Below are 111400 nucleotides of genomic sequence, written 5' to 3'. Positions count from 1 at the left end.
ACCAGAAATGTAACAACCTGAAAACATAAATATGCATATAAAACAAAACATTGAGTTTAATTAATATAAATATGTGTTATGAGTATATACAATGTATAAATAACTGAATAAGAGTAATGTGGAAATGTATTAATCTTTATGATACTGGATTTCTGTGAGATGTGTCTGCAAAGAATCCCGATGAGGACGTTGTTAAAATGTATAAACACTCAGCTTCCAGGTTTCTCTGGAGTTTAGTTATGGTTCATGTTTCAAACCAGTGACACGATTAACATATTTTCAGTTTTAGGGACACTGTGAATAATTTAAAGACTCATTATCAGCCCCGAAGCTTGAGGATGATGGTTATTTCGCTGAAATCACTGATGCACAAACAAATATGCAAATCACATATATAATAAAAGACTTAACCGACAGAGGAATAGACTTTAAAATGACTTAATTTAGGTTTAAATCTTTTCACGTACAGCTGCAGATGAAACTCTGTAAAAAAAGGAGGTAAGTGAAGACAATCTGTTGAGTTGCGAGGGGCTAATCAAGAATCACACAGCACCAATAACACAACGTCACACAGTTGATCTATAAAAACATATATTTATTGTTCTGTTACTGTCGGTTAACTCCATCAACAATAAAGGGCGGCAAGCCAGGAGACATACTGTACACATTTCAATAGAAATCCTCTGAGAGCTTCCGTTTGTCTGTTCAGTGGCAATAAACAACGCAACGAGAGAAAACAGAGCAAAGAGAAAAAATACAACACAAGAAGCTGAATATTTGCTGTCGATAAATGCTGGGTTTTGTCATGGTACGTTCCGAAATCCTCCTTCAGCCTCATTTCAAAGTGGTTCATCTCCTCAGCAGAGGGGTAAAAATACTGTACATTGTTCTGTACATGAATGCGACTGAAGAGTAAGATTGATTTTTATTTATCCTCTGTTCAGGACAGTGATAACTACTCCCCAAAACAAGCCAGAATAAGGAACGTCAAGTAAATGAATAAATGATATTTGGACTCCAAAGACAGAAATACAGGTGCTCTGTACTTGACAAAATAGTGTGTGGATTAAAATAGATAAAGATTATATATGTATATTTATACTATATATAATATATAAAGGCTTAAATCTCTAGATACAAGGACAGCCACCAGTGCTGTCCACACACATTCCTTAGAACACAAACCCTTAAAACGCAGCAACAAACTCTTGTTCTGTACATCTGCAGTAAAACAAACAGGATCCTGATCCCAAAACGTACACTTGCTCCTCAGTGAGAAGATGAACTGCTGCAGGTTTTGGATATGAAAGAGAAAGAAAAGAGTAAACTTGTGGATGTTTTGCAGCGTCAGTTTGAAAACATCGTCCATGTCAAGGGAACATTCCGCACTGAAGCAAACAGTTCTGACTCACAGATGTTTTTCAATGTGGGTGATCATCACAACCACAAATAAACCCATGTGCACAAAACTCAAGAAAAATACAAATTCAAAATGGGGAGACTTGTGTGCACGCGCTGCTTCCACTGACTCCAGGCAGGAAGTTACTGATCAATAACACAGAGCTTGTTTAGTTGAAGCACATAGGGTCTGTCGAGCGGCGGTGCTGCGACAGGAGGACGAGGGGGAAACGTGGCCGGAAGAATGGAAGCCTCAGTGGTTGAGCAGTTTCTCTTCAAGGCTGCGGTTGAACTATTAGTTCATACGTGTGAAGCTAAGTGGTTCACAAAGTGGAAGATCTGAAGTGGATGAGACCAGGCCCCAGTGTCTGTTTCAGTCCAGGCAAAACCAAAAAAATGAAAAACCCTTTTACATTCCACTCACTGCAAAACAACATATCCAGCTCCTCAAATTCACAAGGAACCTCGTGCATCATCATCATCCTCATCCTCATCGTGTCTTCAATCTCCATCAAGGAGCACCAACGTTCAGACCGAATGTGCAAATGTCGTCTGTAACGCACAGAACCGTTCCGACACAACTTGACAAAAACAACACAACAGACAAAGAAGAACTTGTTGCAGTCCTCCGAAACATCCCGTCCGCTGGAAGAAAAAAAAAAACTTCACAATGAAATTCACTTTGTTTCTGATGTCGCAGGATTGAACTGAAATGATTCAGTTTATGTGCCACAAAACAAATGGAGAAGAGGATTAGTAAGAGACTGCATACTGTTGTGCAAACGTTCATACACTGTTACATCCAAAGGAAACAACAGAAGATAAAACAATTGCACCTTCCTCCGAGGAGAAACCAAACCAACAGCTAGGGCAGTTGTGACCCATTTAAACTTCAAAGCATCTCAAACTTTTTAACTGTGCTTGGAAAACTGCAAAAAACTAAATCAGCTCAGGGTTCATCACTTACTCTCAATCACGAAAACCTTAAGTGTAAGGTTTATAATATTGTAAAGTAATGATTTTAAAGTGACATTTAACTCAGTCTCATCTGTTCAAACGATAAATCTAGTTATTGTTAAATAACATCTGACTGTATTCATGAAATAAACCTCTGCTAATAAAAAAAAATCTTAAAAGTTTCTTTAAACTGAAATAAAACCATTTGTGCTCAATCTTTGGCTTCAGTGGAAAAACATATCTCACTTTTGCATCACTTTATTTAAAAAAATATCTGACCCTGATTAGATTTGATTTTGAAAAGGTCAAATTCAGCTTCTGGCCACTTCTGCTCCAATTTTGAAGAGGATATTCGTTTAGACCTTTTCATTTTCCCCACATTGCCTTCATTTCAAATAATTTTCCTTCACTTCTCTTTTTCTATTCGTAAATAAATGTAATCTGCGTCTTCTCAAGCTTGAACTGTTGCTTAAATGTAACAAAGACCTAAATAATTTGGATAATAAAAATTCAAATGATCTCAAGTTTCCTCTCCAAAAATCGAACTGTGGTGCATCAGAAGTCTGGTGAAACTTGTGTAAAATATTCATGTGTGACAATATAACATTTTTATTTTATTCCGTTTGAGTCCGTCTCGAATAAAGCACAGAGACAGCCGCCAACTGTACCTAATAAATCCCACAACTATTTCAGAATTTGGCTGAAGAAAATACAGAACGTAAAAATCCCTCAAACGTTTAATTAACTTCTTCGATCCAGACCTGGTTTAGTTTAAATCACATGTGAGAAGAAAAGCTAAGAAACTCTGCATCAGCTTCCTTTAAAGTCTGAAAACCATGTGAGACGGTCACTGGATGATGCAGTTGCTGATCTGAGTGATATGAATGACCCCGATCATGAAGCCGAGCTGTTTGGCGGGAACATGGCCGCTCACAAGGGGGATTGATTTGTCCATGACGACAACAAAGACAGTGGACGACCAGCTGGTTTGTTGTGAGCCCTGCGGCTGCTGCACAGTCAAAGCTGACAATTAGCTTCCATCCCCCTTTCTTTAACATTAGCCGAGGTACCACCCAGGGGAACGTTGGATCAGTTGCTATAGTAACAGTTGAGGAGAGGAGCTCAGAGTGGCTGGGACTGAGTAACGTGGAAGGTGTTTGCTTGATGTGTCTGGGTTGGAGTTTGGTTCTGTGCCGGCTGGCTCTGGGACTTTGGATGCGGCTGCGGCAGCTGCAGGATGTGCACCACCCGGTTCAGGGTGTCCGTGTTGGCAAACGCCAGATACTGGCAGCAAAGCCAGTCCTCCAGGCTCACGCCACAAGCTGTGTCCAGCGAGCGCTCGGCAAACTTGATCATCATCAGCGTCCGCTTCAGGTCCAACCAGTTCTGGAGTGTGGCCTCGCGCTGGCTGGATGTGGCCCCTGACATGGGGCCTACGCTGCTGCATCCCAGCGCCTGGAACAAGTCCTCCCGAGGGCCCCAGAGGAGGCACTGCAGGCAGGCCCGAGCCTCGGACATGCGTATCCTTTCGGAGGGGTTGACGGTGAGCAGTAACCTGGCCAGCTGGTGGAGGCCCTGTGAGTAGAGCGACCTGACGGGCAGCGGCGGCAGGTCAGCCCAGGTGTACTCCCTCTCCTTCAGCTCGGGCATCTCCTCAAAGGGATTGTGCTGGTGCAGCATCTCGTAGATGAGAATCCCGGTCTGAAACTCGTCACATTTGCGGTATTGAGTAGCCGTGACGATCTCTGGCGCCAGGCGCGACTGGTCCCTCAGCGTACTGGGGTCGGCAGCCATGAGAGTGCTCTTCTGCTTTGCCTGGGAGAAGTTACTGATGATGAGGCGGGCGGGACACGTGGCATTGGCGGCAGCTGCCACAGCACTGGCGGAGTTTGCACCTGAGCCGCTGGTGCTGGTGCTGTTGCTGTTGTTGTTGGGCTCGAGTAATTCCAGGTTCCAGGAGTTGCCAGGTTGGCAGTTGACCAGCAACAGGTTTTCCAGTCGCAGGTCACAGTGCGTCACGTGATACGGTTTCATATGCTCCAGGCCGGAGCACAGCTGGAGCAGCAGGAGACAGATCTGCCGCTCGTACAGCTCCGGGTTGTGAGTGTGGCGAGTGACACCCTCTCGCACAAAATCTGCCACCGTTTGGAAGGGCACCTCACGTGTGATGACCACCACTCGGCTCCTCAAGCGATTGGCCGTGCTTGTGTGACCCGTGGCTGGGGTTTCGTGTAATTTATCATTCGGTGCTTTAGAGTCTGTCGTCCTAGTTTCTTTCTCTTTGTCCTTCAGCGCGCTCACGTCTTCTTCCTCCTCATCCTCTTCCTCCTCCTGATCTTCTTCCTCCTCCCACGGCAGCAGGCGTGCCGGTACGTCAGCCAGGAAGTGACCACAGTCCTGCTGGATGTTGAAGTGCACGGCCAGGCTCTGTCTCACTGCAAGACTGTGGAAGAACTGCTGTTGGGTCTCCTTCACTTTGCTGCGACAAATCTGGATAAATAGAGAAGAGAAGAGAAAATTAACATAATGTCAGGTTTGTTTTTGAGTGGAGAAATCTCTCATTACAAAGAAGTTAATTTGGCAATTCACAAATACTATTATAAAAGATGCCTGGATAATTAGTTTGTTTTGTTATAGCCACCAAATAGTAAAAAAAATAATTAATAGCACTAACAAGAATTGTTTGTGAACTTTTATATATTAGTCTCTGCACTGTTTTATGTTTGAAAACCTGCTGAAACACTAGACTTAAAGATGATTATCTTCAGTTAAGATAAATGGGTTTGAGACTGAATGCCACACACAGTGCAGGGAAGTCAGATTGGAGGAACATATTAAAGGTTTTGGAACAATACAGTGTAACATCACTTAAGATATGATCAATAACTTTTAAAGTAAAGAGAATGATGTTTGTACTAAACTTACAAAATGTAAACATTTTGCACAACGATGTATCTTGATGAGTTTTAATGTATCATATCCTCAATTTTCTATTTTACTGCACATGGTCAATAATACAGTCAGACAAATATAAATTAAGATCTTACTTTAGTATTTTCTCAGAAAATCTAAATAAGCAAACACTTCGCTGTAAAAAAAACTTGTAATGTGTAGATTTAGGTTTAATTCATCACCTGCCTCTGGAGGATATTTTTTGTTAGTCTGTTAGCAGGATTAAGCAAAAACTACAGACGGATTTCCATAAAACGTCATGGAGGGATGTACTATGGGTAAGGGAAGATGTCATAAAATTTTGGTTTGGATCTGAATCAAGGGGCAGATCCAGGATCATTTTTTACGCTCTTTAACATTGTGAGATAGGGACATTTCTTGTTGATTTCACTGAGAATAACTCATTGATCTTGATGAAAAAAAATCATACATGTTTAGGGGACTGATTTATAAGTGTGTGCAATTTTGTACTGATCCCCAAAGAGAAAAATGTATGTAGTGAATTTAAACTTGGTTCTAAAAATGTTATTTATTATAAAAGATGTTTTAATCAGTCAATCAATGTGCACTGCACTTCATTGCTCATATATATGTTGTCTAATGTACATGTAAAAGTTACTAGAAGTCTATAGCCCTGCTCTACTTTTGACCTACTGTGTGTGTGTGATGTGTTTCTTATGACTGCCACTACCTCAATCATTCCACTTTATTACTTCTGTTAGGACTGACTATACACCTCTGTAAGAATGTACATGTTCACTGGATGTTTGTTTAGACATAACTCTAAACACTGCAGCTGCCTACGGATCATCCTTTGAAGATGCAGTGAGGTTCAAAATGGGAACGTGGTCTCAGACCTTTAGACCACGTAGACTTTACACTGCACCGCAGTGTTTGTGTCTGTAACACAGAGCCCCGGGCGTTTCCTGATATTTTAGGGAAGCTGTAAACCTTTAAAGCACCTGGAGTCGCTTGCTGAATTCCCCTGAGAGTTGAGAATTCACACAGTCACGTTGAAAGCGGAATAATTAGCTTGTCATACAGTTGCAGGTTTTAGGAAGGCAGGAGCACACGTGGGCCACATCAAAATAGAGAGATGGGGAAAATATAATTGGAAAGTTGGGGCCTGTCTCTGTTCTGCTGCTCCTAGTTGCCTTATTTATGGATGAGAATCATAAAAAACAAGACTTTCTCTTGAGCCTGCTGCTAATATGAAGGCGAAGCTTTGAAGTGTTGCGGAGCACAGAGAGTTTCGTACCCTGTGAATAATGCAACCTTCATCCATATCTGCTTTGTATTTTGCTTCAGAGCTCTTCCGGGAAGCTCTGCCCCTGCCCCTCTCCTATCACACACACACACACACACACACACACACACACACACACACACACACACACACACACACACACACACACACACACACACACACACACACACACACACACACACACACACACACACACACACACACACACACACACACACACACACAGGCAAAAGTGCTCCCCTCACACAATTATGCATGCACACACAGGTTTCATTCCACAAGATCGTGCCCTAAAGGCTTGAAGTGCAAATATTTCAGCACATTCCTCCACCGCAGTTAAGTGAGTGGGAGGAGATTCTGCCAACCGAAACAAAACAATGGTGATTAATGAATCTTTTGTGTTCAACATTCACCAGACCCAAATTTAACAAAGCATCTCTCTCAATGCAGCAAGAACGCAAAGTAGGACAAGACAAAATAACAAAAATACAAACAAACAAACAATAATACATTCAAACTCCTACAATGCTGAAAAGAACAAGTTTGTTGCAATACTTTGGTGAAGTATATATTATGAACTGTGGCTGTTTTTAGGTCGGGCATGTAGCAAGTAGTTGAAGTGGGACAAACTTGCTCAGTTTGTGTTTCAGGGATCATACAATGTTCACAGGTTTTCGATTTTACATGTTATGGTGAGTATTTAGTATTAATTTACAAAAACTGCACTAAATTAAAACAATATATCAATACAAGGGCCAATAATCATACAAAAAAAAAAATGTTGTCTTGTTTTCCACCCAACATTTAAAACTCAAATATATCAAGCTTGCATTGATATACCGTAAAACAAACAGGAGAAGCTGAAACAAAAGGTTTGGCATCATTGCATTAAAAAGACAATTCATTGATTATAAAAATGGTTTCTTCATCTACAAGTTATTTTTCTATAGATCAGATCATTATTCAATTGACCAATAAATGCAGCTATATGGCCCACTACTACATTTTTTTCATCTGAATCTAGAAATTTGAACAGCTTGTTTTACAATTTCTAGTCCAAAAAAACAAAGGTGCATCACTTTGTGTTAACTAAAGTAACCTTAAGTAAGTAGAAGTAAGTCAAATGTGGTAGATTTCATTTAATAGACTTAAATAAAATTCCTCAGGCCCTAATATAATACCCTATTAACCATAGTCTTCTTTGCCAGGCAAAAAGCAAACAGGATTATAATGTGCATTAAAACAGAAGTGGTCATCCTGCAGAACAAACTCATCTGTAAACAGGTCATATCACCTTGATAGCGTAGTTGACCAGTGGGTCCTTGGCATAGGAAGCAGTGTAGTAAACAGCATCACCCGCCTCGCAGCAGGGTTTCCCAGTGGTCAGTCTGAAAAGGGACCAGCTGTCAGTCCCAAATCTCAGATGATCCTTCTGGCCAGCCATGAAACGGTCCTCGCACTTCGTTGCCAGCTTCCGCAGCGTGTCTGTGTGGAGACCCCGGATCTTCCCCACCACTTCATCCCAGCTGTCCAGACCTCTGTAGAGAGCAGATCTCTGGGGTTTGGAGCCTCCTCCCCCTCCAGTACCAGCAACTCGACCTGTCGCCCGACCCCTTCCAGCCAGAGACTCTGTACTTGGGTAGGGTCTCCTCTCTCTGCCGGTGGCGCTGGGTGCAGCAAACGCCGGCGGAGGAACCATGGAGGACGTGCTGTTAGTCGGGTGGCCCCTGTTGGTGGCTGCAGCAGCTGACGGCCTCTCTAGTGAGTCGCCGCTTTCGTGATTGTGGGATCGATGAGGCTCGGAGCTGAGGGAGGAGCTCTGACTTGCCGTCTCCCAGGTGGAGTCCAAGTCGTACAGAGGGTTGGCCACACTGAGGTTGGTGCCCCCAGGTTTAGCCTCAGCCCGGGGTCTCTGGGCTCCCTGGGTTTGCTCTTTGCCTCCCAGGCTCGAGTCGGTGCTGTGGCGAGGTACACCCTTCTTGGGTAGTGGTGGGGGTGTGGCCTTATGGGCTGGCTGGTCGGCGGGTCCGTCCAGGTCGATGGAAGCCAAGGTGTCAGTGGATGCTTGTTTCCTTGGTTGTTTCAGGGGGATCATGTTGGCTCTGGATTGACCTGGAAGAGAGGGGAAAATGATGCCATGTTTAGTTTGTTACTAAGAATCAATGAAATTCAAACTGATATAGAACTTAAATCACTGTATCGTATACCAGCAGAGAAACATAAAATAAAAAGTTAAATTTAAATGTATCATATTGTGACATCAGTGGAACTGCATTTATCATTCAGGCGGTCTGTGTTCACCCAAAGTAACTAAGTACCTTCATCAGTACCTCAGTACAATTTGAGGTACTTTTCTGAAACTACAGTTATATCGACTGCATTTTGTTGGACAATATTGTACTTTTTGCTCAATAACATTTACTTGACAGTTGCAGTTACAAGTTACCTCGTTGAAGATTGAGATTTACTTAACTGAAAACCATCTTGTGAGTTAAAAAAACATCGAGAGAGATCAAACTACTCAACAGTATGTTCAACAGTAAAACTAAAAAAACAAACAACATTAAAATACTGCATATATGCAATCAAGTCATTAAATTGCTGTATTGCGTCATTTACTTCTGATGAGCATATGAATTTCACCACTGGCAGGCTGAGTTAAATTTAAATATCTTGTTGAGTATATTTTTCTGAAGGTGAGCCACTTGTTGGTTTGAAATACAGTTTTGTCTTTTTTCAAGCTTGAATTCTTTGATTCATTTTCTTCTGAGCAGACAATGATCTATTGTAAAAATCAAATATATCCAATATAATTTACAATTATCAGTGAATGATTTATCACCAGATTTCCTAACAGCTGAAAAGAAAATGACATCTGACATGCAAATCATTCCACGCTCATCATTATCTTCGCTACAGCTATTAGTTGCTATCCATCAGCATTTTCTCCCTCCCACTGGCGTGCTGCCTCCCATAAAGATGAGAAGGTGACACGAGGTTGTGTGCTGCGGCACGTGAGGTAACTCGTGGCCCTGAGGAGCATTCAAGCCAGAGAGCAGGACAGCTGGGCACAAGTCGTCCCTCCAACCATCCAGCTGCCTGACTCAAATCTGAAGTCGTGGTCTGCAGTGAGGCTTAAACAGGCAGCGTGGAGCGCACACTTATCAGTTACTTGAAGTGACCTTATTTCTCTGGGATGGAGGTGGGAGGGGAAATGAGGGTAGAGGGGTTGATTGGACTCCCTCAAAGTGTTCTGGAGTTGCGGACCGCAGAGGCAGAAGGGTCAGAGACGAGTGTCTGGTGTGATGAAAAGAGCAAAGGAATCGTGGAGCTTGCATGATGGGAATGAAAGAGCCTGATGGTTTTAACTGAGTGGATGGACAAGGTCACAGTCCTGCTGTGCAGCTTTTAACTCACAGGGGAACACCCTGATTTCTTTGAAGATCTCGATAAGAGGCTGCACTCCCCACGTGACAGGCATCAAATGGTTTCTCTACGCAGAGACTAAATGCTGCTCATTAAGAAGTCCTGTAAATAACTCCTCACATGTGCATCACGCTGCCATCATCTTAAGTAACCAGCGGAGTCCTTCAGAAAGAGCAGTCGGGATGAAGTAAATGAGTCTTGTTAATCCTCCCTGGAACGAGTGTATTTAATGTGTTCCTCCACCAATCTGCAGTAATCCAAGAAAACAACTGTCGCCTTCTGTCTTTTATTGCAGCAACGTGCCATGACTTAACTTGATTACGTAAGACTAACCCAGTTAGTGACTGTCCCCTTACTTAAAAAAAACCAAAAAAAAACTACTGCAACTATTGCAGCAACATATGTCCTCCCTCATCAAAGTTATGATGTTCAGTGTGCGTTGAAGCTGTTTAAGAGGGAGGATTCAACTGTGGGATCATTATGGAGGCTGCAGTTTGTGGTGCTGTTGGGGTGTACTGTGTTAAACTGACAGGAGTTTATATTATTTGGTACACCCTATTTATATCAATGAGTGTAGGTTAAACAGCAGAAACACTTCTCAGTGATATGTAACACATTTTAACAGTAGCAGAAACTATAGCCTCCAAAATGATCACGCAGTTGAATCAACACCTCTCAATTTAAAAAAATTGGAAATGGAACATTTTAATATAATGCAGGATTTATTGCATGACATTTCTCTGGGTTTCTCTATAAAGTTGTAAGGATTCAAACTTCTATGGAAAGATACTTGAGATAATGTATGTTTTGATTTGGCTTTAGAATGGGGATTCTAAAAACATATGGCCTTGAGCATAACACGTTAGAATTTATAGCAAAAAATAAATTAAATTAGGGGTCTGACAAATTTCTTTGTGTATATATGTTAAAATATAGTGAAAAAAGAGGCCAACGAGAATTTTTCAAGAGGAGGATCAGATTACACTTAAAATGACAGTGTTAGAAAAAAACAGAACTACTTAACATCCTTTGACCTTTGTCGCGTATCAAGGAGATAAAACAGCAAAGCCCCCGTCTCTAAAAAAATCTGCTCAGGATTAAAAAGCTAATCCCTTTCTCTAAAACGCAGAACTTAATATGTGTGAAACTGTTATCTGTCTCTGGGTACCTCTCTTCTGTTCATCATTACATCATCATCATCACAGCTACTGTGCTGAGGAAGTCGCAGTAACAAGGCTTGTTACATTATTAGCAGGGTTGAGGTAATGGTTTCCTCCCTTTTTATGTTTTCTGAATGAAAATTAAAACGATGATTTAAAAATGTGAGAAAATGTATGTACTATTTATTCATCTTCATTTAGATGAAATATAAATACATTTAAGATTTTCAAATTAACAGGAAAATAACTTCTTAAACAGAGTAAATTAACCAAATATTGTTAATGCTATATATTAAATATAGAAAACATCATATATTTCCACATATTTAGACTCATATTTTCCAATATTTGTCTGTAAGGAGATGAGGGAACTTGTTCTCGAAGCAGAGCGATTACTGTTCAGCCGTCGTGCAGAAATAAAACTAATTGTGACACCATGACAACAGGAGGCGATAGAGGAGGTGGGTAGAGGGGAGGAATGAAGCCGGAGCAGTGGCGAGGGTGGCTATAGAGGAGGTGAAAGTGACAGAGAAAGAAAAATGCATAAGAGGCGATGGGGGGAGCAGGAGACCCCTGACAACAAAGAGATAGAGAGACAGACAGTTGATGAAAGAGACAATTAATGCGAGATGAGGTCGAAAAACAAGGAAAACAAGCCTACCTCAATTCCACTAATGCCTCAAAGTTTTCAGGTAAATGTGGTGCAGCAGCAGCAGCACAGGGAGGCAGAGAGAAAAGCTCTGCTCTGCTTCCATCCCTGAGAGTCTGTCCGGAGCCGCTGGTGCCAACAGGCAGGCTCAACGCTCCCACCAACACTGGAGACTTCTCAGTGAGTGAGGCAGAGAGCGCTCTGCCTCCTAGTGCTCGGATTAAAACACAAGTGTGTGCTTAGCGTATATATGGCAAGTGAGTGAGAGAGAGAGAGAGAGAGCGCGAGAGGCAGACACTTATGAATGTGATTCTCCACTAAAATGTGTGAACAGGGAGTTTTTCCGCAGGCGAAACTGAGCAGCATGGAGAGTGGGAATGCAAATCTATCCTGAAATCCTGTCAGGTCGAAAACACTAGATAGAAGCTCTGTGTGTTCATTTTAAAGGCCACACACACCCTCACAGACGAAAATGTTCTATGTTTAATGGAAGTCAAACACACACTTGCTCCTGCATTGTCCCTCATTAGCAGCATGTAGAACTAGGCTGCCGGCAGCTCATCTTGCATCATCCAGGGAGCTTTTAGCACATTCCAAATATATTCATCCAGAGCCGGTGTGCATTCTGAGAATCACTAAAAAACACACACTGTACCCAGTGTTGCTCACACCCTTGTAAAAGAGCCTAATTAGAACAACGACACACAAAACCTCTGATGAATCCTTTAACAAGAAGACCAACACACATTTAAGACATCACACAACATGTGCAAACACACAGTGATGCAGCTCAGTAGTGCATCTTCTCCACAAACCCACACTCCAAATCCCTTTGTGTTACTTATTCTTTTTCTCTCCCACACTGCCTGATCATAATGAGATCTTTCCAACACTTCATGTTGTAAGTTGCCAGACACGTTTGACAGCTGAGCCTGCCTCTCTCTCTCTCTCCCCTCGTTCCACCACCACCGGACATGTGAACCTGAGCTGCTGACAAAAATATGATGATGATATTATTACAAACAGACTGCAGAACTTTATAAGTATTATTATAAACCACAGAGTGGGTATCGGGACCTATTTGTTACTTCAAAAACTCTTTTTGTTTAAAAGACTATACCTGAAATCATCTTGGGCTGCTCAGACAAAAATCCAAACACATTTAAGATGAATAAATATTGATAACTTGCTGAAAAAATGTCTTGTTTTAAATTAAGAAAATATATATATTTATGCGTAACTACATAAATAAAATTCAACCCTCAATATTTCCCTTTTCCGATGGTGTTCAAAGCCAAAAAGCCAAAGCCTTGAAGTGAAGGTGAAGTTCATCTTTTTTGTGAGGTTATTGCACTTGCTGAGGGCTGGTCTCAATGTTTTTTATCAACAAAAATGCCACCGTGAAGCAAATAAGATTTTATCTCAGTTATTTCTATACAATTTATTTTCTTTAGCTTTAAATAGGGTTAGGGGTTAAAGCAAAAACTAAAATAGACAGTTATAACATTGTTCTTTCTCTTTTTTACAGATTTAACTTCTGTGTGTTTGTTCTTCTGACCCCACTCACTGTGTCAAATTAAACTAGAAAGCTCAGGTTAAACATGTTATTATTATAAAAAGACATTTTTATTTGGTATAGAAGATTTATCTACTACAATCAGGAATCCAGTGAAACTGACAGAATTATTCAGCTGTGGACTTTAGTACTGTTTTCAACTTTGGCTTGAAGATTGCAGAGTCAAACCTGAATATTTAGAGTAAAGACTAAATAATGATAAGGCTCAATTATATTTCTGTCATGCAGTACATATTCCCGTTGAGAATTATTCCCAGGGACAGACACACTTTCAAAAACTAAACTCGGGACACAGATTTCCACCCTGAACTGAAATAAATAATTTCAGGTTGATCTATATTCCAAATTGACAACTGTGGATGATGAGATGTGTTGAGAATTTCGAGCTGCAGCTGTTTTAGCGGGGAATTAATTATTACTTGTCACATCCGGAGGTGTGCTGATGCTTAAAAAAGCAAAACCAGCCACTTTTACAGTAGTGAAGTGAACTGCAGAGGCTGAAGAGTGACATATTCTGGAAATGTTCATCACCTGACTCCAGGTACCTAAGAAAAGTTTTGATCAGTACCAACTAGAATGGCCCCTTACATTCAATCAAACTGCACCAAATTACACACACTCATAGATATCAGTCCCCTAAATGTGCCTTTTTCATTATGATCCATGAATCATTCCTCTGACAAAGGGGAAATATTGAAATAAGCCCTATCTCGCAATGTTAAAGAAAGTGAAGAAAACGATTCCTAAATCCAGACCCTAAACCGGATCCGCACCAAAACTAAATGGGGTCTTTCCTGAGTCATTCTTCCACCAGTTTTGTTTTAGTCTGTCCAGTTGTTTTTGTGTAATCTTGCTTAAAAACCAACATACAAACCAACCAACTAACAAACCAACTCCTATAGCAGAGGTAAAAAACAAGTGCAAGTCAGACAAAATATAATTTGCAGCCAAAACACTGTAGAACCATGTGAAGTTTTTCTTATATCTCACAGTCAGCAGCTTATCTGCATTCTCCCTCTCATTTGTCTTGATAAAAAAAGTATATTCTGAACTGCATAAGGAAATTGTTCACTTTATATTCTGGCAAACCCTTTGCAGTGCAAAATAAAATTCAGGTGTTGGTGATGAGTCAATCACAAAATCAGTCCTACACAAGGGTAAAATGCATTTTGGTGAACAAAGGCTTGCAGACTTTGTAGTTCCTGCACAGTAAGAACTGGTTTACATACATTTTCTCAGCTTTATGTCCCCTATATACAATGCTAATACACATAAAGACAAATTTAAGAAACCATCTTTTGCATGTGTCGCTCTTACCGATGTTGCTGTATGTGGCGCTGCATTGGCTAGAGGCAGGAGAGTGGGAGTGATGGGAGTGATTCCCGTCCTCCTCCGGCTCTCCGAGGCTGCCCTCGCTGGTTGAAGCTGGTGTGGCGAGCAGGTTGGCATGGCTCTCCTCGCCCTCCCCAAGCACCAGACCCAGATTCACTCTGGCACTTTGACAGGGGGCACCGAGTACATCCCGATCCTTCGCATTGCTGGCACTGCCCGGTACCTGGCTGCACATGACAGGAAGAGAGAGGCGCGGATCAGTTAGTTATGAAAATGTGGAGTACGGGCTCCATTAACAGTCTGATGATGAAAATAGTTTGGCTTCTGATGTTTCACCCACTACTTTGATTAGGTTCATTATTCTTATTCTTTATTCTGCATGATAATATCTGCAAAACAAGTCAGAAATGAAGCAGGATGATATTAGAGCTCCATTTCAAAGATAGTAGTGTTTAAAGATGATAAACAAGCTTTTGATAAGGGCCTCTATCTGCCATTGTTCATTTTGTCTATGACAAATAACTGTATCTAGGACCACAGGATATGAACTAAACAAATACAATAATGTTTTTATCTTTTCAGTTTTTCAAATCAATGTCTGTATCACTTCATCAGCACTCTTCTTCTTTTTCATTAAGGGATGAATTGGGGACAGCACGACTGAAAGACACCGAGGATATTTTCTGCATGACTACAAACATATGTGGAAATAGCTGGTCACATTCACTGGGGTTTAGAGGACTGAGAACAGAGGAAGTATCGAGTGACTGCTCGCTAAACTGTTGTTTTCTCGTTTTTTCATTGATCGACGAAACAGATCTTTCCTGGATTATATCGGCTCTTTTTGTTGTATTAATAACTCTCACTTCCAGGGAGTGTGGAATGTTATTTTTCTTTTCGGGACAAACACTCCCCGTGTGAGTGCAGTTGTACTGGACCAGACGATTAAGAACTAAGTATATATTTCTCAGATTTACTGTATTTTTGTGGATCATCGATGTTGAAATAGAAGCGGTAAACAGTACTTTTCAGAGTTTTCCCTGGTTTCTTTTGCAAAACCCTTCTTGTAAAACCGGCATTAGTAGAATCTTAAAGGGGAGTTATAATTACCCATGTAATTTTAGCAATAGTCAAATTTCATATAACTGATTCTTACAATCTGCTGACTAATTTTCCAAGTGTAGCAACATTGGTGCAAAGTATTACCTCAAGAAATTGACAAGAGTAAGGTGTTTAGGAAATAAATAAAAGTCATCTGCTGCATTTTACGTCTCTGTTGAAATGCTTCTTTTCACAACTACTTACAGCAGAATAAATACATATTGTCCCCTATTACACAACAAGACCATATCTTTATAATGAACTGACAGCAGCTCATCTGAGTTGTGGACACGAGGAATCTAGGTCATATCTTACAGTTACTCTGGGTGTGATATCACTGACAGAGCTGAGACTGCATAGAGCGACTCGGACCACAGTGTGAAAGCCTTGAGGACGCTATGAGATACTTGTCGTACGCTATAGTTTGTAACTGACACGACACTCATGTTGTACAGACAATTTGCAAAATGTGTCTTCATTTAAGGAAGTAACAGCCCAATGTTTCCCACGGGGCCGGTGTGCATCACATTGCACTGTAAAAGAACACTTTTCCTGAAACGTTTGACATAGATTAGAAGAAAAGTACTTTGCATTTAAAGTAGAGAACACCTCGGGTTGTACTTTTGTGTCCGAAACAATCCAAGCTTGAGAGAAAACTAACCAAGCCCAACCTAATATTTCCTTGTTTTCATTGATAACAGGCATGTGCAGTGTAAAAAATCAAGTAGGCAAGCCAAGCCAATGTGACTGCACCCGACCCAAACCCATATATCTTTTCAAAATGTTTGTCCCAAACTAGCCCTGCCCATTTGGCTACAATGGGCTCGGGTCAGGGATCCATACTCTGATGTAAATGTACCATGTGGAGTTTGAGACCACTACTCGTGCCCCGAAGCAATTTCTTATGAGTGGGTCCCCTCTTTGTCTCGAGCACATGGATGCAAATTAACATACACATAATTGACGAGCTTAAGTTCGTGCCAATGCTGCAGATCATTTTAAAATATAACAATATAACAATTATAAAAAAAAAGTAATGACACTTAAATGCATGTACAATCATGTCTGTCAAATATGAACCAAACTGAGGAGTAATCTCAGCACAGTTAAAAAACAAACGTACAGTATGAGGGTTTCATTTTGTTATATTTCTGTCATACACAAACATATTAGGTCAGATTATATTATGTTATGAATGTGATTGTCAAATAATTATGCAAGATTATTTTTCTGTTCTTAAATTACATTGTCCAGTCCTTCACTTAAAAAATTAACTGTTAAGAGCTAACTATTCCTATAAATAACTTTGTAAGAGATACAAGTTCAAACATTGCTTTCTAAAGAGCTGAAAAGTAACCAATAGCAACCCTTCATCCCCAAACAATTACTGAAGATGTTCACATAACAAGAGAATGAGCCCACCGGTGTCTAACAGACCTAAGTACAATGAGGCAATAGGTGTAATATAGTAACAAGAAGAAAGCCCTGAACATGTAATAACACTGATATGTTGTCAAACCTATCCACAACATCTGGTTAAAGCAGGAGTTAAAGAGAATAAAGAGAGACTGCAGCTAAGCACAAGCACAAAGCTGAAACTGAGAAATAACCATTTTGATTCACAAAGTACTTTATTTTAATTCCATAAATTAAAATGCATCGAGTAGGCTCATGCAGAAAGAGCTGGCGTTTTTCCACAGTCATCCGTAGCCGTGTGTCTCAGCTCTATGGTGAATAAATGTAAACAGCTGGTGTTTCATCAGGAGCCTTCTGGGATCTGTCTGCCCACTTTGATCACAGTAAAAAACAAAACTCAGTGCGACCTGGTTACTGACCTCTGATCTGATAACAGTTGAGCCACAGTCTTTTAATGTGACCTGTGTGCGACATTACACCCCCAGGCCACACAGGTACGATCACCCAGGCTGGCTGACACTTTAAACTACCGTAGATATCACCCCCATTGTAGCACACACAATACCTGCGATATCTACCACCTAAGCAAGTGACAGGCCCTGCCATCTGTTCTAAATCTGAGATATTATTTTTAATGGCATGTTAACTATTATAGCACCACCATTGTTAGTCTGAAACTTTTTTTTATCTATTTATCATTCCTGTCCTTCTGATAAATAATAACACAAAGGAAAAGCAAGCAGTAAAAAGTTTAGATAAAACATGAAAGTTCACAAACAGTTCAAAGTGCTGGTTTCATAGCCACAAGCATTGTCATGGGTGGGGCTGACTGGCAGTAATGTTTGTTTTATCCCGAATCAGATGTGTCATTTCCTTTGACTCTAATGTTGATATCATATGTTACTAATATGACTAATGCTTTATGTGATCATGCACTTTTTGAGAAGGAATCATCAGCCAAACAAAACTGTAAGGACTAAAAAACTGAAACCTGAGCCAAGATTTTCTTTTTCAGTTGGTTTCAATTCACTGTAAAGATGACTATCATTTTTCCAAGACATTTTTTTCAGACAGAAAATATTGCTCACATTATTTAAAGTCATATTGGTTTTCCAGGATTTGCTATTACACAGGCATTTCAGAGAGAAGTGTTGAATGCAATATTGTGGCCATGACGTGATAGAAAAGTGAGTACTTGAAGAAAAACACCCAGCCACTCATGTATCTGTCTCTACCTCGGGGGCTCTTGTGTCTGAGGGAGGCATCAGATCTGACAAGTTTATGATCTGTCTTTGTAGGTCATAAGCCCTACTTGTAAGTGAGTCGATCAACAGCCTCCAAGTTGTGAGTTTATGACTTCAGCACTTTGCCAGTAGCCGACAGTCGATATAATAAAAGGCCCAGCGCAGAGTGCTGAGCAAAATAAAGTGTGAAAAGATGCAGGAATCAAAGACTGAGTGTACTTCCAAACTTAACAGTGAATCGACAGTGCAGTGTGAAAAAAATCGAATGCAGGCTGTGCTATGAAAACTGAGAGTGGTTTGACTTGTACGTGTTTACTCAGTTTCCTCTTCAATCTTCACGGTTCCTTGTTCCTTAAATATAGACAAGCTGCACCAAATTTCACACATTCATAGATATCAGTTCCCTAAATGTGCCTGTTCTTTAAAAACAAGAATCTAAATCTATGGAGAAGATGTTGAAAAAATGCAATGTTGAAGAAAGTCCACACCAAAATGCAATGGCTTCTTCCCTGACCCATACAACACCCTTCCACCAAGTTTTGTGGATATCTGTTCAGTTGCTTTTGTGTAACCTTGCTTACAAATCAACCAAAAAACAAATGATCAGGGATAAAAACATAACGTCCGCGGTGGAGGAAAATAATGGGTTACTGTCAGCTATGATGTGGCAAAAAGAGCACCAATTCTCTCCTTGAGAGGCCCTGGTCACAAAAATACCTTTATGCCTGCAACATTTTTCAGTGTCAGGACCTGACTTGTTGAGCCAGCATGAAGCTACCTCAGTGCATTTCAATTTCTCAGACATTCTATTCAAGAAATGAATGATCACAACAACCAAAAACACAAATCACGCCATCTCAGAAACCTGTCCTCCCTAAGTCAACATGACTTCACATTGCCTTGATGCATGGTCACAGGTAACATAAGTGAGTGCAAGAAAGGAGCTTACCCACTATACTGACTCACGCAGCTTCCCATCTGGGAAACCTGGATACAAGGCACAGGAGAATTCACATTCTAGGTAGAGTGGAAACTGTAGGCTGGCCACTTGTGAAGAATCCAAAAGTTATTTCCTGCATGTGTTCGCTCCTCGTCTTCCTCTATTCTCCCCCTTTGAATGCTCTTACCTGTCTGAGGTAATGTTCACCAGAGCAGAGGACCACGCCTACTGTTGGCCAATAAAACTGCTTCCAGGCAAAGAAACAGACACAGTGGAGTTAACCCTTCTTCTGCCAATCAAAACAGAAGGTCTGTAAAATGACCTGAGTGACCAGTTCAAACAATAACTGACCTAGTGGTATTTTTATCCAGGGAGAGTTCAGGTTTTTAAGAAGCCAAAATGGAAAATATTTCACTTACTGAAAATACACCAGTATCAAAGTGGTTTTGCTTTATAAATAAACATATTATGTTACTATTTATCAGCAACATCAGGTAGTGCAACAAAGTGTAAGAAAAAAATGGGTTGTGGAGACATATTTTAAATGGTGAAAATGTGTTGCCTAATAAATAGCAAATCTGAGAAACTACTAACAATAGCTCCAGTACACTGCTGAACAACTTATACTATAACTTATACCAACTATATAAAACTATAGGCGCCATGCAATTGTCAAACAATAACACTAAATATTGAACAAGGTTTTTTTTTTACCCTTTCACGCCTGTTCCCAAAGAACCATGAGGTATCTACTGAAGTCGCATTCCACAGGCACATTCTTTCTAGAGATTATGTCACATCTTCCTCCACAACACCAACAGAAGCTCAGGCACCATGCAGAGGTTTAGTTTTTTTCTGTTTTGGGGTCAACACAAATCTATTCGCCAAAGACTGAAGTAAACACAAAATAAACAGTAAAGTAACAATGCAAGGTACAGAACTGCCAAGAGACCAAGTGAATAAATCAGTTACTAATTGACAGGTTCACAGTGAATGCTGTAAACAGCAGGGTCACAAAGGAATGTTTGTCAAAGACAAGTGCAAAGAAAATTAGTAGATGAGACCAAAGGTGAGATGTTTCAATGAGTTACGTGTGATAGTTTGATTGGAGTGTGATTCCACATAGGCTAACATGTGTGTGGCTACACAGTGTGTGGAGATGTCTTGTACAATACTAGTAGCTGCTTAATAAAAGTTTCCAAAAATTGTTATTTCTGGTATCAAACATGAGCATATGAATTTTATTGCAAAGACGTGATCAGTATTTTAATACTTAGATGCTCCCTGATGTTCGCAGGTCAATAAAAACAGGAGTAGCATTTAATATTATATACTGCAGTTTGTATTGTGGGTCTCCTGGAGACTTTAGTCTAAATTTAAGACTTCTCAATAAGGGATACGATGGTATAGCAGTCACAGAATTACACTTCCGCATAACTGAAGATAAATTGAAGTAATCTTTTAGGGAATAACACTCAAAATGCTACGTTATCTCTCAAACTATGGCCAGAGACAGCAGGTATCCATAGTCAATCCCATACCCAGGCTGATGGTCCTGCATTCATTTCTGACCAAATGTTTGTCGGCTTTTGTCAGTGACATGTTGGTATTGTTTATAGTTTAATTACAACATGCTAATATCTGGGTCTTTGAAAAAGAACTACAACATAAAGAGACATTATGTTTACCATTCTTTTTTATAAAGAGCAATGGAAGAAGTGTCAAATGAACCTTAACATAATTAAGAGCTATTCACACATTTTTAAGATCTAGTATGCAATATTTCAATGTATTCAAGACCTATTAAGGCCTACAATCCAGATAAACTTGTTAAGACCCAACAGAAACCTTGAATACTGAAAAGTGATTTATTGAATATTATAAGCTGAGTTAAATTATTTTGTCGTTATTTGACTACTCCTTCATCCTCTGTAGGAACTGGGAGACCACCTTTGCTCTCCTTTTGACATCAACATTTTGGCTAACTTGTACTGGGTAGGCTCAAATTTATACAGAACACCCTTATATATCCTATCTCATATCAAGAGATTGATACTTGTACCACTTGTTATTAGGCAAGAGAGGAGACAGGAACTTCTGGAAGAAAGAGATGACTAGAGCTGAAACTTGAGGAGGAGAGGAACGGAGGGGAGCTAGAAATGAGACAGAATGGGGCCGAGCTCTTGACAGGATGGAGGAGTGAAATATTTAAGAGTTCACAGTGCTTCGGGCTCAAAGGCAAAAATATATGGATGGAAGACATGGAACAGGAGCAAAAATTACATGAAACAGAGTAAGCAATGGTGGCAAGCCAAGCAACAGAAGGCAGGGATAATATGAGGGTGGCAGAGACACAAAGAGAGGAGAAGAAAGGAGAAGAAAGGGATGAGGGCAGTGTTACGAGGGAATCAGAATGTAAGAGATCAGGTGAGAAGATGCCCAAGAAGAACTGAAGAAGTTGTACATGAGTTAAACTGTAGGTGTGATATTTCCAGAGTGATATTCCAACTAATCATGCTGGTGGTGTGTGATGACAATTTCCTAATGCATTTCCAAAATAAATCAAAGCTTTTCATTTAGTTATTTGTGGATGATTAAATGTAGAATCAAAATAAAACAATAGAATTTTGCCCTTCATTAACCATTAAATCTTACTAGATAGCATGACACCCTCAGGAAGGCACAGTTAAGAAATATTTTAGAGATTACTTGCCTTAAATAATAAAAAAAACTCTCCATATTACAAACTATTTCTTGATTTCTTGTTCTTGCTGCCCAGTTGTAACATTATAACTACCTTATATTAGAATTTAATTGAAAGGGGTAACATGTCTTTGTACACTTTTTATGGTAAAATTTAATCATTTTTGACCCACTCAACTCAATGTATACATACACACAAACATATATATATTTTATATATATTGTGCTAAACCAATGATTTACACAAAATGAATTGAAAATGTTTTCAGATTTTGTTTTTAGAGTGTAGTGCAGCCTGCTGTCTAAATGATTAGTACTTCATATCATTAGCAGTGCTTTCAGCTGACAGCTTTCCTGATAAATGAGTATTTATTTGGCCACTGCTGCAACCACTTGATTGATTGCCCAAAAAATAACCCTTAACGTCACCTCTGCAGCAAAAAAAACAACAATATTCACAACAAACAAGCTCATAATCTTTAACAGAAAAAAACATGTCCAACAGGTGCTGGATATATGCTATGCTCGACATCTTTATGTGGCACCATTACCCACACTGCAGGACATTTACCTCAAGAGATTAAACACAAAGGGCAACAGGGGGTCAATCAAAAATAATGAACTCATTATGTAAGTATAAAACTACAACTTCATTGGTATGTAGGCCGGTTAGTATGTGTGCATATGCATGAAGCTTAAGGGACTATGTCATTTAATGCAGTGATTAATAGAGTAGTTGAAGACTTGAAAAAGAGTTGAAAAACACTATAGGGTTAGGGTTAACCCTGTCTTCTACGTGTATGACTGCTTTTTCACCCGGAGATATTTGTTTTTTGTTTTTTTTTGCGTCTGTTGCGTGTATAATCCAGTGGGGGATCCCCTGCTGTGTTCTCACATCAAATTCTCCATCTCACTCAGACATTTGCGTTCACCCATGCACGTCCTCCGGAGAAAATACGGATGAACTGCGGAGTTCATTGCATGTTTGAAAGCAGCTTAAGGCCCATTCCTGGAGGGAGGAACACTGAGCACACTGCCTGCTATTCAGGTAATTGTTGACATTAGGGAAGAGACCACACAGGCTTTGTAGTCCAAGCAAGTGGGCGAGCAGACAAGGCAAATTAAGAACACCTTAACACCTTTAGAATCTCTAATGAGGTATCTGTATGAAAAGAGGAGAAGCAACCCTTGCACTTTGGAGGGGTAGCTGGAAAAGGTTAAACATCTTAATTTAGAGCTGGACCATGTGGCTGCTCTGAAGGGAATGCATGTGTGTAATGGTAAAACAGGTATTGCATGCAAGATCATTCATTAGACCAGCAGGGAGTGGTGTAGGCATAACGCAACTAAATATATTACTTAGAGTTCACCTATAAGGCTTAAAGACAAAGTCATGATAAAATAAATTTGTGTAAAATATTCACTTTACTGTAAAACCCAGTTTTGAACAGAATCCTCTCTATGAAGCACTACTGTTACATGCTTTATAAACTAGAGCACATTTGAATATACTGGTACCAGGAGAGTAAATTAAAAGTTCTTGAACAAATACCTGATGTCCTTGCTGATGAGATCAACTCCAGTGTTCTGTGAGGGTGACGTCTGCCCTGGGCTCAAAGGTCTGGGTTCTTTGGTCTCATCAGATGCCAGTTGTGAAGTTTGTCTGCACTCCTCTACTCGTAGTTCTCCCTCTCCATCACCAGTGGTGCTGCTACTGTCTGGTTTATAGGTGAAGATAATGGTTGGCTTCTGGGTGGGATCTTCTGCTTTGGCCTCAGTGAACCAGTGATGATTTTGGATTGGTGGTGGTGGAAGAATATGAATGACTGTCCCATCAATCCCAACCAACTTGCCCTTCTCCTTCTCCACTTTCTCTCTCTGTTCATCCTCATCTTTCCGCCGACGAAAAAAGCTCTTGAAGGAGATCCAGCGTTTGGGTTTGGAGCTTTCTGCAGAAATACGTCTGCCGTCTCCACCAGGACTTCCTTCCCCTTCACTGGGTCTTAAAGGAGAACTGGAGGCGGAGCTCTTGGTCCAGTTGCCAAAATGTCTTTGAAGGATGTTAGAGGCGTGGTATGGGGAAGACGTAGACCTAGGAGGGGGGGAGGGGGCACTGGGTTCTGAGCGGGGGCTGGAGAGTGGGACAGCAGCAGAGGCACTCTGGGATTTAGACAAAACTTTTGAAGGCGTGTCCTTCTTGGGCTTAGAAAGACAACCATCTGTTGTGGAAAAAATAGACTTGGGTCGGGTAAGGGTCTCCTTCATGGCATCAGGTGGGAGGGCATACAGCTCCTCAGAACTGAAGTTTTTGGCATGTGCTGAGGGGGACTCTGGAGGAGTTTGGGGAGGCTGGATGGAGGCCACAATCTGTGAAAGTACAGCACTGGCCTCCTCCCTGTGACTTACCACTGCCCCACAAGACAAAACTAAGTCTGTATCATCGTCATTACTGCAAGTGGCATCTCCACTTGTGTTGCAAGTGCGTATAACAGAATTGGCAGTCGGGCTGAGTTTAGGTAAGTTTGCAGTAATGGCAAGAATGGCAGGGGAATTTGTTGATGTAGTGGGAGAGAGGGCCCCAACTTTGGAGCTCAACACAGTGCTTGTCACAGTGCTAGAGTCTGTAGTGGTTCTAGGTTGTAAATTTGGTACTTTGGATGCTGCTTCCGCTGGAGCTTTTGTCTCTTCAAAAGAGGCTCTCTCTGATGTGCCTGTACCAGAGATAGTTTTCTCTGTTGAGGAGGATTGGACACTCTCAGAGGAACCAATCTCTTCATATGTATGGCTGGCTACCCTATTACCTACCCCCTTTGGCTGTGGGATTTCCCCACTGAGTCCTAAGAAGCTCTTGTACACAGCTAAATTGTCATATGCACTTGGATTGATAACAATAGGTACTTTGACTGCATTCTTGGAGCTGCGGGCATAGGCTGGCTCATCGCGAATAATAATGGGAAAGGGTGGCATGCCTGCATTATTGAAACTGTTGAACTTGATCTCTGATAAGTTAGGGGATTTCACAGGTACAGTTCGGGAGGAAGACAGCCCAGCAATTGGAGAAGTGGGAGCTGACTTGTGGCTGCAGTGTTGTGTAGGGATAGAGGGGCCAGGCCCAACACCTAAATCTACTTTAGGTATCTTTTGGCGAGGACTTGTGCTTGATGTCCACACTTCTTGATAGCGTATACTCCCGGATTTCTTTCGGGAGGTAACTGATGGAGCAACAGATGAGGGTGATGTTGGCATCACAGAAGAAGATGGAGAAATAGGGGATTTTGGAGACAGAGGCTGACCTAAAGGAGCGCTGCAGAATGATGTAGGGCTGGAGGGCATCGACAGGTTTTGTGGTTTTGGAGTAGAGTCTGGAATTTGTTCGTCTTTGTTGGCCATGGATGCTGACACATCCACTACAGTGTAAGGCTTACAGATCAGCGATTTTTCCAAGTTCACTACACGGTATGGTTTTGCTTGCTCCTCTGTGGGACTAAAACTAATAGTCACTGGTTGACCTGGAAGTGCCTGGGGCATTGGCAGGCCTTCTCTGCCATCCTGGTCTTCTAATCTAATGGCCAGGACAGCCTTGTGTGTTTCATTCACCTTCAGTGGACTCAGTGCTCTGTGGACAGGCTCCTTTTTTGCAGGAGAAGTGATGGGGACCTGTGCCTTAGGGGAGGTGGGAGAATGCAGGCCATTTCTAAAAGCAAAGGGGGCACTGCTCCCACTGCTGGAAGTTGTTCGAGAATCCTCTGGTAGCGATGATGATGATTCTGGAGAAGTGGTAGACTCTGAGGTTGATAGGAAACAACTGCCTTGCATGTTATGTGACCCATAGGGAAAGAGAGCTCCACTCGAGTCCATGGAAGGGTATCCATTTAAGATCTCATCATAACTATCATCGTAGTCCACTGCACAAATCCGCTGAAGTGAGCGATTCCGAAGAGGCACAGTATTCCATTTTTTCCCAACAGCAAAGGGAACTGGAGACAATGTGGCAGCTCGGAAATTTGCAAAGCGTGGTTGGCCTCTCATACGGATCTCCATGGATAGTAACTCTTCATCACTTTCATCCCAGCTCTCATGTTCATCATCATCATCCCTTTCAGTCTCTTCGCTCTCATCCTCATCATCTTCATCTTCACTGGAAAACTCTGGGTAGCAAAAGCGACCACCCTCTTTGCTAATGATCTTGGCGCTGTCACTAAGGGATACCCGTTTTTGAGCAGTTCCACAACCACCACTACTGCTGCTTCCCATGGCCAGACAGCTTGAGGCTAGAAGACCTCTTTCCAAGGACCGTTGGTATGAACTACTGATTCGTCCCCAAAACATGTCCTTGGAGCCAGAAAGGGGTGGAGTACTACGGGCAGGACATAACCCAGCAATCTCCTTTAGGACATCTGTCAGTCCACTATTGTTATTATTTCCACTAGGAGTCCTCGGGCTAAGTTGTCCATAGCCCTCAATCTCCTCATTGCCATCCTCTCCTTCGTTGTTGTTTCTGGGCCCACTAGGTGATTTACGGTTCAGTCCATTGCGATTCCAGACTCTAAAGGCAGATGCTTTGCCCTGTTCTATTACATTTGGTGGTGGTTGAAGGTTGCCATCTAAATCTAGCCCTGCAGAGGAGCAGGGCAGCATCATAGTAGGCTTAACAGCAATGGTTGGCTTCTTAGCTACCGGTGGGCGAAAGTTTCCTGAGCGAGCCGACCCACTAACGGCCCTCTGAGAGTTGATAAGGTGAGGGATGGCTCTGGCCCCAGCAGTGAGTGGATTCTGTTGCTGAATTGTTGAAGGCCTCTGCTCAGAGGGAGGCTTTCCTCCACCACTCTGAACCAGACAGTGCAGACTTTTAGGTTTAAAGCAGTTCTTGCACTCGCCTGGTTTCCACACGTGTTCTGTGAATGTGCTGCAGGCAGACATGGTTACTGGTCCAGTAAGTCAGCCCACTGGGTCAATGGACAGGAAAACCCGCCATGAAGCTAAAGGCCACAGGACCTTACTGTAGTATCACAATGATGAATGATGAATTCTTTAGCCTCAAATGTAGGGGATGCTGGACCTGAAAAACAAAACAGGAGAAAAAGGTATAATTAAAATATTTATCAAATTCTATTTCACTAATGCAATGCTCATTAATCTGCAGTGTGACTTTTGTGTCCATTTTTTTATTTTTGATATACATATAAAATCCATTTGGTTCATTTTCACATATCAGTGGACCGAGCTAAAGCAACTATTTGAAAGTATTTCTGAATCTGAATCATTGCAAAAAGCAAACCTGATAACATTATTGAAGCAAACTAAAAACTCTGTCAGATTAAATGGGAGGTCAAACTTCTAATCCGCAAACACACACACACACACACACACACACACACACACACACACACACACACACACACACACACACACACACACACACACACACACACACACACACACACACACACACACACACACACACAAATAATTTGTATTGTTAAAAATGTAATGGGAAAATCTAAACAGCAAATGTTAAAGTTCTACAGATAATGAGCTGTGTCTTGTTAAATATATTTAGTGTCATCGGTAAGAAAAGCGTTGTCACTGGTTTTTTACCCGGTGGGAAAATCTCCACACTGTGGCAACCCTATTACCATGGTAACAGCAAGTGCACTTTAAACCATTCATTCAAAATATTTCACAGACAGGAAAATCTAAATCTGGATTGTTAATTTAAAACATTCATTTATTTCCTTTGATACAAATACTTAACTGCACAGAGTGGTTAGAAAATTACAAAGTTTTGTCCATGTAGGACTAAAATACTCATCTAAACAAGTAGAATTAGAACCCATTATACACTTATTATACCCAGATTGAAATGAAGCAACGAAGGTATGACGGAAGCTGAAAAATAACAATTGAGACAGGCAATGTATTATGAAGGCACACAGTAGGGTTACGTTGTCTCCATTAGGTGGCAAGCTTTCCCTACTTAGCAGCCAGTCTACGCTCTGAACCAATGATCTGTCTCCTCCCAGCCCTCAACTGGACCTGTACAAATCTAAAAGCAGAGGCAGAAGTGAAGAGGATTAAGAGAGCTTATTTCTGAATTGCTGTCCTGTGTTGTAGTTGGCTGTTTCAGCCAGGCTTAGGTGAGATAAATGCTACTGATAATGTCAATGAATCAAAACCTTAAAGTCCTAAATCCTATGAACTAGAGCAGTTAGACGGAAAATGGAAACCAGAAGCACTTCGGCTGAGTTCACATGTGCTGTGGTCTGACAAATGGCAGTGAGGAAGAGTCTTTCATGCTCATAGATTTACAGTTAAGTCTGAAGTGAGAGATATTTTTGTAGTTTTGGCTCTGTATTCTAGCAAACTAGACTTGCAATGAAACAACTGTTTACTGTGTTATAGGGGATTAGATTTGCACAGGATGAGAGTGTAAGACAAGTAGCTTTTTCTACACAATGTCTCAACATTTTGAGGACATTTTATCAGACCAGAGACTCTATAATATAGAGGCAATGCAAGGAGTTTTGGGAGCTGGACAATGGACTAACAAAAACAGGCAGTCACCAGACTTTGGGATCACAGGGTCATGAGCTATTGACTTTGACTGCAAAGAATCTGGCATCAAATATTTAATATAATGACTAATTTTAGTCGTTAGTTGTTCGTTGCAACTAGGTGCAAAAAATTGCCACAATTTCTAAACTCTTTGTGGGTGAATGTGAAAAAACTAACAAAAAGAAAACTCACTCTCTTTCTGCTGCACTACATACTGGTAATAAGCTGTCAGCAAACATTATTAAGACATGTCATACGATAAAAAAAACTGGCTTCAAATGAAGATCTAATCTTGTTTAATTAATAAATCACCCTACATACAAAATAAATATGTTATTTTTACACTTGACTACATTCAGTCATTGCAAAATAACAAAGGCTGACATTTTAAAACCTAGGCACAAATATTGCCCCAGGTTATCGCCCACCATTGCATACATATCAGACGCATCCTGTTTTCTCGCCCCGCCAGGTCACACGTTAGCACCAGGAAGCCACATCCTTTTGTTTTGTAAACAGTGTTACAAAGTTCCCTATTATAAATCCTTGATATACATATATTTTTTAATAAAATTGACAATCTACCTAACATTATCGGAAGCCCTGAGAGGCAAGGAATATTATGCCAACATAATTTTTTCAACAAGTAACATTTTTTGTGAATATATCAAATGCAGGACTTTCCACTAAGAGCAGGGTTTCAATCACAAGACAAAGTTGGACTGGCCATCGTGCAAACCATGACAAATACTGTAGCTACCAGTGAGACAGAGATCTGTCAAAATGAAGATTGACTTCAATAATATGTCAGCTGACTTCCTAAAGCCTCTGGCAGCAAACCGTTATTAAAAGAAAGATATGACAGTAATCCTAAATACCTTGTAACACCACGATATACCTCGTGTTTAGAGAGCCTAGAGACAAAGACACCACTCTTTTGGTGGTTCTGTTGCAGCTTGGGCATGTTGATCTGCAAACGCAACAGGTACTCTGGCATTTCTTGATGATTTCACTGCTGATGGAAGCAATGGGATGAATGCACAGGTATATAGGAGCATTCTGTGAGCTCTGTTTTAGACAAATGTGTCAAAACTCAGTGGATGTTGTTTTGTCATTCATTAGGAGAAATAATCCGAAAAGTACAGTCAAAGCAACTATTGAGGTAGGATTTCTTCGACTGGCCAAGTCAATCAGCTGATCCAAGTCTGACTGAGCAGCAATGAACTTTGTGAAGACCAGACTTGTGAAGATACAGAGAGTTGTCGATGTGCTCTATCCACGACTTCAGGCATTCGGTGACTGCAAAGACTTTGATTGATTTCATGTTTGCAGTAATTGCCCAAATTGCTTTTGAAACCCTAAACTGTTTGCACTATGTGTTTAAAGAGCCTCCCACATAGTCCAGAGGAAGTTAACTCTCTCTTGTCTGTTAACATTTGAGGATGACAAATCAAAATAAGTTTAGTACAATAACATGACAATGAGTGAGCTAAACCTGAGTTTCATCAGATAGAAATGAATAACTGTACAGCAGGGACCATATTGACAGGGGCTGGTGAATCAGTTTTCTCATCTATCTAACAAGGTCACGGGTGTCAGATCCTGTACGGAAGGGTGTTACCATGGCAACCCCCTGACCAGGGCCTCACACAATAAAGCAGGAACTCCTGAATCAAACTTTGCTGACAAAGTCGTGATGGGTGTGGGGAAGATTTATCCTGTTACAGCGCATCCTCCCAGGAAACAAAGACCATAATTCAAACAATATTATTCAAAACATGACAGCGCTGTGTCACATAAACACTGTGGACAACTAAAAGTAAGGCCCGGGAAAGGTCTGATATCCGTCTGTGGAATGCCTGTAACAGCTGAGACTGTAGGTTGCTCTCTAGATGACAAAAGCAATATATTGATCAATCATAACAGCATCCAGATCATTTTCTCAACTCCATGCACGTGTCTTCCTTGGGACAGATTCATGACTGTTTGTCACAGGAGTAACACAGCTGTTGCACATGTACTTAAAAGAAACAGACAGCAGAGAAGGCATAAAGCAAATAAATTACTATATATTTCAATAACTTTTTGCACAATGAGAAAAAGCTGAGGGCTTTCATGGGATCCACACCAAAACATTTTTATTTGAAGCTACATTATTTGTTCCCTGGAAGTCAAATGCATGGCAACTTGAAGAGTTTTCTTTTGAAATCAAGATAAAGCCTCCCCATTGTGTTATACTTTCTTCACAGCGGCTTGACGGAATTATGAAAAGCAGCTTCCGGCGTGCAGTCTAAAAAGATAATTCAGTCTTTCAGTCTTTTGTGTCTCCAATCACGCTTCTGAGAGTCAAGCAATATCCGCTATCCAATATACGTCACATACGCTCAACACCAAAAGAAACCCCCAGTGGTGAATGTGACATTAGCATATTTGACTTTTCTCTCCGTTAACATTAAAATTCAGTTGCTGTTCCGTTTTCAGTTTTCCTTTCCTTCACAGTGGGGGCTAATATGACGCAGTGTCGAGCAGCCAGCAAAACTGACTTACACTTTAGTTTCTCATTAAGCCAAAGGCAGAAAGTAGTGCCATGCTGTGACTGACAAGTCCCCACCACATCTAATCTGGGATGACAGATATGCCTTGGGGACAGTGACAATCCCATCTGCCCAGCAGTCCCTTCCTAAACCACGCAGGCCAATATTTTGAGTTCAAAAATCTCAGAGCGCCGGGCATATCATTAAAATATGATATGCCCCAGAAACATACAGAAAGACGGGAGGACATCTCTTTGAAATAAGCACTCCATCTTGCTTATGTAATCATCTCTGTCACTTGTGTTTTTCCATAAGAATGATTCTATCTGTGTTTCCAATATAAGTGTTCTTACTCGTGGCCATCAGCCAAATAAAGGACTGCTATTTCTGTGTTACTTTCATTATGCAACAGACATTACACAACACAACCAAAATGTGATGAATTACAGCACGGCAAATTGGTTTCACACAAGACCCTCGAGAATACAAAACACTTTCAAAATAACTGTGCGGGCACGTTGCGTAAACATGAAAGACAATGTTCCCTTAACACACACACACACACACACACACACACACACACACACACACACACACACACACACACACACACACACACACACACACACACACACACACACACACACACACACACACACACAGATTTTAGTTATATAATATTGACAGAGCATTCTTGATTGTGTGACCCCAAAACTGTTTTGATTAAAAAGATATGAAACAGCAATATAGGAAACCAGCTACAGGCCATTAGTAGGAAACTGGGTGCATGACCACAAACTACCTTTAATACTAAACATTAATTTTATGTTAGCCTACATTATTAGTTCTTCAAAGTTTAGAAAAGCATGAAAATACAGAAGCCATAATTTGTTTTCATTGAATAAATCATTCTTATTGCCATCTGCTTAGTTATTCTCCTCAGTCTTGTTTTGTTTTTCACTGACTTACCTGTCCTGAATATTTAGTGGGGCTCAGGCATTAGTGTTGACAATTTAAATGGATCTTTTATTGATAAAGATTGATGACTGTTTGAGGTAAAGGACTGACTGCTCTTCATTAAAGATGTAATTATACTGTGTGAAATAAGATTGATTTGTGCTCAAAAGAGTGGGAAGAAACAATTGACGTAAAAGGAGAACTATTGTGATTTCAATATACAGCAGAATTCTGTAGAGAAGTGAGTTGTGGCAAGATTTTGTAGTAGTTGTATATTCTTATTTTGTATCACATTTGTCCATAGTATGTCTGAATGCAGGGATAGAGGATATTGACTGCTCTATGCTTTTAGCCATACTTTGATTGGTGTGTTTAAATTAAATCAATAAAGTCAAAACAACAAATAATGCAGTTCAAGTCATTAAGTTAATAGTTGGAAAACTCTAGGAAGGACTAAACATTTTAATTCATCATCAGTGTTAAAAATAACTAAGTATTTCATGAGGATATTCAACCAGCAGCTTAAGCTGGACTGTTGAGCTGGGTTGTGTGTGTGTGTGTGTGTGTGTGTGTGTGTGTGTGTGTGTGTGTGTGTGTGTGTGTGTGTGTGTGTGTGTGTGTGTGGACTGTCAAATGACATGAGAAAGTTTGGGATTTTTCCTGTAGTAACATATTAAGTATGAATACATTGGTGGAGTGTGTACGTCTGTGAGTGTTTGATCCAAACAACATTCAACATCATTCAGAATTCAGATCCACTGTCTGTGTGACTGTGCTGACAAGAAATGAGACAACAAACATGAAGTAGACTGCATTAGTTAACATACATCAGTCACTGTAAGTACACACTGTCCAACACTGCATTGTTTATCTCTCATTAAAACATTTCTGGAAATGACCTGAGCTGGGTACAGTTCCACAAACATTTCTCATTTCTATAGACAGGATCTGCTATACGAAGAGACCCTCTGCTCAATTCTTCCAGCGTCTCTCTCTCTGTGACATATGTTCTCCACAATGAGCACAACCGAAACACAATTCCTCAACAAACAAATACAAGCAATTTAAGTTTACTATTTGAATTAACCATAGACTGCATATATATAGTAGTATATAACTTTTTTTCCAACGCACGTGCACCATATTTCATATCAACATTTACAGAAAAGAAGGTAAATATGAATATAAACTTATATTTGTGGAGTTTCAATCATGCAAAAACGTTTTAAATTGAAAATTTTCATGCAAAAACGTTTTAAATTTTAAATTTTCAAGCTTCCAAACACCTTTCAAAGCCTTATTGCATAATTATTCAGCTTCTGTGCACGTTTCTGTTGTTTCAGAAAGATTTTACAGCCTGTTTTTCACTGAACTTTAACCCCTGGTTACACACAAGGACTGTAGCTGTAAGAGGTGAAAGGTGAAATTACAAGTACCTCATTAAGAGGCTGAATGAATCATCTCTGGTGTTTACCTCAGCTGCTCCGAAGTCTGTCTGCTTCTGTTCTAACACTTGACGGCTTCTCCACATTTACTGTACCAGCGCTCTTCCTTCTCGTCTTTGTTTCTTCCTACTCCATTCTTGCACTTTCAAAGTTTTTCTTTGTTGTTTGTCTTTTCCCTCTAGCTCAAATATTCCAACTCTCTTCTCTCTCTTTGTCCGTACCCACTCTCTTTTTTCGTTCAGGCTGTTTTTCTCACTTTCGCTCTTTCCTCTGAGATATGTAAATCTGCCTCCCTCCTATCCATATTTCAGGAAGATGCTCAACTCAAAATTGTTCCCAATATGGCACGCACACACGCTCACTTTGGCAGTAACTAATGATTATTGTCTTTATAGATTAATCTTCCAAATTCTTTCTACATAAGTTAATTGATAGGTTGATAAGTCCGATTGTCCGTCAAAAAGACATTTTCTTTTTATGGTAAATGGTCTGTGTTTAGAAAGTGCTTTATATGTCAATTCACTTGACATACTGTATTACAGAAAACAATCAGACATTTTTGGGAATTTGTGTTGGAATAGTGATTTTAAAGAGTAGCAGCCAATATATTTTTTTTTCAATCCAATGACCATTTAGAAATCAATTATCTAAACACGTGGTTTTTTCATTACTTTGTCCACCTCCCTGATATTTTTACCTCCACCAAGGAGGTTATGTTTTCATTGTGGTTTTTGTCTGTCACGCAAAAACTACGGAACCAATTTTCTTGAAACTTGTTGGAAGGATGGGCAATGGGCCAAAAAAGAACTTATTTACTTTTTGAGTGTATTTGTATTTCTAATCACTTTCTTTAAGATAATGTATGTGCCTTTCTTTTTATCATCTGTGTTTTTTTTTTTTGTGGAAGTGAGCGTTCCCATCTGTGCTAATATGTGAGTAGCCAAAGGAAAATAGAAAGAAATCTTACAGCTGTATGAAGACAGCTGCAATGCTGAGAGTGAACAACACACACACACACACACACACACACACACACACACACACACACACACACACACACACACACACACACACACACACACACACACACACACACACACACACACACACACACACACACACACACACACACACACACTAATGCCTAGTATAATTCCGTACACCCACTGAACTGCTCAAATTCTGGTGGCACCACCTCTAGTTTTCTGTTTGAAAACAACAAACTGTCGACCGACACCACGAACCAGCAAAGCTTTGCTTAATTAAAATTGAAGACGTGAAGTTGAGGGTGGGTTTCTGTTTCTGAGACTGCACTTGATGAGCTAGCCGTTCAGATGAGATGCAGCGTCAGCCCGCGACGTGTGACCATCTGCTCCCGTGAAAGCAGCAAACACTGTCTGGTTTTGTCCCATGTGAGATATCACACAGCACCTACTGCTCGGTGCCACTACCACCAAGCAGCCCTGAGACTGCCAAGTGAGACCCACATCTATACAGGGATAAGAATAACTTCTGAGCAGCGACTGGTGGGATAGAATTTTATTTACTGAAAACTACCGCAGTGAGACTCATCCAAAAAAGATTTCCCCCTGTGTGTGACATTTAAGTTTAGTATGCAGTGAAGCAGTCTTGATCTTAGCAATAAGGTGGCTGCAACCGCAGTGCAATAGAGGAACAGATAAACTCTCAGCATGACAATTACTTATCTTATATCCCAACAATCATCACAGAGCATACAAAGACAAGAAGGCAGTATGGTTGTGTAACTGTGTTCCAACCCAATGTAAATGATTGGAGCATGTACAATTTGACAACTAAGGAGAGAATAGTTTGCTTACAGTGGAGCAAGAGTTGTATTACTTAGTGCAGGTAAAATCATTTTTGACTTAATAATGGGATTACATTGTTCTTACCTAAGTGGCATCCCACCATAAAGTCACCCATTGGTTTGTGAACTGCTGTTTTGAAGCCCCACTTGGCATTCTGGCCAGGGACATCTTTTTTTTTTTTTTCAACCAGGAAGTTACCATATTTGGGAGTGGGGGTTAGCATGACAACCAAACTATGCTTTGACATCTATTTTACTGTAAAAATTACTATAATTTAATAATTTAGTCCTCATCATGCTGTAATGAAGACTTGAAAGAAACAATTGAGATCATAAACTTCGCATGACATTCTTTACTGATGTAATAAATCAAGTAAGTGAGAAGTAGGACCATTGTCTCAGACTTTTATAGAAACAGATTTTTTTTGCAACAGGTACACTATGTTCTCACCATAAACCACAAACTACGAGCCAGTCTGTGCAATACACGTGTATTAGTCATCATCTTTACCACAAATAGGAATTCACCCAAAATGACATTTTACCTCTGATGGATGTGCATCAAGAGGAAGTGTCAGTATAAGATTTAGATTGTCACTATGACTTGACACAGATCAATATGATAATTGAGATGAATACATACTCCAATAACAATTATTACAGTTCTAAAACAAAGATAGCACACAATAATGTACCTTTGTATTGACTACATAACACAATGCTACACAAGGGTAAGTCTTTGAATTTCAACAGCCTATTTTTTTAACTCCCATACGTACACCATCCTTTCATCCTTCTCATTCATCCTATACACCTGAGGCTTCTCTCATCACTTCCCCCAGAAGTTATAGCTCAGTGAACTGACACGTCAGAGAAATACTCATCATGAGGGAGATAAAGCACTTTCAGAGACCTTTCATAGACAGACTGCCAAGATGTCACCGTGCATTTAGCAACCAGTAGATATCAGCCAGAGAAGAGTGCCACCACTGCAATCTCATCTCTACCCACATTGGTTAAATAGATCCTGACTCAACAGTGACTGGTTGTTTGGCTCGCTAGATGGGAAGAGGGACAATTGATTATTGGGTCTCTAGGTGTGAGTTTATGTATATGTGTAACTTCTCTGAAAAAATGCATTGAAACTCAGACTGATATCCAGTAGCAGTTGTGATAAGTCCCCCATGTCTTTGCAGAATACAACCAACTCGCCACACTGCACACAAGTAACATTTGAATTTATATGAGCGGCTTTGGGAGGTAAATATGATGTTGCCTTGTAATTCCAGGGTGTGGTATACCAGACAACATCACAGAGTTAAGGTATATAACTACCAGTGTCTGTCAGACACAGAGAGAAGCGGCACAACTCGCTCAATGTCTGACGAGGTCACCAAAATTATCGAGTTCATATTCTGCCAAGGCCCAACTGTCACCTAAAATCTAATCAAGCTGAATCAAATACTCTCATTAAAATCAATGAATCATTCCCTGGGAAAATTGTGAAAACGTTGAAAAACCAGATGTAAAAAAAAAAGTGAATAAGAAATCCTGACCCGGATCCACACCAAAATTGTTGGTCCAGCGTGTCTCCAGTCCAGCATATGGACATTCACAGTCTAAGAAAGTATCTCTGGGACTTTCTATGATACTGTGAAACCACAGCAATGTGGTGTTTCTTTTTTATCACTAAGATGATGCTCACATTTCCGTAAAAATGCCTAGAAAGCAACCGTGAATTTGTACTTAAACATCAGTTTTGCATTAAAGCGAAGGACAAATTGATGTATAGCACAAGCATGGTTATTCTGGGATGAGCCATTGGGTATAAGGAGAAGTCCTAAGATTCATATGAGGTTGTGAGACTTGCAATACCAGTGAACGGGGGAGACAGAGAGAGAACAGACACTACAAACTGGGAGCACTGAAAATAATAATAGATGGAAAGACTGAGATGTGAAGAAATGGGGCATCAAAACCAAGTTCTATTAAGTTCTTCCACACTCACCTCTCCACAGAGAGGCAATGTTTTCCCCTGAGAAAAGACAGCACGCAGAGGACTGAAGTTCATTTCCCACCCAGAGCACGTTCATACAGAGCGTGAGTGAGAGCACGCTGAGCCTGGAACATAATAGTGGAATAACTGAGGCTGAAAGCTGAAGCCATGAGGAGATGGGATATAGGATTTTCTGCCGCTTTGTGGCAGGGGGCTTGAATGATAAGACAGCCGTGGCACTGGGACAGACAAGAGCAGAATAGATGTGAAATAGGAACAGAAATGCAGTGGAAGAAGCTCGGCAGTGGGAGAAAGCTGTGCACAGTTAAGGCAAGAGTAATCCAGCATAATCATCATAAGTCAAAAGAATCAAAATAGAACTGTCATTTAGCCTTACAGTATTATATCAAGATGTTACCAAATCAGCCAACACCCCACACCGCATTACTGTCAGGAAAACAGTAAGTAACCAATGCTACTTTCAACCACACCAGACTTCATGCTACTGGTAATTATGGTTGAGCTGCATGTTTGGTGTATTTAAGTTATTTTTTGTTTGTGTGAGTTATTAGACAAACAAACGCAGTTGAAAGAATATTAAAGCCTGACACATTATTATTTGGGCTGGAACATGCTTTCTAAACTGTTTCCATTTTCAGTTGAATATAGACTGCCTACTTTTCTTGCATGGTAACAAACACTCAGTGAGACTTTTAATAAGGAATATTATGAAGGTTGCAATAAATTACAAATTGCCATTGAAAACAAAACAAGCCAATTTTGTCAAATTTCTGCTAATTGTAAAAGGTAAATATTATATAATGTGTCCACTTTAGTCTCACCTATACTTCACTTTAATATATGATTATAATGTGTCCTTTATATTTCTAGTTATTAGCTTTTCTTGGCTTTCTCTGTTTCCAACCTACGTAAAGTGTCTTTGAGCATTGATAAAGATTATAAATAAAATGATACAGTAATTAATAATAATCATAATAATAATACCATTCATAAAACTAATGAGAACATTTTAATGTAGAGAGTTGTATCTCCATATTCATCAATATTTTGTATCCCTTTTAATTGTTTTTATTTGAAAAAACTGGAATTGTAATTTCTTATTAATTGACATACACAGATGCTGCTACTTCTGCAATAAGGTAATACAAGAATACAATATGAATGTAGTATATTTATGGCTCTGGCCTGATCTTTACCTATCACACCTCAATCCATCCCTCACCTATCTTATCATTTCACTCAGTCATTGTCCGGGATAATATCCACAGCCACAGCTGGGAGCACATCTTGCACAGCGACAGGCTCTGAGCAGTTCAGTTCGGCACTTTGGTGAAGGGCACTCTGACAGCAGCAAATAAAATGCAGGCTGCACTTACTGCTTCCTTCCCTCACATTTTCTCAGCTCATCCAGGGATTTAAAATGATGACCTTCAAAAGTCTCTCCCATGCAGCCATTAAAGCAACACGTATAGTCAGTGGGTGCCATTGACTATTCTCTTCACTTAGTCATGGGTGCTGATGGCGCATAACATGTCTCTTTAAGCATAAACCATCTTAAGTTGTAAAGAAAAAAACAAAAAATCAGACAGCCAAGGGACAAGTCATTTGGAATGACATTTCCTATAGTATGTGACAATGACAGATTCAGCAAATATCTTCCTGAGCTATGTGACCATGTGATTTAGTTTTCAATTTCAGGGGCAAACCCATTCTGAGTCATGAATGACTTGCTCCACATAATTCCCAATTTCTACCAACTTTCAGCTCGATCCACAGACAGACGCTGTCAAAAAGATTGAAATGACTCCACTGAATGTCACTTCAGTTTCAAGTAGGTTCTCGACAAGTATACGACTCTCCCTAGCTCCTGAATCTGTGTTTTGGGTCAAATTAACTATGAAGCTTGCGTTTTTTTATTTAAAAGTAAAGCACAGGTTCCATTGAATGGAAAAAGTAATCTCTGCTTAGTAACTTTTTAGTTTTTCGACAGCGTATGACAGCTGAAAGTGACACTGAAAGTGAAAAAGGCGGGTTTAAGTCCCAGATCGAGCCTTAAATGGAGAAGAGCCAAGACTGAGCTTTCATATCTTTCTATCCGTCATTCAAGTACTGAAAATTTGCAATATTATTGCTATAATAAACTTTTATTACGCTTACAATGAATGGGGGAGTGTATACACTTGAGAGGGATCTCCATGTTCACAGGTTTTGATTGAACAAAGGCTGAAGGAAAATAAAATGGATTCTCAGAGAGAGTGTGAATACAATTTAAAATATATGAGCTCCATAGATCAGATAAATATCCAACCATTACAAGCAGCCAGTCTCCAAATAAGATTTATTAGGCTAAGAGATTCATGTGTCTTTAGTTGACTGATTCAGCTATTTGAACATAATGTTTTTTTCACTGTTGGCCTTCCTTTGACTGCAATGTTGTATATTTTCACTGGCCCAAAGGCCAAAACATTTGTTTTTATAATTTAATAATTACAGGTATTGCAACATTTTGCAAAATTCATATAATTATTGTCATTATTATTTCTATTATTCACCCTTGTCTAATGCAAATGGATTTTTCAATAGCAGTCCACAAATTAAGCAAGGACTGGAACAATAAATGAAATGCACTCTTCCAGGCACTGTGTATGTTACGGTTGTTGCCAACAACACTATCATGTGATACCAGTCACAGCCCATGGAAGTCATAAGCTTGTTTAGACTTCTGTCTGGGTTGTATGAATGAAACACTCTAAAACACTGAGACTTATTTTGTCTCTACTTGGGAGATTTGTGTGAGAAAGAACTGCCTGTAAAAAATCGTTGGCTACAGTTAAAGTTACAGAGCAGTGAGCAGCTGAAACAAAGACGTCTGTGCAAGGAACAAACACACCATGAAACCATGATGAGCAGTTTATAGGCGGCCTGTCTCTTGTGTTGACCTGTGAGGAGATGTGTTTACTTGCTGAAAACTAAAAACTGTAAAACTAGGTTACAAAAAGAAAAAAAGAGCACAACACAGCAACAATAGTCAGGAGGAGAAAGTACAAATGTATCATGTCAGTATTTTCATATTTTTAAACTACCATAGAAATGGACAACAAACTTTAAACAGCATGATAAGTAGGGCTGTCACTTTCCCCAAAATCAGGCTCAAATGAATTTGACATGACACACAATTCATATGGTACAAAGATGAGAAGAGAAGATGACAAACAGCCTTACATTTGTTTGCTACTCTACCATGTACTGTCTAGAACCTACATGTCAAACTCAAGGCTCTGTTACATGTACATAAAAGAAGAATGTAGCCTACCTAAATGTGTTTTCTTTTTGCACTGTATCCAATATCCTGTTTAATAAATGCTGACCCTGTTTGGCCCTCGACGTAGTCCCAGTATTTAATTTTGGCCCTCTCTGTGATTGAGTTTGACACCACTGCTCTAGAACATTAAACAGCACATGCTTTTCAGATGCTTTGGTGTCTGTCAGGAGGATCAAGGTCAATATATCAAGCTAACAGTGGCCGCCCTCGGCTGTTTGAATATTAACTTTTCCCATGTTCAAATGAAAGTTTGGATTTCTAACAAAAAGTCCCTACTCAGAAGTTACTGTTCAAAGCAGTTAGCTACATGCATAGCTACAAACGTCTCAACATATCTTAATAGGTTCAATGCAAGACTGCTATCTAATAAAACAATAATGACCAGATTTACAGTGCTTCTAAACTTCCACACACAAGATAAATGATCAGCATTGATATCCCACCTCCACTCTGTTCTTCAAGAAGACCGACCAGTGACTGATTGACCAGATTGTCCAGCATAATCTTTTACTGGCCCTGTCATCACCAGATTAATTTGCATTTGTGAACTGGTCTCGAAACCCTCAACTCATTTTCAAGGGGGGTTATCAACAGTCGCAGACCAAATTGCCTCTTGATGCAATTGGGTAGACCTAAAACTAATTAGAGCAGTGCATTGTGTGACATCTGAAGTGACCAGCATGACAAGTTGATGAATTAAACTTAAAATCTTCTGTTAAGCAGATTCAACAGACCTCCCCACATTAGAAGCAGCCATCTTCGTTAACAAAAAATGCCTCAGCGGCGCTCCTCTTTCAGTGATTGTATCAAACTTGGCCTATTTTAGATTAACGGTTGGAAAGACGGATGGTAATCTGTCTGAACACGAGGGGGGCAAACCTATCTGTGAAAGTAAATAAACATGAGCTCACTGATTGGTCTGATTTCGAGGCTAAGTCATAACTTTAAAATTCACGTGATCTACACAGAATGCTGCAGAGAGCAAAAAAACGCCTGGTGGAAAGCAAACCCACATCTCACACAAACATCTCACACACACACAAAAAGTAAAACGAAACCCTAACTACAGACTTTACTGTGAGATTTATGTACCAACATATAGTGACATGGTAATCTAGAGAACGTCCCGAGAGCATTCACAATCCAAACAAGCCAGCGAGCTGACAACACACAGACCACCCCAGAGAGCCAGACAAGAGAAAAGAGGTGAGAGGAGACACAGAGGAATTGGTCCACCCAAGTTCAGCTGTAACTGTTTCGTAGCTGGTTCTGAGTACAAGTAGAAGTTTTACGAGCCTATTTCTGATCTAATTTACTCTCACATAAGCTGTTTTCAGACATGAACTCCAGAGAAAGTCCGCACACGTTCACAACAACAAAGGAATCTGCTGCGTTCAGCGGGCTGAGGCAGGATGTAACATATTAATGCCGCTGCAATGTTTTTGTATATAGCACATCAATACCAGCATCGGCTCTTATCACCAAAAGCTCTTTTGACATCTTCGTCGGTGTCTTCTACAAATATGGCACCACTTTTTCGTCCTGAGATACTGAGGTATTCCTTTAGTTTTTAATACAGCCCCTCAAGAGAATATCCAGAGATCATTCGGACTTCAGTGAATGTCTGAAAGAAGCTATACTATTTGACCTAAGTCTAAGAATCTTACTGTAGTTACTTCAGTGGAAGGAACTATACTCTATTAATGCCCAGAAAAAATGATAAATCTTATGTATTGCAAGCATTAACCAGTAAAAATTCTGACAAATATAATCCAACGGCCACAGCATCAAAGTCCTTCAAGCGACAGTCAGTGAGAAAGAGAGAAAGTTAGAGGGATGTAGAGAGAAGAATGTATTTTGTCTGAGAAGAAAAATCACAGCCAGCGCTTTGAGATTAAAAAACACATGGGAAAAAGGCACCATCTGTGTATAGATGATTGTTGTGATCATGTTTGTATTTACATTTTTCACTCTGATGACAGCTCCCGACAAGATCTTTCAACTGCCAACGACTGTAAAGATTTAGGAACTATTAAATATTTTGGGACCACTGATGGTATGAAAACTTAATACTGAGCTATGATACATAAAAAGGAATTACAAATGCCGGAGGAGCGGCTCTCACTGTGGATTGGTCTTTATACCGTTCATGCTGCATCAAGGGCTCATTCATATTAATGAAACACAGAATGGACTGAGTGTAATGGACTGAATCCACTATGATGTACTAAGTGGCTGGCTCTCTATGTGTGTGTGTGTGTGCAGATAGGAATTGCGTGTCATTATGCCAAAGTGCTGCAGCTGTTTTGTGTGTGACAGTCACAAAAGCCTTAAAACATGACAAAATGACAAACAATTTGTACAGAGGAGCATACGTTATGAACACACAACTAAAAATGCCATAATTTATTAAGGCAATTTCGATAAGCTAGGATGCTTTTAATGTTCTTGAAAGGTAAAACATATTTCTCCTTTGTGATACCATTTCTTGTCCTCTGCAGAGTAAACAAACTGAAAACGAGCCCTATTAGTAGTAGTGCTGACAGACAGTGATGAATAATGTGAACACCAAACAACATCAGTATAAATCTCCTATAGCTTGTTCACTGACAGATCGGACTTGGAACAGGCAACTCAAAACCAGATCTTGTCAAAACAATGTCCTCACTGTAGTAGTGAGGTTCGTCATTATCCCTCCGCAGTCCCAACTGTCAGTTGTTTAACAATTTCACAAGTTTGGAAAAAGCTGTTGAGTTTCAATATGTCCAGTGGAAATCCTAGCCTTAGGATGTTGAAACACGGCTGAGTAAGTCCGATGATGTCTAAAGCAGCGACGTCTAAAGCAGCAAAAACAAAAATGCTCTATATGGGTTTTTTTGCACCACAAAAGTTAAGGTTTTGTGATTAAAGCACACATGTACATGTAAGAACATGTGTATGAGGAACGTCCCATTCTCCTCATCTATTCTTTACCCTGAAACTAACATAAAAACAATTAGTCTAAAAAGTCTCCATCGTGGTGAAGGCTGTCAGAAGAGCCACTTGATTAAATTATTAGATGTTATCTCTGCAGCCTGAAGACTGAGTGCAGGGAAAAGAAGACAAATCAGGAATGTGGCAGAAAGGTGGCGGTAGGGTCAGGTCTATAGGGGTAGACTATAGAGCCTGACTTGTGTGAATTCTTGTGGGGCTGATACCGATATAAGACAGAGAAAAAAAAATACAAAATATCAGCTGATATATAAATTAAAAACAATTATTCCTAAGATGTTATCAAACTCTTATGACAAAAACTGATATACATACTTAAGGTTAGGTTCATATCTGCCAATTCTCATCAGCTATTATTATAACTAATTCAACATTCCAGCTCCTAACGTGCCAGTTGGGTCTATTGGAGGGGAAAAAAGAGCACATTGATGTATTCATGTGAGTCAGGGAGAGAGTATCAGTACCAGAAACTCAATGACAGAGTGAGAGCAGAGCTAAAAAAAAAAAAAAAAAAAGAAGGAAAAAAGGAAAGCAACAGCATTCCACTGCAGTGTTTGGTATTGTGCAAGCTCTGGGAGAGTTGTTGGAGTCTGGTCTGGGAAAGAGCCAGTGTGGGTCTCTGGGGAGACCAACCCGCTGGCCTCCAGACAAACACCAGCAGAGGGGCAGAGCAGGCACAGCCAGATGTGTGGGATGTGTGGGAGTGCAAACTACACACAAAGACAACACAGGATATATGGCCTTGTTCATTCCTGGCATTAAAATGTGTCTCGGGTGATTTGATCTGAGCTTTAAGTACGCCCGTTCACAACTAGCATTAGAATGCATCTCCACAAGCCTCCTGAGTGGCCACGTGTGATTGGGTCTCAATTCCCTGCTCTACATGCAAATAAACACCTACATCATTTCTGTTAAAAGACCAACTGGGTTGTTGTTGTTTTTAACCATCTGAAGGCATCAAAGCACCTCCTTCCTCATCTAGTCAGCAGGAAATTAAAGAGAAGAAGAAATCTAAATAATACAGGCTAGGTCTATTTCTTGGCGAGTTCAACGCAAAGCAAATCGGCCAAGATGTTTGACGCACTGGAAATACAGTATATCTCTATGGGCTTGACAAAATGTTCAGAAGTCAAAGCAAAGCCAGCATACACAATTAATACAGCATGTATTTGTGAAGGAGTATATGCAACTATTGGATACTATTAATGGGAGCTTTGCAAATAAATACAATGTGCATAACTTCTACCTGATCACAAATTCTGAACAGGAACAAAATGTTTTCCAGGAAAAAAAAACAAAAAAAACAAAAAATCACACTGCGTGACTCCTTATTGTTCCCAAATTCTTTGTCTCTGGAGCAGGTACAAATGTGCAACATGATCATTGTCAGCTCTGTCCTTTTTTAGTTTTCGGTGAGCCATTTATGCAGAGGAAAAACATCTCAAGTGTCCAAAGTCCTATGCAGACTATGATGTGGTACATTTATTTCCCTTTCATAACACTACTTTAGAAATCACAGTGGTGGCAAGAGGGAACAAAAAATAACCTTTAACATAAACCCAAAGGAAAACTGTCAGGCAGAGGGCGATAAGACAGATCTGTAGTCTGCTCAGTGGGAAACTCAATGGTGGTTTGCTTGCCCTGGTCAAACATGAACCACATTTCTTTGACCATCTTTAATAAATAGCCTTTTTTTTTTTTTTTTGTCACATATAATTTCACTCCTGTATTTATCATCTGGTTTTGGAAAAAGGAGAAAAAAAGGATTTAATGTGCAATATATACAAAAACCTTCTACACACAGCAGGTCTGTATTAATGTACAATCCGGATGTGGGGCTATAAATAACAAGCGTGTCATCATCAGATTTTTTCTCTCACAAACAGTTTTCTTATATCACACACACACACACACACACACACACACACACACACACACACACACACACACACACACACACACACACACACACACACACACACACACACACACACACACACACACACACACACACACACACTTACTCTCTCAGTTTCAATCGCTCATAGTCTCCACACTGTAGAGTAAAACTGACACAGTGATTACCCAGGGGCAGGTTGGTGATGGCTGTGGAGAAGAGAGGATGGTTTTCTCTTCCCCGATTCCTAACGAACATCCTCGCTGTTGAGGGTAGCATCACCGGGTATTTCTGGGATTCCAGTGAGGATGCATTGAACAGCAACCAGTTCGGATCACAGCAAATTCTCATGGCTTCAGGACTTTAATATCACAAATACATCTTACTGCCTGAAATATAGTTGCCTTTGCTATTTTAGGCAGAGCAGACAGCACGTTGTCGTCCTGTCAATGAATGTACTATTAATGTGCTAATAGCTATGAAACTTAACAGTTTAGCTTTCCCTTTCTATCAGCTGCTTTCTCAACCACTTTATTCTTTGCTCTATTTAAGATCTAAACCATTATTAAGAATTATTGAAAGACTACAAAATATTGGCGCTGTCAGACTTAGGTCAACATCAAAAGAACAAGTATAATATACTGTATATACTAAGTATTTTAGAAGACTACTAGGTAAGGGAAAGATGAATAAAGTAGTACTCCTGGTACTTTTAAATTCAACTCCAGCATACTTCTGCCTTAATTAGTCCTTCTGAAGTGCAAGCATGAGAAAGACAGTGTATAGGCAGAATATATAGGAAGCTGCAAAAGACAGAAACAGCCCCAAGACAAAACCGAAGCTGCTGGAAAAAAAGCTTGTCCTAGTTTCTTCCAAGAACAATCGCCTGCTTCTGCTACAGTGTTCAACTCGGAGACAAATGAGAAAAGAGGGGGGGGGGGGGCAGATTTGATAACAGTTCGCAATTACCACCAATAAAAAGAAACAGTGGTTTCTGTGGGTGTAGAAACTACCCCCTCCCTCTTTTCTTCATGGTGGAGTTGGACTGAAGACTGATGGTAATGGGGGGACAGGCTTATTTCACTAACGATTTAACCACGGCTCTGTCCGTTTCTCTGCCTGCTTACTGTGCTCTCTGGAGCATTGCTATGCTAATCCAATCTGGCTCAAGTTAGGAGAACATTCACAGCTGCCTTATGGTGTTGTGTGAAATCGGGATTTATTCCAAAACGTGACCGACTTTGATGAAAGAAATAGGAACAGGAGGGTAAAAGAGAAACTAAAATCATTGTACTACTTAAAGAATTTTAGCTTTATATTGAAAACCAACTTCAATAAGTTGCCATTACTTGTGTCTTAGTCAAAAAATAATTGAACTCTATGAACAGATTTTGCATGTGAATGTGCAGAATCTGTAGGCAAGGGAAAAGATTTTGGAGCCGGAAGTCTTATGTTTTCTGTTTCTAATTTGACCAATCATGTTTGAGCAGGCTTTGCCCCATCCAGGCAGCTCAATATCACAACAACAGCAATAACAACAACCAATCCCTAATCAGTGAATAGTTGTTTACTGTATTTCTGTTTTGGATAGACACATATAGCTTTCATTCTTGTAGTATGAAGGTTCATTTGTCTCGTAGTGGTTTTGATGAAAGTGAGGTGTCAGTGTTGTGCATGAACGCGTTCAATATTTTTTGAGTTTCATTTTCATTTGTAAACTGATTCAGTTTACAAAATGAAATGATGAACAGCAATGTTTTTTTTTTATCCTCATCGTATCGGCCATCATGTGAAAAACCGGGAGCGAGTGAACAGCACACAGGCCTCGTGGCTCAGCCCACACTCCTCATAAGAGGAGTGTTAACATGAATCAGAAGGTAAGTGTTGAAGAACAGTGGCAACAAACAGTGAAAATACAGTTTCCACTACAGTCCACACTGGAACTGTGAACTTATGAAAATAAAACTATGAACGTGAACTAGTTAATTTTCATGAACTGAACTTTTAACAAGATCTTTTTTAAGTGTGAACTGGCACAACACTGGAGGTGTGGGCCAAGAAAAACAACTGCTGGCATCAAGAGCTCAAAGGGAATACCACATCATCCAATTACAGTAAACACAACACCTCCATGCTTTACCCTGCCAAGAGCAAAAACAAAACAGCAGCAGCAGATACCAAGGGACCCCGGAGAAGGCAGATGCAGCGGGCGCATGTCATCCTACGCCACCATATTGCTTTCAGGTGAAGTGCAAAGGGGACGAAGAGGAGCAGCTATCTATGGGTCAAAAGCTTTTTGAATGCTTTGTATAGGCTCACAGAAGGCAAAGCCCCCCTGCATGCCTTTACCTGAACAAGCATATCATCCTCCTTTCTTCCTCTGACTGGCCCCAAACCATTTGACTGGGTGCATGAGTGTGTCTGTTCCTGTACTTATTATCTTTGTGAGGACCATTTGGTTGCTGCAAGTGTTTGCTGCTAAGTAACATTTTTTTTTATTTTTCCCTTGGCATCATGAAGAGATGAAAAATATGTAGTTTCAGCATCAGCATCAATATCACAAACATTTGCAATCTTCAGTATCTCAGAGGAGCCTTGAAATTATCATAAATTCAACCAGTCCCTGAGATATTTATAAGAGTTTGCAATTTTTTTGAGATCCCATGATTTCTCTGCAAAAATTGTATCAACCAAACATCCTTGAACTACGCAAAGGACATTCTTTCCCTTGTAGCACTTGGCCTCCCCGGGCTATCCTTATTCCAAATAAAGTCCTCTGATTTACAGTATATTGCAGAAGAAGTTATTTCCCCCATACAGTTCATTCCAAGTGTTTGCGTGTGTGCTTATGTGTCTTTAAGGTCTCAAAACAAAGCACCAAAGAAAAGCAAAACCAAAGAGACGAAGGTTCTCTAGTGTTTCTTTGTAAAAATGTCAAGTGCAGCACATGAATCTATTATTTTCATACAAGCACAGTAACATCTGTGGTGGAGACGGAGCACATGTTAACAGAGCAGGACCCAAACCTGCTGAGACACAACGACACAAATGGCTGCTTTTTCACCAAGCTGGCACTGAGGCATATGGAAACAGAGATCATTAGCAAGATAATAAGGGAAGGACAATGTCATCGATAAAATCCTCACAACAATTAGCATTAAAACTAAGCATTCAAGGATTTATATACAGTGAATAATCAGAGAACTTTGCAGTTCACTCAACTGTGCAGAGCATTTTAGTGTGTGTTATTATGTTATTCTTTTGGTTTAATGGCAAGACAACATTATTTTTCTGATTCCCTCTCGCTGCTTTCTCCAGCTTTGCACAAACAGGTGGCTTTTTTCTGCCAAAAAAAAAGCTGTACCTGCCCAGCACCAACCAGCAGTCAGAATGGCACTAAGTAGGAGTCCATGCCTCTGCCAAGGCCCAACAGTCCCATAATGAAAACACATTTAAATTCACTAGATCAGTTTTTCAGTAACAGAGTAGTAACCTCTGACCTTCTGGGCCGTATGTTCACGGCTGTGCCGCGACTGGTGCAAGCTGCTCTGACATTTCAGTTTTTTCTCACCCTGAAATAAACTTTGTGCATCTGTGTGGTATTTTGGTGCCAAGTGCAGAGTGCACTGATTCTGACAGTATCTGTTGTCCACAACTGCTTTACACTTAATCTGAAGTCAGTAGGACGAATCCATTGATAAATCTGCACCCTCTCAATTGAGTGCCCAGTTAAAGCACAGTGCCATAATGCATGGCTGGCCACCTTTAATAAATCACATGCAATGGACAAAAAATTATTCACATAAAATAAATACTACAAACATCAGATTGGTCTGTTATGACTGTTGTTTAAGTGGAAAATATAGGACAGGCTCATCATGTCCGAGTGAGACACTCTAGGAACTTTAAATCCAGGAGAAGACAAAAAGTGTGAAGACAGCAGGGGTTCCCCGCTGGATTTACCACGAGCAAATGGGGGGTTTGATGATGCTTCTAAAACGCGACAGATGCAAAAATGCAAAAAACTAAAAGAAAACAAATAGCTCACGATTAAAACGCGTAGAAGACACCAATGAAGATGTCAAGAGAGTTTGTGGTGATAAGAGCTGAAAAATTTGTCGGGGTACTGTAACCATGATCGCATGATCTACACAGCTGAGTTAATACGTCACTTCCTGTCTCTGCCTGCTGCACCCTGCTGCTCCACCTCTCGCCTGAATAATGCGGAGGAGGCTCATCTATTATTTCTAAATATAAATCAAAATTCTTGCCACTGCACCTACATGAAGCCAAATAGCAGGTGAAACTGTCCATGCTCTGGACTGTTATACACTTTCAGAATCAGAATCAGAATCAGAATTATTTTTATTGCCAAGTATATTTACATATACAGGAAATTGCCTTGGTGTGGTTTCTGAAACACTTGCATGGATTAAGTCCTATGGTAATGCTTTTATCTTGTTTAACTAATCCATATAGTTTTATTTCTGCCATAGTTCAATGTAAAATCATTAAGTTTTCATTTCTGGCATGCTGCATTTACCATGTTGAACTGGTACAACAGTCCAGTACCCCCACATGGTATCATAATCTAATGTTCACACAATGTTCCTCCATTGTTGTGCATCTCAACTAATCCAGTTATTCAGGACATTATGCACAACGGCTGTTCAGAAACCATTTAGTCCAAAATTTCTACAACAGCTGTTTTGGCTTCATTATTTACTGTATCAAATATGGACAGAGTGAGTCGGGTAGCTGTAATAAATATCAATAAGTGTGTCAGTCATTAAGTTAGGAACACAGTCTTCATGCACACAGCTTTTGTTTTTGGAAAAAGCCAGTCTTGTCTTACTAATACTAGAATGTGCTGGATCTGTACCGAGTGGAATCAGCAGGATAATAAACACAGTGAGACAGGAGACTAATCACTACATGACTCTGGTCCATGGGGAGTTACCAGTCTCACTTGGCATCAACATTTAGAGTCACAAAAATGTATCTCAGTACAAAACAGTACAGCAAATAAAGCCACAGGGAGACATCTACTGCTGAGGATAAAATTAAGATTTTGTAAGCCATTATTTCAAGTGTGTGTGTGCTGCATTTGCTAGCTAAAGAACCATTAAAAGCCTGAGGACATGGGAGAAACAGACCAATATGCACTCACACAGACACACATCTACAAAAAAGGAGTATACTCACAGCAATGAATCAAGCAGCAGCTGTGGCAGCCATCGAGTCAAAGCTGGTGGAGCAGAGAGCACCTACCGCTGGAACCTACAGAGACCAGGAAGCAGAAACAGAGTCAGGAAGATAATCATTGTGTATGAGTGTGAGGGAAACAACGAAGAGGGAGGGTGACAGGAGGGTGAAACGGAGTGAGACAGAGGGAGAGAAGAAGACAGATCATTTTGTTAGCTTTGCTTGAAGAAGTCTCCTCAACATTGTGGAAACTTTAATACACAAACTTGAGACATATGAACTCATTCAAGCTTAAAATCACCATGAGATCTTGTTATCGAAGCAACTGTTTACCGGACATACAGTCGAGCAAATACAAAAAGTTTTTAATTCATCTGGGTTACAGTATGTGGTAGATGGCATTTCTTGTATAAATTGTAACTGTAATTGCTCAATAATATTCCGTATAAACATAAGTACAACAGATGGAGCATCATTACACAAATATAAGCTTTTATGGCCCTTTCAGATAGAAAGCTATTTGCGCTGCACTTGCTACTTAGTTCAGAGCAAAACAGGAGGAGGAGTTTTCAGTTTTTAAGCTGGATGTTTTGTTTCTATTGGAAGAACTTGCTGCACTTCTAGTGCGCTTTGCTCGCCCCAACGAAAAACTGTTCTTGCATGGTGCAAGCCATTGAAAAAAATGTGTTTCAGAGTAAAACGGTGCTGTTGTATTGCAACTCAGAGGGCCTTTAGCACACTGGGAACTTAATTGTCTTCCTCTGAGTAGAAAAGCCAGTGTTATATCAGAAACCAAAACTCCGACACAATGATGACCATGAATGCTATTTTATCTTGTAGTGAGTCTGGGTGGTTTGAGGTTTAACGGTCAGTCATGACAGTCTTGTTTCTTGTATGTTCATGTGCATATTTCACTGGTCAATGTAACATGTTTTACATTTGACAATACATGCACGGTGCTCAGTTGAGGAATATGAAAACATCCATCTTTTCCTGGCATCCTGCATGTTGAAATAAACTGGAGAGTAATAGTTCTCCTAATCCTGTTGGTGGATTTAATGTCAACTGTGAAGGAAGGTGCAGATTTTCTGTCAGTGTATTGAAATTGCTCAGCCCATTCAAATTTAATCCTCCTTTTGCTGCAGGATCTGTTCGAGGTGATGTGTTTCAAGACTTCCAAGTGTCGCTATACATACAAGAAAAATTAATAACGCAAAACTGTTCTGCCTTTTCAGATTCAATCCAAAGAAACGTTCGGCATTAAGTTTTCCCCAGAAGAAGCATCTGATAGGGTTATGCAATTAGCCACAGTCATTTCAGGAGCCTTGAATTTTTTATGAGCCAATTGAATCACTTAAGAATGGAAAAAATGACCTGTCAAAATTGGAATGTGGAGTATAAATCCCTGGAGGTCCTGTGGTGATTAAACCCATACATTAGTGAATAAATGCAGTTTGTACCTTTGTATCTAAGCCTCCCCTTTATAACTTGGTCTGATTGAGTATATTTGTAACTGAGATGGTACCAACACACTGCGTTTTAGTTATCTTATGTGCGTGCTGTAAACACAAATATTTGATCTCTGTTGAGAGTCCAGAGTCCAGAGCCCAGAGCCCATTACGCCGACATTCTCTTAAGTTCATGTCTAAAAAAAAGCTCAAGAGACACAGGTGGAAGAAGAAATGTCATTTTTCTTTTAGACAGTGCAGGGCTCTTGGGTAGGTAGCATAGCTTTCTGTGTCATGCGTGCCATGAAGGAAAGATTAAGAGTCAAGAGTACTGCTCCAGACAGTTGAGGCTCATTTTCATAATAGCAAAAGTTCAGGGAGAGTGTTTCTAAAGGTGAAGAAGGTTAAAGACAGAATTATACATCCGATGCTCTGTTGGTTCTTAGTGTTACTCCCACACTCTCTCAGAGCAACAGACCTGGAAGTTGTCCAATAAAACCAGCTCAAGTTGACTTAAGCAGGTCAGCTGGATTACTCACTAGTTAAAGGCTCAATGGACAAATGACAGCAGGGTAGTTAATGAAAAGAAAATTCTTTTTACACTCTTGCACTCGTAAGAATAATTATCAAACCTGTAGTTGTATTTCTCATTAGAGGCTCCTCCAGTATCAGCCTAACACTTTGCTTTGCACATTTCTGCTGACTTCAATTCCCAGTCTGGTGTTTACAGGTGCCATTGCACGCATGTCCCTGCCTCTGTGATCTATGTTGACTGCAATCCTTACGTCATACCTAGTGAACAACAGCTGTTGGTCCATCTGCTACCTGTAAAATTCCCTTCCATGGGACTCACAACTCTAGCTCACTAGTGTTTTTCGCTGAGACACAGAGTGTGAGTTGCTGCTTTGACACAGTAATAACAGTTTGAATTTTTGTCTGGCTTGCATATTTTTCTCTGGAGTTCACCCTATAAGGTATCCACACAACATAATGACAACTGTGTTGCTCAGTGGCATTTCAGCAGTACTGTATGGGGTACAACCTTGTCACTTTGAAAAAAAAAAAAAAAATCACTAAACTGCTATTTGTCTCTAGTTTTCACCATCATCCATCACACTAAATTTAAGGTATTGTGAAGGCAAGCCTGTCTTAAAACGTAAGACCTGTGTTTTTCTTAAATATGGTGTTGGATATAGTATAAGTCTGTGGTTGAGTACGAGGACACGCAGGAAGCTTTTACACAACAGGGCTCAGTGGACGACCACAGACAAATCATCACTTAAAATTTAGAGCTTTGTGGCACAGTCAATGACACACAGACAAAGATATTGCCGCTATCAGATGGAACTTGCACGAAAAGCATGTATCAGTCCTATGTGCTGCTTCATGAATATGCAAAAACAGCCTAACCCAGAAATCAGAGTGGCTGATATGCTAGATGCTCTATGTCACTTTTGTAGTTATTCCCTAGCTCCATCTTTCCCTTGTCTCCATAACGACCAACTCCAACCAAGTGCTCTCTGTATTTTCGGTGACAGCCCATGTGCTGCAGAAGGTTATTGCATTGGGCTCCACAGTGACAAGTATCACTGTGACTTCTCATTTAATTTACTGACATCGCAGAGAGATGAGTTGAGTGGTAAAATCTGAAAACTGTTATCGTAATATGTTAATCATTCCACACCAAACCTCTTAGAAAGTCCTATGTGAGAAAATTAGAGCAGATACATTCATATTTTATGAATACAAAAGTAAATTTATTTTTGCCTTTAGAGCCTATTCAACTGCTGGAGCTGTCCTTCTGAAGATAATAATAAATGTTCTGTCTTATAGAAAGATTTAAACAATTTTATACTTATTTGTCAAGCTGTTTAGGCAGCACCGGTGCACCTCTAAGTGGTTAAAAATATGCAGGACATGGTGACTGCAGGTCTTCTGTCCAAAAATACCTCAAAACTGGGACTGTGTTTAGTCAACCAACAGTCCATTCAATGTTTCCCCATAATTAACTAGACTGTGGCGGCCCGCCATTGCCTACTTTGTCCTGCCACTGTTTCATAATGATCCAGAATTTCATTCCCATAACAACACATATCTCCTACTTGGAGTTTTGTGATGTTGCTTGCTTCACTGTACAGCTGTTTGCAGCACTTGACCTGCTGTCAAACTTTCTGTCTCTCACACACACACGCACATAATTTGACCTGGCTGTCTTATTCAGACTGGTCACAAGCTGCTCGGGCTGAAATCCCACTGTGTTGCTGACAGTCAATAAAATAAAAAAAACCATAAAGTTTTACCGTCCTCGTCAGACAGCCATAACTAACCTCGGCAGTTTCAGCTTTAGGTGCGCATATTAGCACGAAAGGCATGCAGTTCTCATCTGGCAGACCAAACCACAACACCTGCCATTTGTATAGTACGTCACTGGGATATCACAATTATTATCCCCCAGGTGCCACTATCACCACAGACACATCTTATTCTATGGGAAACAATGCTGAGTAGTGTTATGCCACACAATTTCTGAAACCCTACAACCAGAAAACCAGATTCTTCTGAAAAGCATGCTTCAAAAGTATGTGGAACAAAATCTTCTCCAAGAACTCAAAGGAGGCTAGTATCAATCCTTTTTAAAAACCTATGCCCTGAAGCAGTGGTATGTAAAACAAGACTCATCATAATTCATCATGGGCATTGGGCTCAGACAAAGAATTGGCACAGAATCCATACTTAAAACTGTGTTTTGGCTCCACTCCTTCATCACAACAAGCCTGTTGGATCTTTAGCAAAGTTTTTACCAATCTGTTATAGTTAGCTACAAAACGAACAAGATGCCCTCCACTTGACATTATTTGGAGAAAAAAAAAGCCTCCAGAAATAATGAAAAGCAATGCCATCAAAATATGCTTCTTGGCACAAATTAAATGTAAACATTTACAGCAAGTGTTCCATCTGTGATTGTGAAAGTTTTTCACAGAACTACAGAGCAAGACCAGTAAGTGTTAGTTTTTCAAAACACTGTGGACAAAAATGCCAGATTGAAATGCAAAAATGTTTATTACATTAATTTATATTGCCAGAATGAAATAAAAGCAAGTAATGAAACGGACTGTACATTTTTGGCCAACAGTATTTTAAGAAATTAAGAAATTATCCCGACAGAACATTTTTCAAATTAGTTCAAATGAAAACTGCTTTTCACTGGCAACAACAGTTTCTCCATTTGTCTCCACAGTTGTCGAAGGAGGCTTCCAAGTTTTTTGTTGCCCAGTCGATTCACTTTGTCACAGCCTAACCTCAGCGCTCCCCTGTAGGTCAAATGGGAATAAAGAGCGATGGAACTCTGCCAATTTACACCTTAGCTGAGACATCTGGCTGGAGGAAAGTTTGCTGTGAAGCAATTCAAAACTGGAAAAGGGGGAGAGAGAGAAAAAATGTGCACCGAGGTAAAGGGGCATGGAAGCTATATGAGGCCGTCTTGGCACAGGTTCAAGTATTGGTCTCTCTCTCTATAATACCGTCTAGTGTTTTTGACATCATCCATGACATTTTTACGTATTTTACTGGACAATTCTTGCTTTCCTTTAGGTAAGGTGCCATTACTTGATGTAAGTGGAGGTATGTCAAAATAAGCAAAACAGCCCTTCAACATTTTTTGGCCTACATTTGTTGCATCTGCTAATCATTTTAAGATTTGACTCCATAATCTCTTATTCACCTGTAAATCAACTGGATGATTTAAGGTTGAGTTACAAATCTACTGCTCAGTGAAATACATGAATGGACTGAAATTAAGGCCAAATTGACTCATCCTCCATAGGAAATTAGCACAGAATGGATTGGAAACAAGAACATAACCAACCATTCACTGTTACCATTACTTGTTCCACTTGGTAATTCATTACCACTTGGTGTTTAAATCACTGCCAACAGACACACTGTCACTGGTCTGGCAGAAAAAGCATTACCTAGATGTTTGTGTGTGTGTGTGTGTATATATATCAGCATTGAGAACAGGATGAATCTTACTGTGCATTTATCTCTCCTTTATTTCAGTCAATTTAGAGCTTTGGTCCATTTTTACAGTAGGATGAAATCCTGTTAAAGATCCTTTTATTATGGTTTGGATTTCCTATGCAGACTGTGAAGGATTGTGCTGTAAATGCAGTGAGACGAGTCAGGGTGCAAACAACAGTCCCTGTAAGCAGATATAGCTTCTATTCTTTTTTTTTTTTAAGCTGAGAAAGCTACTCAAACACAAATTCAATATTCAAACGAGAGAAAGGTGAGCACATGACTGATACCATGTTGTATAAAAGACTAGGACAAGACAAAAGAACATAAACACCTATGGTTGTATCAAAAAGGTTAAGCATACAGACAAAAGCATTTTCCAGCCCTGACACACTTCCATTGTCGTCTAAAAACACTTAACTAAGAAAGCTGCTTTTGCTCCATGAGCGCTCATTAACATCAGCCAGTCTGTCCGAACACAAACATCCTGTATGATTAAAGGGTGTCCTGTCAGAAGAAGTCCCTTCTCTGAACATTGAGGCACTCCAGACAGGAGGAGATAATAATGATAGATAGAATGGCCGGTGATTCCCTCTCCTCAGAGACTCCTCAGCGTCTCCCTGACTTCACTAATCCATCCCTTTTCACAATCTTCTCTTTGCAGATCTCTGAAGTCCTGTGAGATCACCCTGTCCATCTGTGTCTCTGAGCTTGGCAGTATGCTAGCATTAAGCTTCCGTCATGCAGTGCAGACAGCAACAGTTGTTAGTTCTGAAAGCGCAGGAAGAGGAGGGAGTTACAGAGTGTAAAAAAAAAAACAAGGTGACTAACTACTTACAAAACAGTGGCGTGTATCCGAGCCGCGGCCAGGCAGACGAACGGCGGAAAGAGCCACATGACAAACGTAGTCGAGATGCAGCCGGTGCATGAATGAGAGACAGAGAGGGAGGGAGGAGAAGCTCAAGCACTATGCAAGGAGGGGGGAGGGAGGGAGGGAGGGAACAAGTATGACAGTGCAGCTGATGATGAGGGAGCCAAAACATAACAGAGGAGAGTGATGAGGAAAGTAGCTCAGACAAGTAAAGGATGGTGAGAATCTAATCAACAAATCTTGTCACATTTAAAGAGAGCATATATAAAAAACTAAGGGAAATAAGAAGAGTAACAGGATGACTGAAAGCAATATCAATTCATGTTCAGTCCCCCATATGTGAAGCGCTCTAACAACAAGCTCAGCATCAAGGCCCATTAAGGAGTTGTTCATGTTGTTCCAAGAAAGGATAAGAGGCGACGGAATGAGAGAATGAGGCTGAGCTGAATCCTCTCGGTAAGACTGAATTCCCAGTGAGACCTATCAGTTTCATGATGCCTCTTTACCTTACATCTTGCAAACAGAGTCGGAGCAGAGCAGCTGTCAACCTCCACAGATATGGATCGTAGCGCAGGCAACCTCAAGTACAAATTTAGTAGATGTTTCAGTAGCTTAATGCCTTGTAGAGTGGTCGAGTCTAGACAGAGTAAGTTATCTCCCCTTCGTAAATAAGTAATATTAAGGATATGAGGGGCAAAGCAGTAAGGAAAATCAGATGTGCAGCATTTTGAACGCATTTTTCTCTCCTTGGGCCTGCGATCTACACCCTAATAAAATGTTTTAAGAGGAAAGGAAATACATCTGGATAAAAAAAAAACTAGGATGATTTATAATTTATATTTCATTGGCTAAAACTTAGAGCCAGGAGGGTGAGCTACAACTATGTGCTAAAATATGACATTGTAAATATTGTTTTGGCAAAGTAATCTGAATAGTGATTCAAACAGTATGTCTCCTTTTCATGCTACAAAAATGTTCTACATTGAAACTACGATGGAGCTAAGATAGTAGATAACATAACTTTTTTATTACATGTCATTACATGTCATTTAGCTGACGCTTTTAGCCAACGCAACTTCCAGTTAGGGAATTCGACATCTATAAGGGGCCATTAAGGGTTCAGCATCTTGCCCAAGGACACTTCAGCATGGGCTGGGATTCGAGCCGCCAACCTTCCGGTTGAAGGGCGACTGCTCTCGGACAAAGTTCACAGACTATGTTAACTTTGTCCTGAACTATGTCTGAAACAGGCAAAAGCTGTACCTGACGCAAATCAGGGCGCCACCCCCTTCAATGTAGTCACCTTGTGCAGTGATGCAGTGCTTTGGCCAACACTAACTGGAAGTCCTGCTCTGTAAGCGCATTAAGCACAAACTGTTAGATTTTGTCATCTGTTTGAAAACAGCAAACAATCAGCTCAAGAGGAGAAGAGGAAAGTTGTATGCAGGCAAATCAAGCAACTAGTCTTAGTAGGGAGTGATAATTGTACTGTATTAGTGTGGACAAAATCTTTGCTTGTTTCCAACTCCTGGTGTGCGGGTGTATTGTCACGATAAAGCACCCAATAGCCATTTATCACTGCAGACATTTTGACAGCTACTTCAGTTTCAGGCTGGTGATCTTTTGCGTGCTGACTCTGGATCAACAGAGCCATTGTTAATTTTATGAGTAACACCTGTGTTTTTTGCTGTTATTCATGTCAAAATGTCAGCCGTAAAAAAAAAAACTGCCATGGTGTCACAGTTCAAGTCAGAACTACATAAGCACCTGCAAGTGGTCACAAAAACGAGAATAGACACAGGTCCTGATGTTAATGATGCAACATAACGTTGAATACAGAATCACAAGAGTTACAGCTACATTTGCATAAATGTGCCACAATCTACTTGTGCTTAACAGGAACAGTCTCGGTCACACTTCATATTAGAAACTTGATTTCTAGGTCAAAAAAGGAAAAGAGATTATCACACATAATTGTTCTCTAATGTAAATGGAACTGCTGTGGAGTGGAAATATTCCCAGTATAGCATCTATGTAATATTGTAGAACTACGTTTCTTTTCGACAAAAGATGCAGTACTTTCAAAGGATATAGGGGATTTTTGGGGACTTCAGGATAATAATCCTATCACATTAGATTAATGCTAATTACAGGCCTCAAGCACTTATTTTCTTAGATGTTTGAGTTTCATCTATGTCAACTCAAGACAGTAGTTTATACTGTAGTATTCCCTGCTAACTAAAAAATCTCAAAAGGCACTGTCTTCAATGCATCCATCGACCTGTGTGCTGCTCATGAGCCTGCCCCAAATTCCCACATCTAATAGGCCTAGTTTCCAGTGCTCCCTCAAAAATTACTTACTCATGTTGGACTTTAATGAGGTGGGTGCTATGGGGGACTTTTACAATCAAAGCAAATCTGGCTACCAAGCTTCTATATTTTGCATCTAAGGATGAGGACAGAAACTGTTGGTGGCTACAAGGTTTTTCCAGTGTTTAGTCTTGTAGCACAGCGGTACTCAATTAGCTTAAAGAGGCCATTTCCTATTGACCACAAAGGTACTATGCATGCAGATGTCAGTGCAGTTGGCAGATGATTTGGTGAGGTCTATGTGACCCCATCGTCTGGGCGAACATCTGGACCATATGACTTTGACACTAAGGGGCCAGGGCCTAGATTGAGAATAAAAACGGGGCACTGGGGGTGGAATTACTCCAATGGCCCACAAGGGCATGGTTATAAAGAGAGGCAAGGGCTAATAGTTCATTAAATTGCAGTAGTGCAGCATTAGGCTTTGACGAATGGTTACAATGTGTATTAGATTTAAGATATCAATGAAATATGTACTTTATGGCATTTACTTCATTATGTCATGAATAAGCTCTGAATATGAGCAATACATCTAAAAATTGATATAGATCAAAAGGAGGAAATCAAGGAAAATGTTACCCTGCCATTTCTTAGACCCTTGGTTGCTAAGGATATATCTGAAGGGATGGTGTAAGGGCAAATGAAGAAGAAAAGTAAAGTCAGGGATAAGAACTCAGTAGGATAAAAGTTAAGTAAGAGAGATGGGATAAAGTCAAGGGCCTTTGTAGCCTTTGTGGTCACTGATGCTCATCCATCTCAGGGATCAGATTAAGAAAAGCTCCATGAAAATGTTTCCACTCTTATCACTCCATGTGACCATGGGACACAGGGATGATACTATATTTCTCTCAAGAATTAATTCTGTATTCAATATATACATAAACACATGGGCCCTACGACACTTCAGATGGATGACTTACACATGTTGTATGAGGCTACTTGTAAGGGGAACCAGTGCTCATTGTGAACCATGCAATATGAAACAGATGTACCTTTCTTTCAGAAAGGACTAGAAATGCTCTTACAACAATGGTTCATCACAAGAAGTGTTTAATAGGTTTTACTGAAAATCCGCAATTTACCATCAATTGTACAGATTTTATATAAACCCCAAATAACAAATTGGGTCTGAACATTTTCCGCAGTTTGCCGGTCAAAAAGGAGAAATGCCTAGAGGAGTATACAACGGTAAAATGTATGCAAAACATCATCATAAGCTCTCGGGTCTCATTATTTTTCAGAGTTGACTTCTTTGTCAACCTCCACTATGCTTATGGCAACTCTTTTTCATGCCGAGATATATGTACTTTTCTGATTTTGTGTCCAACACATGTTCAAAACATGACCACTGGCTCACTGTGAATTTCCTGGACATTTTACTAAGGGGCTAGCAGAAAAAGCCTGAAAGCAGCTTATGTGGCAATATGCTTGAAAAATCTAAATAGTTTCTATCCATATTTATTCCAGGGGCAGGTTTGCCTGTAAATTCTGGATCTTCAGTGACTTTCAAATCCAATGAGTCAACTGTTACAGACTGTCTGCAACCACACTTAATCTCAGATGACTTCCAAGAAGAATGCCTGTGGTTAGACACCATTATGTACGGCCAACCTGCCATTAAGGTTTACCGCGCTTGATCTGTCAATGTGAGCTACATGTCTGTATGGTAGGCGCTACGCCTGCATAAATATCCCTGTCATGCGTGCATTCAGACACACAAACACCACTGACTCCTCAACAACAGCTGTTTTTAATCACAGCCCTCACACATATGTTAGCACATCTCCCGCTTTGTCACTGCCATCCATCCCCCTGTTTATCAGAGAGTGACACAATCCCTCGCTCCTATTATTATTTTCTCAATCTGGAGTGACAGGCAGCATACCAGGATCATCAATCCCTCTGTCCTTCACTATCAGATGCCCTACCTGCTGGTGGGAGAACTCAGGAAATCACTGCTTTGTCACTATGATAGCTCCCTTTGGCATGTTGTTTCTGCAGCAACAATGTGAGAGAAGGATGTGAGCCTTCACCCATTCTTCTATTAAAATGGCAATTTACCTAGAACCTCAATAACAATTGTATTAATGAGTTCTGGGATCATAAACGTGTTTAAATAACATTATAAAAGTAGAAACAAGAGTAAGCTATCAATCAGATTTGAATTAATCATGACTCATTCAGGAAGTGAAGCTGGTTTTGAAATGGATGCAAGGGTTGACAGTTTCCCTACAAGAGCTCGTATGGTAGCTACTTTGACAATATGGCTATAAAGCTATGTCGGACAAACACGGATGAAAGTTCCATAATCACTTTTTGTGTTTACTTTTTGGCATTTTCAAACTTTGTGGATTTCATACCTCTGATCTGTGGATTCACTTATATATTCCACAGACTAGTGAAAATTCACAATTTCCACAAACCAGTGTGGTGTGAATTTCTGTTGCAGATGTCCATATGCATACTATACTGCATTACAGCCCTTTTTAATGGACACTTAGGACTTCAGGAGAGGTATTGACTGTCTTAAATAGAGCAAAACAGCTTCAAACGCTTTCTGTCCCTCAGTGGAAACATGGAGACTTTTTTGCTTTCTGATCACGACTCCAGTAGGGATGAGAGGCCCCGTATGAGCTCCAGTATCTATGGAGAAATGGGAGAAAGTCATAGTAATCTATCTCAAGCCCCGGCGGAGAGAAAAGGATGAAGAAACAGTTGAGCTTCTTGGCTCGGTTTTGCCCCCAGCAAGTGCTTTCCTTTTTCGACCTTGCCAGCGGAGAGAGGACCAGTTGGGATATGATTCCAGTTTTTTTTTTCTCATCCAGAACCACTCAAGATAAGCATCCAGTCCAGGAAGAAAAATGTTTTCACCAGAGGTATAGAGTATGACAGGGAAAGATGAATTTCAATATCAGTAACATCCTTTCTTTTTCAAATTCTTTGGCAAAACCGGGGAAAAATTGTCTCCAATTCAAGTTTATTTCATCAGGACAGCAATACTGTCAGGACAGCAAAAAAGCCTTGAGCGAGGCCATTTTATGTTTTTTCATATTGTGTGAAAATATCTGGGAAGGACAACACAGGGTTGTTGAAACTCCCACACCACAAAATGTTCCAAGTTTCCAAGCTCTCCCCTTGTTTCTCAATGCCACTATCAGCACATTGCATTCTGCTGCTTTCTCAATCTGCCCTTCTTCCTCAGCTGCATAGCAAATGATTATTAACAGGATCAAAGCATATGAAAGGCTTCTGCAACAGTGAGGTTGAGCTTGGGGAACCGGGTGAATGAAAGAGATAATGGCAAAGCACTGAATTGTTTTTTCCCCCTCAATATGCCACACTGGAGGATCTGTGCTTGGTATTGATGGAATTGGGCAGCGGTCTAAATTATTCTAGGGTAAATCAATTTCCGCAGGAGGTTTTTATTATACAGATTTTCAACGACTAAATCCTTTGTAGTAGTTGACATCTCCGACAAAGAAGAATTATTTGATCATGTCACATTTAATGAACAATGGAAAATGGAAATACAATTTTAGAGAGGTAATGCAAAATGACTTAGATATGACTAAGATATTGAGTCAAATAAAATCACCAGGAAAAATGGAAACAGCATCCTCTGGAAAAGTGTTTCCTCAAATTAAACTATTATCCTTAACCAGCTTATTGCTGGTCTCACTAAATAAAGCTTAGATCAGATTATCCTCATGGACAGATACATATACCATGGAAGTACAGCATACAACAGTTAACAACAACCTGGATGATTTAGTCTAGGAAAACTTAATGTGTGACAAATGTGGATGCTTTAAGACAGGTGTTTTATATTTTCAAATTTATTACCTATTCTATTCCACTTTTTCATGTTCTCCTGTCTGCATCATCATAACAAGTGATCAATAAAGTTTATCTTATATTGAACATATTCTTGGACCGCTTCTTCAGATGTGGTGTCATCCAAGTGTCCGCAAGCCCTGACATTCATATTCGACTCGAAATTTACACCGTATTTTAAGCCTAAATGTCCTTTGATATCCTCCTCGGCGACGCGTTCAAGTTCTCACAGACACACCTGAAAACCACACACACTAGCAGCAGCTAGCATCGCTACTTCGGGTAGTAGACGTTAGGCTTAAAACATGGTGTAAATGACGCCGTTTCGATTTTAGTTTAGTTTTTTGTCGAATATGAATGTCAGGGCTTGCGGACACTTGGATGACACCACACAAGCAGTATGGAGGCATTTTATGTTGTTTTTCTCTGTTGTTTAATTAGGTCTGAAGAAGGGTTCACTTTGGCTGCAACACTGTTTACCCCTGAGACTCCAAAAGTGTTTCGTGGACTCAAACACTTCACCATCGGCAGAGAGGTGGTGAATTTTCATTTTTCTGTGAACTATGCCTTTAAGGCAGAGTTGTGTGTTTCATATTGATTCACTCAGCATTTCCTTTCCCCACTCTCCGTCACTTTCTCTCACAAACACATTCACTACATAGTTAGACTGGCTGGGTGCAATGGGAGAAATCCCACAGCATCTGTGAGCGATTGGCCATGAAAATAATCCATAAAACTTTTACTGTCCCTGTCAATCTCTTTCCCAGCCCTTTCTGGGTACCTGAGCCAACCATCCTGAGTCCATAAATGTGGCAGTTGCCCAAACATAAGACTGTCATGGTTTGTTCTGAGCCAAGTAAAATATTTGAAATGTCACAAATGCAAACTTACTGAGGTAAAGTTGTGTCCAACTAAGGTACAAATATTTTATGATAAGCAAAGAAATAAGCAGATATTTAGAGTTGAATATGGCCCTGAAAGAAAAAAAACAAATACATTTATGGTAAACAAATAATATGGAGGAGATTAAAATGGCATGCTTGAGATGCTAAATGTTATAGATGTTACAGCCCTGTGATACAAGTTTGAACCGTGTTTGCTGTTTAGAGGTGCTCTTTTAAATAAATACTGAACAGTCATTGACTGTAGGAATAATGGATTCTTTGATATTATATATTGTTACATGTATAACATGTGTTGAAATGATAGTATGTAATACTGTATTATGTTATACCTCATTACATTCTTATTTGAATCATTTATTCAACACCAATACAACAACCCTGCAATCTAAAGCTATTCATGTCTCATACAAGGAATTTATTTCCCCTCTCCTGAACTACAGATAGATATTATATTACATGTATGTCATCAATATATAATTCACTTGCTAATTTTACACAAGCCAGGGTGATTTTACTTCTCAAGGACAATTTAAAGTGAATATTTCACTTGGTTATTTGATCCCATTAAAAAGTAACAGAAAAATATCTCAGGATCCCTCCCACGTTAAAGCACAGAGCGGGATTAAAGAGCAATGACTCCAGATCAGCCTTGACACATTTCACTGAGCCGGAGGAAGGCATCAGGTCATAAAGTATTCAGAAGAGAAGGATATTTGATAGTCTAAACCAAGCTGAGAACATAAAGTGGTCAGAGGGATTAAACGGTGCAATATCAATCTGGGACCGTAAAATACAGAGTCAGAGTTTAGGTATGCGCACATGTGGAAAGGTTCAAAAACCTGTTATTTAACAGGGAAACCCTATATGGCTGCTCCATGAGGAAATGAGGAAGCTCCAATGGCTCCAATGTAAGTTCAAAGACATTAAGGGCAATAAGGGACAGTTTAGAGAATAGAGTTCAATATTATGCATAGTGTGCACTGAGTTTTTACTCTCCCATATCTCATTACCTAGAGTTGCAGCTCATATGCACTTCAATGACATAAAATAAGTAAAACAGTCTAGAAGAGTGGCAACTGTGATAAAGAATCTTATCACAAGAAGAGACCATTTGGAGACCTTCCATGTAATTGAAGATGGGCAGTACAGTATGAGCTGAATGGATACTACAAGGAAATTATGAAGGAAATGCAGGCATTTGTAAAGCTGATATGAATGGAATGGAATGAATGCTTGTATTACATGACACAGGGAGACTTTATGGAAATATGTGTGGATGGGTACAGTATATTTTATAATGAGTTTATCTTTTTTGAAACCTACAGTGTAACTTCAAACTACTACACTTGTATCAGGACCAACCACAGTACTTCAGCAAATGTTTCTATGCCTAAGTTGTCACCCAAACAGCCATACAGGATACAGTACAAAACTTTACAGGTTAATAGTAAACTCAGGACTCAAAATACTCAGAATTAATGACTACTATTGAGTACTCACATAGTATTGACTGTTGAGTACTCAGCGGTCGGAAAATCCACATGTTGACCAATGTCCCATAACAAGATGGTCTATAGTTTTTACTACTTGTATTTACGACCAATAACACATGTATCTGTTATCTATATGCATTTAAAAGTGATGGTGAAAATAAAAGCATCAGATAAAGCCGCACGCAAAACAAGTGAAAGGCCATAATAGTGGGAGAGCACTAAGCAACAGTTATCTCAGGAACCACTGTGGTATGCAAAGTGTCAACCCGGCCTCATTTGGCCACAGGATGATCACTAATTAAATTAACAAGCTACTCAACATACCTGGACCTTTTCAACAAAGTATTACAGTGAACACAACCGAGCCTCAGGAGTGGTTCTCAAGTGTTATTGGATTCATATGTAAGGCAAAGAAAGACAAATCTGTTTCTATATTTTTGTTTGCTTCCTGTCTTCCAAGACACCTCTTCTGTCTCTTTGTAATCCTATCAAGTAAATGAAACTAATCATAACACGTACAAGGGATATTCACCATTTTGTCTTAGGTTTTTAACTGAGGTGGAAACAGAAAGCCTCAGATTTTCCACAGAAAACCAATAACTATGGAAGACTAATGACCTTAGTGCAAGCAGCACCAGTGTGTCAGTTGGCACCGTGATATGGGTTTGTTTTTCATCCATACATTTGATTGTGCTTCACTTTCCAAGATACTGAAAAGTATGAGGTCAAGTCTGTCTGTTAGTTCATCAACTTGCTGTTTTTTTTTAAGCTGACTGAAATAAATAATGCTTTGCAGGAGGACATTTTAAAAGAACTTTCATCTCTCTAAGATGTAGATTTGCAAAAACACAGTCCTTCAACATTGTGTTTTAATAAGATGCATCGTTATTAAAGGCAAATACAAAGTTAACTAACACACCAAAAAAAAATCTGTGTAAGCTTTAATGGCCTTGGTTACTTATGTTTGCTGTTTCAATTAATTTACAAGACATTAGATACAGTAGCTTGTGAGGACTTATTCAATGGAGCTTGATACTGTCACTTGCACCTGTTAGCAATGTCAATTTTAGAGGGTTCTTGCACAATTTTGAAATTCTATGTTTTTTAGACCCTTTTAAGACCTCAACAAGTGTAATTTAAGACCCAAAAAATTCCGACACATTTTCTTTGATAAAGAAGATAATTCATTAAAACCTTAATAAGTTTAATAAGATATCAGAATAATTGAATTTTGTTAGGATGACTGCATTTCTTTTGTTTAATATAAGTAACATATTATATATAACTTCAAAGTAAAGTTGATATGTCATACATAACAATATATAGCACCTGATTCTATTCACATGAATATACTAGGGCTGTCAGTTCTTCCAAAAATTCTATTTGACATTACACACAATCAGTCTGAATATATTGTATGCATGCAGTCGGACAAGGTTGAACGCTCAAAGTTGCTCTGGTGAGCCCACAGATTTGGTATAAGGCATTATGCATGGTACAAGGACAACAAACAGCCTCATCTGTGATCTTACGCCATCTACGGTGTGGAACACAAAATACAAATGCCACTTCTCAGATGAGAACTGTCACAGGACGGCTTTGTTTGCAAGCATCCTTCATTTTCATAGCAAAACAACCTAACATTACTGACCTACTTTAATGATTTGTCAAGAAGGCATGAGGTCAAGCAGACAGTGATTGACCTCTGCTGGATCAGGAGACAAACTACTTCAAGTGGTCTGATGCAGTTCTAGACTGTACATTTTTAATTTATACAGGTTGAATATAAACTTTTCGACCCTCGTTCAAATAAATTTTTAAATTTTGAATAAAAAGTGACAGCTCTAGAACATACTAGGTTTTCACTGACTTAAAGAGTTCTCCTTGTTACAAATCTCTGATGTGTGCCTCATTTCCTCCATGTGCTCAAACTATAACTACTGTAATTATCTGATGACAAACTGCTCCGATTTTTCTCAAATTTCGGCTGAAATTCGTATTTATCCAAACTATGAGCCCAGGAAGCTGTAACCATTGCAAAGAAATATTTGGTGCTGCATTTACAGGCAATTAAATGGATCAAATTTCATGACAAGGGCACCTTTTAGAGAGAACTGAATACCTTAAGCAAAGACAATGGGTTCCTGTGCACAACCCTTGGGAGAGGTGAACAGACAAAGACGGGGGGGATGGCAGGCAACAGAGAAGAGGGTTATGATTGTTAGATACAGAATGATGTCCTTACACAGCCTACTCATGTTGGCTTCCTGCTCCGGGCTGATTGCAGCAGGTCTCTGAGTGCCTCTCTACATCTAAACACATGATAAGAACCTGTGAAGGACCCTCAGAGAAAGACAAATACATGCAGAAACAAGAGGGACAAAAAAGGCAAAGAGAAATAGGCAGATATAGAGACACAAAGATATTGGGGGAATGTAAAAGAGGGGTATTATGGTGCAAATATCAAAAAACAAGACGATGACAACAATTTCCAGGCCTCTAAACAACTGTGATGAAATGGTTCACATTTCAGAAGCTAAATCCCTTTGTGGAAATGTTTTTTCACAGTTTGTTAAAGAGCCATGCTGTTATCTAGAGCTGTGACCTTGCAAATGGTCAAAAAAGCATTAACAGTGGCATAACCCCCCCAGCGTTTTCCACAGAATTTATTCAATCTATGGCGGTAGCGGGGGTGCACACGCACAAACGTCACTCTCAGCCACAACAGATTCAGAGTGACGGGTACACAGACTTAAGAGTGAAAGACATATTCTCGTGGGGGAAAAAGAACTGCATTGCCAGCCACTCTGTGCACATAACTATAAAATGCAGCAACGGAGCAAAGAACCAAGTTAGAGTCATCAGAAGTGTCAGAATTTATGGATCTGTGGTGGGATAAATTATAATATGGTGGGCCACCATGCAGTCTTGTTAATTAATGGGAAACATTGCCCCTACCAACTCATCCAGTGCATAGAGCAGACATATACTGAGCTGTCTCTGCCAGATTCAGTGAATCTCCATCATTTCAGTGCAATTGACAGTGTCATAAAATGTCATTTGACATGCATCAGTTCACAGCTCATTCTCATTCTCATCCAATCACAACCTGACAGGCTGACTATTAGCCAATCACCTGTAAGCTGTCTTTGAATGTTCTCCTCTGTTTCTCTTTTGGCAGTTCAGCACCGCGATCACTGAGTGACCCACCTTTACCATGCACACCTCAACTCTAGATGCACGGTCATCTCTCATCAAACCGTCCAATCAGAAACCTTCATAAGATGTCCCGACGTTCGTGCTCCATTCCTCATCACAGTGTCGAGGCACCAGAGAGAAGTCTCCTTCATACCAGAAGCACCTAATTTTTAGGACCACTTCCCTGTTGTTCTAGTTCCTGCTGGGGTCTAAGGAAAAAAAATCTACTTTCACAATAAATTTAAATTTATTCGAATTTACTCGTTACAATTTTGAGTCTCTAGATTGAACATGGGATGTTGTTGCTTTTCACGGAAGTTGTGTTTCGGTGAACATCAATACTGTCTGTCTCTGGTGTGTTATTTCACAAAGAAAAAACTAGAATTACCGCCTCGACATTGCCACTGCCACAGTTTACATCGTCTTTTCACCACCAAAATCTATAGTTCAACCTTGAGTCCAAGCTAACATGTGTTAGATATTCAGAAATTCCCTCAAGGTGTGACTGAGATATTGTGTAGACGAGAATGGAACAAACGGACAAATGGATGGACAACACAAAAAAGGAGCAGGTTTTATGACTTTACTCAACAAATTTCATCAAAAACCAAGCTTGCATGTGTGAAATTCAAGTTAAAGAAACTGATTTCTGTAAAATCACCGCTGTTTTCCCACTAAAGTATTACTTTTGTTCACAGGCTCTCACCATGACTTTTGGATATGATGACAAAGAGCTGTATGAGCCTCTGGCATTCAAATACTGATAGATAGTGAAAGATAAATACACATGAAAAAAATGGTGGGACTGCGTGTGGCAGTAATTCTGCCACTCTCTGAATATTCATTAAAAGGTCAAGTGGCTGTCTTCAAGCAGAACACTTCAACCCTTGTAATGAGCACTACAGATGCGATGAGTCATCACAAAGTGCGACAAGACATCAAAATCCATCAGTGCTTCTCCAAATGCATAGAAATGAAGTCATTAGAACATTGAGTAAAGGCAATCTTCACTGCGTTTAACAGCCTCATGTCACTCTCCATTCTATTTATAGGATGTTAGTCGAAATAAGCTTTTTGAAGAGTGATTCGAGATATTCACTGCGTACCAATAATGATGAAAGTCACTCGTAGCTACGCTGTGGAGCACCATGAAAGCAGGATCATGAATTTGAGCACTGCCGTGCATAAAATCCAATGGGGCAGTGTGGAAAATGAAATGAGTTTTTGGATAATAAGGCTCGCTGAAGAGGAGTTTGTAAACTAACTTGCTGCCAGATATTTTTACATATTGCAAGCGTTTGCTTCAGGTCTGTCAGGAAGTACGACAATTTAGCAAGGAAAGGCATAAACAAATGCTGCACTTTTCAGTGTCCTATCATTAACTACAGTGCAAAAAGTAATACCATTAGCCAATTATATGGAGGCTGAGAAACTTGCATTTCCACATTGAAGTCACGGCTACTTCTTAATTAGCTCATTAGTTGAAGAAAAGTTGTGGAAGGAAATTGTCATTAAGCAACAGGATTTGCATTGCATTGTTCAGGTTTGCAATTATTGTGCCGTTTATACCCCCGGATAAATGTGACGCATTGCAAACTGTTACCGCGCCTTCAGACACAGTGTTTTACGTTCCCGATGCCCGCACATGTATGCCAGTCTGCCCAGAAACATTTCAGCCCTACCAGCTTCGCATTCCATCAACAGCTGATTTTGTGAGAGACATGCAGCAACAGGACACCACAACACTGGCATCAGGCGACCGAGGCTTTTACAGCTGTATCACGTTGCAACCTGACAGGGTTTGAGGATTTATAACAAAGTAGCTCCGGACTGATGCGAGTTTTACCCTTTGAAATGACATAATGAGCTCACCCCACTGCAGTTTATCATGTTATACGAGGCCCACGTTATTTGAAAGGTGAAACGGACTCTTTAATGAGGGGGATACACCAGATTGTCTGTGTGATTTGATGGGCTCGTCAGGTTTTAAATACCTAGGTGAGTTGCAGAGATATAGAAAAAGTGACTAGCACTGACAAAATTAAGCATAATTAGGCACTTACTACACATTTCATTAATGACCATCCATGCATGTGGGTGGGGGGATAGCGATGTGGATGAAAAGCTTAGAAGGTCCTTTAATAGTCCACAACTTGTAATGGACGTCCATGTGGGTTGAAGGGGCATGGACTAAAATTTCTCTAGAGCTGTGTGAAGTGGAAGATACAAACGTGATCTCTGTCATTCAGTAAATGGGACAGGAACACAAGCTGAAATCATATTTATTTTATCACTCTTGATATTATATCACACACACACAATACTTATTAAATGCATCAGGAAAGCAATCTCCATTGCTTGCAATCACAATTATTCGTTTTTCTAACATTAGTCATCAACAAAAATGTAGGAAATGCTTCATCTGGGATTCACCTTATTTTACTCCAAGTTTATTTTTCACCTTCATGGGGTCTTAAATGAGATATTATATTTCTGGTAAATTTTTTAACCATGTCCCACTTTTCTGTCCTGAAATAGTTTCCACTTTTCTTCTCTCAATCTCCCTGCCAAGCTTTTAAAAATCTAATTTACTTTTGGCCATTTGGCATATGAAGACAGATTTGGCTCCGTGGGGCTTCTGGCAAGAGGTAACACAGCGTTTCCAGAAAGAAAAAAAAAGGGACAGACAATCAGTCCACGGAAAGAAAGATATTAACTTTTGACTTTAGAAGGAAACAATCTTAGATTGTCCAACATAAGAACTTGCATACCATTTAAACATATCAGTTTTCATCCTTCTAGAAACAAAAGTTTGGGTTTATCTTTCTCTCAAGGTTTCATTGATGTGTGATTATTAGCTGGATCCTCTTTCTTTGTTCATAGTCACAAACTGAAACAAGTTTAAAAAAAACATTGCATGTTATTTAAAAGATTTAGTTTGCCTCCAGCCATTCACTTAAATGTGACAATTACCTAGGGTGTGCTGGCACATAACTGCAGGTTACGATCTGTGGCATCGACAGCTACCTTTGTAGAAAGAATGAATGAGCTGCAAACTAATGACACTGTGTAAGCTCCTTGATTGAAGGGTTTGCTGTATCCAGTGTCATCCATGAATGAAGATTTCTAATATCCCTTTTAATGATGATAATAACATCAGTGCCACTGCAAGTAATGGTCATGGACTTCTGCAAATACTGGCCTTAAAAATACTTCAGCTCTTAGATTTAGCCAAAGTTTACATCTCAACCTAAATGATCACTAGGTACATGGTAAGAAATAAAAAAAATGTACGCTGACTAGGCTTTGAGGATTTAATCAATGAATGTATTTTAGTTTTTTTTGACTGATACAGATTATTATTAATAAAGGATATTGATAACCACTATTTTGAAATGCAGTAAAAAGTATGTCTTCCTTCTGCCCAATGAGGACAGTACATCGGGACCACAGACACCGGCAAACACAATTTCTCCTTAGATGCAAAAACTAATTTTCGATTCAGGATTGAAATTTGAAAAACAAATGAATCAGATCATAAAATAAGGCTTCATGCAGCTCTGCATCATTTCTAAACTCAGATCAATTCCCTTACCTTCAGTCCCTGCATCCTCCAGCCTTGCTTAATGCAACTCTTTATGTTTTTAGTATCACTCATTCTCAATTATCTCAGCTCTAATTAGAACAGAATTCCGTAACACAAGAAGTATTCAGTTTTCACCAGTACAAAAAAGACAGATCACACTGTCAGAGACCAGAGATCATGTGACCAAAGACTTCCGTCTGTCCACAGATGTAGGACTAAGTGTACTGGGGGAAGGGCTTCCTCTATCACTGCTCCAAACTGAGTAAGTCAAAGGTCAAGGCCGACAAAAATATGATCCAAAAAACACATTTTCACATTCCACCTTGGGGGTTGACCCTTTGAGATAATCACAGCATATTGCCTTCACCCTCAATATCCCTCATTACCAGCCCCTTGGTTCGTTGGAGTACATGCATACTGATTGCACATTATTCTGCAAATAAATGGGCCAATTTGGAGTGCAAATCATCAATAACAGAGCATGTGTGTGGAATGAAGGCCGGGGAATGGACTCTCATAGATCGAGGGGTACCCAGTGCTGTACACTAGAGATGAAAGATTAGCTCAGAGGCTCCCTTTTCAAACTCATCAATAATGCATGCAGTATGGATGTTTTTCTTCTCTGCTTAAAAACTGACTGGTTTGCGCTAGGATTTTCCCTGAAGGAGTGTATTTTTTTATCTTTCAGTTTCATTTAGTATATCAAAAATATGATATAAGTGGAACCAGGGAATTTCTCAAATGCCTGATATGAAATCCAGAAATCAATTTTGAAATAATCAACAAATATGTGGAAGTAAGAAGGAAAATAATATTTTTCCTACAACATCAATGAGTTTCCGATGTGTATGTGAGCTTAGAACTGACATTTATATGTCAAGTAATAGGTTAAGACAAACATGACTGATGCTTAGTCTTGACAAATGTCAGAAGTCGGGTATAGAGGAAGGTATTCACCCTAACCTTCAACTTTCAGAGAACTGGCATGTAAACACAGCTGGAAAAACATGTTAGAGGGTGGGATGAACAGGGTCTGGTTTGGGTGCAGAGGAGTCCAACATGGCAAGATGGCTACGGAGCAAAGAAGTCTCAACCATGCTGACATTAGCCTGAACCAGTATTTTCATTCAGTCAGTATACTGACTAATGCCAATAAAAGTGTATAGAAACTTTGAAGCATATGAAGGAAACAAACTGTAAAAGTCTTTCCATCCACAATTTGCATCATGCACTTTTCAAAGTGTTTCTTGTGTGTAACTTTAGTTACGCTGGTCTGAACCAGTATTTTTATATGCTACAGGCTTTATAAGGGCATGACAGAGGGACTAGCTGCAGACTGTGGAGACAGGGTGCAGTTTTTACGTCCTTTATGAAAATCCCTGTGACTTATCTTCTGGTGAGCATTGTGTGCATGATACCATTGACAAATGTTTACAAAGCCTCTAGCCCCTGAAAACCTCTTTTTCAGTAAAACAGGATTATGAAATCATTTGGATAGCTGCAGGTTGTCAACAAACCTAATATGCTGTATTATGTGTTAAAAGCAGCTAAATCAGTTGCAGGCAATGTTCTGTCACTTCCTTACCTAGTCTCGCACATCAGCTCCAATACTACGTGAAACCCATGTATTAGTTTACATATGCATGCCTGTGCAGACCCAAGGCATGATAAATTAAGACTCTGTCGATCTATCTATTCGTTAGCTTTCAAAATAAATAGTTGGAAGAAACACTTTGAAAAGTGCATGATGCAAACTGTGGATGGAAAGACTTTTACAGTTATTTTCCATCTTGTGCTTCAAAGTTTCTCTACACTTTTATTGGCAGTCTTTCTAAATTTTGTCTCTGAGGGTCCAAGCGTGCTAAGAGGGAGATTTTAGCTTGTAATTCCACAGATTAAAGCCTGCAGGAGGAGTGCAGCTACACTTTTTAACAGCTGCAAACAAGCTCAAGAAGACATCAAGTTTGTGATTTCACAAGTGCACCACTGTTAAGGCTGTTGAAATACATTTTCATGTCATAAGAATTAAACCCGTTTAAAACCACTACAAAAACAGTTAATGTTAGTAAAAATGTATACAGCTTCTCTTGCAGCCTTTAAAATTAAGTTTCAAATCAACATAATATATATGCAGTTTATAAAATAATTAGATGTTCCTCCATTAGACTCAAAGTTCAGTAGACTCAATAAGCAGATTGTTTATGTTGCAGGGGTATGACTGTGCTGTGACTGTACAAACAGAGCATTAACTACACTGCTGACATATACCAACAGATATTGTCCTATTTGAAAAGAAGGTCAGAAGCATTACTCAGTTGAAAAACAGTCAAACATATTTTCGAAATTTTCCATTTTAACTTGAGGATCAACGCCAATGCATGAAATCTGATTTCTTATTCATTTTCATTTCAAAGCACAAACCACACAGCCCCCCTGGTGCAGAGGCTGAACAGCTGAATCTCCGCCTGTTTGAAGATCCGGGCGAGACAAGGTTGACTAAACAGTGAAACAATAGGTGGTCAGACTAAAGGGCATGGAGCAGATCAAGTTGAAAGTCTTTGAGCGGACTCATGGCCAATAAATCTGACATGAAGATTACATGGCAACATGTGGAGTAACTGGATCTATTTTCATAAGTCAGGGAGTTCCCCCTCTACGATATTCATGAGTGCTGACTTAAGGTTGTCAGACACTATAAAATATTGAAATTGTGAATTTCAAATCAAGCTAATGCCCTTATGTTATCGTATGACTGCAATTAATCAGAAAATATAAAAAGTATATACAAATGAGAAATTGCCCATGAACACCACAGAGTCAAAAGTCACCCTCCTGTACAATGTTTGGGAACCCCCCCCCCCAAAAAAAACCTGACAATATCCAGTGGCTCAATTGCGGCTCTGAGCCAGATCTCTGGCTTTGCTAGTTGTTGGCTGTGATTAATCATCCTTTACTTTGGTTAAATAAGTAACCTTAGTGCTGGAAACATAAATACAGGGTAATGCCAAATTGCTTCCTTATGCACAAGGGAAAAAAAAAGACATACTCTTTCAAAAATAATTGTAAGGCAATTGCTGGATTCATTCAATAACAGCTAAAATGTATATATATCAATGTGACATAGATCAACATATCACTGACCTCCACGTTCTTCACTTATGAATGTTGCTGGTTTGTTCCCACCAGTGCCCATGATTAAAGATTTCCAGTCAATATCAATAATTGGCTTATTACTCAGAGCATCTTACGCAGTAAATTGACTCCAGCTCCTGATCCCACATTATAGAGACAAGAGAGAATTACCAGGCCTCTTATGGGTTAGGCTGCATGTGGGAAAGTACCTTAAATGACACTCTTGCGGTCACAGAGCAATACATTGGAGACAACTTGGTGGCATTATGGAGGAACAGTATGCGCACAGCTCTCTGTGACCCACAGATCAAGAGCTGGTTAAACGTAAATTCTGATTATTAAATAAGACAGAGGCCACAGGAAATCTAATGCTGGTTTGAGGTGAAACAGGTCATAAATTCATTATAGGAATAAACTGGAGCACAGATTAATCTAGAAACCAGATTGCACAAGTAAAAAGAGCATCAATGACAACGACAGCATTTGATACTTCCTCTGAATAGCCTGAATAAGCAAAGTTAAGCCTTAGGCACAATAAATATCAACATTCCTCATTGATGAATGGGAGGCTGGTCATGATGTGTCCATATCTCGGCAGCCTTGACTAAGGACTCTGTGAGAACCATGAGGAGTGATGACCTCTTCTCATGCAATGGCACATTCCTGCCTATCTAAGTTGAAACAGGCCTGGGATAACTTTAGCAGGCAGCAAGGAGGGGACTGGGGTCACAGTGTGGTGGAATTTAAGGGAGACTGCCACCCACCTTCTGAAACCTTTATGAATAGGCTGCCTAAATCCACAGAGAATGCTACTGGAACTAAAAGGTTCAGAAGTCAACCTGACATCATTTTACCACTTGACCCTTGTTCCATCAGCAGATAATGGCAAAAGAATACCAAAAAAACAGTAGACGACAACTGTTTATTAAAGGGAACTTAAAACAAATGTATTACTCCATTAAGACACACCTGTAAATAGCGGTCACTTTTATTGTGAAATACATTTTTTGTAACAACTTTTATCTCCATCTGGTGGCATTATATATTCAAACTATAGCTAATATTATTTAAAATAGTCCTATACCACAATTTATGGCTTTCCCATGACAATTAATGAAAATTGAATGCTTAAAAAAGTGTGAATAAGTGAAAGCTTATAAACGATTGTTGCCAGACTGCAGTCAAATGTATGACTATTTTAAAAAGTTGTAATAAAGTTTGTGGCTTTAGTGAACGGGTTTGGAGTTGTCTCTTATTATTCCAAGGTTTGCTCTGGCTAATGTTAAAGAAATGAAGCAGAGGGTTGACCCCCACATCATTTCATATTGATGTTTCTGACTCCTGTGACTCCCTCAGTGAAATTCACTTTCCCTCTCTAAGGTGCTCTGATGGGAACTCCAACAGCTGCTGGTTTCCACAGTCCACTTAGTGAGGCCTTCAGGGAAAGTCCAGGAGGGATAGAAAGAGAGAGAGAAAGACAGAGACAGAGAGAGGCAGAAGAGGAGTATAATGGAAATATATGTTCCAGACATCCACTCCCTTTATTGATCTCCACTGACCTTGGCTTCGTTGACATGAGGGGCTTCAAGGACAGAGCACTATCCAAGCTCTATCTTTTTTTTCCACTTTGACAACACGTTTCCTGGAAGTGCATACTTTCTATGGCTTAATTGATTACAACCTTATCAGTGGGGTCCTAATGGGAAAACTTTACATTGTTTACGATTGTAACCAGAGAGCGAGGGCACTTTCAGTGAGCATTGTTGAAGTGGTAACTATAGAGGCAAAAAGCTCAGGACACATCCTAATCCATTTATTGAGGACAATCGTAGCAGGGAAATGCATCAATCGATATGTAGAGTGATTTAGAGAGCTTCCATGCATCAACAGCGTGTTATCTTGATAGATCTATACATACAGTCAATATACACTGACTGTCAGAGAGCTCAGAAACTGCACAGTGTATAAAACCGTACACTTGGCTTCTGTAGCAAAACCACAGGCATCCAAACATGAAGAGAAAAAGCCCAGCATAATTACGCATTACCAGATTTAATCTGAAGACAAAACTGATAAACTACCGCTCATATCTGCTGATACTGAAGATAGAGTTATGCAGTCTGCAGATAAAGGTAACACAACAGATGAAGCATCTTATCTTAAGACAGTTAAGCTCATGATCTAGCTTTATTTTACTGATAAATTATGTTACGAACTATAAAAATATAAATGCAATACTTTTCTTTTGTCGACTATTTTCATGAGTTGAAATAAAATATATTTTTCTAAGCATACAAAGGGTTTATTTCCGATGGTGTAACGGACAAAAATGCCGTCAAATCAAAGCAGTTGTGATCTTTGCATCTCAAAAGCAGTTGAAGGTGAAAGCCATCATTACTGAAGGAGATGAATAATTAGAGAAGTCACCCACATGTATGGGAGCACTTTGCTATATATACTATACTGATGATGGAAGACGCTTGCTGGACAACTAAAAACCATGCTCTGAGACCCATTGTACACCTATTTAATTCTCTCAAATTCTTTTCACAAATGTGTTTAAATCTGTGTTAGTGAGCACTTCTCCCCAAGTCAAGTTAATCCATACACCTGACAGGTGTGACATTTCCAGGTGCTGATGTACACAGCATAACTGCAGAGGTGTGCTTTGGACTGGTCACAATGCAAGGCCACGTCTAGATGTCAAATGTTTGTCAAACATCTCAATGCCACAGATGTAAGCCATGAGGAAGAGAGCGGTCCGCATGCCAATTATAGGAATGTCAACCAGAGCAATGTCTGCACAGCTGAATGTCCACCATTCACCCATCAATAATTTATGAAGGTGTTTCCAAGAGTTTGGCAGCACTCAAACCCACCGGCCATGTGTCACCACATCCACACAAGACCATATAACAGCTATTCAGACATTAATTCAGACTACTGACTGACGTAGTTCAATAGTCTGTGCATATGCTCTCGATGAATATTTATTGGATAAGTTTGGCACTTGTGTTCTTCATTGAATTCTGAATGTACTGTCAAGTTTGAGATTTACAGTATGATTTCTAATTTAAAAGATCTTGCATGTTGCCTTTACATTTCAGTGCATTTTTTGGCCAGACATCAATATTTAAATTAACATTGGACCTGTGGAAGTAGATCTGCCAGCACACACTGCCAATTAAGCTGTTACGAGAATTAAAACATAACTTAAAACACATTAAAAATAATCTACTTGAATTCCTCAGTGTGCAACAACATCTTCATTTAAAGGGGACATAGCATGCCCATTTTACCACAAGTTGATATGGTTCCTTGGGGTCTTAATGAAATGTCTGTAACATACTTTGGTCAAAATACCACAAGGATCATATAAAACAGCACCCTTTTTACCCTGTATAAAACAGCCCTCCACAGAGTGACCTGTTTTGAGTGCCTGTTCCTTTAAATGCTAATGAGCCAGCTCCCCCCTCTCCCCCCATGATTTTAAACGATATAAATTACATATTTTATATGATATAAATTATCAAATATGCATCCCATACTTTGTATTCCCCTTGTTGTCCTGGAGTTTTAATTTTCCCAATCACATAATTAAATGTCCCCCTCTGCCCATCCACTACAAGCACACAAGCAGACAGACAGAGAGAGAAAGAGAGGGGGGGGCTATGAAGACCATCATTTACCCCCGAACCCCGACATTCAACGGGTACAACAACAAGCGGAGAAAGCAGAATCGCGGGCTGACCTTATATATACAGTCTATGGGGCTGACCAGCGGAGAAATGCTCGTCCCGTGTGAACAGCCAGGCGGCTGCGTGCTGGAGAACGGCGCTGCGCTGCCTCGCTGCGGCGCTTCCGCGTCCGGTGTACCCCGGCGTAACTACTGTAACCCGGCGTAACTACTGTAACCCGGCGTAACTACTGTACCCCGGCATACAGTAGAGCTGAACACTGCGGAAGTCTTCCACACAGCTGGCAGTGTGGAAGACCGCTGCGAGGCAGCGCAGCGCCGTTCTCAAGCCCGCAGCCGCCTGGCTGTTCACACGGGACGAGCATTTCTCCACTGGTCAGCCCCATAGACTGTATATATAAGGTCAGCCCGCGATTCTGCTTTCTCCGCTTGTTGTTGTACCCGTTGAATGTCGGGGTTCGGGGGTTACAGTAGCGCTGTACACTGCGGAAGTCTTCCACACTGCTGGCTGTGTGGCGCTGACACAAATTCCAGCTCACGCACGGGAGAGCGAGCGGTCGCTCCCGAGCAGCTGCTGCAGCCTCCCAGTCCCAACGATCCAGACAAATGCCACATGTGAGTGAATCGCGGGCTGACCAGCGGAGAAATGCTCGTCCCGTGTGAACAGCCCGGCTGCGTGCTTGGAAACGGCGCTGCGCTGCTTCGCAGCCTCGCTGCCTCCGGTGTAAACCCGGCGTAGCGAGTGTGGGGGGACGGGGGGGGGGGGGGGGCCCGGGGGGGACGGGGGGGTGGGCCAAGACCATGTAGGGAGACTTCCAGTTCCTTGTTACGACACAAAACCCAGGAAGCACAATCGAGTCGCTCAAGCATGACGTTTCTGACTTAGAGGAACTATAACAAAACGCGCGAGTGTTTTTTCCCCAGAGTTTTTGGGTTGGTAGACATGCCAGATACCCACATTAACCTGTAGAAGCACTAACAAAGTGGAATTTGCATGCTATGTCCCCTTTAAATTTCCTAACATTATGGCTACTATAATAAAGCTCTGATTTTACAACTGCTGCTATCATATATTCACGGATAGTTTTCCCAGACAACACCACCCCCCATCCCCCAGCTCACTAATTAAGTTCCCCAGAGGAAACCAAGGAGAGATGTGGATGCCAAACCTCTTGAGCACATTAATGACGGCACTACCAGTGAATCAGCATTTAGAAAATAATGATGTCAAAAACAAGCCCCTCAAATCAACTCCCCCCTAAAGGTCCTCCTGATCCTCCATGAGACTAAATAGCACAGGGCCTATCAGTGGGAGCCTGTGAACACAGAGGTGTGTGTGTGTTTGCTGGCCTGGACTCAAAAACCAAAGAGCTTGCAGGTCCAATTATGCCCCGGCCTTTTCAAAGTCAATTTAAAGACGAATGTGGGATTTTGCTAATTAGAGCTGGGAATCATTAAAGATGCACTTGCCCGAAAGTTGGATCAGGCTACCTTAATACCCTACACTTGTGCATGTTGGGACAGTGGAATGCTGTAGTTATTAATTACTTGGTTTTAAATACTTATTGACAAATTATTAAATGGCACCTATCACTGATTAGTTCTGCACACTAAACTTTCTGAAAATCATTACACAAGTTTTTGAATAGCTCTCCCATCTACACCAGCATTTTCATATTTGGGTTATCGTAGTTTAGACAATTCGAAATAGAATACAATTTGTATTTCTTAAACTACACATAAATACATGGATATAAGTATAAACGTTAACATCCTGTCTCAATGGGGTAACAAAAACTGTATGTTTGCAGGGCACAACAGACAAAACTGAGCAAATATCAGGGGAGGAGGAAAAAGGAATGGGAAATATGTTCTTTGAATTTAACTTAGTAGTAAAGCAGTAGCAGCCAAGCTGGCATCAAATGCAGATTGACTTACAGAGACAACACAACAGTCCCAGTCATCAAAGCAGAGGCTGTAATAACCATCTAAACAGAACAAAAACAAGACATGTCCAGAAATAGCTGCTGCGCTTTGTAGGCGACGTGACTCTACGATTTTGAAATAACTTTGCCATGAAGTCAGAAAGGATGAAATAATTTCCCTGACGGAGAAGATGAGTCTATAATAAAGAAATACTCCATATCAACTGAATCATTTGAACTTGGTTTGAAAGAAACTCAGAGAGAGTAATATAATGTTTTCACCGTGCAGTATTACCCTCAAAATGTCGTGTTTTATCATTGTAGAATATGCAAGAAAAATGTACAAAGACTTCTCCCTCAAGAGTTCTCTATATAAACTGAGCTGTGGAGATTTTGTTTAAACTGTGTTCTGGAAAGACCTACGCTAAGTTAAAGACACGCCCATAGGAGCTGTGTTAACAGGGTGAGGCTGCTGAACAATTTGGCAGAAGCACAAAGGTAATGGTTGCAGAGAGGGAGATTTATAGAGCGGCAGGCACAAAGAATAGACAAACCGACAATCTGAAAACACACAATATGGCCTTCCAGTCTCCCTGTGCAAGGATAACTAACCCTTTGGATGACAGACTAAGTCTTCTCCAAATATTACGTTGAGTCACAGCAATCAGAATGAACAAGTCCAAACCAGTCTGCCAGTAAAAAGCCAGACTGAAGATGATAATATTTCAGTCAAAATTGTATTTTTACAATCTTGTTGAAGTAATGTTGAAGGTGTCACTGTAAATTTATGTTGTTACATTGCCATGTGGTGCTGCCAAATATATCTCAAGTCTCAATGGGCTTCATAGGCCCACAACAGCAACACTTCCCAACCAGCCACAGCTCTTAAATAAGAAAGAAAGAAAAACTAAAAAAGTGCTGTAAAACAGTCTTTTTCAGTTATTTTGTGAAGTAGCTCTGAGAGACATTAGTACATTGGGAGTATTTAATTGAATGTACAAAGAGACTGCATAATGGTAGGGGATGAAACATCTTAATGATTAGTTTTGGAGCGAGAATAACAAGAAAACTTTTTGGCTGAGCTTACCTGCCAGGCTGTGTGCCTTGCTGTCTTGAGTGTTAGAGGTCTGAAGGAACCAGAACACGCTGATTCAGACAAAGCCACAGGGCATCCTCCGACTGCAGCCAGCTGTCCTGCAAACAAGGGAAGCAGGAGATGTCAGCTCCTACTTCTGAGTAGTCACAGTTACAGAAAAGAGGTACAACCAAGAGTCACACAGAACAATTTCTAATAATTATAATTCACTAACATTTTAAATAAATCATAAAAAGCTGGCCCCTTTAGGTATTTGGTAAAAATTTCAACTGAGCATAAATTACTGATATCTCCACTATCTTTGAGACAATATTAAGTTTGAAAAACAGACAATGTCGATCAATTATTTATACCTCCTCATGTGCCTGCACAACGCATAAGCATTATATTGATATATATTGGATTTTTGTTATATTGCTATTGACAAAAATAAAATTGCAATGATAATCGGTATCAAGCCCTAATGAAAAGCAGAGAGAGTTGAAATATAGGCAATTGACAGATTGCATGTCCGGAGATTCCTTACATAACACAAAGGACTGTGGCATGGAAAGGCAGGGTCAACAATGGTTGGGGTGAAAGTAGTCAGTTATCTTTATCAATCAGTAAAACTGGGGTCTGTACCAGTTTGCTTCCTGCTGGGTTGGTCAGCAGATTCCATTTGATACACAACTAGTTTGCATAGTCACCAACAGTATTAGCAACTAAGTGAGAGAAGGAGAAAACTCTCTCCTGATTCAACAGGAAATTATGCTAATATTTTGAAATATTTAACAAAAGGTTGAAGCTGAAAGAGAATTTTTGTGTGCAGCGACTCTCTACAAGGCATCAAGCTGAGAATGAGATGACAAAAACACTACTCATGTAATAGAATCACAAATATTCACATAACCTAGCCAAAAACCCGACTGTGCGTTAATAATACCAACAGACTAACGAACCATTCCAAAAACATTCTCCACAACACTGTCACATCCCAATTCTCATGATAAGCATGAGTCATCAGAAATTAGACATGAACCACTCCCCTGGCCTAAATTCATTCCTGCAGGCAGAGCATTCGCACACTGTAGTCTGCTCAGACAAAAACCCAGCTATATAAGGAATTGTTAGAGCAGAGCACAACTAGTGGCTCTCAACTATATGAGCCGAGGGTTTAGATGAGGAGTCTGATTACACTGAAAGCCTGTTTTATTTTTTTGCTTAATGGGGGTCCACTTGCTAAACAAGACTTTAATGTAGAATCCAACACCAGTGGGCAGAGGCGGGGGGGAGGTGACCAGGGTCTGTTTGTGTAAACAATTGCAGGTGTAAGTGCTGAGTGCACGTCCATATTTGGGAGTTTACACATGTATGTTTTGAACGGGAACACGTTGCCATATTGCTGGCAACTTAAATATAAATAAATAAATTATTATTATTAAATAAATATGTATAGAGTAGAGCCAAGCTAATTCTCCCCTGGGATTCACTTCAATGCTGGTTTCAGCCATAACTTCCTCTGACTCTAATTGACAGTGCACTACAGTATTTCTTCACAGGCAGATAGCTTAACAGCTTTATGTGTCCCTTAATGGCAGTCAAGCATTGGTAATCAGGACAGATAGAGAGCTGAGCACGTCAGGCTGCTACTGTGACGCAAACTGTTTTATTGCATCCCAACAGCAGAGACGCAGTTTGCACCCACTCGCTGAGCTCTGTCTGTGTTATAATGCCTCCACAAGCTGCTGCTAGGAAGCCATAATGGACAGATTTAATGCACAAGTTAGGCCAAAAGGAAGTGAGATACAGAGGTTGTGATTTAAAATTTTACAACTTAAGCTTCGGACAATTTAAATGCACTCAACCTCAAACAAAGGGTGCTTTTACATTTAACCTTTTGGATTTGGATTATTAAGTTTACTTCAAACCAAAATAACGGGTGCTGGACCAATGGACCAACAAGTTGTCCAACCAGTAGAGTCGGTCCTGGTCTGGAAACCAGGATTCAGTTTGTTTGCAGTGTGAACATTTTTTTGGGATAGTTCTGACTTTCGAACCAGTTGTAGAAAGTTGAAAATATTTTTAAAATGTAGAAAAAGAGGCGGACGTGGCTCTCAGGATTGCTTATTGTCTTAATCTCTGATATGTTTGAACGATGAGGACAATCATTTAGCTGGTAGCAATATCATAAAAAATATTACAGTCACAACCAAATTAACAAAGTATTCAATTTTCTCCATTCAAATAGAAAGAGTGCTTTTTTCTTTGTACTTTATTCAAAAATGTTAATGAAAACAATGGCCAAATTGACAACAGCTCTAACAGGCTCTTACTTTTATCTGAAATTCCTGATTCTGAAAATACAATTGCCACTTAGAGAATATTATTATCGGGACAAGATACTCTTTTTCTGTGAATTTCTGTTTTATTTTTATGGTAAAACAAGACATGACTTTACTTTCACAAAATGTATTTTCAAACTCCCAATTACACTGAAAGGAAAGAACCAGAATTGTGCTGAACATTTACAAAACGCTCTGGTGTCTGCAAGAAGCCATGTGCTTAGATTGATTGTGTGCAGACTAAGTGGGCTGGCAGGCCACAGGAGGGGCAGCAGACTGTTTGCAACGGTCCGTGGAGCCTGTCTTCAGGCCAAGACCCTATTCCCAAGACGACAACAACAACCGAAAGTTCACCATGACCTTTACAACGGCCTGGAAAGCTGGACATTCCAGACAAAAAATGAAAAAGGATTTAGAGATGCTGGGGCTGCAAGGGAAGAATATGTGATGCTCTAGTTCACATCCAACTTCTACATACTTCTAAATACATTAGGTGTTGGGATTGTGAGTCAAAAGACAAACGTCTACTCCAACCTCACCAAACATACACCAGCCATGCCAGCTCTACAAGAAAGGGATTACGTCATGACCCAAGCATCTTCAGGAATATTCAGCCAGGGTACTCTGACTAGTGACTGAGTGGATATAATATTCACAGAGAATATGTATGCTAGCCCAACGATAAGACAAATGACTGGAATGGAGAGCTCCGCAGTAGTACATTAACCATGATGTCATCATTGTACATCTTGGAGCCAGGGCAAGAAAAGCATTTATGATGATCCAAGAGCCAAGAACTTGCATCACATTCAGATGGCAATAGAGTCTATATTTAAATATGATTCTGCAGAGGGTCAGAAAAGGAGACTGACGTCTCTTGGAAACAAGTTACTTAACAAGCCCCTCTTTTTATTTTGTCTTTACAAGGCATGTTCCTCTTTCACTAGTATTTATACATCAACTCCATCCACTTTCCTTTAACTCTTCAACTTTCTCTTCCCGTCTCTCCATATGGCCGTCCCACAGTTCAGCTCCCAGGGTGGGCAGCTGGCTCTACATCAGACATATCTGAGGACAAAAGGGAAACTCCAGATTGTCGTGGCGAGGGCAGCCACCCGTGGCAATGCTCAGCGGTATTCCGGTTGTTTATGGTTGGCACTAATTACAGAATGACAGAATAACCAAGGTCAAGAATCTCCAGTTGGTGCAAAGAAAACACAGAGCTGGTTTAGACTGAACATAAAAACTTTATCCACTTTAGCCAGATAAAAGTGATGTAAACTCAAAAGGGTGACTTGAAGACATCGCTCAGGATCAAGCGCAAACTCCTTGGGGAAGCCTGTCTGCTTGTGCAGAGGCACAATCTTGCAGTCTATTGCTAACCCCGAGGCATGCCTCAGTATGTAAATATAGAATAAGGCAGTTTTGGTCATTAAGATGATCTCCTTCCAAGATCAATGTCTTACTTTACAATCACTAAAAAGGCAGCAAAAGGCTTTAAAAGAGCTTTATAATCAATGTAAAGGATCAATGTAAAGTATCAATGGAAGCTTGCACTTGATATTTTTATGAACTGAAACACTGTATAATTTGAATCTGGAATACAATTCATCAGCCACACTGAAACTGAACTAAGGAGATTAAAAGAGTAGTCTGACATGATGGGAATGGGTGTATTCCCCTTTTTGCTGAGCATCTTTCTTTCATGCATGTACAATAAATATGAAGCTACAGCTAGCAGCCAGTCAGCTTAGCTTAGCACAAAGGCTGTAAATATATATATATATATATATATATTTTTTTTTTAATCAAGCCAGGCTTCCTCCCAAGACAAAACAACTGCTATCAGAGCTATCTAAATCTCAATAATATAACTAGTTTAATCTGTACAGCAACACCAGTGTGTAACAGAAAAGTTTTACTGATTACAGAGTTTCTATTTGCTGTTCACTTTAAGGCCTCACAGAGAATGACATCACCCGATACAAAAAAAACCAAACATGTCAGCTGTCATTTCATTATAGATTGAAATTGGAATAGTAGCTTATGGGCAGCTCACTATGGAAAGCACATTCAATTTCCTACTATCTGTTTCCTACACCTGCTTTTCCATCTATCCAGTCACACTTCACTGTCAACAAAATTGTAGTACAAACTTGAAAGAAAACTGCAGCTTCTGATTTTGCAACTGCAACTGAGGGTGTTTAATTTCTAGACCCCACAAAGGTTTGACTGACAAGGTAACTACCAACTGCCCATCAGAGGTCTCCATGTACTGTATGTGAACTTCAGATAAAACAGACTCAAGCGTGTAAGAGGACACAGCAAATGAGATCAAAGCTAAAACCTCTAAATAAAAAGTAAGTTGTTTGCAGACAGCTGCTTGTTTGGGCTGACAAAAAGAACGGCATCAGTAGGAAAGAAAATTCAGCAAACCAAACAGTGTTGAGTAAAATCCAGCATGCTTTGCAATCTAACTCTCGAGTATGTTATGCTTTCCTCTGAGCTTTATGCTGGTTGGAGTAACAATGACCTACAGCTACCTTCTATAAATGTAAAATTAGAATCACTACATCACCATGATTTTGAGGAGGCAAAAAACATGACAAATTGGTAAAATACCTTATATATATACTGAAACTCACTCTACGGGCTGACCTAATTTTGTACGATATATTTGCACTAGTCTTTAATCATTATATCCACAACGCTGTTTAATTAAAGCTCGTTATGAGGAAAGTCAGCCTGATTAATATGCATGTCCTCCTTCCTGTCATGCTTTTATACTGAGTCTAATTCTTGCTTATACTGCGAAAGTAAATTAGCATGTCTTGCTTAAGTAGCTGACATGCAGTAGGGGATTCATAGAGGCGTGTGCAGAAGAGATAGCTTTTAATTAAAACCAGAGAGGTTTGGTGGATGTAGGGCAGGTAGATACTTGTGTCTGTGTAGATTTTAGTTAAAACCTGGGGAATAATTTAGGCTTAAATATTATTTTCTCTACTGATAATGACAGGAAATAAATGTTTAATTTAGACTTTCAATGTGCACATTTTTTCAAGAAAATATAACCTATTACCCAATGACAGTTTATGCCCCATTTCAATTATTCTGCAAGTTCCAGAAATTGTTTATCAGATGATTTCAGAGCTGGCCAACCTTTTTTCTCAGTGAACAGCCTCTCTAACTCGAAAACATCTTGGATTCCCTCTACATTCTTTACAATTCACAACAACTGAACCTGTTTCACAATTTCAATGCAAGAAGCGATAACACAAGCAGGGACACATTACAATGTGAGAAACATTATCATCTCCCAAACATTCCTCCCGCTGCTCTCTCCACCCCTGAAGAGCTAGCATGCTTTTCTGACGCAACAAGAAACGAGCACAGTGCGGAGAGTCCTCTGATCTGTGCTGAGTCCCCATCACGTGTCGGTGCAGGTGTTCTACTCCGGCACTCGCCCAGGGGGAAGATGATCTGCTGGCACAAGGGAGAAACCTGCATGCCAGAGTAAATACATGTGTGTATGTTCTGGTAGGGTGATGTCCACCTAATTGCTATACAGGAATATGTAGGTCTTTTTTGGATGGAGCCATTGGTGATCAGCCCACTCCTAGTCTAGCATATAAATTGTCGATTTACATAACTGCACTTCTTCAACAAAGAAAACAAACAGACTTTCCTCCTTTGTGTAAATGAATGGTGCCAGAGAAAACCCACGGGAGAAAATAATCCTTATGTTTGAACATTGTATTTTCGCTTTGATCTTACAATATGCTGTCCCAGTAATGGGAGCAGACATCATAAATTGAACTGAATACTGAATCTTATTGTGCTGTGGCGCCTCATGCTTATTGGCTAGTTTCTGCACAGCCACTGTTCCTGTCAATCAACAGTCCTCTGGGTCATACTGCTGCAAACTCCTCCTCTTCCTTGTCCTCCTCCTCCTCCTGTGGCCCAAATCAAATGGCACAATGCCAATATCTGGGCAGGACACCCACCTGCTATCACAGCCACTCACTCACACACACAGAAGTTGCACATGTAAATAGTGAGCTCAGACACCAAATCTTCAAACCTTGCTCCTCTCATCTCAAAAGGGACATCTGTTTTTAGATTTTTTATTTTTTTTAAATGGACGTGCTGTTTTTCACATCATTCTAAACAGTACTGTCACTCTCGTCTCATCCCTTAAAAACATCCAGCCAGGAGCCCCCCCCCCCCCCTCAGTCTGCCAGCCTGATATAGCTGTGGTATGGGCCTGGGCGTGTGCCAGGGTCTGAGTGTTTGTTTTCTTGCCATTTCAATCTTCATGTGATCCACATCTTGTCGCGCACCAAACAACAACTACTTACACAACCAGATGGGAGTTACTGTTACAAACATAATGCATGCGCTAATATTGCTAATGAGATGACAGCGTGGGTGGACTGTGTGTGTCTGTACACAGGCTAAAAAGAAAGGGGGGTCGGTAAATTGAACAGGTAATTTGAGCTGTGCCTTCACTCAGCTGGGTCACTTGAAAATGGGGTGAGTCGGCAAATTTAATTTGAGCAGCACCAACAGGATTATTTGCGGAAAAGAGTCTTGCTGTGTCAGGCAAGGTCAGTCAGCGGATGTTTGTTTACAAGTGATGAGGTGTTGAATTCTGGGATGCCTTTTCACCACAAATGTTGCATAATGTCTTAACCACCCCGGAATGCAGACTGACAAACAGTTTAAGGTACAATTGTTAGTCTCTTTGCCAGTAAATTCAATGTTCCAGCAAATCTGTGCAGACCAAATCTAATTTTGTTGTTGTCCCTATATAGAATGAAGGAAGCATTATTTCAAAGATGAAGCATTCTTTGTGACAGCCTACCTGCATAACTGAACTTGACCCTAATTTGAAAATCAAATATTGCACAACTGTAAGGGTTGGGTTCCGAAATCCTACCAACCAGACCGAATCACAAAGCAGATTTTGGTTTCTCGGCTCTGAACCGAAATAGTTGAACTGCTTACAGACAACATAAACATCACCACACGTGCCTAGTTAACACTTAACTCTGGTAGCAACACACTCTCCAGATGACTCTGGTAGCACAAGTGTTAGCCTACAGATAATGAAGCACCTGGCGACATTCAAGATACAATTTGAAAGTAGAGGGATGCTCTGTGTTTGTCAGGTTACGTTACAGAGTGTCGAGCCCATCAGCTGGCAGTGCTATCCAGTAAGGAGACAATTGATGACCAGTTTTATTCATTATGTGATTTTGTTATGTTTTGTTTATGAGTTTTGCACTTATGTATATATTACAATTAAGTTTACTTTAAACTGTTTATAGTTAATATGTTGGATTTCAACTTAAAATTTGCCTTAGCAAATAAATTGCCATTCTTGTTGTTGACCTTCATTTTGTGCTTTTTTTTTTTAAAGAAATAATTATCGGTTCTGTAACCGTTTAGGCACCGGTAACATTTTAACAGTATCGATTTAACACAAAATCTAAACAATACCCTATCTAACCAAAACATTTGGTTGCACATTCATGGTGAACCCAAGTTATCCCTTTGAGCTTATGCATGCTAACTACAAGGGCTTGTAGCCACACTATAATGTTACGATATATTTCTGTCCACATTTCAAGACAGGTCTTAACACAATGTTCCCAACAGCCTAATTCAAACAAAGCCGAGGCACAGCAGTATTTAAAGTCGGACCCGTTCACTACTGAATTAAGACAAGATTAGAAAATGCCAAAAAAAGAAGAGGGGTCTTACTGTATGAACAAGAGATAAGAAACAGAGCTTTGGAATTTGAATAGAAATAAGTGAGTCATGTTGACCTAGTTTAGCTTTCAGAACAGTGGAGGAAGCTTTTACACATTTGCAGTGTCAGGAAGAACCATTATTAAGGGTGGATTTGCAGAGAAGCACCACACCCACAGCCTCCATCTCTGTCATCTGTAATTTATGAGACTTGTCAAGATGCAAATTAAGAAACATATTCAATACTTAGACTCTACATCCTACAACCATACTGAATATATCCATGCAACTAAAGGATATTTTGCAAAATGTTCCTCCAAAAAGCCGTCTATAAGTTTTCTTCTGCTGGTACAGTTGTGTAACTGATGGTATTCGATCCCCAACAAACATACAGACTCACACAACCCGTATCCACAAACCTGCCACACTTCATCCTGAAAGGTTGATGCTTCAGATAAAATCGACCAGATAGCACTGAGGTACACAAGTAGCCCCCGTCTAGGCCTGTAATCTCCAACACCAGGGACAGATCAGTTTCACCATGGTAAACAAGTCCTACAGCAGCAAGGTATGTCTGAGAGATTTCAGCAGAACACGTAGCAAGTTATTTTAAGATACAGGCTGAGTCCAGCAGAGTTAGTGAGGTTAAAACATGGCCAAAAGCAAACATCCCTTTGTGCTCTCGACACATTTGTGTAAGGCAGTCTTGTTTTGACCCCCACCATAGACAACCAATCACAGAGGCCTTGCCCTAACTAAAACAAATACTTATGTAGATAGATCACAGATCCTGCCAGGGAGAATTATCTGTCCATATATGGAGTTCAAAACAACATCATGGCAATAAAAATGTTAGAGATCATGTAAAACCTTTTTGAAAATCCAGACAAACAACTGAAGCACAGATATGGCTTAATAATAAAAGGTATAGCAAAGATCCTTTCATTTGTCACTTGACAAGCTTTGTCGGGAGAGTTTTCCAGTTCCCTGCCCACCGGAAAAGTTTGGAGATGTAGCACATGTCTCCAGTGTTACCGTCAGTCAGGGTCTTAGACAGTGAGACTCAAATCCCGCAAGAGCAGTAGCCACTGAACCAGAAACGTGCCAACACTCACCAAGATCAAAAGCCTAACTGCAGTAACACAGGTGATACAGGAGATATTTTTCACCTGCTACAGAGATACATGTGGACAGTGTTGAAAACATAAAGTGTGCATGTGCAGGTGTGCACACATGCTGGGTGGGCTATGCATGCAACTGCATGTCACTTCGTTTGCAGTGTTGACAGTGATTTTTATTTGTATTTCATAGTTATTTGCTCTAGCCCATATTCATCCACATCCGGATTTAATCACCATAAATGCAGAACATTGGGACAGAGTTTCGAGGCATCTTTCTTCTAAATTAAATTGGAAACCAGGTACATCCAGGGATTTTGATCTCCCACCACATATTCGTAGCCTCAGGCTGTGAGCTGTCTCAGACATAAGGAGGTATTAGAAGCTCAGATTGCAAAACTCTAAGAAAGAACATTTTATTCAGGCTCTACCTTCACATTTCATGTCAATAAAGTAAGCAACGATTAATTAAGTGCTCAAAGGTTAAGAATATATTGCAAAGTTACCTTTAAAGATAATAACATTAATGGTAGAAAAAAAGGCTACATTATCTACAATCTAATTTAGGCATTATATATTCTTTGATGGTGGTTTGGGACTTTTGACGTCAAGAATCCAATGTTTAAAAACATTACGCAACATAACTTCCCTGAATGTTGTGACTCAAGAAGTTGTCAAGTTGAATTTGCCCTATATGTGATTAAACTGATAGTCAGGATGAATGGCCATTTTGTTACCAGTCCATTTGCTGTAGCAGGATGACTTGATTCAGAATTTTTTTGATTTTTGATATTGGGGATAATGGGTTTGTTCAAAAGTGATGCCCTTGAACTTGTTAGTCTTTTAACTGTATATCAGAAACACTAAAAGACCATTAAAAAACATTGTATATATGTTTACAATATTTCCAATATTCAGTAAGGAAAGTTTTAAAATATCAAGAATTTCAAATAAACTTTTGCGTGTTTGTTTCAGCAACAGCACCTCCTGTACTGGACAGAGGAATATCCACCATTCAGCTGTTCTTCCGTTCTGTTTGTGGGACTATAAAGTTGGAGCTTCTGTTGAAGAACTAATAGGCTTTGTTTTGTACATGAAAACCACTTAGACTTCAAATAATGACTGTTACAATGACAATTTACTTTAAATGTCCCCATCTGACATGACATGGTTGACTTAAGTTACCGACACAACAGCTTTGTTTGACCTGGATGCTTCTCAAACTAAGAAAACCACAACAAACCTTATATGTATTTTATTATTTATTATGCAATTGATTCTTTCTCCATTTATGCTTTCTCTAATAATATACTCGTGAGTTTTTGTGGGGACAAAATGCCATAGGAATGTGTTAAATACGAGAAGAAACAACATCACAACATAGTTCAAGTCGACTGCTCTGTTAGTTGGCTGTAGCCTGAGAAAATACAGAACTTATCAAGCTTGGAATGTATCACAGCTGGACGGACCCTTGAAGGAATCTCCTTTGGTTTCAGGGTCAGAGAGTCTACTTGAGGACAGATTGTATATGTGTGAACAACCACTCAAAAATGTGTCCTCAATCATTAATACTGTTTAAATAAAATAAGTGAGGTGACTTTGCCCACAGCCAAAACCCACAATTATCTTTCATATTCAGTCCGAACGCATATACTGGTGTTGGAGCCAGGTTTGTGGATGGTCTCCAAGCCAGGGTGAAATGACAAACGTGAAACGACATGAAAAATAGTACAGCATTCATTGTATATGCTGTCAGGTTATCTTCCATTAGACTTTCTGCTAAGTACCAAAAGCAAATAGTCAATGTAATGTCTAGTAAGACCTACATGAGTCAGCTATTAGCCATGCATTAACAGGACACTGTAACGTTTTTTTTACAATTAGGAAGACAGGTGAGGTGTCTGAAAGACGTCAACCATGAAAAGTCCTTACGTTACCACTGGCCCTGCCTCTGCTTTTGAATAGTGGACCTCACAGGAAGATGATGATGGTGGTAGTAGTTGTCTTTCCCACACCCACTATTCAGTTCAAACAGAGAATATCTGACACCACTTAATCTCTGAGTCCAATAGCTTAGGCCCATTAAGTCACTTCTGGATGTGCTGAATAGCTGAACTCTGTCTGCTCTGTGAGAAGGAGAAACATTCACACTTGTGAATGGACAAAGTTTGTTGAGAGGTGAACTGCAGCATACAACTTTAAGCCAGAGTTCAGTCATTAGAGTTATCATCCTATCTAATAGCTCTCATTTGTATGCAGAGCAAACTAAAGCAGTGGTACAGACCCTGGTTGGGATAATGCATCGTAACTTATTCATGAACAGCACTTAGTATTTGTTTTTAGACTAAACCTATCATGAATAAGTTGTTTGTAGGTTAGAGAGAAGCATCTTCACTACAGGCCGACGTGCCTTTACGTTACACATTTCATAAGGTTTTATATGAGCCATTACTAAATAATAACCTAACTCAGCTAATAGCTCATTGGACTTGTATTTTCAAGATCAACACCATAGCTAATAGCTTATCAGCAGAGCAATAGCCTTGACATACCCAGACAATGTTTACAAAGTCAACATTCCTTTAAAAAAGGTCAAACTGAAAATGTTTAACATTTATCAACTCTCTTCACAAAGTGAATAAATGGCAGGGCAACAAGGTAAAACAAAGTCAAGACGTATATTGCCATTGCCAAACGTATTAGACTCTTATCACATTTTACAGTTTAAATGCATGTTTGACCTTATGTATAAAACTTGTTACTGTCTGTTGTCAAGGCATTGCAAGTTCGGTTTACAGCATAAAATATCAAATGCCAGTACTTTCCTTAAACACAACCTGATGAATTTATTCAGCGAATCAGCATGTAGTTTACAGGTCAGGTTATGAAACATGGCAGCAAGTTAAAAATTACGTCTGAAAGTTAGTAAGTTTGGGTCAAAGTCATTTTTGGGGATTCATGATTTTGACAAAATTGATGTCTGATGTTATCTCCTTAAAGGGATAGTTCACTGAAAAGTTTTAATTCACTCATTATCAACTCGACACTATGCCAATGGAGGGGTCGGTGAAGTGTTTGAATCCACAAAACACTTTTGGAGTTTCATGGGTAAACAGCGTTGCAGCCAAATACAATACAATTAAAGTAAATAGTGGACCAAAAAAGTGTTCTTCTCTTTACTGTTCCAAATGTTGGTGTTTAATAAAACCCATAAATTCCCCCCACGTTTTTTCTAACGCACTACACCCGACTTAAAAAAACAAACAAGGCATGAACTGAACTGTGGCTCAAAAACCGAGGTCCCAACCGAACCAAGGATTTGGAGTATCGTTACAGCCCTAATCTGTTCCACGTAGTTTTGTTACAGTGAGCTAATATCTGGGTCATTGACAAAGAACCACAACACATGGAGACATTACAAACTGTGCATGCCACCAAAATAAAACTAATTTTAAAGCACGCTGCAAGTACTGTTAACTGAACATGATCACAATTAAGATGTATTTAAGACCTATGCATAATATTTTAACTTTTAGCGACTAAAATTCAGATTATTGAATTTTAGGCTTTTTAAAGACCCTGCAGAAACCCTTAAAAACTGTGTACCAGCAGTCAGGGCAAAATTCCCTCCATTGCTTCAGAGCACAACTACTTTGTGAAGTTTGTCAGGGATCTGCACTGTCTAACAAGGAGTTAACCAAGATGAACCAAGTGCTTTGCTTTAGTCCACAATGGACAAAGTAAAACAGGATGCCAGTCTGTTGTCTCACATGGATATCACTGCTTGAGTTTCAGAAAAACACAAAACAAGGCATTTCTGTGTTATTTGTGACCACTGCATATTGCTAAATGTTGCATGTGATGAAAAGTCACAAGCAACAAGTCTGAAAACAAACTATATTTTCGCTTGACAATGATGCATAATTCCTCAAACCCAAATAAGAATGTGATTTAATGAAGGAATACGCTTCAAATGAAAAACATTATCCTTTGATAATCCAATTAATAACATACCAGATTTGTTGTTGAGGAACTTTAAATAGTTCATCATTCATCTTGGTGCTTGAGCTCTGGGCTCCAGTGCATTAATTTGATTTGTTCTGACATCTTCCCACCTGGATGGCTCAGATGACATTACCCTGACTTTTGGAAGGTGCGATGTTATTGCCTGGTAACTGTAAAATGTGCTCACTATAAGCCATGACCTGGGGCTGCCAACACAAATCATATCAAGAGCAGAGATCCAAAAACAAAATGAGACTGGGCTCCAGCTCTGTTTTGATTGCAGGCAGAGCTGAAGTTTGTAGACATGGCTTCCAGCCCAAACTGCACTTTATCAGGCTCCAATGACCTTCTAAAACCTGGGATATTTAGCTGAAGGGGCAACTACATGGTCAAATACCTGTTGGTGTGAAAGGGGAACAGTGTTGTTCACCAAAAAGAGAGTGACATTTGAGAAATGGAGTAGTAGAGTTGGGAGATGTAAAGTTATGTTGGTGCGTTATGTCGAACTTTATACCTCGTTTCTAATTAACAATACCTCAAATTATATATTTTTAACAAACCTATTATCAAAAAAAAAGGGTATAATTTTATTGAAGTGTGTGAAGAGCAACACTACATTTCATTAAGATCATTTGTCGTGATCTCTTTTTCAAAGACCCTTCAGATATGGAGAAGCATGAACCTGGATTAGTTACGATTTTAATATGGTATGTGTATCACTGCTGTTCTATAGAAACCGGCCCAACATCAAGAGAGAGTATGTAATTGTGTGTCTGAGTGTGCTTGTGTGTGTGTGTGTGTGTGTGTGTGTGTGTGTGTGTGTGTGTGTGTGTGTGTGTGTGTGTGTGTGTGTGTGTGTGTACTCCTTAACCTCTAGGTCACACCTGTTACCTAGCTGAAGCCCTGGCTCAGGGCAAGGGGGAGAGGTCAAGGGTCAGGGAGTCACATGACACTTCCTTCATAGATCTGTTTCAGGACCAACACATTCACATTCACTCTGTCAACCACACAAGTATCTATTATTTATGTCACTTAATTTTATCCAAAACAAATATTTGATAAATATTTTTGCCAACAAACAATTTTGGAATTACGGATGTAATACAAGTCATCTGACGAGATCTCAGCTAGCTCTAAATGTGTAACAGGAAAACTAATAATACAGTTTACTGGAGTCAGTTATGACAGGGTTCGAATGTGAGGTGATAACTATTTTAATTTCTGATACACGTTTTATTTTTTCCTTGCTCAGTTAAAATATTTTGAAATCAGGTACTTTACTTACCTTAACTGTATGTCTAGCACTTTATGGTAATTGCCAGCACATTACAGCAATGCCCTAAAGTAGACTGCACACATATGACTCATTGGACCTCCTTGTTCATGACTGTTTTATTGTTTCAGTATGGGTATTGAGATATTTAAGAAGGTATCAGTCATTATTTCATTATCGTGACAACACTTCCTAAACAAATATTGATAGGCCTCAGTCCAGGAAAAGGTTTGGGACTTTTTGATCTTTCTGGCAAACAGAAACTACTTTCTTGCCAACTCACAATGTGAAGGGACAGATTTTTAACATCTCAATGTAATGCTATTTCACGATACGCCTCCAGGCCAATGAGTCACCTATGATAGTCCTTTACAACACAATTCGAGTCTATTGTAATGGAAACTGTAATTTACTTTGTCACATTTATGTTATCTCTTTTACCTCACTCAAGATTTCCCCTGGGTTCCTGGAGGATTAGACTCTGTGGTGGCTTTTTTTCCCCATAATATTGGACCATTATCATTCAAAATTTCGAAAAATGAAACACAGGTTATTGTTTTTCACTGTGCACACAGAAATTAGGAAAGAGGAACAAGTAAAATAAATATGTCAACTGATGAAGTGAGCCAAAATCCTTATAGGACTCACTTTTAACTTCTCTGAGTGATGGCTACGTCCTGAAGTACACTTAAGTTAGTGCTCGCTTTTTACATTGTTAGTTTTTGCTGTAAAGATGTCAGGAGACAAACTCATTCTTCCTCGTCATGAATTTATTTTCACATTTTTCACACGACTACGTTTTAGTTTTAAAACACATCACTGTTCCTACATTTACACCTTCTGTCCACACTACTTTCTGAGCTCCTCTGATGGAGAAGTTTGGAAACACTTGGTATTGCGTTGTAGTACTGACAGAAAAACAGATGTTTTGAAATGATCAGTCACCTGCATTCGCTTCCTGATTGGTTCTTATCTTACCTAACCAGCGGTGAAGACAAAACGTTGTAAACACTGACTTTTAGTGACAGTTCCACCACGTTGCCGAAGAAAAGAAATCCAAGAAAAGAAATGTGTACTCTTATTTTTCACCATTGTTTTTTTCATTCATAGTTTTGCTTTAAATCTGCTTCCTGTTTACATCGGCACAAACATGCCCAGAGTTCCTTAAGGTCACATAATATGCATTTTCTAGCCGAAAAACATAATAAAGCTACTGACCCTAACCCATGATATAACACTTTGTAAAAGAGCAAAGTTACACTGGTACTTGTGTTCAACAAGAATATATCAACCTTTTCAGATGGAAGTTTTCCAACAGATGGTTAAAAGACTCTCTCAAATATGTCTAAGCAAAGCGATCACATCTTAAAACGGTATCGAAAACCCTGCAGGACACTGTAATAGCATGGATCAATATTGCATCTCTGAATGTTTGTGATAGACAAACAGAAAGGTGAAAGGTAAATAAAATACTAGCGACAGCCGAGCAGCTGCCGTAAAATAAACATCATGAACTATTCTGACCATTGATGCGTGTATCCTTCAAACTGTCAGACATGTGTATCCTTCAAACTGTCACACGCTAGGAGCTTCTTATAGTTCTGCATAACCAAAAGACCAAGACCAACACAAACCATGATCTTCCTGTTGTTCTCCACAAAGAATGTCAGGTATGTCCACGGTTCAGAAATATAGGAAACAATCAGACAAATATTTGTCCCACATACTTTTGGGACTAGCAAATCTGAAATCCTGGTAAAACCACCCCCCACCTCCATATCCGCCTTTACACAGGTGAAGAAGTAACAATTTCAGACGCCTGCCCTCGGACAGCTTTGAATGGACTGAGGTTTACAGTGGTAATGTACTTCAACTCTCACTGGCCTGAACTTGTGACACTGACACTGAGGATCGTTTCACTTTCACAAACACATTCTTCACATGAACAAGAGTTCGGTACTTTTACAACTGAGGGAAAATAACGGATACTGTGGATTTCAGCAGAATCCCAATGACAATTGGAAGAGTGCGGTTAGCTGAGGTCTGATGCTTTGTCTGTAAAGCTAAATTGTCTATCTTAAGACCATCATCGACAACCCACCCAGCGTCTGACCCATACTGTGATGTGTAATATCTGAGAAAAGACACACTAGTAGTAGGAAACTACAAAACATCTTGTGCTCACCACAGCTCATTTTCAAGCCTCTCTCCTCAACCTTAAACTGAAGTTATCAGTCGATGATTTAATTAGTCAGTAATCCAAATCCCAGACAAATAGCTTCAGGAGAGCTTGTTGCAAAGTTGCAACAGTTGCCATGGTGGTACATGATGTACAAATCAGTTGTTGAATACTGTTTTTTTTTAGATAATTATAAATGCATTACCACAAAAATCCCAAGCCACTAATATAAGAAATCATAGTTCAACTTTGAACATGAACTAATGTTACTGGCACTGACATTTGGACAATGACACTTAACAAACTGACAATTATTTTGTGCCAAATATTTATCTATATAGGCATTTTCAAATTTTAGAATTTGCTGTTTTAACACAGCAGTAAAGCGAAAATATGTGTTTTGGACTGTCGGTCATTACAAAATGTTCATATCCTCATCTGGACAAAAAACCAGAGCTTTTAATGTTAAATGTTCTTTCAAGCAGTGTGTAACAGTGCATCAGAATAACAGGAAGCAGAACTAAGTTTCAGATACTATTTCACTATCACTAAACTTACTACACAATAGGATTTATTTTTAACCTTGAACTGACCTAACGTTTCAGCACTAACCTGAGACCACAGATGTTGACAGGTGAAAGTATCACCTTCAGAAAAAATACAACTTACAACCTCAATCTCAGATCTGCATAAAAAAAACTGATTTCTGTCATCAGTTGTCACAGCCTTCACGCTCAATCTCCATTTTAAGTGACAATAAATGGAAATTTTAAGAGGCTATTTTTTCAAGAAAATTCCACACAGCACTGATTTGTAGAAAACATGCTGAAGACAGGTCTTGGGTAGAAAAGTACGATAAAAGAGGTTGATCCCCTACACCTGCAAAAGTAGTTCTAAGGAGAAACTACACCTATGAAAGATTTTACACAAACACCGATCAAATAGGGTATAAAATAAAATCAACCAGGATATCATTTTCATTAATAGCAATGTAACAAAAGACCAATATATATATCGATTACATGGTGATAAAAGGCACAGGCATTGTGCAAGTACAGTGAGAAAGCATAAGACATGATTGTTCTCCCTCCGATTTGTAAAATGTTTTGCTAGTTGTCATTCTCTGTTCATCAAGAGGAGTTGACACCACAACCTTCACGCAGGAGCACAAATCGCTCTTCAAACCTGAAAGGAATGATGTGTCGATATCGACTGATGGGAACATTTGTATGTAGGTCAGATTGTTTGGAAACCCACAGTGAAGACAGAAAATGAAGATGAAACAGGTCACACCCATTTGGGGACAATGTGATGACAAATTACAGTTAAATAACAACAACAATAAATAAGAATAGGAATAATGCTACAGTGCAAGGGATCGATCGCCCATTAACATTGATGAATGCACTTGTACTTTATCCATCCTTGGGAAGGCACTTACTAATGTGACGTATTTGTTTTGGTTTGTTTAAGTAATTGTCAGTATTTAGCATTTTATATGTGTGGATGAATGTCTGTGCTCTCCTGCTTGCACTGAATTGCTCCTTTGGGTACGAATAAAGTATTTTAAATTGATTATTAACAATTGGAATATTAGTTGATGTTGTTGTTGCATATAACCTGGTGTTGGCACGTGTTGTGCAGGTAGGAGACAGACCTCTCCCCACTCTTCTCTGGTCACGACCTCAGCCCCTTTACTAACATTTAGGCTGTTTTAGTAAGTCTCAAGTACACGCATCTCTCGGAGGTCCCCTGTGTAAGACCCCGGTGGACCCTGGGGCCCCGGTGTGGTCGGTAGTAGCGGTCAGTGAAACTGTCTGTGCTGCTCTGTAAACACCGACAAGTTGTGCGCGGACTCGTCTCCGAAACCCGGCGTGCGCTGAATTCACTTTAGCCATAACCAAACCCCGGGCACAGTTAGTTCCTCGGTGGCTCGGTGCGCAGTGACAGCGGCAGCAGCAGTCGATCCGCGGCCACGCGACGAAGAGCAGCCACTTCGCTCCAGCTAAACTTCTCCCAATAACGTGACATTTGGCGCAAACGGAGCAACGCGGCGCAGTTAGCTCGTCGCTACAGACACGGGGCTGCGGCGCAAACTGCAACTTGGCAGACGGAGGTGAAGTGACGAGACTTGTGGCTGAGACACTTTCAATTTGGGGGCAAAGGAAAAAGCTCTTAGCTGAACTTTTCTCTTACCTTCCACACGCCCGCTGCTGCCGCCTCCCAGCAGACATTAATCCCGACTTTGACAGCGTCGTCCTCGGCAGGAATGAGCGAAAAAAGTCCGTGTGTGGCTCGGCTCCTCGTCAGTGTCTGTGGGTGTTTTCATACACGGCTCCTCGCTCTCTCTCTCCCTCTCTCTCTTTCTCTCTCTCTCTCTCTCTCTCTCCCCCTCTCTCTCTCCCCCCCCTCTCTCTCTCTCTCTTCGTGGCCGCTGCAGTTTTTTCCACCAGAGAGACGCGGGAGCGAGCGCACCGGGATTCTGGGCTGGCCAGGACTACCCCGCGTGAGCGCGCAATTTACAAGGCACACCAAATCGTTTCCAGTGAAGTGGAAACAATCACTGCAATACCTGACATTTAGTCGTCTGCACCAGTTATGAACATTTGAAAATACTACATAATGGGATTTAGGAGGTGATTCTTGTTGTCAGATTTATAATAATAATAATAATAACAATAAATTGAGCCCTTAACAACACAAGTGATTGGGGAGCCTGCCTTAGAAGAGGGTGTCTTGTTAAAAGGCCGGAAAACCTGGTGACGCTATCCCTAAAATCCGATGGTGGTTGCTAACATCTGTTAACATCTACAGGTGGTTGGCATCTTTGCAACTACATATCATCAGTCTTGTACTTTTACATTACATTGTATCGTTAAATTACACTCCCAGCAGTTATAGCTAAAATTAGCTCTGCCTTTACCAGTGATAAAGTCTTCAAGTCTTCAAACTGCTTCTTATATGCTGCATAGAAATAATAATAGACAACAACATTCTGAAAAAGGCCATTCAGAATGAAAAGAGCTTTTAATTTTGAAAATACTTTTTGCTGAAACTCTAATAGTTGCCTTGGTATGACCAATGTTCACTGCGGGGTGCACCAAGGCTCAGTGCCGGGTCCAATCCTTTTTTAGATTTTCCTCTTGCCCGACCACCTTATAGACATAATATCCTTTTCTATTTTCATGCAGATGATAGTTATATCTATATAAAATGTGGTGTGACTAACAACTACCAAAATATAATGCTTATCTGTGCTCATGCCATTTACATGCCATGAGTTTATTTTACTCTGTATTTTAAATGTCTGATTTTATTGTAAAGCAACACTAACTGCTACTGCTATATAGATAAAGTTTATAATATGTTATTTATAATTATATACAGTATAATGTGCTGCAGTGAGGTTTGTTCATCACCTCCGTCTTTCCTTTGTGTCCGTACAGAAACGTCACATTCACCGATGATACATTTTTGGAAAGGCACTTAAAAGCAATAGCTGATGTCAAACAGTTTAGTCAACAGTTTAGTCAAAACCCAGTTTGTATGGAGAAGACAGCTGACATCTGGAGGGAGCAAACAGATGTGCAGAACAAAGCGAGTGTACGTGTGTTACAGTTATTAAAGAGCAATAAGAGCAGCAGTGTGTCTTTTTAATGACATTTTGTCTCTCATAAGAGATGACCAGGGGAGAGGAAATCCCCTCCTTTCCTGCTGCCTTCAGGTGCAGTTGGAAATAGTCTACTCACATTAAAAAGCCATGTGTAGATGAAAAACATAGAAAGTGGTAAGTGTAATAACAAAATCTAATGAGCATATAATTGGTTCCTGTTCCCAAAGCCAGTATAAATGACAGGAGTTATAATTGTTAACATACATGTGATACCTTCATGAAAACTAGAATTTGCTGCTCTGCAAAATCTTTCCTTGGAAAATAAAAGAGTCTAGCAGAGCAAGCAATAAACTGTACGTGTCAGACAGAAGCAACTTAAGTCTATTTGGACAAGTGACATTTACACGTTTAGAGCTTGGATGTAAGAGTTTATGAGGAGACTGTGAAGGCAACACACGTTTGGGAAGAGGAGGAGGAGCTGAGCCAGAGCTTGACATGTGGGAATGACTCAAGTTTTTTTACACATTCCAAGCATTGTTTCCTCCTCCTCCTCCTCCTCCTACGCCTCCTCCGCCTCCTCCCTGCTCCAGTCCCAGGCACTGAGGCCAAGGATTTTCCAGGGCTGGGGGGAGATGGAGCAGATGATGGATCAAGGAAGAGGAAAGATGACTCGCACTTTCCTCTTTTGCCATTTTAAGAGTGATTCTCTCCTTCACCAGCTAAATAAACAAGAGTTGGAGGGGCATGGTCGTATACTTTCAAACTGTCTCTCAGGGTTCTCTACAATATGCCTGCACTCCTCACCAGCAGGACAGTACCATGCTTGTCTGTAGAGATTATCTGAGGAGTTACCAGATTAAAATGGAGAGAATATTTCATTTCAAACTATTAATGTTAATGTCTACTTTTGCACAAGGTGCTGGAACAACAAATTAAAAACCTTTACCCTTAAGGGTGTAAATATGGTGGGGGATAAAAGTTAGAAAAGTTCAAGTAAAGTTAAAACAACTGGTGAAACATTTACATGAGAGACATCAAAGCACATGTTTGATCAAATTGACATTTTTATCATGACGACAAAGCACCACTGTCTTAGATGCATTTTCACCTCTGCTTTTTTTTGTCATGAGCCTTACTGTCAGTGCTTTGTGATGATTTGTACAGTGGGTTTTCTAGAAGTGCCTGACAGTGGTGGTGACAAGATGACTTTTGGATTTCTAAATATCAAAAAGTAAAATAAGGAAGTCCTGCATAAGACAAAAACATTTATTGACAGTTGTAGCTCTTTAGCTGCAATGAATTAAACATATGTCTTTGAGCCTTTTGCAAAATTACCAATATACTGTACTTTATTATATTGTCAGTAGAGCACACATACACACACAGACACACATTTAAAACTCACTTCATTCCAAAATGTGAGATCAGAGCGAGCGAGCGAGTGAGAGACGGGGCAGTGTGAGTCAGGGTCGGCTGGAATAGATGAAGTGAAGTTTGAAGTGACTCACGGCAGCAGCAGAGTTGAAAATAAGGACATTTTCCCAGATGATGGAACAGGAAAAAAATACCAAGTGACCAGGACCCCAGCTGCAGGCAAGCTGCTCTACAGCTGACTGTAATATCTCAACTTAAAGATCTGTTCAGAAAATCAACAAGAGAATCGTAAAAAAACTAAAACAATTCCTGTTTCTTTTCTTTGACCAGAAACAATTTGAACTAAAGTGTAAACTGAACACAGGCTGAATAATAGAAAAACATACTCATAAAGAGGAAATTAAATGAGCATGAGCATCTAAGTTTCAGATTTTAAAAGGTACCAAAAAAAACTACAAGACAAAACTACTAGTCACAGTAGTCACCTCTCACCTCAGACACCAAGGTCATCGTTGGCCGTCAGCAGTGACTCACTCAACTGAATACTTGAAATACTGAATATTGATTAGATAAGAGGGGGATTTGTGCCATCAGAAAACTATTTCAAAATCAATTGCTTATCTCTCTGTGGATAATAAAAAGAACTTCCATAAATGTTTATTGACCCGCAGGACGGAATACACTCATAAAATATAGCTCATTTGGGCCATAATAGTGCTTGTTATAGTGCTAACTGAAACCACTCAGGACACTGAGGCCACTCAATGCCAATTCAGCGCATGACGCCTGACTCATCCTCCCTTCCTCCCTCGTCTGGTCCAGGATCTGTGGCTCTCTGCTGGAGCTGCCTCCTCTCTCCTGTGTCACCCGGCTGCTCCTCGGGCAGGAAGCCGGCCAAGGCTGCAGACATGGCCCTTCTGAGGGGGAAGAGGGTGTTTGTACGTGGGTGATTCTCTGCAAAGACAGACTGGGTGTGAAGATTGTCTGGCAAGAAGAGGGCAGGAGGAGTGACACGGCGAGGGAGAACAGCCAGGCTGCATCTCTGATCCCGACAGTTCTGTCATGTCTTGCAACAAATTAGGTAAGAAGGCTAATAGGTGCTTTGAGGTGTGTGACACGTGTCAACGTATGAATTCAATGTGAGGTCAAATGTAATGACAGGGTATGAGCCATTACTTTTTTACATTTTATCCTTATCCGGGTTGTTGTTTTTACAGCTTTGGGCAAACATCAAAGGAAAACAGGGGCCGCAGCTAAGCTCATTATGCAAATGAGCTTTGGGTCCTACTGCAAACACTGTGCGGTACACACGAGAAAGATGATCCTACAAGTTATAAGGTAAACAACTTTAATTAGGTAGAGAGTGTCTCGATGGTCTCACAGCTCCATGGAGGTAGTTTTATGTCCCATCGTGCAACTAACACTTAACAGAGCCTGTGTGTCTTTATATGTTTATATTTAGCTATGCTAGCAGCATGGCTCTGGAGATGGGCAGCAGGTCAGCCATGTTGGTACAGACTAAAATATCCAAACATGATCATCATGGATAAATAAATATATACACTTCATTGTACTATTCTATGTATATATCAAACCTGCACACATCTGTATCCACCTGCACCATATATATAGTATATTGATTATATTAATCTCTATTTTGACATCCAGCAGCACCATATTATTCATAATGATCTATTTATAAGTCACCATGTTTCTGTTATTGTCAGCAAATATCCGCTACATTACTGTCATTCTACTGTCCATGAGTACATGAATAAGCTTCTCTCATGATCACATAAACTGTATATTCAGAAACGTTTTTTTTCTAAATCTATTGCATGTTTTCCTTTCGCAATGAAGGTATAAAGAAAACAAGCTGATATTTGATTAGCCTCTAGATTGTAATGATCACATGCTCTGTGAAGCATGGACTTTGACAATGCAAATGTAAAACTGAAACCCAATGTCCAGATATTACAGCAGTCAGCGACTCTGTATTATTAGTTCACTGTAGAAACCGACATTTCTCTCCTGTGGGAACCAAACATCTGTTAGGGACATTGTTGGATACAACACTGGGACACATGTGGCCATTGTGGACAGGAAGTCTCAGTTGGCAAAGAGGAAACAGGCATCAGTGAATGGAAACAGGAAGAGCTCATTCAACTTAAACACAAATACAGTGTTAGCAGCATGATAGCTCATGTCCAGGCTAACTGGCCAGCTCCTGATCAAACAATGGACACATTCGATTTGATAATCCCATTTACTAAAGGAGGATTTACAGCAGATTTTTCAGAAGTCATTTTGTAGCTCATTCCGCTGTTCTGGACTAATACGACGACGAGTGGGAAAATACTCAAACCTGATACAGTCGGTGATTGTTTCCCAAAGCGTTAGGCAGCTCAGTGTCTGTGAATGAGCCACAGAACGCAAATTACAGCAGAGCTGCTCAATTAACTTAACCACTCCAAATCTTCTTAACTCCACATCTACTGTGAGTAAATGAGCTTAGGCGCTGACCAAGCACAATTCCAAACAGCGATGCATTACAGCAGATTAGCCACGTATTCTCCATTCGATAGAAGAGACTCGCCTTCAAAGCTCAGCTGGCAGAAGTTAGCAGATCTCTGTGTGACTAATCAGAAAGTGGAAATACAGCATTTCATTTTGCCAAAGACTCAAAATAGCAGCTTTAATATTTGTAATGCAAATTTAAGACGTGCAATCTGAGAGAGATTATTTTTAGCACTTGGATCTGGAGCACTGGCACCTAGTGTATCTAATTTTAGATTAGTTCAAACATATTTCCAGTAAGTCGTGAACCGATCCAAAGAAACCGAACGCTCACATGATGTAAATACATTTATTGAAAACACAAAAACACATTTTCACAAAGAGAAAAAAAACATAAATGGCACATTTCTCTTTAGCGGAGCATGAAAACAGATGGTCTGCTTACATTTTTTGGATATGGTGAATACAAACCCACAGACATATTTTTCTTTGATCAGATACAAACTGTTTGACAGTGGTTTAGATATTGTTGTGGAGGCATTTTGCTATAAATGGACGGTGAAAGACAGAACAGGAGCAAAGACTGACAGAAAATCGTTGTATGTCCTGTCGTCTGATTATTATATAAAACAGACACATTGTTTTTTCGTGTGAAAGAAAAAAAGTGTAAAAAAACAATAAATAAATATGAAAGGCTACATCACCTACATCACTTTAGCAGAGTAACAAAAGACAGTTTAAAGTTGGTATAACGGACAGCGTCACGGAGCAAGGCATCGAACTGGAAACAGCTTCTGCTAAAAGTCGCTCGAACCATCAGATCAGGTGACGTAGTCCAATTGTCCAATTATCTGGAGGAGAAGAGAGAAAAGAGTTATAACTGATTCCTTGCTGAAATTACAGTAATATCCAACAGTGCTGTAACAATCAAACCACCATCAGAAAAGATAATAATATGAAACTGTTTTGTCAGACTGGGAAAGAGATTTTAAGGACAAATTTGGCTTCCAGTATATTCTAGCATTGGTTTTAAGATTTTATTTCGGACATATAAAGCTGGACTTGAACCAAAGTACGTTTCAGATCTTTTGACACCGTATGTGCCCTGTCGTAAGTAACCTGAGGTCACCAGTGAAGGCCCTAGTCACATTTCCACAGTCCCAGCTGAGGTCCAGAGGTGACCAGGCCTTTTTCTGTTTGGACTCCCACTCTTTGGAACAATCTCCTTGAGGAGATCAGTCTGGCAAACTCCTGATCATCTTTTAAATCTCTCTTATAGACACATTTTTGTCGATGTGCTTTCTCCTATTTTCGATCTTGCCGACAATTCTAATCATTTTATATTGTTTTGTTTAATCTTGTTTTTACCCTTTTCTCATCTGTAACATTTTTTATTTTTGTATGAAATGCTGTGTGATCTTCAAATAGCTTTCAATTGTCTCATATTGCTTTTTTAAATTTATTGTTTGCCTTCATTTTTTATTTAAACTGTGTTTTAAAATGTGTTATATAAGTTAAGTTTATTATAATTTTAGAAACTGTTAACTTTGTGATTGGTATTCCTCTATTAATGCTTATATTAAATGACAAAAAGATTAATAATACAAAGTTGAAATAAAGCATCCGTTACCTGTCTAGACGGTTGACGACGTCTCTCACAGTGTTGACGAGATTCTCGTGTTCTTGCGGGTTACTGACAATGACGCTGTGGAGCTTCTTCATGTAGGAGTCAATGGATTCAAGAGTGGGCGTCTCTCCGCTACCTGCAGGACAACAAGCATGTGACGTCAGCACAAGAGTTTCTTGAGTTTATGGATTTGTTTTTCAGATGAAATGTGCGTGTGGGCCAACATGAACCTTCAAAGGTTCTATTTTGTTATCAATAAAATATGATACCTTAAGACAAATCAGTTTTTATTTGTTTGTAAGCAAACAACTGGACTGATTTCCATAAAACACAATGTAAGGATTGTAAGATGTGTCAGGGAAGAACAAGTGAAATTTTGGAGCGGATCTAAATTTCTGTAACATCGTGATATAGGGTGTTTTTCAACATTTTCACAGTTTTTCTAGGGAATAATGCAGAGATCTTGAAAAAATATGGCACATTAAGTGAAGTTATATCCATGAGTGTGTGAAATCTAGTGCAGCTTGATTGACTTTAAGAAGACTGCTGGGCCTTGGTGGGGTGTGCTCCTCTCATTCTAGTCACTGTTGAGTTTTTTCTGTGTTCAAAGACGAGAAACGTCCCGACAGTGGATCAAAGATTCCAACTATCTGGGTTATTATCAGGCTGAGGACAACCATCTTCTTCGAATATTTTCAAATTTTCATTCTAAAAGTTGTCATAGTTAAAATCTGTCAAATTAAACCTGTCAAAATAAAGTATTAAAGACCTCACACTGTAAAATCTAGTTAAACTAAATAAAAAAATTAAAATTAATGGCACAATTATGAATGAAAAGAAAAAAAAGATTGGCCTTGGAAAACTCAGAGGAAAACACGCTTACACTCGGGAGAAGCTTTGATGTTACCGGTTATTAATTTATTGATGCTTTCTCCTAAACAGAAACAGAAAGTGTTTCCCCGAGGCTACGTCTAAATGGCTTTGGCAATCATCTTTCCATCATCAGGCTTATGAAACACTTCCAGCAGCGTTGTGTCAATTTGTGCTGTTGGCATACTCGGTCTCTGCTGTGTGAGCAAGAAACTCAAATAGGTGTGGAAGAAAGACAAATTCAAGAGCTCAGCAGAGGGTTTGAATGATAAAACAAGTATAAACAAAGTGGGAGCACATTCTATAAATTCAAATAATGAATTGGTTCAAATTAAAAGGGATTTACTACTGAACATCTGTTTACCAATGAGAATCAAGGCAGAGAGGAATCACAGTCAATACACTCATATTCACTCCTACATTATTATTTATGTTTCCCCATCCTAGTGTGTGACTCAACCAATATCTTTGCACAGTGTGTTTGTGTCTGGGGATGGATCACTGCTAAGGGATATCAAATCAATACAGGTTCATAATGTGCTTTGATCAGCATCAGCACATCTTAAGCCCAAGAGCCACACAGCAAACTTCCAGAGATAAAAGCAAAGCTGCGCTATTTTATTTTGTCACACTCAGCACAATATTGATTAATGAAGAAGTGTGTTTCATTTTTGTATCAGAACTGACGATCCGAGCACTGTCGTTACGCACGAGATGTAAAGTCGATATCAGCAAATATTCGACAAACTTAAAAGGCTGCAGAAATGTCGAACAAAAATAGTCATCTAGGACGGTGTTGAGTCACTCATCGATTAATTCATTTTTATTTAAACAATTAAAAAGAAAAATAGAATTTCACTATATTTTAATAGGTGAAAACCACACATTCACATTGTAATTTAGGGAGCACACTAAAGACTTTTGATGATATATGTACTTCCTGTTGTCATCACCTACCTATACTTGACATTCATTGGTTTGTGATGGGCGTGCATCTGATGACGGTGTGCAAGGGGGGGTTTGGTATTGTTTGGTATTGTTTGAATTCTTACCAACATTGGTGCTAAATCAATATATATATATTTTTTTCGACACAATGTGAGAACCAGAATGATACTGAATCCATTGACAATCATTATTAATGATTAAATAAGAGTTTCTGGGCTGATTTTTCTGCACATGTGTGCACAGGAAAAAAACAAGCAATAACCAGGTGTGTCAGGGACAGGGCAACTCAAACACAATGCAGCTTATATTAACTGCATTGAGCTTGAGTCGGAAACCAACACTGCAAAAATACTAAACCATGGTTCAGTATGAACCTGACTGAGACCAACACTTTAGATCGCACAGAATGTTGGTCTGCTGGTCCAGATTGTGGTCCAAGGCACTTTTCACACGTTATTTTGGTTCTGACTAAATTGACCAAAAAGGTAGGTGTGAAAGCGCCCCAAGACTTATTTAAAGACTTACTTACTTATCACATGGAACTTTTTTGTTCAATTGTAACTGTGGGGGTCAATTCACAGAAAAAATTGGCTCTGGTGCAGTTTGCTGTTCCCACCTGGCAGAGGTACAGTGGAGAAACTGGAGGCGAGCGCCTGGCGCAGGGTCTCCAGGTGCTGGTGGAGAAGCCCGTTGCGTCCCCTCTCCTGCATCACATCACCCTCCAGCCTATCTACCGCCCCGCGCATGCTCTCCACATGCTTCTGCAGCGCTGCGTTACGCTCCTCGTACTCCATGTTGGTCTTGCGCAGCTGCCGCATCTCGGCTTCACGTGCTGTTGAGGAAAACACACACACAAACAGGAACAGAAACAAAAGGTAGATCAAAAGAGGAGTCCAAAGAGATGAGGCAGCAAGATCTGAACAGCTGGGGTCAGCATGAATTTTTAATTTGCTCTAAGAGGTGTCTTCTTTTTAAGCTTTGGGCATCACTATTCTGGGACCGTGCAGCGTTATGAAATAAAGTTGTGTTGAGGTAGAAGAGGACTCTGTATCGAAACACTTAGGACAAAAAAAGTCACAGCACACCAAGTGCAAAGTATTTCTCAACAACACAGCGCACGGTTCAGCCTCTTTACCTTTGCTGTGGTTAAGAAACTCCTCGGTGAAGATGGGGATGTCAAACACAGTTCTGTCCTTCCCTTCTGCATCCTTCTGTTAACAGCCAGAGACAGTGAGAGGGAAGGAGATAAGCTGAACAGTGAATCCATTTGGCAACACAGACTGACAGCGAGAGGTGGTCATTCATCTCGCCGGCCTGTTGGCGGGCCAGTAAATTGATTTCATTTCTGGCCACA

The 111400-nt window shown here is 39.9% G+C and overlaps 2 protein-coding genes across 5 annotated transcripts in view; both read right to left on the bottom strand.

The window, feature by feature from the left end:
* Positions 1-576: 576 nt before the first annotated feature.
* peak1 (pseudopodium-enriched atypical kinase 1) lies at positions 577-101476 on the bottom strand. Its single transcript, XM_034589241.1, has 7 exons — positions 101294-101476; positions 82436-82542; positions 50873-50947; positions 23674-27180; positions 14703-14944; positions 7869-8686; positions 577-4845 (listed from the first exon to the last, which is right to left on the bottom strand). The coding sequence occupies exons 4-7, from the start codon at positions 27039-27041 to the stop codon at positions 3478-3480; spliced, it is 5796 nt and encodes a 1931-aa protein (XP_034445132.1). The 5' UTR covers positions 27042-27180; positions 50873-50947; positions 82436-82542; positions 101294-101476; the 3' UTR covers positions 577-3477.
* A 5729-nt stretch (positions 101477-107205) lies between these two features.
* hmg20a (high mobility group 20A) overlaps positions 107206-111400 on the bottom strand; it is an 11235-nt gene continuing 7040 nt past the window's right edge. For 2 of the 4 annotated variants that reach the window (XM_034588651.1, XM_034588650.1), the window contains exons 6-9: positions 111182-111257; positions 110663-110878; positions 108232-108364; positions 107206-107452 (exon numbers count right to left, since the gene is read on the bottom strand). In XM_034588651.1, coding sequence (XP_034444542.1) covers positions 107449-107452; positions 108232-108364; positions 110663-110878; positions 111182-111257 — 429 coding nt within the window. In that variant the 3' untranslated portion in view covers positions 107206-107448. Of the gene's footprint in view, positions 107453-108227; positions 108365-110662; positions 110879-111181; positions 111258-111400 lie in introns of those variants that run through there. The other 2 variants (XM_034588653.1, XM_034588652.1) reach the window with 2 other exon arrangements.

This window comes from Hippoglossus hippoglossus, chromosome 6 (genome assembly GCF_009819705.1).
Source record: "Hippoglossus hippoglossus isolate fHipHip1 chromosome 6, fHipHip1.pri, whole genome shotgun sequence".
Classification (NCBI taxonomy): Eukaryota; Metazoa; Chordata; class Actinopteri; order Pleuronectiformes; family Pleuronectidae; genus Hippoglossus; species Hippoglossus hippoglossus.
The sequence above is the reverse complement of the archived record's forward strand: the minus strand, read 5'-3'. Positions and strand labels throughout refer to the sequence as shown.

What these genes read in the sequence shown, in the direction of transcription:
- peak1 (XM_034589241.1), bottom strand. Translation starts at nt 27,041, where the DNA reads ATGTCTGCCTGCAGCACATTCACAGAACACGTGTGGAAACCAGGCGAG. An exon ending in CTCATCAGCAAGGACATCAG is followed by an intron (nt 14,945 to 23,673) that starts GTATTTGTTCAA and finishes TGTCATGTGCAG; the next exon opens with CCAGGTACCGGGCAGTGCCA. An exon ending in TGGTCAACTACGCTATCAAG is followed by an intron (nt 4,846 to 7,868) that starts GTGATATGACCT and finishes CTATTTATCCAG; the next exon opens with ATTTGTCGCAGCAAAGTGAA.